Below are 144179 nucleotides of genomic sequence, written 5' to 3' on the forward strand. Positions count from 1 at the left end.
CTTTGCACTATCATTTAAGCCTACCACTTACGCTTCTGCAATATACTTATTTTATTGTAATAGAATTATGTTTTTAAAATAAAATTTTTGTCCCTCCATTTTAAATCGTTCACTTGGACACTGAAAATTTTGTCCCCCAAATATTTTGATCCTGCTATTTTAGTTTTCCTCATGGAAAGAATGGCAGTTACTGATAAATGATATAATTAGGATTATACATTTTGATAATTAAAAAAACCCCTAGTTATCTCTCAAGATTCTCACAATTTTCTCATAGATTAATTTAAATCAGCAGCATATTGATAATAAATATTACAAGTGTAAATTCCAAAAATGTAAATTTTAGTGACTAAAATGGCATCAATAACATTTGTTATTTATTAAAAATTGAGGAAAGAATCAAATCAGCACTTTAAAATTTAGATTGGCTAATTTGATCTGGGAAAATTGAATCTGAAACACAATTAAGAAAAATATTATTGTAGTATTTATTGTAACATTTTGTAAAAAATACGTATAATGTTTATGTTGAAAATAATTAAAACAGACTAATTTAAATTAACATTAAATAATAACATGTGAGAAGTATGTTTATCCATATAGAAGTATGTATATCCATATAAATGCTAATACTATCTTGGTAGTGAAAGTTTCATGATGGAAAGTAATTTTTTAATAAAAATTAATCCATAATATTGGGGAGGTTTTTGGTTTTTTACTTAATTTTTATTCATAAATATAAAAGCATGTTTTGTGATCAAAATATTGCATCCCAAATCCTGGCATCCAAATAGCACTATATTAAAACATTGCAGGGAAAACAGCATGATCAAAACATTTACTCCCCTCTGTACATATATCTAAATCACTATCTAGGCAATAGTAAACACTTAACAATGTTGCTTCCCTTAACACATCCCTTTAGAATAGCATCTACATCATGTGCAGTGACATATTTTCTATCTATATCCAAATCTGACTTAACAATCATAATTAATTCCTAAAGAATAAACAAAACTATCTCATTCTGCTTGATAATGAGTGGAAATTTTTAAGCAAGGAGATGAATGTAAAAAGAAATGAAAGGTAGGTCAAAGGTTGCATTAAGATATGTGTCATAATAAAAAGCAATGTAATTCACATGAATTAAGAAGCCCGAAGTTGATATTATTTTTGTTTAATAAATGATGTTCAGTCAGATGTTTTATTTGTACACAGAGTGTGAGATTCAGGGGAGAGTTCTCAACATATAAGTATTGTTTGAAACTGTGTAACTAGATAAGAGCACCAAGAAAATAAATTCATAAAAATAAGAGGTAGAAGGAATGATCACTGGTCACTCCAATAATAAGAGATGAGTAGAAGTCAGTAAAGAAGATTTAGAACACGTTGCATACCAGATAGAAGGAAAGGAAGAAGAGTGTGTTAAGTGAAATGTAAGGCAAAAAGATGTTATTTAAAGGTACAAACTTGCAACTAGTAGATAAATAAGTCCTAATGCACAGTATAGGGAATATAGACAGCAATATTGTACTATAATCATCAAACCTGCCAAGAGACTAGATCTTAATTTTCTCATCACAAAAAAGAGAGAATAATTATACGAAGTGATATAGGGGCTATTGCTACAATGGCAATCATACTACAACATATAAATGTATCAAATCAACATGTTGTACACCTTATATATATACACACAATATTATACGTCAAATATATTTCAATTAAAAAAGGCAAAATAAGAGTTTCTAAGAGAATGGATTGTATCAGTTATCTGCTATTTATCAGTCAGGTTAAATAAAGTGAACATTGATAGTTGATCATTGGTTTTAGCCAATTTGAGGTCATTGGTGATTTTTGTCAAGGGGAGATTTTAGTAGTGTAGTGGGGTCAACTACAGCTGAAGAGAGAATGGGAAAGGATTTAGTGACAGACAATTAATTCTTCAAAGGAGTTTGGTTGTGACGGGGAGCAGTAATATGGGTAGTAGCTGATGGAAGATGTGGAACAAAGAAAAGTTTTGTTTTTTTTTTCAGAAGACAAATTAATAGCTTAATGTTTTTCAGCAAACATTTTTTGCTTCTTTATATTATATAATATATATTTCCCTGTATTAGTATACACTGTATCTACTTCATGTTTTTCAATGGTGTAAAAGAATCATGATAGAAGGGCCCACTTTATTTATTTTAACAAGTTTCCCATGGATGGACATAAGTTGTTTTAAACTTTTTGCTATTAAAAGCAATGAAACACATAGCCATGGCTATATTTTTAAATATATGCACATATTTACCTATAGGATGAATTTATGAAAGTGAAAATACCACGGCCAAGATTATATATAGATAAAAAAGAGATATTACCAAATTGTTTCCCAAAACATCTGCACAAATTTATTTATTTATTTATTTATTTATTTATTTATTTTTAAGTAATCCAATTTTATTGCAGCAGTATAAAAGTCATCCATTCACCACAGTGTAAGATTTAAATGCATCTGCACAAGGGTACACATTATATAAAATGTAGTAAGATTGCTGCTGCCCTGCCAAGTACTTCCAGTCACTACCCAGGTCCTACTGAAATACTGGTTTCCCAATAGTTTTATGGAAGCAAATCATTAAAAATAATAGTAATAAAGCAATTAAAAAGACAAATCAAAATGCCTCAGTGACCATATATCCAACTCAAACCTTATCTATTTAAATGTTACAGCTATACAGACGAAATGACACAAAGAAGCATACACATACACCCTCACAAAAAAAAAAAGGAAACAACATATATATTTATATATATTAAAAAAGAAAGGAAAACAGGAACCAAATCAATAAACAAATCTACCAGTGACAATAATCTCTAAATACTAAACTAAGATAAACATAATACCAGAAACAAATTAGATGCAGAAAGCAAACGCCATTTCTACAGTTGCTCCCAAAGTCTACTGCCTCTATTTTGGGATGATTCATTGTCTGTTCAGGTATTCCAGAGATGCAGAGTACATCAAGTTCATTGTGGAGCTTTAATCCACTGCTTCTGAGGCTGCTGGGAGAGATTTCCCTTTCTCTTCTTTGTTTGCTTAGCTCCTGGGGCTCAGCTTTGGATTTGGCCTCGTCTCTGCATGTAGGTTACCTGAGGGCATCTGATTTTAGCTCAGACAGGATGGGGTTAAAGTAGCAGCTGATTAGGGGGCTCTGGCTCACTCAGGCTGGGGGGGAGGGAGGGGTATGGAATGCGGGGTGAGTCTGCAGCAGAAGAGGCCGGTGTGATGTTGCAACAGCCTGAGGTGTGCAGTGTGTTCTCCTGGAGAAGTTGTCCCTGGATCATGAAATCCTAGCAGTGGTGGGCTGCACAGGCTCCTGGGAGGAGAGGTGTAGATAGTGACCTGTGCTTGCACACAGGTTTCTTGGTGGCTGCAGCAACAGCCTTAGCATTTCATGCCCATCTCTGGTGTCCACGCTGGTAGCCACAGGTTGTGCCCGTCTCTGGAGCTCATTTAGGCAGTGCTCTGAATCCCCTCTCCTTGCGCACCCTGAAACTATGGTCTCTTGCCTCTTAGGCAGTTCCAGACTTTTTCCTGGACTCCCTCCCTCCTGTGGTGCATTAGCCCCCTTCAGGCTGTGTTCACGCAGCCAACCCCAGTCCTCTCCCTGGGATCTGACCCTCAAAGCTGGAACCTCAGCTCCCAGCCCCCACCCCCCGCAGGGGGTGAGCAGACAAGCCTCTCAGGCTAGTGGGTGCTGGTCAGTAACGATCCTCTGTGCGGGAATCTCTCTGCTTTGCCCTCTGCACACCTATTGCTGCACTCTCCTCTGTAGCTCCGAAGCTTCCCCCCTGCTTGCCTGCCATTTCTGCCAGTTAAGCAGCTTCCTAGTGTGTGGAAACTCTTCCTCCTTCACAGCTCACTCCCAGAGGTGCAGGTCCTATCCCTATTGCTTTGTCTCTGTTTTTTCTTTTTTCTTTTGCCCTACCCGGGTACCTGGGGAGTTTCTTGCCTTTTGGGAAGTCTGAGGTCTTCTGCCAGTGTTCAGTAGGTGTTCTGTAGGAGTTATTCCACGTGTAGATGTATTTCTGACATATTTGTGGGGAGGAAGGTGATCTCCACCTCTTACTCCTCCACTATCTTGAAGGTCTCTCCATTATTTGATTTTTCATATAGGAGTTTCATTAATTTATTTCTGATAAAATATAAATTGATGCATATTAAAAAATTTAAGTTTATTTGAGCAAAAATCAATTCAAATTAGGCAGCACCAAACTCGAAATGGTTAAGAGTGCTTCTCCCACAGAATCTCAGGGAGAGGCTTTTTAGAGAAAAGGCTCAAGCAAAACAAGAAAACTATTGATTGTCTATAACTTAAAGCCTAGTTGACTGTGATTGGTTGTCCTCAGATTTTGACTTGTAAGTTTGAGACATTTACAAGCCTAGGTTTTGGTTTGCTTTTTTTTTTTTTATTGGTGTGTAGTTGATTAACAATGTTGTGTTAGTTTCAGGAGTACAGAAAAGTGATTCAGTTATACATATATGTATATTCATTCTTTTTTAGATTCTTTTCTCATATATGTTATCACAGAATACTGGGTAGATTTCCCTGTGCTATACAGTAGATCCTTGTTGGTTCTCTATCTTATATAGTGGTATGTGTATGTTCATCCCAAGCTCCTGATTTATCCCTCCTTCTCACATTTCCTCTTTGTTTTCATCAGTTTGTTTTCAATATCTGTAAGTCTTTTTTTGTTTTGTAAGTTCATTTGTATCATTTTTTTGTTAGATTCCACATATGAGTGATATCATATGATATTTGTCTTCGTCTGACTTACTTCACTCAGTATGACAATCTCTAGGTCCATCCATGTTGCTGCAAATGGCATTATTTCATTCTTTTTAATGGCTGAGTAATATTCCATTGCATATATATATACCACATCTTCTTTATCCATTCCTCCACTGATGGGTATTTAGATTGCTTCCATGGCTTGGCTATTTTTGATGCTGCCAGAGCACTAGCATTACCTCAGTCTAGTGGCCTCCTAGTTTAATTAATCTAACATTCCTTTCAGAAGGAATGCTTCCTTTGGAGAGTCTAAAGTGAAAGACCTTACGAGATTTTCAGAAAATAAATGTCTTTGAATTCTTTCCCTGGAATGACAAGTCTTCAAATCAGGGTGTTTTAACTCTTGAGGTATAATGAATTTACAATTCACAAGGAGTGTCTTGGTATCAATAATTTTTAAGAACTTAATTCCTTCCTAGAATTGATTTGTTTGAGGATATACCTATGTCATTGATATTCTATATTCCAATCTCTTTTTTTTTTCCACAATCACTGTTTTTTCAATTTATGGAAATAAGTCATAGTTTTCACTCATTGCAAAATGTTAAAAAAGGCAGTGGTAAAACATTTGCGGGTGTCTCAGACATGGACAGTTCAAAAGATCTGTGTACAAAGAAGTTTACATTAACAAGGCAGCACTCCGTCCAATTGAAAAATAAGAAAAAAATACTTCTCTATAAAATTTTGCATTGCAATTTTAATGTGTTTTTCAAAATTGAGAGAAGCTGTAATTATTATTATTTTTTTGCTAATAATAATTGTAAGGATTACTAATTTCAGAAAAAAAAGTTTTATAATCAAGCAAAATAAATTGCTTTTAAATAATAAAATTATGCTTAAGATTTTTAAGGATAATATGGTGGGGGTCATCAGAAACACACTTTTTAAAATATACATTATATTAAGATGAAATATTGTAGGAAAGAGAATGCAAATACAAGTTAAATGAGAAAACAAGGTATACACACTCTGTTAAAAATAATACACAATGAAACTTTCATATTACAAAGGATAACTTTAAAATAGTGATGGAATGGTTTTATTTTTTAAATGACATTTTAAAAAATAAGACAGAAATTGTATTTATTGCAACACTTTGTGCTCTAGTTGAAAAAATCTAGAGGTCAATTTAAAAAATGGGGAGAAGTGCACAATTATAGTGTTAAACTAATTTTAGAGAAATGGAAGTAAAAAAAGTAAGTTAGTAAGCTACTGTTTTGGAGTAAAAAATTTTCATTTGAATTAAACAATTTTGATAATAAATGTGAACAACCAGAATTTGGTTGATCTTCATTTTTAATTTGCCAGAGAAAATATTTCAGTAAAAGTATGAACAAATATATCTTAGATCCAAGTCCTCCGTGTTAAGGATAAAGTGACAGGAATGTTTTGCTAGTATCCACTAATGTATTCAAAAATAAAACTATAACAACAGTGCACATATACCAACATACAAAGCACCTCAATAAATTACTATGCTATAAAAAAGCAATAACTCATAGTTCAATACCTCACAATTGCTGTTCTTTCATCTAGAACTAAAATAAGTATGCAACTACATGCCTAATTACAGATCAGTTTAACTAAAGAAATATCTAGATCTTTTATGAAAAGCTGATTAGATAGTTTACGTCTACATAATCTACTGGGTTTTAATGACAATCTTACTGTGTAACAAGGCTGCTATTGCTGTAAAGTGTTTCAGTCAGTTGGATCATGTATATATTCCTTGTATTATCCTCACCAAAAGATGTAGGTCCCGGTGATTTAAAGAAAGGCCTGACAACTTGAAAGAACCAAAGAGATAATAAATCATTCAAAGATTATCATGAAATGATCACTAATATAAAGTTAAAGTACTATGTAATAACTATTGTTTAAAGAATTTTCAATATTAAAAAAGGGAAGATAAAAAAAAGAAAAGGAGAAGAAGGATAGAAAGAGACAAAGGGAGGGTGGGAGAAAGGGAAGAAGGGAAAAAGGGAAGGAGGAAAGAAGGAAAGAGTAAGAAAGAAAGGAAGAGAGAGAGAGATTGGGAGGGAGGGAGGGAAGGAAGGAAGGTAGGAAAGAAAAAATGAGGGAGAAATGTACTTCTTGCTATGGACTGAATTGTGTGTTTCCCAAATTTATATCTTGAAGTGCTCACCCCAAAGTGATGGTATTTGGAGAAAGAGCCTTGGGGATTTAGTGAGGTTTAGATGAGATCATAATTTTGGGTCTCACATGATGGGATTAGTGCCTTTATAAAATGAGAGATGAGAGAACTTTCTTTCTTTCTCTCTCTGCCATGTGGGGACAAAGCCAGAAGGCAGCCAGAAACAGATCTCTCACCAGAACCTGACCATCTGCCCTTGTCTTGGATTTATAGTCTCTAAACTGTAAGAAAATTAATTTCTGTAGTTTGAACTCCCAGTCTATCTGATTTTGTTATGGCAGTCCAAGCTGACTAAGACACTTCTTAAACAGTGATTTAAGTATCTAAAATATTAACTGAATATTGAGCCATTGGATTTCAAAAAAAACTTCTTTTTTCATTTCATTTCTTAAATAATGAACATAATATTAAGATTAAAAAAAAAAGCCCTCAAAACATCCCTCCAAAACTCACTTTAAAGTGCTTAATATAGAAAAATAATAATGAATTCCAATGAAAATGGAGTAATTAAATTTAATAGGCATAAAGAAAATGCATAATATCTGCAGGTAGAACTGAGATGAGGATTTGATGTAGAGAAAGCAAAAATATATTCTTCATGGTGCTTGAATTGCAAATACATTCATCTCATGTAAAAATGTTTACTTGTTCTTACCACTTCTAATCATAATTGAACTAAAAATATTTGTATACTTAAGAAGAAAAAAATAAAATTAAGGGAAAAAAATTCTCATTATATACAGATAATTTTAAATATAAAAAATTTAAAACAAATTTATAGATGTTTCACAGAATTGCTAAATGACAGATACAGAATTACATAATGATAAAATCCACATTCTCATGAAGTGAATATGGAACACTTACTAAAATTAACAACATACTGCTAAAATGTTTATTATCTTTTATTATTTTTAATTTGAGCACATGCCCTATGATCCAGAAATCATTGTACTCTGAGATTATATATACATTTTGGGTATGTGTATAATGTGTTTATGTGCATTGGAACCTGGAAAAATATATATAGTTACAATGAGTTATAAATAATGTATGTTTATAACAAATTTATAGCAGTATTATTCTTAATAAAATATAATAAGTCTAAACTAGAAACTGAAATGCTCTGCAGCCATAGAATGAACAAAGAAAATGTGGTATAGTGATAAAACTAAATAGAATACAGCCATTAAATCAACAGTGTGCAGCTCCATGTAGCAACCAGCATGACTCTGGAATATATACTCTTCTGCAGAAATCATATAGAAAATAATATGTAGTATACTATATTCTTATGAAGTTCAAAAATAGGATAAAAATTGTTCAAGGGTGCTCTTAAAAGAAGCAAGTGAGTGATTATCACAGTGTCAGGAAAGCACATACTTGTGATATAAGAAATTGTGATTCAAAAGGAGTATTCAGGGGGATTCTGGGATGTTGACAAAATTCTACTTCTTATCCTGAAGAGATTTTGTCACCCTAACCCTAACCCTTTGTAACCAAAATTTGCAGTCATTTCTCATTTATTAAGCTTAATAGTTGTGTTTTATGTACTTTTGTAAATAAGTTATATTTCAGAAGAAAAACAATTTTGAAAAAGCTAAAATCAGAATTTGTATTTAATAATTAGCCCTGTCCAAATTTTAGTAGTGAAATACATTACACTGAGTGCAACAGATTGCTACATTCATGGTCTCTAATTAATCACACGTCTCAGTACTCAAGCTTTTGTGTACTGTCTGTATTGACTGGACTTGGCCATGTGATTTTGACAAATGGCATATCAATAAATGTTACAGGAAAAGAGGTTTGATAAACACTTGTACATTGGGTCTTGACTTCTTGGAACGCCGTTGCTACCATGTAAGAAACCTAGGCTGATATGCTGGAGAGGCCAAAGGGACAAGAACGAAGCTCCCCCCAGCCAACAGCTCCAGCTCACTGCCAGACAAAGAAACGAGGCCATCTTGGCCCATTCAGCCCCAGTTTATTTGCTAGATGATGTAACCACATGAGTGGTCTCAGCTGAAACCAGCAGAAGAACCACCAATTGAACTCAGCATAAATTGTAAAGTCATGAGCAAATAAATTGATATTTTAATTTTACCAAGTTTTAGGATGGTTGTTTATACAGTGATAAATAACTAATTCACCATGCAGGTAGTTTTCAATACTTGATCATCCACTGAGTAGAAATGGACTTTTAAAGTAATATTTAATTCAAACTATTTTAGAATATAAATTTTATGTACAGTAGAAAAAAGTGTAAGCTTTTTTCAGAATTATTTTCAATTTTTTTTTCAGAATTATTACTTGTATAAGTAGTACTCAAACTTGGCAGCAGATTTGAATCATCAAGGGACATTTTAAGGCTTTTAACTTCTCTTCCCTTCTCAACTAGATTCTGATTCAAATGTCTGGCGTGTGGAGGAGGGGCTATCTTATGTACTTATGTATCTATGTATCTATCTATCTTGAACTTCTAAGGCAATTCTAATGTAAGGTTGAACATTGAGATATGATAACAGAAAGAATCTATTTAAATTCTAATGTATCTAAAAATAGAACATTGTTACAATGAAGTAGATATAACCACAAGCAATGGAACAGCATAAAGAGCGGCTACAGTGATTAAGATATCATACCTAATGATCCTGAAATTCTGAAACTCTACTTGTAATTTTCATTTGCCTAGAATTATGTGACATTTCTTTCCTCAAACAGGGTGTGTTTTAAACAAGGGGCTATGGAGACTTTTAAATAACATTTTTTACTCTAATTAACAAAATGGTTTTTATATCTCCTAAATGTTGGAGGGATGACAACTATTCTATTCAAAAAGTTGGTCATAAAAGTGAATATTGTTGAGTCAGGCATGCTGGGATCAATCATGTTAATATGCAAAACAGTTAATAGTGAAACAGTTCAATTATGTGGAAGAACAAGCTTAACAAAGTGAGGCAGCTGAATTAGGAAAATTATTTTGAAAATCAACATTGCTTACATAATCAGTAAAGGGGATCTAGGGTCAGAAACTGAACATAGTGTGAATCAAAATAGAAATCGGAAGAAAACAACAGTAAACAGTACAAGATAACTTTCTTAGGCAAAATTAAAATGTTTACAAGTCACATTTTTTGTCATAAGGTTCATGGGTGGGTTAGACTGACATAAGACCACAGATCTGTGCACACGCTAGGGGTCATTGTCAACCAGCATATAGTCCAGCATCAGCAGTGCTGGCATAACCTGGTAACTTATTAGGAATGCAGAATCCTGGGAACTAACCAAGATCTACTGGGCCAAGATCTACTTTTTTCAAGATCTGTAGGCAATTCATATTTCCGTTAAGCTTGACAAACAATACTTCAGGTGATGTATTAATTTCCTATTGCAGCTGTAAAATATTACCACCAACTTAAAGGCTTGGAAACAACACACATTTATTATCTTACAGTTATATAGGTTAGAATTTAGACATGGATTTCCCCGGGCTAAAATCAAGGTATTGGCAGGACCATGTTCTTTTCTGGAGGCTTTATGGGAAAAGCAGTGTCTTTGCCTCAGCATCTAGAGGTCACACACACTCTTCTGCTCATGGCCCTTTCTTCCATCTTCAAAGCCAGCACTGATGAATTTGTCTGATCTTTCTTCCATCAACACATATCTCTCTCACCACAGTTGGCAAAGGATTTCTGATTGTTAAAACTCACCATAATTAGATTATCACTCATCATAATTAGATTATCACAATCTACATCTTGAGACCTCTAACCATAATCACATCTGCAATGACCAATGTCTCCTTTTCCATGTAAGGAAGCATGTTAATAGGTTTCTTGGATTAGGATGTGGACCTTTTCAGAGGCCATCATTCTGTCTACCATGGAGGCTTTAAAAGGGCAAAGGGGGAGCTTCTGGAGCTTCTTCACCTATACGCTAAGAAAAGTGGCTCTGGGTTTCCTAGATTGACAAGTTAATTCCCACTATTTATTTGTTTGCTGTTGTTGTTGCTTTTTGTTTGTTTTTGTTCACTGCCAGGTATTTTGGGAATAATCTGGTACATTGTGGCCTCTAGCACCATATGCTTCACCTCTGAGGACTGAGGATAAACTATAGTGATTATAATATGTGTTAATTGCATCCACAAGAGCTCTTACTTTATCAGAATGGAATTTAACTTTTAGTTTGAATTATTTGCTATCAGCCTTCTCAAAACATCCTGCATTTTTAAAGGTAGTTTTCTAAGACTGTATATTACCCCTTACTAGTAACCTTTACTTGAGAAATAAATATGGACAACATTGAAGTTGCCTACCTATCATTTCTCTTCAATAGTATACAGTAACCTCTTAGGTTTTAGGGACGATTGCTTCAAAGCAGATGAGGAAGCTATTTCTTATTAAATTTTTGGATGATCCAAGTGAAACTATGTCCATTATAGAGAAAGCCATTCAACTTAGGGTAATGGAGAAATTAGAATATTGAGATATTATTCATATTTAGAAATTGACAAATTTAGGAATATCTGGTGATCTCTGATAACATTTAATGGTTTTCTACTCCAAGGATGCAATCAAGTATACATTTTATTAAATATAACTTGGCTAAAAATCTGCATTTTGTGGCTCTCAAAAATGCAGTCTTTCATATTGACCCATCTGAGTTATTGTGCATCAGTAATTAATAATGGATAACTTCTTGGAAGGCTTAGAGTTAGAATACTTGTGTAGGTTGGTTTGTAGAGTACAGTAGTATTATGAATGGCATTTATATTCTATGGAGTTATCAAGACATGTTAAAAATGAATACAAAATAAACTGTGAACAGACTTAATATTTTATTATCTCAGCTATCACACAGAGTAAAATCCTTGAAATAACTCATGGGAATTTTTTCTGAACTCTCCTTAGTAAATGATCACCCCAAATTCTTCACAGCTGCTCTATTGTCCTTGTTCTCCCTCTCCTCCCTCAAATTCTCCTAGCCTGACTTCCTGTTACCCTATCCCTCCTGGCTATATCCAGTCTGACTTCCTCAAGACTTCTGGATGCATTAGTACTTTTCATCCTGTAGTAGTGCTCTACCCTTTGTATAGTAAATCAGTTTAGTTTAGCCCAGATTCTTATAATTTTCCAATGAATCCTTTATCTCATTCAACCTAGCAATGCCCTGGAGCAAGAGAGCAAACACAAATCATTTTTTCTCATGTCATCTTTTTTTTCTTTAACATCTTTATTGGAGTATAATTGCTTCACAATGGTGTGTTAGTTTCTGCTTTATAGCAAAGACAAATCATTTTTAATAAATGAGAAGTTGTGGGAAAAGCTGGGATTGCTAACACATTGATATGTATATCCTGCAATTGCTCTCATATATGTAATTGCTAGCTTATTCACAGTAACTCTATCCCTTCCTCTCCTTCTTTAAGATCTTATAAAGAAAGGGAGTGACAGTGACATGAATGTTCTCTATTTTATTTTAACATTGTAAACCTGTCACATTTTAGCTCATTGCTAATAATTTATTGTCAATACACATTAATTTTGGTCTAACTGTATTGGAAAGTTATTACTATTATACTGCAGATAAAAATTACAAAATAATTAATCAATAGTTGAAACTCATAAATAAGTATACATCTGGAGAGGGTGTGGAGAAAAGGGAACACTCTTGCACTGCTGGTGGGAATGTGAATTGGCACAGCCACTACGGAGAACAGTATGGAGGTTCCTTAAAAAACTACAAATAGAACTACCATATGACCCAGCAATCCCACTACTGGGCATATACCCTGAGAAGACCAAAATTCAAAAAGAGTCATGTACCAAAATGTTTGTTGCAGCTCTATTTACAATAGCCCAGAGATGGAAACAACCTAAGTGTCCATCATCGGATGAATGGATAAAGAAGATGTGGCACATATATACAATGGAATATTACTCAGCCATAAAAAGAGACGAAATTGAGCTATTTGTAATGAGGTGGATGGACCTAGAGTCTGTCATACAGAGTGAAGTAAGTCAGAAAGAGAAAGACAAATACCGTATGCTAACACATATATATGGAATTTAAGAAAAAAAAATGTCATGAAGAACTACGGGTAACACAGGAATAAAGACACAGACCTACTAGAGAATGGACTTGAGGATATGGGGAGGGGGAAGGGTGAGCTGTGACAAAGTGAGAGAGTGGCATGGACATATATACACTACCAAACATAAAATAGATAGCTAGTGGGAAGCAGCTGCATAGCACAGGGAAATCAGCTCGTGCTTTGTGACCACCTAGAGGGTGGTATAGGGAGGGTGGGAGGGAGGGAGATGCAAGAGGGAAGAGATATGGGAATATATGTATATGTATAACTGATTCACTTTGTTATAAAACAGAAACTAACACACCATTGTAAAGCAATTATGCTCCAATAAAGATGTAAAAGAAAAAAAAAACTGAAAAAAAAAGAAGTATACATACTAAAGGGTAATATGAATAGTCAAATTGTCCTCAAGTGGTCCTGGAAGGCTGATTTTCCCTTATTCTCATAACTATGTTAATGTAGTTGACACAATTTTTCATTTCCATGAATATGTAAATACTTATAAGCTTATTCAAAAGATTAAGACTAAATATTAGGATGAACAGTTACTAAAGTCTATCATATTCTCTGTGAGAAGAGACCTACTAGTAAGTCTGACCAGCAATATCTCTCTTACAAATGCTTATCTTACACATGAGATTGTTCTATGTTTCCACCATATTATTCAGTCCCTTGGTTGTAACTGATGCAAAAGGAAGGATGATTGCTCCACACTGGGCTAATCAGATCTGTTGGAAATTTAGAAATGGGATCCAGAAAAAGATCAGCATGTAGCTGAAACTATGGAAGGTATAGGAGGAGCTTATTTTATCGCCGATAAGAGGCATCCCGACAACATTTTAAATCCTTATGCAGGGTCTCTACTTAAAGCAGAGCATTATCCCCAGTGTTGGAATTGGACACAAATTCCCTACCTTGAGTTAGTTTCTGTTCCTTATAATCAAGTGTTTTAACTAATTTAGTAGACCAGACCAATAATCTTTCTTCTTTCTAATTATGAGTGTTGATGTTTTAGTTAGCAATTTGAAGACACTAATGGATCCTTGTCATAAGATAGAATCTATACATTCACAGAAGGCCTAGCATTTGCTTTATCAGCCAGAACACTCACTTGGGAGGCCTATGTTTTCTCTATACCCAGTCTGTTGTGCAACTGCAATATTAATATAGAAGCAATGTTTCTGTTTTTGCAACCCAAAAGACCTCCCTATATGTGGAAGCCTAGATGGTATGTTTTCTTAGTATTAAAACAGTGCATAAAAAGTAGTGTTCTCAATGATAGTCTCAATAAACATTGTTTAAATGTGTAATTGAAGAAATGAGTGAATAAAAGAAGTTATGGAATAAAAAATTGGGGGTAGTCAAGAGGATTGTTATCATATATTTTCTCTACCCAGTTCTGAAAAATTTGGGAGAAAAGCAAAACTATATTCAGGCCAGAATACCATGTTTATGATTGATAGAGGCTATGGATTGGGGTTTTTGTTAAGTAGGCTTACTTAGGCAAACTTTGCCACTCAGTCCCAAGACAACATAGAAACAGATAAGATAAATTCCGTCTCAGTGCAAAGTTTGTGCTGGACATGAGCAGGCCTGATTTCAAGAAGATGGGAGCCCAGGTGAACTGAGTAAGCACATTATTATTTGAAAATATATGATTCAGGTAATTGAGTCCATCTATCTAAGATTTGAATGAGCAAGGTGTCTGAGTGAATAAAACAAAGAAGAAGCAGAAGTACTACACTGTTGGAATTCCCTGTACTAAGAATGAAACATCAGGAAGGGGGAAGAGATATTTTTCTCTTTTTGTGCACATTCAGAGTAGAGTGTTTGAATAAGGCAAGCAGTACATGTGGTCTGTCACCTGTGTACTCTTGAAAACCATAGGACTTGTGTAAGTTTGCAAAACATGCTGTAGAGTGTCAGTTGCTCATGAAAACCTCTAATTCCTGAATTAATTAGAGATAGGGCTCCTTAGGATGTGTCCATTAATATCTATCTCTAACCATACTGTTTTATCCAACATGTAATTTGAATGAATTCAACCAACCCTTCCACAGATTTGTATAATATCCAGACTCTCCAGCGTGTTGGATCTGGGCATAAAGGCAGCTCTACAAAGTTCAGCTGACAACTGTAATGCTCTGAGTATTTAGACAAGCTAAAGGCCTGGGTGTATCTGCCTTTCTTCATCATTTTCAACATTCAATGATATTATCTTGCAGTCAATCTATTCAACCACAAATATATATTGTGTTTAATTTTTATGGCATACAATAGTCTAGGTTCTGGAAAATAAACTGAAAAAGATAAAATCCCTACTATTGGACCTTTTAGTTTAGTGAATGAGAAAGAAACTTGACAAATTGAATAAGTAAAATTGTTAGCAGTCAGTGGTGAGAAGAAAAATAAATAGAAAGGGAAATATCAGAGTGAAATGCCACTTTACATATTTTTGACAAATTGGACTGTGCAGGTATCCAGGGAAAGAAATTTCCAGGCAAGGAAATAACCAGTAAAAAAGGAGCTCTGGTGACTGCTGATTGGCTAACAGTGTTTCTCAACCTTTTTTTAAATTTTTTTGTCAGCTTCTTGCTAAAAAGCCATTTTAGACAATTATTTTGCTCTATAATTTTCTTTAAGGAAATTTTCATGCTACATATATACTATAAATCTGTTAATGTACTATATGCATATCTATGATTTATTTTAAAAAAAGAATATGAGATTTTTTCACCACACCCCAACACTGAGAACCAATTTATGCCCCCTTGGGAAAGTTATCACCCCTGTTGAAAATGCATTGCCCAGAGAACCAGCAAGGAAAACAGAGTATCTGGAGTGGAGGAAGAAATGGAGAGATTTAAGGAAGAGGTTAGTGAGGTAACAAATGGCCAGGTCTGGCCTTGCGTGGAAATATAAGGATGTTGGATTTTACATTGAGTGAGACAAACATGACCAGTGTGTTGAAAGGACATGAAAGAGAAACTTGAACAGCCTCACCAAAAATGGCTCATCTTCTGTCTGCCTTGTATTTCCCTCTCAAATGACAACTGTCATTTCAAAACTGACACCTTGTGATCACCCCATAAATTCTTAAGACATAATGGCCAAAGGATTTTCAGATGAATGAAACCAAATTCATTTCTTATTTGAAACTGTCATGTTTTGGGAGTTTAGGATCATCATCAAACTTTGGTAATTTCCTGAAGAGGTTGAGCTGAGTTACCTATTGTTGTTTGTTTTTTGGGTTTTTTTTTGTTGTTGTTATCGTTTAAAATTAAAGTTTAAATATAACCCTTATAAATAATAAACACTTAAAACCAAGCCCTAATCAAGGGGCAAGGTGGTCTATATTTTCCATTGAGTTGGGAGGGATTATTTTAGAATTACTTATTCTTCCACAGACACATAAAATGTATTTCTTCATTTAAAATACTATTATTAACAAACTCCAAATACTGTTGGATTTTTTTATTAATGCACAGTCACTCGTAATAAGGCTTTTTTTAAAAAAATAAATTTATTTATTTTTAAATTTATTTTTAGGTGCATTGGGTCTTCGTTGCTGCACACGAGCTTTCTCTAGCTGCAGCGAGTGGGGCTACTCTTCAGTGTGGTGCACGGGCTTCTCACTGTGGTGGCTTCTCTTGTTGCAGAGCACAGGTTCTAGGCACACGGACTTCAGTAGTTGTGGCTCACGGGCTCTAGAGCACAGGCTCAGTAGTTGTGGCACTCGGGCTTAGTTGTTCCACAGCATGTAGGATCTTCTCGGACCAGGGCCCAAACCCATGTCCTCTGCATTGGCAGGCGGATTTTAACCACTGCACCACCAGGGAAGTCCCCATAATAAGGCTTTAGTAAGAGTTCTTGTTAGTGTTTCTAAACTGTCATATTTATCATCAGAGTCATGTGAGTGATTTAAATAATGTCCTCCTCATCCCCAAACTATGGTCAGACTGATTTAAGTGTGTCCAGGGAATATTTAACAAGATCACTGAATAATTATATTATGTCCCTAAATTTGATTATCAGTGGAAAAAAATAGGAGAATGTGAACTCATGTCTGGGAAGGAAAATAGAGAAAAGGAAAACATTTAGAGACTGTAGAGGGTTGGGTCACTGAATTCAGGGTTTAATTGGATTTACAAATGAATAAAAAGTGTGGCTCATCAGATAACTATTAGGATCCAGACTACATAGATAATTGGTAATAGTAATTGTAAATGTCCTAGCAAACATAATGATGAGAAAAAGAAACATGAAAACTGCAGACATGCATATTGTTTAGTGTTACATGCGTAGTTGGTAAAACAAATTAAAAAAGGAAAATCAAGCAAACCTCTACGTAAGCAGTTTAGGATAGGTTTGCCACTCTCTAGGGAAAATTCAGAGAGCTTCGCTTGACATGAATATTCTATTGAGGGAGAAACAGATTGTTCCCGAACAGGGGGATTTCAAAACCAAAAGTAGTTAAGAAGCTCGGTTCTCAGCAGTTACTGCTCAGTTTACAAACATGAATGAGGGAGTACATAGTTTTGTGTTTGGTTACTAGAAACTTATGTTCCTTTTAGGGTAGCAGCACTCAGCCTACTTGTCTGTATCTGATGGCTAGGAAGTTGGAAGATCACACTGACGTGAAGAAAGCTTAAGTTTTGGTTAAGGTCAGAGTCAGCATTTCAGGGAAACCAAGAGAGTCTAAGTTTCAATTACCTGGCTGTGAGTGTTCAGTCCAGAGGTCTATTCAAACCATGGCCTTTATTTTGGATTCTGTTTAACACCCCAATAATAAAAGGAGAATCTAACCACAATCAAATCTCTTACCTGCATGGTAGATTAATGGTATTCACTTTAATAATATTTAATTAATGATAATGTGTATAAAATTATGTACACATTACTTATATTTAGGCACTTCTTTCTATATATTAAAATTCACATTAATAAAAATCTTTCAATCAAAAAAATTGTAAATGTGAAAAATAAAAGAGGATGTTGAAACAAAATGAAGGGAGATAGATGATTCTCTCTTAGTTAGATATTTATTCAAGTAGGTTAACCATGATAACAAACAAACTCCCATATCTCTGTGCCTTAACACAATAGAATAGTTATTGCTAGGTCAATAACAGTTCTAGTGCATAGTGGGTGTTCAGTGTTCAGTGGGTAGCATTCAGTGATCAACCTCCCCTGTTTGCACAGGACTAAAGAGTTTTCTAGAATTCAGGACTTTCAGTTCTAATCCTGGTTAAGTCCCAGGCAAAATGGGACCATTTATGGTCACTCTCACTCTACCTGGATATTCGGAAGCTAGGGTTTCTTTCTTCAACTCCATCATTTTTTACTGTTTGTTAATCTTCTTCTGGAACCTCTATGATTGACCACTTGGAGATAAATAAAGAAAGATTAGAGTAGTAGCATGAAAGAGATTTTTTTTAAGACAGGCCTGAAAGTGACGTATATCACATGTTCCTACATTCTATTGGTCAGAAGTCAACCATGGTACCCTGATTGGTACCAGGAATTCTGGGATTTATAGTCTGGGAATGTGAACTAAGATAAGAGACTAACATATGTTAATGAGCCAAAAGGATGAAGATTGAAAAAGTCCTTTTTATTTAGAAATGACAAGGCCATTAGTAACTTTAAGAAAAAGAGTTTGTATAAAATGGAAAAAGTAGAAGCCAAGATACAGTTTTGGAAAATAATTAGGATGTTAAGGTAGAAAGAGCAAGTATAGGCTATTCTTCCTAGAAAGCTTGCTATGGAAGGGAAGAGACATGTGCTGTAACCTTTAGAGAGGATCAGAACCAAAGTGAATTATGCCTGTTATTTATTTATTTATTTGTCTTTGAAATAGTGGAAGCTGGATGTTTATGAGATACTATGAGGTAGCCAATAGAAATGAGACAAATGAAGACACTTGAAACACATGGGATGATGGATACAGCAAGTTCCCAGAGGATACTGAAAGTGATGGGACTTTGAACAAATATCAATAAATTCATTTTGGAGAAGAAGAAAGAAACATCTATCTAGACAAACATGTTTGTAGACTCAATTTGGAGAGAAAGCACACCATATCACTTCAATTGTCAACACAAAAGTACAAGTTATTCAGGATACTCCATTGTTTTTTCTATGACAGATACATCTGTCAAATAAAATTTTTAGAAAATTGTACGGAACTCAGAAATTATAGAAATGAAACTATTATTAAAATTATATTTTTTATCTTGATTCTTCAGTAATTCCTTGACTCAGAACAATTGTATAAAATATTTGATATCTTGGATTAAAAAGAAAACTTGGTTGTGGTGAGAAATTTAAAGTATATATATGTATATGAGGTAAAATATAATAATGATTTATAAATCAAAGAAAAAATCTTAAAAGCAATTTTATCTTACTGAAGAAAAATATTAAAAGTGTTCTTTTTTAATTAAGAAAGATGAATTTCAGTAATGAATCAGAACCTAACATTTCAGTAGAATGAATATCTGAGTACGTACCTGACACAGCAAATATTCCATGTAAGCCCTCAAAGCAATGATGTATTAATTATATTCTATCAACACTGAGGAAGTAGTTAGGTAGCAGTAGAAGGATAAATACAAACACATCAGCTTGAAACACTGGGTTCTGTAAACAAGCATTATCAAGACACCTGGATCCTCATTAGCTGTCAAATTTGATCTAAATGTAAATTTTTTGAAATGAGTCTGATATAAGATTCTGATATACCGATGTTTCTGGATTAAAGTTGTCGATAAATAAATGACATTTATATATGTATTAGAGAAAATGGAGATGCTAAATGTATTTAATTTAATCCGTATAGGCATAAAGGAGAAAAAAGAAGAGATGCATGTTAAAATATTTCTACATTATCGATAGTGCCTAATAAATCAGTATTTGAGATGTATCTTCTTTCTCAGTTCAATTTCTATTAATTTGTTTTAGAATACTCTTTAGTCTCAAATTAGTCAAGCCAGGGTACTAAATACATCACTGTAATGGTCTCAAAATTACTTCCAAATCCACAGAAAGACTTTTGGAAAATGCCACAATCAACGAGTCAGACTAAGTCCTTTTCTTGTTACTAGCTCTGCTCTGAGGCCATTTACCAAAAAGGCTAGATAGAAGGCCAAGTGTTACTCAAATTTTATTTAATAAAAGGAGCCAGACACTTATTTTCTCAATTTATATAAATTGAATGAATTAACAAAGGAATGACATTTTGGTAATAATGACAGTAGTAAATACACATATGATACCATACAGGATTTAAAGAAAACTTTTGGAATTACTTCAATGACACACACTTTAGTGTATATATATTTGTATAACCTTAACACTGGGGAGTTATTTATATCCTTATATATATAAATATTGTATATTTAATTATAGTCATTAATTGATCCCTGTCATCTTTCTAAGCAATCTGCATAGTCTTCTGATGATTTTACAGGTTAAAGTGGTTTAATTCCCAGAATGGCCTCTTCATACATTTATGTTTCAATGTTGATAACAACTCTGTTTAGTAAACCAGGGCCCACATTACCAGTGTAATTACTAAAGGTTTTCATTCTGCTTCACCATAGTGTAAATATTAATACTTCTCCTTTCCTTTTTCATTAATTTCTCCTTCTATGATATTGCTGTTGAAGTCTTGCTTTAGTGGTTCTTTCCATCACTCTTTTCCTTGTGTCTGCACATCCCATGAAATTTGCTAAGCTATACTGCTGCAATTCTTGGTTTAGTGCTTCATTTCCCTGTACTCGTGGCTTTGACCCTTTTCTGTAGTGGCTGGCCTCCCTCTGAAAAAACAACAACAACTATTTGTTTTCTACGCTCTCCGCTCTGGTTCTTTCTGTCTGTGGGATTTGGTACATTTTAAATAGCTGAATTAAGGCCAACCTGTGATTCAGATAAGGAATTGGTTATTTTTCAGCGAAGACATCTACCCAACACAACCAGATAGCACCTTTCTTTGGTTTTCTCCATTTGTTTACTTTAATGGTCCCATGAAAGCAAAATTCTGCCATCTCAGCAGTTTTACACTTACAGTAGTTAATCTAACAAAAATAATCCAGGATTCCTGTATGTGTACCTGTATAAGCTGCTCCCACCATTAACTTTTTTTTTTTTTTTTTTGTCTGAGATTCTTTCATTGCTGTGCGCGGGCTTTCTCTAGTTGAGGCGAGTGGGAACTATTTTTCGTTGTGGTGTGCGGGCTTCTCATTGCAGTGGCTTCTCTTGTTGCAGAACACGGGCTCTAGGCGCGCGGGCTTCAGTAGTTGTGGCACATCGGCTCAATAGTTGTGGCTTATGGGCTCTAGAGCTCAGGCTCAGTAGTTGTAGCACATGGGTTTAGTTGCTCCGTGGCATGTGGGATCTTCCTGAACCAGGGATCGAACCTGTGTCCCCTGCACTGGCAGGTGGATTCTTAAACACTGCACCACCAGGGAAGTCCCACTACCATTAACTTTTAATTACTTGAGTTTTATTAACAACATTTAGTTACACTGAACATGAGCTTTGCTTTTTCAGGTTGAATTCTTTAAGAAATGAAGTAAAAGTACATGTGTGGCTCAATTTTATCAGTGTTGGGTATGGAGGACTCAAATCATGGGATGCTTTTTTCATTGCTTCGTTGTCTAATGTAATCTAATAAAATAATGATGTTCTTCCCCTTCAAAACTATCAAGTCTATAAAATAATATTCTAATCAACATGTATTTTGGTATTAATAAAATTCTAACTTTGGCATTGATGAAAGTATAAATTCCATTTACTAACAATAGCTACATTTATAGATGACTTTTCAAGTGCTAAGCACTGTCCTAATCAATTTATGATCTTTGCATCATTTAATCCCTGTAACAAACTTACAAGGTTAACAATCCTTACCATTGTCATGATGAAACTATCTTAGAGGAAAAACACTACTTGTCCAAGTTCATATAGCTATTAAAAGTAGAACCAGCGGCTTCCCTGGTGGCGCAGTGGTTGAGAATCCGCCTGCCGATGCAGGGAACATGGGTTCGTGCCCCGGTCTGGGAAGATCCCACATGCCGCAGAGTGGCTGGGCCCGTGAGCCATGGCCGCTGAGCCTGCGCGTCTGGAGCCTGTGCTCCGCAACGGGAGAGGCCACAACAGTGAGAGGCCCGCGTACCGCAAAAAAAAAAAAAAAAAGTGGAGCCAGGATAAAGCTTCAGGAGCCCACCTCCAGAACCCCCAGTCTTAAGTCTGTACTCAACAAAAGTTCTCTTATTTAGAGAATTTTTTAAACAATTAAACATTATATTTGCCTGGTTAATTTTGATAGAGAATCTAGTACATGTAGATCAGTCAGAAACCTGGAAAAAAAAAAAAAGCTTTAGATTACACTGCTTGAATGACAGAGTATTTGACAATTAGTAGGCAGATGACTCAGAAGCAAACGGTAACTCCATTAAAAAAATGAACCAGGATATCTGTACGTGTATGACCAATTCATTTTGTTGCATAGTGAAGGCTAACACAACAGTATAAAGCAACCATACGCCAATAAAAATCAATTAAAAAATCAATAAAAATAAATTTTTTTTGAAAATAAATGATCAAATCACTGCCAAAAAAAAATGTACCACACTTTGTGAACAGAAACTTCAACTTGACAGGAATACAGTACATTCATGCTGCTAAGACTGAGGAGAGTACATAAATTATTCAGAGTGGGGAGAGACATTAATTTTTTTTACAATGCAAAAGAGATGATTCACAGAATAGAAGTGATCAGAATTTATTAATGTATTTCTCCATAGTGAATAATTTATCTCATCCTCCATGGTAGGATAAAGCACAAGCATTAGAATAAAACTAACAGTTAACAAATCTAGCTTTATCTCTTAAAACCTGGTGTGTTTAAAAGAAGAAACTTTGATGATATATGTTACAATGAATAATTTGCTAATTGAAAGAATATTTAAGGCTTAGTGATTTTTAAATTTTTTCTTTTAATAATGAATAAACCAGTGAACAACTGTTATATTCAGATGCATATTGTTTCATTTTGAATGCTTTCACATATGTTCATAAATGTGATAAAATCAGCTTTGTTTTATTTATCCCACCTGCTCCCTTTTCATTCCTAGATTTGAAATGTTTCACTGGCTAGAGTGTAAGGATAAATGATTTTAATTCTCCTCTAGGAAGATAGAGAAGTATAAATAAAACATAGAAGTGTAAATAATCATTCAAGCTTCTGATAGTTACAGGTATTGATCGGAGAATTAGCCAAAATGATAGCATAGTAAGTGTGGAGCAGTCCTTTCTAAGGAAATGCTATTTAGAGCCTAGGATTCCTTAAATCTGAGCTGGCCTATGACTTGCTTCAACCAAGAGCAAGTAGTGGAACTGATGGTTCTGAGCTTAGGTTCAAGACCCCTGTGTACTTCCGTTTTATCTTGGAATTCTTCCCATGAAACACAAATTAGAAATACAGTAGAGCCTACTAGAAGATAAGAGATTACATGGACTGAGGCAAGTCATGCTAGTGGCCCTAGACAAGCTCATCCTAGATTAACTGACAGCCAGCTGACTCACAACTATGACAAAGTCTAGTCTAGATCAGTAGAACAACCTATCTGATGCAGGGTTGACTGGAAACATCTGGTCAAGCCCAGGCAACATCAGAAGGCAGACACCCCCCTCATTGATCGCATTACCCCCGAACCTCCCACTAACCTTGTGAGCAATAATGAGTGCTTGATGTTTAAGTCCCCACACACACATGCAAACATATGATTATGTCTCATATAAGCCCTACTATATGCAGGTTCTGTTTTCCTGAGACATACTGCCTGATGATGGACACAGATTTTCTCACAATCAGGCCATTGGAAGCTGCAATTTAGGTGAATGTAGCAGTTACCACCCCTCTACATACATACGACACACCGAAAACTAAACCTAACACCATGTATAGTGTCTCTGCAAGTCATAAATCCAGGTACTGTGCAGATGAGGAATGCATTTTAAATACAGCTTGAGAGATTACCGTTAGAAAGATGAAATATTTGGGTCAGAATTTACCTGACCCTTTTACCAAGTCAGTGTCCTGGCATGCTAATGATTAATCAGCCCTTGTCCTTTTTGTGAATTCCTCAGCTTGAAGAGTTCTTGTTTAGTGCTGCTCAAAGAGCTTCTGGGATACATATTGTGCATATTGTGGTAGTTTATTTCTCCTAACCGTTTCCAAAAGGAGACCTCTACCCAGTGCACACCTTTCTCTAAAACTTGAAGATCACACAGTTAGCACAAACGCCCTGAATCTTAGGAATATACCTGTGTGTACATGCTATACATGCTATAGTCCCAGGGTCCCCAACCCCCTGGCTGTGGGCCGGTACTGGTCCACGGCCTGTTAGGAACCGGCGGCACAGCAAGAGGTAAGCAGTGAGCGAGGGAGCCAAACTTCATCTGCTCTTCACTCCCCATGATTCCCCATCGCTCGCATTACAGCCTGAGCCACTCCCCTCATTGATCGCATTACCCCAGAACCATCCCCCCCTCGCCGCCTCCCCCAGTCCCTGGAAAAATTGTCTTCCATGAAACCAGTCCCTGATGCCAAGAAGGTTGGGGACCGCTGCTGTAGTCAACCAGGTATATTTGGAAATGCTTATATGTATTAGGAAATTAGGAACGCTGTCAAATACCCATCCCAGTCTCCACCCCCGACCTCAGCCATTAAACTGTATTTTCAGCTGCAACATAACTCTACCTTTTAGGATAGATAATATCAGAATTCCATTTCTGACTAATAGCATATGCCCTAACCAAACCACAACCTGGAACTTTTTGATCCCTGAATTGACAGAATTTTCTCTGTAGTTAATATTGTATCTGGTATGATAGTTTATCTTTTAGGATTACCTCTTGAAGCCCCATTTTAATATTTTAATCCAAGTTGAGTAGCCCATATATCATTGCATGATAAATTTAGCTCTCATTTTATCTATTGCATACTTGGAATTCTACTACTCCATGTATGTATTCATTTATGCAAATGATAGATTGTTTTCAGATTTTCAGATTACTGGAGAACTGTGTAGGGTCTGATGTCACTTAACTTGCAAGCTAACATGTTAGTCTGTCTCTTATTTGTGGATGCTGGCAGGAGTTATGATACATTGGGGTCAGCGACAAAGGACTTTATTATTCATGGTAATTGCAGTAGCAACAGTACCAGTATTTTCTTGTGCCAGTTCCCAAGCTCCAATCCCACAGGGTGCTGTGAAGAGGGACAGGTGATATGAGCACTCTGAGTGGGCTTCGTTACAGGAATGCTGATACTGGGGAGTCTGAGTCAGGCTTCTCCAAAAGAGAAGCTGCCATTGCCTGGGTTCACAAGAAACGTAAAAGCTCAAGAGGCCCATGGAGAATTTCTACTGACATGGAATTACAGATTTGGGAATAGTTTTCAAGTGCAGATGATTGAGCTGCTTCTACAAGTGAAAACTGTATTTTGTGGGAAAAACACAAGTAAAATAGAAACAAAGAAAATAGAGGTTTTGTATTAAAAAGAGCAAAACCCTGATCCAATGAATACAATGAATTATATTTACATATTTGCATTCACATCCAAGAGACCAGCTGAAAAAAGTGTATCCACATATCATAAGGCTTAGAAAGGGACTGCTGCTTCCCCATTTGAAAGTATAATAACTATTTTCATTCTTGTTTGATCATTAATAAAAGCAGTTTCAAATTAATCCTTTCTTGAGATCATGCCCTTCAACCTCTGTTGAAACAGAGTACCATGCATATGATGATGATGACAGATATGTACAATATCTTTAGCTCAGATCTCTCTCCTGAGTACTGCCTGTGCTAATCATTGCCTGCATTTCTCCCTAAAACTGAACTCACAATTTATCTTTCTTTCCAGTTATTCTTCCTCCATTGTTTCTATATTAGTGAATAGCAAACCACATGCACCCAGCTTCTCAAGCCAGAAACAATGAGGTCACCCTTGATCCCTCTTCCTTGTACATCCCACAAATCCAATCACTTATTTCATGTAACTCTGGAGTCTATCCGCGTCTCTGTATCTTCACTGCCACCAATCTAGTTCAGGTCACCTTGATCTGGATGCCCACAGTCTTCAAATTGCCTCCCATGGTCTTCCATTTCATCCTCTCCAGTGATGCCATATTTATCTTCAAAGGGCTTCATTTGTCTTTCAGATAGAGTATAAACATATATATATGTATACGTTATCAGACTATTCATCTCTTGATCCTCACCACCCCCGTCATCATGCACCACTTCTTTGAGGACACTTTAATTTGTAACAGAGACAAACCTCAGCCAATCAGCAATACTGCATTCACAAGATCACAGTGTCATAGCCCTGCCCTCTTTTCTCCCCCCCCCTTTTTTTTAAAGATCAGTAAGATTTAAAATCTGCTCATTTTAAGAGAAATACAGTGACCCCACCCCTCTTCCCATGAAGTTCTATGCTTTAGTTAGACCACGCTCCAGTTTTCTGTAGCAATCAGAGAAACTCCCACCTCATGTACTGCTTTCTCCTCTTGTATCTCCTTTCTACCTGGGTTAATATCTACTTACTTCTAGAGTCTTAACTTGGCCACCTCATCTTCTGGGGTCCCTTCAAAGACCTCAAGGTTATTTGAAGTCCACAATCACGGTGTGTTTCTAACATACCATGTATATTGTACATTGTTTTAAAATTCATCTAAATGCATTATTGAATCCATGTCTTTCTGATACAGTAACCTCAGTGAGGACAGAGAGGGTACTTATCTTGTTTAAAATCCCCTAAGCACCTAGAAATCTGTAAGTCAAATTTAGGCAAATAATTGACTGATACATTGTAATTGTTCTTCCTAGAGTACCTGAAATCCATGAACTTGTTACTCAGAAGTATAATGCTTATTATTCCACATGCAAATGTGTATTTCAACTAGAAATACTCTTTTTGAGATAAGGCCTCCTTTTACTCTTATTTTGACATCATGGCAAGGTTTCTGGCTTTCTGATTTTTCTCTGTGTTTCACATACTTGAAAAGCAGGACTAATTAGAGAATATATGTCAGATCTCATGCCTGCTTATCAACAGTACTTCAGGTGCCTTAAGTGGAAGAGAGCAGAAATGTCCACGGGAATAAAATCAGTGAATTCTTGCATTTACTACTTCTAGCAGTAGTGAAATCAATTATCTGTAAGAGGCAAAATAGTATGCTAATAGCTCCTTTTATTCAGGATTGTCAACCAAGTGGTCAGTTTTCACTTTCTACAGCATTATGTGAACCCGTTCTATATCTAACTTCTTAAAATACAACAGACACAATAATCACTGCTATTATTTATTGAAGGTCTATTCCAGGTATTGTTAGAAGTAATTTTCATGAATTATTTCATTTCAAAGATCCAGCAGAAACTATGCAACAGATTATAAATCAAAAAATTTTTATTGAAGACCTACTAAATGTTCTAGTTGATGGGTCAATAGCAAACAAAATATTGGATATAAAAATACATGCTCTCTTGGAGTTTGCATTTTACCATGGGAAATAGATAATAACAAAATGAATAAATTAATTGCATAGTGTATTATAGAAGCTGGTAAGAGGTATAGAGAAACATAAAGCTGGCAGTGGGTTTTGGGCAGTGGTGGTGATAAAGATTCTCTCTTTGACCAAACTCTCCTCAGGCTCCGCTGAACTCTATTCTCAAGTAGATCCTGACTTTTGGACTTCCATGTTCATCTGTGCATTGTTCATTCTGCTAAGCCAGTTTAGCCAGAATCCTTGATAGCTAATCTGGTTCCATAACCTCCACCTTCCCCAGGTAATGTCTGATCACTCTGCTGCCTTCAGCAAGAAACCTGTTAGCTAGGTTTAGACAGAATCCCTCCTCACCTCTGATGTTTCCTCTAGGCATTTTCCATCCTTGGCTATAAATTCGCACTTTTCCTTATTGTATATGGAGTCAAGCCCAATCTCCTCACCAACTACTTCTCTCTTGGGGAGAATGGTGGAAATCTCCTACACCCTGTGCAAATATAAGAAATAGAGAATAAGTATTGCCCTGTTAATCTCATATATGCATTGAATATATTTTCTTCATATGCTTTTTGTAAACTTCATTTACAGTGTATTTTCATGAACAGATTTTCTTGAAATTTTTTTATGCTGATCACTATCACAGTACTATCTACTACTGTTATGTTTTACTGCTTTTTCTTAAGGAATGCTTCATAATCCTGAGTCATCAAATATTCCACTATAATTCTTTCTAAAACATACACCATTTATTTTTCATGGTATATTAGAATATGTATTTACACAAAGTATATTTTGAGGTCATTTTGTCTAAGTTCATTAGTTGGGAATGTAATGAGTGCAGAAAATGCTACTAAATGCAATAAGAAGTAAATATTAAGTAACAATCACAAGCTGCAGTACTGCCTTTAGAGTTAGTGAATAGAGGCCCTTAACTAGGGGTCTATGCCAAAGAGCATAGAAATGAACCAGAATGTAAAATATAGTAAAATGTAGTTTTACAACAACTTTTTCAATTTTCTTTGAGGCATGTATAATTTTCAGGTTTAAAGGATAGAACATGCTTTATTTAATAGTTTGTTACCTTGACTTTTTTTTTTTTTTTTTTTTTTGGCGGTACGTGGGCCTCTCACTGTTGTGGCCTCTCCCATTGCGGAGCACAGGCTCTGGACGCGCAGGCTCAGCGGCCATGGCCCACGGGCCCAGCCGCTCCACAGCATGCGGGATCCTCCCGGACCGGGACACGAACCCACGTCCCCTGCATCGGCAGGCGGACTCTCAACAACTGCGCCACCAGGGAAGCCCCTATCTTGATATATTTTTAAATATTTTTATATATGGTATGTGAATTTGCATTTGTTTTCTTAGGTCCCACAGTTGTTCAGAGCAAGTCTATATCCAAGCAACAACAACAAAAATAACCAAAAAAATGAGTCATAAATACTGGTATTAGATGAGTATTTAATTTTTAGTATAATTAATAAACTCTCTAAAATCATTTAGTCATTCATTCTTTAAATGTCATATTCTTGAAAATGTGCAAAGAAATTATCCAGTCACCCAGTTAAACACAAGTCAAATAAATTAAAATTATTTTTGGATTTCTTGAGCTTCATTACTTACACATCTGAAGCTAGGCTAGATTTGGACTGGGTTATTGAAGCATTATCATATAGCAGTCTAATTAGCGCTCAACACCTTCCATTCCATGCTGAATTAGTTTTATATAGAAAAAATATAGACCATGACAGGTCATGGAATTTTATTTTAATAAATTTATTTTATTTTAATAAATTTATTTTAACAAAAAAAATAAGACCATAGTAGGTCATGGAATTCATGGTGTATACATTTCTTATTTTCTTTGACAAAAATATTCAGATTTATTTGCCTTTAAACAAATTACATAAATCATGTATAAGTTAACTGGGAAACACTTTTTAAATGAAACCAGAGAACACAGATTTCTCTGAAAAAGTGGTGATGGAAAATAGTTCCACAGAACTGAAAGAGGAAAATAAAAAAACAGAACCATCAGAACTGAGAAGGCCAGCATTGCACAATGACTGTGTGATTTCTGGGCTGCCAAAAAGGCTGTGCTCCCATGTTTTAATGTCATTAGAGAAAATGCCACTTATAATTGTAAAATTATTGTCAAATGACACATCTGTAAAACTCTATATATTTCTTCTTTCCAAAAATGTAAGCATTTTAGAACCATAAAATAATTATTGGTTATAAATATTTCAACAAATGAGAGACTTTAAAATATCTAGGGAATCACTTTAATTCACAATTCTTTGAGAAGTTATTCTAAAAGTAAATTGCTTCTAATTATTTTGAACTTTTTTTCCAGTCACAAAAGATTTGCTGTAAGATCATTTTCAAAACCATCTCTGAAACAAAGCAGCAGCCCAAACACTTTTGGCTCTGGCATAAGTATTTCATTAAGGTATAAGCACTTCAATTACCAAATAACAGGGCTTCACCATCTAAGGGATTAACTGCATGCAAAATGATTGATTTACTTAAAGTGTACTTCCAGTTATACAGTTTAAAAGTTACATTAAAAATCTATCTTTCAGAAGTCAAGACAGATTTCCCAATTCTTTTGGGAAATCTTCACTTCCTCCCAGAAGCCGTTGTCCATATTCTTTTAAAATGAATGGGAATTTAAGAGAAATGTGTTATAGTCTCATGAGCAAGTAATAAGTGAAATTAGAAAGTACTTGGAATTTAAAAAAACAATAAAAATCCTCATGCAAAACTTATCAAACTCACCACATATATATTTAAATCTCAAATGGTTAAATGTTATCCATTCAAATTTGGTGATTTATATAAAGTGGACTGTAATATTAAATTCTGGTTATTTGAAATTTTCATCACTAATGAAATAAAATATTATAAAAATAATATAATGACTATGATTTCTGTAGCAGTAACCTCATTTAAAATAATTCTGTTACAAATAAACATATATTAGTAATAAAGGAATTTATAACTCTCAAAAATTTATCCACTAGAGTTTAAAATAGTGGTTTAAAAAACCCTCAACAATTAAATTTTTAAAAGGCTTTTTGAATGAGTATTATACAGTAGCAGAGGTGGTAATTATTTACAAAGCCACAGTTAATTGTTTTTCCATCCCCACTCTACAGATAGATAGATGGGAAAGAAAGTGGAAAGAAACCATGGGACTTGGATATTTTTGAAAACTTCTTCAAGATTACTTATTTGATCTTTAATATAACTTTCTAGGTGTTATGGACCGAAATGTGTCCCCCCAAAATTCATAGATTGAAGCCCTAACCACCATTTTGTCTGTATTTGATGATAGGGCCTTTAAGGAGGGAGTTACCATTAAATGAAGTCATAAGGGTGGGGCTCTAATCCAATAGGACTCTCGTCCTTAAGAGAAGAAGAAGACACAACAGATAGATCTCTCTCTGTCTGCCTCTCTGTCTCTCTGCCTCAAGTTACACACAAAATAAAGACCAGGTTCACATGATGACACAGCGAAAAGATGGGTACCTACAAAGCGAGGTCTCACCTGATGCTGGCATCTTGATCTTGGACTGTCACCCTCCAGAAGAGTAAAAAAATAAACGTTTAAGCCAAAGAGACTGTGGCATTTTGTTATGGCAGTCTTAGCAAACTAATCGAAGAGGTTTGCCTAAAAGTAAGTCTCCACTCATTAATCTATTGAGGATATGTTAAATAAGTTTACAGAAAGTTTAGTTACACAACTTTAGATGTCTAAGATAAGTGACCTTTGTTTTAAATTACTTATTAAATAACACAGAATCCTCCTATGAGAGTAAAACATTTGTGGCATTTTTTCAAGTGAAAGGAATGTGGTGATTTTATTATTAAAACATATCACTGGTTTTGATCAGACATGGTTTATCTGTAACTCTTTTATGTGAGTCCAGTTCAGTTCTCCTCTATTTATACTAGCTTAATCTTTCAAAAGTTTAGAACTACATCTCCATTCAAAATCACATGATAATTTAGAGTATTTGGGTAATTATGATTCTGTTATTAAAATTTTAAATATGTATTACATTCTCTTATACTTCAGAGACCATTTATTTATTTCCATTTGGTCATTAGTAATTGTAGGTGCTTGAAAATGAAATTACATGCTATTATTTCAGCTCATGACTATTTCCTCAGATGTTTCAAAAATTGTTCCCCAATTCATGCACCATCACTTCTTCATTTTATCATGCATCCCACTGGCAGGTTATTATTGTAGAACATAATGTTAATAATGCATTTTAATTAAGAAGCAACTGTGTTTTTTACAGTATTTTGGAGCAAACATATATTCCTCATCCACATATTTAATCCGTGTGAATGACTCTATTGTTATCCTCATATATACCCCACATTTTTTGCTATCATACACTTTCCATCAGCAAATTTATAACAATATTTATAATTCATTAAATTTATTTCTACCTTTCAGCAATTGCTTCAACCATTTGCAAAACCGCAAGTTTTCTTTTCCCTTACTTACAATCTACGGTGAAGTCACCTCTCCTGTAGAGTCAATTTTGAAAATTCTAGCTCATTTTGGAAACTATTTTTTCCATTCCTGAATAATGTTCAGAATCTGTAACACATAGTTAAATGCGTAACTATATTCAGTTATGCGTAACTATATTCAATTACACGTAGTTATGCATGTATGCTAAAAGGCCTAGGCATACTAATGCTGATAATAATGTTTTGATGTATATGAAATACATAAAGCATAAATAAAATATTTCTTGTTCTTAGTTTGGAATGCTGGATAAGTATAACTAATATAAATATATAAATGTTATATAATTTATATATTATTATATATGTATATAAATACTGTATATTTATGTATTTCATATACATTGAGAGACATTATTGGCATTAAATGTGACTATTTAAACATGATATCTCGGGCTTGCCTGGTGGCGCAGTGGTTGAGGGTCCGCCTGCCGATGCAGGGGACACGGGTTCGTGCCCTGGTCCGCGAAAATCCCACATGCCGTGGAGCGGCTGGGCCCGTGAGCCATGGCCGCTGAGCCTGCGCGTCCGGAGCCTGTGCTCCGCAAGGGAGAGGCCACAACAGTGAGAGGCCCGCGTACCACAAAAAAAAAAAAAAAAAAAAAAAATTAGAATAAAATGCTGTTACATATTGTTAAGGAAATATTAAAAATGAAACATATGAGTATATATGTGTGATCTATTTTTTGAAACAAAAAAGAAACACAGATCATAAACACAAAACTAATTAAATTACTTAGTGATAAGAACAGCAGTGAGATAGCAGTAATACAGAATGCAATGAGACTTTAAGATTGGAACTCTTAATTCCCAAAGTTAAACAATACTATCAAATCTAAATTATATCAAATAGGAGGGAGGAAAAATGAAAATTAAATACAAATAGAAACAATAACTACATCAAATTGATAATCTGTAGAGAATACATACACAGAGAATTATTTCAGATGATTTTGTATACGATATTTTGATTGTACTTCCTCTATTTCTATAGCATACAGTCTTAAGGATAAAAAAAGAAAAGGAAACTTGAGATCAGGAGGTTTGCTAATAGTAGTGAAGCAATTTCAATACTATTCTGTACATATTGTAAAAGGAAATAAAATACCTTGACATTGTTGGAAACTCAGATACTCTGATGAGAAAAGGGAGCTATAAATACCAATGTGGGTAAAGTGAGAAAAACGCTCAATTTTGGTATGGGGAAGGTTGAAGTTGAAAGTATATGAGAACTTAGACATAGAAAGAGGTATGCGTAGATAGCACAGGCCACCAACAATGTCTAGAAGCAGAGGCAACACTCCAACAATGAGTGTGACTAGATCCCAGTACAGTCCATGGTTTTGTAAACAGACTTCTTTGATAAGTGATTTCAGGTATGGAATATGAAAAATAAGACCAACTAAGCCTCCAATAATTTTGAATGTCAGAAATCAAGAATGTGCTAAAAAATTCATGGGCACATATCAAAAAATACTTTTAGATGCTCAAATTGTCTAAGTTCTGCCAGTGGGAGCATTTTGAGCTGGCTGCTGTTCCCTTTCTGAAACCCTTGCCTCAGGATCTTCTTAGCTCTTCATTCTGCTCTGAGGGCTCTTCCCCATCTATCCCACCAGCTCGCTTCTAGGCTTGGTTCCAACATCTCCTCTCAGTGAAGCTTATCCTAATCACACTATTCAAAAGTTTCCGCATCCCAGCACTTGTGATCCTACTCAGTAAGCTCTGGGGTCTTTTTTTCTATTATAATCTTCTAAAATATTATGAAAATTAATTAATCATCTCGACTTGTCTCCCCCTTAGAATAAATGACAATTAAAGCAGGTAATTTTTTCTCTGTTTCATTCATTGTTACTCATTATTCACTAGACCTGGCCTATTGCCTAGTGTCTGACCTAAAATACACTCTCAATTAATATCTCTTTTCGAATAAGCTTATGGACTCCTAAACCTACATTTTGTCTCTACATTACAGCCACTTCTTAAAATATGGTCATCTGCCTTCCGAAATAGAAAAAGATGCATTTCAGAAAGCAAACCATTTGTGCACAGTTTGAAGTGCCTAGTTATTTTTAATGTATGTTCTTCTTTCATCACTTACTTCTAATAGGCAATCAAATGGTGTCAACCCCTCCCTCCAAATGTCTGTAAATGTGTCATTCTATTTACCTGGTAACCCCACCACCTTGGTTCTGGAGCTCATCATCTCACACCTGGATTACTGAAATAGCCTCTCTTCTGGCAACTGTACACAAGTCATTTTCTGAATCATTCCTTCCAAAATGAGTGTTTAATTTCTCTAAATAGCAACTTTCAAAGTGTGCCTTCCAAACTCAAAAGTCATCAGTGGGTCTCTAGCCACTTAGGAGCTAAGGTTTAGCTTTCAAAACCCTAAGGAATTTGTTTCTACTTATATTTAGCTCTTACCCTTGCCTCATTCTATACCTTTTACTCTGAATGAGGATAGCATTTTATTTTTTTTACTAAGATTTTTGTCTTCCAAATGACCAGAAGAAAAACTAAAAGGAGATACTCTACAGGTATTATCATAAGGGTCTAGAGTTACTTTTACAGAGTAGGAAGAATCTGAAACTTAAAAAACAGCTTCCAGACTTCTAAACCAACTTTATTGGGGAATATAATCCAAACATTATTAGGAATTAGGGAGAGAATACAGTATAAGTATACAGTATAAGTATACAAGTATATAGTATTAAGTGGATGCCTCTCTTATCTCATGACATCACTTAAGAAGCTGTAACAAATACTCCCCAGAACCGTCCATCTTGAGAAGAAAGATGGAAGCATTTATTTATAGGCATTCATCTCCAGTTCATCAAAACATTTCCCCAAGATTAATTAACATCCTTCCACATCTGGATTGCGTGGACCTGAAGAAATGTATTGTCATATTGCAACACGAAGCTGATTGTGACCCCTGCAAAATTGGATGCTGTAGGTAGAAGAAAAAAAACAGACAGGTGAGACAGAATCATAGTGGTGCAAAAGCAGTATCAGATATGATCCACATCTGCACTGCTCAGACGTGCTCTGTCCAGGTTAAATCTAATCTATATCTGAGGCACACTAAAAATGGTAGCTCCGAAATCTTCAAAGACTTAATGCAAGAAAGTTACTGAAATAAATTATAGTCTTTGTTGCTGTAGCTTGTGCCAAGTCTATAATTGATATATACCTTCCTCTTTCATCACTTATTGTATACTTTCCTCACATTCTAGTGACACTGTGTCTGGCTGGATTACATGCCTTTTAGTATAACCTAGAACTTAACCCCAGAGAGTTCTGAGGACGTAGTTGTTTTTTCTTTTGAGGATGAAGTTGATGTAATTTCACAATGTTGCTTATGAGCACAGAAGCATCAAAAATGCAAAATTGATTCCATTGGTATCAGATATACACTATTCTGTAAAAAAAATTCTAGATCCTTATGTCATTGGAGTCTGTTGGTAGAGTATCTTTCCTTTTTTTACCCCCCTTGCCACTCAGTAGGAGGAGGAACGCCAAATGATCAGGTGGTAGCTTCAGACTCAAGTTCAGCAGAAACTGAGCAGTGTTCCTTGGTGGAAGAGAACCCATCCAACAGGACCTCAAATCTTGCAGATACTAAAGTTACAGTGACAATAAGCCATTTTCTGGCTCCTGGAACTCTTTTTAATAGCTACTGAAGTGACTGCACCGTATACTGCCTGTTTTTTCAGCATCTGGCAGAGAGATAGAACCCTTGCAGAGATTTTCTGAGACCCATTGTCTTAACCGAGCTGTTGGCATACTATTTGAGCATACTAGTAGGTTGGAAGTTCCCCATGATATTGTATGTAGTAATATATGTGGATTCTGTGGCCATGTATCCATTGGAGCACATCCTTTGATATTAGAGTTAATTATTTCTAGGCAAAGTTATGCAAAATATCACAGAAAAAGATCAAGGATTCTTTAAGTCTTCAGATGGTGGTGTTTTTCAGAGGCAATACAGTCAGGAAAAAGCAGACTCATATTAAAAATTTGTGTCAAATTTCAGTCCCTTTCACAAGGAGAGAGGTCTGATGAAATTTTTCACTTTCAAAAATATTACTATATTGAAGGCACAGTATTGGTTTCTCTTCATGCTAGGTTGGGGTATCCCCCATGGCAGTAGTTGAACTAGTCTTTATGAGAGAGAATCCATGTTACATTCACGTCTTTTATCTCTGCCATTATGGCCAAATGTTTATGGTCATAGGATTATATACCTGTCTTTTTGATTGCTGAGAGCCTCTTTTGGGATGGATATTTTTTCTGATGAACATTAACATAAGAAACAAAATTCTCACATTCTGTGTTCTCTCCATACAACCATCCACATCACTTTTTCTTAAACTTGTTGTCTTTGATCTTTCAAGGACTTTTCCTAATAGCCAAGTAATTTACTGATGCCCAGATCACTCTACCCTGTCAAAAGAAGAGACCGCCAGTTGATATCTAAAACTAACCCCCTCCTACACACACATCCACACTCACCCCTGGATTAATTACTTACTGAGGTTTTGGAGAACTATGCTGTAAAAGCAGTCTTTCTGAGCAGAGCATGCTGCTATCTTATGCAGGGTTGGAAGCTATGAACTTCAGGGATCAGTGGCCTTTCACAGGTAAAAGCAGGATGATGTCAATTGTGGAGGCGTAGTTACTGGAGTGAGACCATCACTCACTATCCAGTCACTGGAGTGACTGATGGACACTGAGAGTCATGTTCATTGACTTGATTTCCTTCCCATGTGGACAGCTTTTAAGAGAAAAGGGCTGCCGTTGCCTGGTAGTTATTCAGAAGTATGTTCACTATGGCAAAGTCATTGTTTTTGGTTTGTTTGTTTGTCCTGTTTTGGTGGGGAGAAGATATATAAGTTGAACATGGATATGACGGAAACCACCATGCTATATTCTTTTAATCTCTGCTGGTGGTTCTAAACTCTTACTCCACCCTTCACTCCCTGGGTGTGGTTTTGATTAAGACTTTCTGTTTTGAATGTGGGAGTAAGGTCCGTTTTATGGATTTCTACTGATAATTTCTTACAAAACTGTTAATGGAGGGCCTTATAAGCCATGTTAAGGAGTTATCATTTTTAACCTTCAATCAATACCAGAATATTATATATGGAGGAGATGTGTGATTACATTTCACAATTTTTACTCTGACTGTAGAGCAGAAAATAAATTTTCAGATAGTAAACAGACAGCAAAGAAAGATAGAATATGTTTTAGATATTAAGGAAAAGGAAGATGGTGAATGGACTTGCAGAGTGGACGGAGGAAAGAAGTTGAGTGAATTCAAAAAATGTTTCAGCTGGGAAAATGTGGTGCTGGCAGCTGTAGTAGTATGTGCACAGGGCCAACCTGCCTCACTAGCAGGGGCAGAAGAGAAGGGAACGACACTGCCTGCTGCCATTTTGCTTGCAGGCTGCCCACTGGCCATTGTCTCTCCACAGAGCCTCGAAACTAGCAAACTGGAGGTAGTGATGTGGAGAGAATCTCCATTTTTTTTCATAGCAGCTGCATCCAACAATTCATCAAAGGTTTAGGCAAGTTTCGGTATTTGGTGGCATGGGTTCTTTACCTTTCTTTCCTGTGTAGCCCTCAAGTCTGGATGTGGATGAACTTGGGCTCACAATTCCTGGGTGGAAGGATAATGACACTGGGTCCTGGGAAAGAACCTTCCCTCCTTTCACACTCCAAAAGTGACAAACTTTCAACCACCCCCTAAAGCATGTGAGTCCTGGTCTCCGCCTCCATAGTCTAGCCTCCAGCCTGGGTGAACTTGGTTGGAGTGTGACTCCACACCCACTAGAGGCTGAAGAGGCACCATATGAAAGTGGAGTGTGGTCTCTGTCTTGCCTCCTACTTCTCTTGGCCCTGGACAAGGTTTTCCCCACTGGCTGGCAGGACAATGTGTGGGGAGTGGTGATTACAGGGAGGTGATTAAAAGAGGGAGGAACAGAGAGATGGTTAGCTCAAAGAAAAGGGGGGCAGGCCAAAGAATAAAGAAAATAATCTCCTTACTAAAAATTAAAAAAAAAAAGTCTCAGTGTTATTACTGATGGAATTTCACAGTTGGTTAAGGATCTAATAAACCAAATTAAAATGATCTTGTTTTTGTCTCCAGAAACTGGGTGAATCAGATTGGAAAAGCAAAAAGAAGAAAGAGTTGAGAAATGGGTGAAGGGAGTAGTAAGAAAATAAGTTCAGTTTTGGACATTGCACTAGTTCTCTATTGCTGCCTTAACAAATTACCATTAAATTACTGACTTAAAATAACACAAATGTGTTATCTCACACTTCTGTAGGTCACAAACCCTGGCTGATTGGACTAGTTTCTCTGCTCCTCAACTCACAAAGCCAAGATCAAGATGTCCTCCAGCTAGGCCTTTATGGGGAGGTGTTGAATGACATCTGCTTCCAAGTTCATTCAGGTTATTGGTCCAGTTCTGGTTCTTGGAGTTGTATGACTTATGTCACCATTTGCTCAGTGGTTGTCAGCCAGGGCTCAGTCTTTGCTTCTGCCTGCATTCCTTCTCATGCTTTTATTTATTTATTTTTGTGGTACGCAGGCCTCTCACTGTTGTGGCCTCTCCCGTTGCGGAGCACAGGCTCCGGATGCGCAGGCTCAGCGGCCATGGCTCACGGGCCCAGCCGTTCCGCGGCATGTGGGATCTTCCCAGACCGGGGCACGAACCCGTGTCCCCTGCATCGGCAGGCGGACTCTCAACCACTGTGCCACCAGGGTAGCCCCTTTCTCATGCTTTTTATATGACTGCCCTACAACAATGAGGGGTCAAGTCCCTCTCACCCTCCAATGTCTGCAACAACCCTTCTACCAAATCTTTACGACTGCCTCCTGTCTTCCTCTTCTGCTTTTAAAGGCTCATGTGATTACCTTGGACTCAGTCACATAATCTAGGATAATCCTCCTATTTTAAGGTCAGGTGTATGCAGGCTTTAAACTCATGCCTTAACTATCAGGGCTCTCTGGGAAGAGGAATAACCTCAATATAATCTTGTGAGCATGCTAGAGATTAGCCTTTCTGGAAAAGATACTAATCTTACTTACCATCAGAAAGACAGTAAAGATTCCTTAGTGATAAAATATTTTAGCAGCATAGGCCTTGCCTACCTCACGTTTTGTAAAAAAAAAAAAAAAAAAAGAAAAAAAAAATTGCAGCTTGTGGATTTATGGAAATATATTTCCTGAAATGGCTCCTTTGCATAATCATTATCTCTTTATATATTGCCTATAAAGTACTTGCATCTTTTAAATCTAAAACTAAGCATGTTCAAATATGGGAGAAAAGGGACAATTTCAGGAATCTGAGGCAAGTCTAGTCACAAAACTAGTTAATTGCAGATTGTGAATTAATCTCATATTTTCCTTTTATCTATTTATTAAAAATGATTTAACATGCAAACATATTGAGTGATGGATATTTTAAAGTCCATATTCATAAAGGCCATGCATGATGACTCTTAAAAATTTCAGGTGTAATAAGACACTGATGCAAAAGTATACTATCTTACTATTTCAATATTATATATATGTGTGTATATATATATTCAAAATATTACCTGTCACTTAACTAAATAAAATACATAATTGCTGTGTCTCACTTAGTAGATTAGAAATTTTCTACTGGAATCAAATGATTGAAGGAGGGAAAAAAAAACATTAAAAATTCACTCAAAAAATATGATGCAAAATTTGTACAAAGTATACAATGTTATCTAACATTTACTGAAATTATTTTTAGGTTTTTAAACAACTGCTTAGTAAATACAGTTAGAAACCAGGTATAAAGAACCGTGTTCTGGATAGTTTCACCTTTTATTTTATTATCACACAGTGCATGTGTAAAATTGAATCACATATCTGATACAGAATAAAAGTGAATTAGAACATGAGGAAAGTTATGACTTCAAAAGTCAGAGAAACTAATTTCAGAGACCAATGTGTTTGCTTGGTCTTTTTTATTAAGAAATTATGTTATATAATATTGACTCACTTGAGGAACTTAAATAAAATAATAACAAAAGAAATATATACTTTCCTTTCTGTAAAACCAGCACTATATTAGAGAGTTCTAAGAAAAGTAACAAAATATTCTTCATCCACAGATGCTTTCAAAATAATAAATCCAATTAAGCTCAGCAATCTTCTGTTCATTTTCAAGTAAGTGCAATGAATTTTGCCAGGCACTTTGAGTAACGTGAAAAGGAGTGATAGACTTTCTCTGCCCTCCAGGAGATCTCAATTTACTGACATCAGGGTGGAAGGATAATAATGCAAAGAAAACTCTAATGAGTAATGTAGTGAAATAAAGAAATTGCAACAGGAGAACAAGGAAGGTGAATTTAATTCTGAGACAAATGGTTAAATGTGGAAACATAAAGTGATTACCCTTGTCAAGGTCTTGAAAAATAAGTTGGTATTTACTAGGCAGAGAATGATATGGTGACATGGACAAAGGACAGATGCAAGGGAAGATGAATAGAATGAGAACAAAGAAATGGGAAAATACATTCGACAAACCAGGAATGATAGACTTGATTTGGGCTGTGTGTGTGTGTGTTTGTGTACACAGCAGTGTAGCAGTGTTCTGGGTTTAACAACTGTGGTCTAAGATTTTTAAAATATGAATGAAAGACCGATTTGTCTTGTTAGCTAGGTTCTCTAGTATAAATGCCAATCATGTCTGATTTCAAGCTGCCAACGTGGTGTCACTGAATACAGAATTGGGTTGAGATGCACCCAGTTGACTATATATGAACTGACTCCAGCTTACCACTGTGTTTTCACTTATGTGTGTACCTATTGCATATATAACAAGGATAGAGAGAAAGTAGATGGAGGAATGGGGAAGATATATTTAGTACTGGGGTCAGGTCCATAGAATATTGTTGAGAAGAAATGCAAATCCATTTTTCTATCATGTAAAAAATATTCTGAAGCTAGCAGTCCAGAACTGATATAGTGGTTTCTAGAGGGACTCAGGGCTCTTCTATCTGTATGCTCTGCTGTCTTTATAAACCAGCTTCAGAATACAAAAATCATCTCTTGGTCCAAGAAGGTTACTGGAGCTTTATCATCCTGGCCTCTTAACAGGCTAGAAGAATAAAGGAAGTTAAAAAAAAATTTAAAAGGAACAGAGGTACCACTTCTTATAAAGAGAATTTTTAGAAGTCCCACCCACACCTCTATTTCCATCACATAGTCCAAATCTTAGTCACATTGAATATATAAATGTAAAAGAGACTCTGGATTGAATCTTATGGGTTGTAAAATTGTAGCCTTAAACAAAAATCTTTAAAGAAGATCTATAAATACAAGAGATATGTGAAGGCAATTTGCAGTCTCTGCCACTAGATATTATGGTAGAAAAATAAATTAGAAAATATGTTATGGTCAGAGTTAAATATCAGCACAGGTAATTTAATATTACTCTATACCTATAACTATGGGATTTTTACCTTCACTCACTTTTATGACACTACTTACCACTACTGGGAAGGATATTTGATTAGCAATACAGAGGCTTTGTTAGCTGAAATAAATATTCAATTGTCTTATAGGACAACATTAGCAAGACAATAATGTGACTGAAGATTCTGAAGACTATAAAAATTCTAATGTCAGCTCTATCTATATACACTAAGATTTTGTTTTTGTCCCAAGAAAATGAAACCAAGAAATATGTCCAAGATGTAGAAAGATAGCTCCACTGTTTTAGGATGGAACTTGGCACCTAGAAGGATGGCTTAAAGGCAGAAAGGGTTATGGAGATTGTGGAAGTGGAGAGAAGAAGAAGGAGAGCCAGAAGGATAAAAACCAGAATGAAAGATGGGACTTTCCAACTGTGTAATGGTGGAAAGGAATCCCATGTGTATTTGTGATTATATAACAGTAAAAAGTATTTTCTTTCCAGTTAATAATTAACTAAAAGTACTTACGACTTTGTTTGCATAAGTGAGCTCTTACATATGCAGCCTGAGGTCGTTGAAGGTGTTTGAGGAAAATTGAAAAAAATAGCTAAGTTTAGGTTTCTGCCTAGAAGACTTACTCTGGTGGCAAACTGTATAATTCATGTATCATGAATAGGTAGACATTGGAGGCAAGACAATTGGTAAGGACTCAAGCCCAACAATTCAAGAAGGAAAAAATGGGCTCCAAATTAAGGCAACAGTATTATTGCAAAGGGAAGGATGAAGTAAAAAAACCTTGTCAAGTTGCATCACTAGGTTTGCAAGTAATTGCCTGTGGAAATTTGAGGAAAATACATGTAAAATTTCCTGTGTATGTCACTGACAGAATACAGGATTACTTAACAAGATACAGAATGCACTGGCAACAAAATATTTGTGGAAGAAAGAGGTACAATCAAATTGAGTAATATTTATTTTATGTATTTGCTAAATATCCAGATATAGGCATTCTGTAATTTCTGAAAAGGTAAATATAGATATGAAACTCAGGTTGGAAATACAGATATTTTTTAAAAAACACCCGCTGGAAGTCAATGCCAAAGAAAAATATGTGGCAGAAAAGAAGAGAAGGAGCTAAGACTAGAATTTGAGGAGATTTTTACTAAAAAGATTCACAGGGAAAGGGGAACAGCAAAGAGGTTAGGAAGAGACATTGACGCAGTTACAAGAAAAATTTATCTGCCTAAAATATTAAATTTTGAATGTTCTTCTAATTCATACCTTTTTTACACAAGAAAATTGAAGGCAGAAATAAGAAAAACACTAATGATGATTGAGGCTCTCAGGACTCTTAATTGTATGCCTCAGAAAATGATTCTATGTTTGAGAGAAAAATCAAAGGTTTAGAGGAAGGATGGGAGACTGGAGGCAGATGCCAGGAGAACTGCCTACTTGGAGTTCAACAGAAAGAACAGAATACAAGTGCCCATGTGGTGGTCGCTACAGCCTTCACCTCTGCAATGACTTTTCTTCCTTGCTCCTCCTCTTCTCCAAAGTACCAGAAAAAGAAGTTGTTGCCCATCTGTCTACAACACGTGTCTGCCTTGTGACTGTATTCAGAGAGGGAGCTGGGAACAGCATCTCCCTGTGGTTCTGAAGGCAGCACTGTCCTCGTTGCCGCACACAGTAGGGAATTGCACAAAAGGGAGGTGAAGGGGACAGTAGTCAGAGGGGGTTTTTTTAGGGAAACTATGAATGTTCATGATATGCTGAGGGTTTATGTTGTGCCACACACTGAACTAAAGGATTAACATTCATGTCCTGAGATAATCATTACAATTTATGTGGCTTTATTATTCTCAATGTACAAAATATGACACTAAAGTTTAGAGAGATTAAATATTCTAAGGTCACACAATTTATAAATGAAGCAAGAATGAAAACTCAGCAAGTTTAGCTCGATATATGAATTAGACCAGATTCAGGGCTCTTGTGCTTTAATACTTTTCTATATTATTAACTTGCCTTGGATAATTCAGCTAATTAGTGACTGAATTATAACTAAAAACAGTTAATTACTATCAGTATCAGGATGTGTGTAATAAAATGTTCTCTCCCCAGTACTTGGAAATAATGGAAATAAGAGTTAGTGCTCAGACTAAAATTACGAATTGAATATATAATGAACAAGGGAATGAATAGGATATTAAGTGAAATGTCTCTGTTGCTTCCAAATTTTGGTTGAGACCCTTAGGATTAGAAGAAATGGTGTTACAAGGTCAGGTGATAGTCATGTCTTTCACTCGAGAGTATGTAAAAGAATTAAGAATGTTGATCAAAAAAGTTTAAATGGTGGACATTTATCTGGGAAATGTGGGTTGACTGCTAAGCATTTTTATTCCCTCCTTTTTATCGGGAGGTGTGAATGCCTGCTTCCTTCCTCCTCATCTCCAACTGAGAAAGGAGGTGATTTAAAGAGAAGCAACTGGAAAACACGACCTCTGTCCACTGGAGATTGTTGGCTACAGCCAGACCCCTTCTTGGATCATTCTACAGCTAAGGGACTTAATGTGGCCACCTATGAGGACAGAATTCAGAGAGAGAGCAACCTGTCCTTCCAGATTTGGGTAGGTCTTCTTAAGATTCAGGTGGACTTCATGAAAGGTAGCTGAGTTTGATTTACCTTGAAAATACTCTGGTCCAACTGAACTAAATGCCAACATGAATCATCTCATCAAAAAGACTCTTGGGAAGTGTTCGGGAAAGGTAATCAAAAGGAAACTCAACCACTTGTACCAGAAAGAAATACAGTGGAAAATTCTCAAACATGTCTTCAAAATTTTGCAGAACAGTCCTATGAAGCAGAGCACTAAAGAACTCTCCAGCATCAGATTTTAACCAGACTCTTTACTTCTCCTTCCCTTTCCTTCCTGTTACCACTCCAGGATCTGGAGGCTAAAAGTAAAAGGAGAGAAAGAATAAAAATGAAAATGGGATAAATATGCTAATCCTGTCATGTCTCACACACTCCTAACTGTAGGCATAATACTAAGTCCCAGTGGAATTATGTGAGTGTGGGGGGAAAAAAAGAAAGAAAAACTGGAGGAAAAATTGAAGCTTTAATATTAGACTTGACTGTGCTCTTTAATTTCTGAGAATGATATAGCATGTCAGTAAATGAAGGTAAGAAGAAAAATTAAGGGATATGCCTGAGTTTCTTGAGTCAGGGAAGGATGATTTGGCAGAGCAACTTAAAAGAAGAGTGAGAACAATAAAAATTAAAGTTGACTTCTGCTGGCTTACTACTGCTGCTCATTCAGTAAGTCAACTTTACACATAAAAGATCATCTGAAAAAGACAAACTGGTTCTCAGTCTGTGAAGTATGACTATAAATAAATTGAATTCATAAACCTATCTAAATAAAGAACAGGCCAACAATGGGCAATGGACATGGACATTTCATGGAAGAAAACATTGATAAATGGCATTATGAAATATTAGCCTAAGAAGATGAAAGAGAGAAATAGGGGAGGGGTAGGATAATTAAGCAAATAATTAAATAGAAAAATGATTATAATGATATCTCAATATTATTTAAGTGCTTGTCATGTGAGAGGTACTCTGCTAAGCAATATGATGGAGTCACTTATTTTAATCCTCTCAAAAGTAAAGCAAGGTAGGTATTATTTCCATCATACAAAATAAGAAACTGAGTCACAGAGAGGTGAGACAACCGGCCCAAAGTCATAGCTAGTTAATGTCATCAGAGATGCATACAAATCTATAATAATTAAAAACATAACTGTTGGAACAAACTACAAGTGTATCAGGTCTTAAGAGGACAGGATAGAGACATTGAATGTGCCTAAAAAAGGATTTAATTTGGCCTTTTGGCCAACTGTGTTAAATCAAGCTAACCTAATTTTTCATTTCACTGAATCTGTTGCAAATTAAGTCTGATCTCATTAATGTTGTCAAAGTTGAATGCTTTAGGGGAAAAAAAATAACTCTATTAAGCCTTAAAGACACAATTAGTGAAATGTGTTAGATGTGATTATAATGTGACAGATTATTTTTATAAGCATACCAAGCTTACAGACTCAAATGAATATTGAACTTTACACTATTAACTTCGAAAGAGTAGGCCATATTGTAATAAAGTTTTTCTTGTAGAAAACTCTTTTTTCTATCTAGTTTTGAATTTAGCTCAGAGAAGTTTTCAAGGCATATCAAAAATATCTGTATTTATAGACAAATTATATTAACAAAATATTATATCACCCACTTTGGTAACCCAAACTTTTCCCACAATGCCTTTGGCACGTTTCTAGAATCTACTTTCTAATTACAAATATTGAAGGCATTTCTAGGTCTAATTTGGAGATATTTTAGGAATATTCCTCAAAGAGTTTGGTGACAGGATCATCCATAGAAACTCATAGACTAATAGGTAATTATCTTGAAAAGACAGCATTCAAGTATATTCAAAAAATGTCATTATGGCATTTTATATTCATACTCTAACAATAATTTACTAATTGAATAATTTCATACACACTTATGCATCTAGTGATAAGGGATTGAATAAGAGCCTCCATATATTAATAGCATTAGACCAAGTAATGCTACTTTGACTTTATATGTCATATCTAAAAATAAACAAAATCTTACCTATCAAAAAGAAAGTATTATGCACTATTATGCTACCTACAGAATTACATACAATTGCATAAAATTGCCAGCAATTTGATGAAATACAAAACGTTTATCAGCATTTTGTGAACATCTTATGACCATTTTAAAAGAGAGAAAATGACACATAGAAAGTTGAATGGCAGGAAATCCATGAAACATTTAAAGGGTGTTGGTTTAGGTGGTAGATTTATGGGTAATTTTCCTCTTCATTTCTTTTCTTTCCTTTTCTTTTTCCCCCATTCAAATCTTTCAACATAGTCTAGTATCATGTATTACTGAAATTACAACATGTTAATATTCAATAGCTGAATAAAAGTAAAAGAGTGTAATTACACAAGGCTGTAAAGACGAGGAGGTGGAAGAACTGAGGACCACTTAAAACGTTGCCTACCACAGTCTGCCCTCTGGCCCCCATGATTCATGTCCTTCCCACATGAAAGATACACTCACCTCTTTTGAAAGTTTTCAAATAGCATCTGCTTAAAATCCAGAATCTTGTTTTCTATATCAGGATTAGGTGTGAATGAGTCTCTCTGACTGCTTAAGTACTTCTTGAATACTTGATCTCTACCTGTGAAAGTATGGAGACAAGTTATCTGCCTTCTCACGCACTCAATAGAAAATGGTGGGGTAGACATAGGATAACTGTTACAAACATTCTTATTTAAAAATGCAAACAGGGCTTCCCTGGTGGCGCAGTGGTTGAGAGTCCGCCTGCCGATGCGGGGAGCACGGGTTCGTGCCCCGGTCCGGGAGGATCCCACATGCCGCGGTGCGGCTGCGCCCGTGAGCCGTGGCCGCTGGGCCTGCGTGTCCGGAGCCTGTGCTCCGCAGGGGGAGAGGCCACAGTGGTGAGAGGCCCGCGTACCTCAAAAAAAGAAAAAAAAAAAAAGCAAACAATTGGAGGGACAAAGGAATCACTGGACCATACCAATTCTGCTCTCCAATGTTGGAAGTTTTTTGACTACGTTGCAATTCTCTGGAATCACTCTCCATTGCTTTTGTGCCTACCTTTGGAATCTTAGTACTTCTCTCTGAGTTATTGGTCCTTTTCATATTTTTTAGCTTGTGTTGGCTGCTGAGTAGCAATTTCAGCCTGCTTCCTGCCAGTATAATTCAGGGAATCCAAAGGACTTTATTCTTTACTGGTTTTGTCTCCATCGGTAAATGACGGTGATGCTTCTGCATGTGTAAATCTTTTAAGACATTTGTAGATGTTCTGTGAATATTCTTGGGATCTACTGAATTTGACAAAAGTCTCATCTGCATATATTTTCAACATAAACCCCTCTCTGCCTTGACCTTCTGCTGAGAGACAACACTCTCCTTCTTCTTAGAAGCCCCACTGTTTGATTGAGAGGATCTATGACGTATATCTTTAAAATCTTTAGAGGACTTTCGACTTTGGCTTCATCTTTAGACCATATTTTTCTTGCAGTGCCTTGGATATGAACTTTGCTTGAAAGTCATTTCTTTATTTTAGTATGAAATACCATCTGAATAAGCAGAGAATATTCAAAACTATTGAGTCTAACTCCCTTTTATATAATAGTTCTTTCTTCAATTTATCTATCTTGTCTCACATTTTACCATAAGAAGCAAGAAGTCATCTTCAAGACTTTAATTAAAATATTAGATAGATACACTCAGTTCAGTAGGTGGATTTGCTATACTCCATTTAAATATTATGCCACTGCATAACAAGGATCCCCTTTCCTTCCACTTTAATAAGATACGTGTCACTGTTATTTAAGCCCTCACTAGCAACTTCTTCAAGTCTAAAATTCTATGGTGTTTTCTAAACATTTTGACTTTTTAGAGTTTCCTGAGTGCTCATTGCTCATTCCCAAAACGACTTCCATAGTTTAGGTGTTTGTTATTGCTACTTACGTGTACCAAAATCTTTATTAGATGTTTATTATTACATAACAAATTACCAGAAAACCTTTGCTATCTCACAGTTCCTACCAAATATTAATGTTTAATAAATACTAATCAAATCTATTACTATTATTACTGTTAATTATTATTACCATTACTGAATAAATATGCATTGTTTTTAGAAATACTAGAAGTCTGTTTAAAACAGTTGTTGAATGAATAAGTTTAGTATTTTTAATAGACTTTTTTTTCCTGCAACTGAGGTCTACAAAACACATGGTTAATAAATCATATTTGAACAAATATTATCTTCTGCATTTTAAGACCAAGAAATACCTATGGCTTATACCTGAATTCTTCAAACACAAGTGAAGAACAATTTATTCCCACATGGAGGCCTCATAACCTAAGTTTTTTTTAAAAAATATTGAAGCATAACACACGTAGTGTAAATACAGAAAACCAAATATATCGCAAGTATACAGCTTGCTGAATTTTCACAAACTACTGATGTAAACAGTGCACACATTCAGAAACATTATCACTAATCCAGAAGTTCCTTGAGTTCCTGTCTAGTTTCTACTGGTTATCTTTCTGATGTTTTAAACTATGGACTTGTTTTGCCCACTTTTGAACTTTATATAAGTTTATACACTTTGGTGTTTGAGTTATTTTGCTCTGTTGTATTTATGAGTTCTATCTATATTGTTTTCTAAATTTATAAACCATTCATTTTCAGTGCTGCATAATATTCCACTATTTAATCATACCATAATAAGTCCATTCTATTGCTGACAGGAATTTATTGCCATTTTTGGCTATTATAAATAATGTTGCGATGACGGATTTTATGTAAATTTTTTGCTAAACATAGTTTCTACAACTTTTTGGATATATACCAGATGTGGAATTGTTCGGTCATAGATTACATGTTTATTATGTTTTAGTAAATAGTAGCAGAGTGTGTAAGTATGTTTGAGATTTTCAACCAACAGTATATGATTGTTCTGTTGGTGTCCATTCCTTGAAAACGCATAGAACTAGATAGCTCTCTTTTCTACCATGTGAGCATACAGCAAGCAGTCAGATGCCTGCCGCCCAGGAAAGATCTCTCCCCAGAACTCAGTCATGCTGGCACCTTAATCTCAGACTTCTAGCCTCCAGAACTCTGAGAAATAAATTCTGTCTCCATTTTTGGTATTTTGTTATAACAGTCCAAACTATGACAGTCAACTGCCATTTTTGATTACCTTCATTTCTTTGGAAATATATTTATATCTCATAATAGATGTAATTTGTATAAGACATAGGTCCAGCTTCTTAATGGAAGGACTGCCAAAAAATGTGGATATCTTTAATTTGTCAGAAACAATTAGAAATAAGGACTAAAGAATAATATCTTAATCATATAATGACATGAGAATATTTGTTTAATGAAGTTTATCTTAGATGGTTAGGAAAGAACATAAAATAAAAGTTTCGGACCTTATATTTATATAATATATTAATTTTTATTTGTGATAAACACCATTCATTGCACACACACAATTTTGTCTGCAATTCACCAAATACATCATTTTTAGGAAGGTTTGCTGAAACAATTTTCAAAGTTCCTTTTTTCCTTTTAGTTATACTAAAAAAAAAACCTAAGAAGATGTTCAACTTTCCATTATATTCATGGAATCATATGAAGCTGAGATATTGACAGTTGCATTTCCCCAAAGAAAAGCTTTTTGAGGAGTTTAAGCAAAAATGATGGTTTAAGGGAGATAATCCAAATTATGAATTTTAATGGCAGGAAAAGTCACGAAATCTCCCTCACAAATAATGAAATTCGCAGTCACATTCTTTTTTATCTTATTCACTATTTCTAAAATATTCCCCAAGCCTAAACATTTTCAGTCTTCAGTATGCATAGAAATCACTGCAAAGTATAAATTCATCATTAGATATATTTATAAATAGTAAAACATCCAAAAGTTTATAGAGAGCAAGATCTGTAGATTTATTACTCAGAGATTTTCTAAACCCTTGAACTTGGGACATATCTAAGCCATCCATGAAATTAAGAATGTTGAGATAAGATTTAAAACCTACTTGCATCATTCTAATGCTACAGAAAACTGAATTACTCATTTGGGAATTAGAATAATTACCCAGTGTATTAATGTATGATAATAATGAATAAAGTGTGGAACTCTGAATCAAAATTAACTTAAGATTCCACTTCAAAAATTTGATCTTAGATTCTGAAAATTCTTTAACTAAAGCACATCACATTTGAACAGTCTACTATCATTAGAAAAGGCATAAATATAAAGAACATCGCTGTGAGGAAATTAGTCATTATACTAATTAACTCAGATCATTAAAACATTGAAAATATTAACATATAAGATAAAAGTGGATTCACTTTGTTATAAAGCAGAAACTAACACACCATTGTAAAGCAATTATACTCCAATAAAGATGTTAAAGAAAAAAAAATCTATAAAAAAAAAAGAAATAAAATAAATAAAATAAAAGTGGATTTCGTGGAAATATATAAAACTATATAAGTATCATAATGAATTTTCCAAGCTAAATAATTTTCGGAAATAAAAATAAAAGAAGAAATAAATGTAGTCATCTAAAGCTTAGGTATATAGATGAAGCTTCAACCTATCTTAATTTACATATCTAATTGCACTTGATGCTAAATCCAACCAAAATATTTAGCTAGAATTTCAAATGAACTCTGAAAGATATTTGACAAAATGTTCCACAAACATGCACGGGTCACGGAGAAAGGTATTGCAATATTTACCAGTGATTTATAGGAAGCCTGAAGAAAATTCAGATTTAGTGTTAGACAAAAAGTAGCTTTATTTCTTCCTTTCTATCACAATCAAAGTATAATGATGTATATTTTAATGTAAATTATTCTTTAATTGAATAATATAATGCTAATCAACAGCCATTTGCTCCCATACATTATCCACTTTAGGTCAGTTCTGTTTGATGCTTAGGCATTGCTTCGAAATACATCACACCAGCCTACCAAGAGAACTCTTCCAGGCTGCTTAAAGGCTATTATGGGAAACATAGCACTGTGAACTGCCCATCCCCCACATTTATAGCATATTTGAAGTATGTCAGCCATAACCTATCATATTTTTCATCTTTGATTGTTAAAAATTCACAAAGAAAGCTAAGTTTAAACCAAGCCCATTGAACCCAGGCAAATGGGTAACATTGGTTTTGATGGTTACACTTTTCCAAAGAATAATCTGTTTTCGTTGATGAAATAGTAATGTTTTTAATTTATAAAGTCAATTTCTTTAATTCTAGGGTATCATATTCCTCCCTCTAACATATTAATGGACTTTTAATTGCCTATGTTAAAATTCAGCTCATAAATTTAATGTTAAGTAGTTTAATTTGTTTGAATGGCCCTATATGTTTATAATAGTATTTTCTTGGTATTATAGAAAAAAAGTTTAAAAAACATAAAATATGACTCTTTTTCTCAAAACATTTTCAATATTTTTGAAGATTAAGGCAAAAAACATACTAAACTAATTAAAGAGTTTGTAATAACAATATTGAAATATTTACATTGTCCTTGGTATCAGTTAATATAATTTATTGTTGGTTGTGATAATAGATTATTATAACTGTGACATGAATGGACTGTGAAGAATAAATAAATGTTGACAATATAAATAGTAGAATCATTTTAATTATAGGAAGAGATATGAAGGAGTTAACTAAAATCTTGAATTGAGCATAAGCAAGGTATCTGTTAATAAAATGAATTTATATATTATATTTATACACATTTTATACATAACACATGTATAACATATTATATAATGTGTATATGTAATGTGCAATATGTAATCTATATATATCATTTATATAAAAACAAAGTGGGAGGCTCCTTGAAATTCAAAATAAAGACTGTAGACAACTTTAGCCTCTAGATTTTAAGACTCTATTGGAGCCACTGAAATTTTTTAAGTGTGGAATATAACTATAAATTTAAATGTGTAGCAAGTCAAAAAATACATTGAGGTGGAAAAAGGAAGAAACATAAAAGATTTCCAGTGCTCCTTTGTTATGTATAGTCAAACAAAATAAAGGAATCATTGCTCAATTTCATAACTATAAGCAAATTCAATCTACATTCTAAGTGCACTTATGTACATGTATTACACACTTTTAAACATCTATAATAGATTCTGGGTTAAAACAGATATAGACAAGAGGAAAATGCACGGAGATCCAGCCACTTAGAGGAATTCTTTTAATAATGCGTCTTGTTTCTCAGTTTCCAAATATATGTTTGTGTAAAAGAAAGTTACCAATAGTTTTAAGTACATTGCACTCAAGATATACTAGTAGTTTTAAGTGTATCATTGGAAGCAGAAAATTACTTTAAAGCAGATTTTTCTTCTATAACTGTAACTTATAACGTGAGTAACCTTTCTTACTCATGTAAATACAAGTATAAGGAGCTCGTTGCCCTGGAGAAGGAGAAGAAAAGTATCCATTTTGGAGTTTTCTAGAGGAGAGAATCACCAACTCAGTACTCCTATATATCAGAGCCAGTTGATAGTGGGTGGACTGGAGATTTGGATGAATATGGGTATGGAAATATATTCCCTTTCTCTCTTGACTTTTAATTTGGTGCCAGTTAATGTATTCTGGTGGGACTAAAACAAAGTGTTGTCCAACAAAAACAATGGGAGAGGGCCAGACTGGCCTTAAACTGCAGTTCTCCACAATGATTTTAGGATACTTAGCATTGTCTGATGAGAAAACCTTTCCTAGATACATGAATTAAGTAAGCTACCCAAGACCACATAGCGAGAAAATGGCGGAGCAGGATTTGAGCCCTATTAGCCTGACTCTGGAACCCTAGCCTGAGCCAGATGCTAATACTCTGCAAAGTCTGCAGAACTAGCTATGCGGGAGTCCCCTCTAAGCCTCCTTCAAGGCAGATGCATTACCAGTTCCCAGTCAATAAATGCAGTCTTTTTCTATATCTCCAGAAGCAGTGATAGTGTTCTCCAAACTCAAAAAGCATAGTCTGAGTTCAAGTTTAAGCCCAACAAAAAAAAAAAGGTTCAACACTATTTTTCTGAAAACTGAATAAGTCTTAGGATTTCTTGGAATTTTCAGAAAAAGGAGGAAAGTTTCGTTTCAATATCTTGTTATAGTGGTTTTAAATAAAAGATAAACCCACCGTTAGCAAAGCAGTCTTTCTTGTGAAAACACGTATAGTGGGTTATATTGTGGCCCCTGAAAGGTATGTCCAAGTCCTATAATTCCTAGAACCTGTGAACGTGATCTTATTTTGAAAAGGGGCTATGCAGATGTAATTAAGTTACAGATCTCAAGATGACATCATCCTGGATTTAGGGTGGGCTAAATCTTCACACCCTATAATTTTGTCTCTTATAACAAGTGTCCTTATAAGAGACACACAGAGTAGAAGACCAAAGGGCATAATTTGGAGTTAGGAGCCATAGGAACATCTGGAGCCACCGCCTGGAAGAGGCAAAGAGCTGATTCTCCCCTAGAACCTTTGGAGAGTGCGTTGCCCTGATGGCACCTTGATTTTGGTCTCTGAGCTAACAATCAGTGAGGGAATATACTTCTGTTCTCTTAGGCCACCCAGTTTATAGTGATTTTTACAGCAACCCTAGGAAACTAGTACAACAGGATTAAATAAAACTCAGCCAATCCTGACCTTTTAAATATTGATTATAATATTGAAACAAGGGAAATTCTGATTCTGTCACCTTTTAATCTCTCACATGGAATGTAAGTAAAACATTTCAGAGTCCTTTTGGCAATATATCTTTGTACTATGTGTAACTACATCAATAACTTGGCTGTTATTTGTTTTATAAAAGATGTCAAATATTTTGAAGAAACATAATTTTAAAAAATGGAATAATTTATATTTTTGGCTTTCTGGTTATTATAAGCTTCTTATAGCTCTTGTTTCCTTTGGAAAGGTATTGTTTCATTCCTCACAGCAGGGTAAATGGTGGCTAAGCACATTCATTTCAGACAATGTGGGTTAATAGTGAGGCTTAACTACTGTTAAGTTGTGTGTCCATGGACCACTTGCTTACCTTCACACAGGAAAAATTTACTCATCTCCAATATGAGCAAATAAGACTGCCTGATATATAGAGGTTCTGAAGACTAAATAATATAATGCATATACTTGTGTTCTTTGTTATTGTTGCTAGCATAATAGTTTTTCCAAAAGGTAGAGTAATGATTGCAAAGATAACTACGTGAACAATATTTAGCAGAGTGCCAAGCATATAACATCAGAGTAAATATTGTTTTTCTTATTATCGATATTATCATTTTTATTATCATGGTGTTTTCAATTTGTTTTTAATTGTTTTTCAATTGGAGAAAAATGGGAAAACATTTATAAGAATGTAATTTATTCTTTAATATTGAAAAACCTACATAGAGCTCATTATAATGAATTGCCCAGTTTCAGAGAGAATATTTTAATGCCTAAAATTAATATTTACTTGAAAATGAATAGGCATTTTATTTGTTAATAGCTTTCTTTTTCAATTAATTAATTAATTAATTAATTTTTGGTTGCGTTGGGTGTTCATTGCTGTGAGCAAGCTTTCTTTAGTTGAGCCAAGAGAGGGCTACTCTTCGTTGTGGTGCACGGGCTTCGCATTGCAGTGACTTCTCTTGTTGCAGACCACGGGCTCTAGGCTCATGAGCTTCAGTAGTTGTGGCACACAGGCTCAGTAGTTGTGGCTCTCAGACTCTAGAGCGCAGGCTCGGGTGTTGTGGTGCACGGGTTTAGTTGCTCCACGGCATGTGAGATCTTCCTGGACCAGAGATCAGACCTGTGTCCTCTGCATTGGTAGGCAGATTCTTAACCACTGCACCACCAGGGAAGCCCCAATAGCTTTTTAAATTTTAATTTACCTCAGAACATCTGTGTAGTTACCTTACATGGCAGACTAGTTATTCAGGTTGTTAATAGGAAGCAGGAAGATTTAAAATATTTTTATTGTTAAGTCTTTTGTTAGGTTCATTGAAAAGGTTTATATAATTTATATGAATGTACAAGTCCATTTTTTCAAATAAGTTATGAAATAATTTCTTTAGACAGAGCCCTAATGTCAAGGGAATAATTTAGTACATATTCCTTACACATAGCTTAAAATGCTCTCTTTTTTTATTCACAGAATAATCTTGTAGAACACTTTATAGAAACTTCAGATATACCTCAAAGTACTTGAGAGTAGAGGTATAGCTTGCTGAACTATCTATTTTACTTATAAACACATCTATCATCATTTGCTGGTATATTGGGAGAAGTTAGAGGGCCTATTTTTCATTAAATAAAACTTGTTACTTGATGATGGATTAAAATAGTTGTTTCCTCAGTTTTATTATATTTTATTCATGCACTGTCTAAAATGAAACATTTGGAACTAAAATCTCATAATTTTGAAGATTCCCTCCACCAAAGATATTGATTACTTTTGACAACTCACTTCTAAATTTTATGGAATATAAATCATAGTATAATGGCCATTTATTCTTTGATCTTTTTACTACTTCAGATTTTCTAGGACAACATGTTCATTAACACTAAGAACTTCTTAATCAGAAAAACTTTTTTGAATTTGATGAAAGATTAATATAACCTCATTTCAAAAACTAGCTAATGCTACCATCTTCAAGTTTGAGCTGTCTTATTTGATTTAAGATTGTGCGTAAGCCCATACACTCATCCCTGCAGAAACATATGCACGCTCACAGACACACACAGGTCATTCACTTTAGAGAATATTCTAGAAGATAAAATACAGTTTTCTCTAACTTTAAAATTAAATTTCTGCCCTTAAGTTATCTCATTGACGAGCAAGGATTTATTGCTTTTATTTCCCTAAGATTTCAGAAATAATTAGAGGTTATATCCTTCTAATTAATAGGGTAGCATATAGTTTTGAGGAGGGATTTTTAGCTCCCCATGCTCGAATCCTGCACTATATCAAAGATATTTTATTTTTCTTTATTCTTTTAATGCATATAATCTTATTTTCAATACTTCACTATAGAACCTTATAGCCATCATCTCTCACCAAACTGCAAATTAAGTAAGAGATTAGAAAAAACAGAAAAAAGGGTTATTGCACTTTTCTAGACATCAGTGATGTAACTTGGATGATTTGCAACATGCAGTTACCTCCATAAGCTCTGAGCGACCTGGGAAAGGATCACTATGCTAACATGAATAATTGAATTGTCAAATTAGACTCACGTGAATCAGAGACCTTGCTTAAGATCTAGCCTCATTAATAATTCCAAGCATACAAAGAATCCAGGGCCATTGTCAAACAAAGAGAGGTTCAGGAAATCCAAGGCAGCTCCCTACATCCTTCCGCTTCCCATCAGACACGTGCTTTCTGACTCAGAGTAGATGAATTCTCTAAATGAGCTACGTTGATAATTTTACACTGTGAGAACCAGTAAGTTTTGAGACACCTTTATTTTATATCCCAGAGAGCTGTGTAGCTTACATGACATTCTTCAGAGATTCAAGCCTTATAACTCCATAGATTCTAGGTTTGTTTACTTATAAGCAGTACTAAACTGGGATCATTCTGCTCAGAGAAATCTATAGCTAGTACTCTCTTCCTAGCAAATACCACTAATCTATTTACTAAAATAACTGTTATCAGTGTGTTAACAAGGAGATTAGACCACATCTACCGCTTGCTTGTTTTCTGCTGGAATACTATTCTTCTATAATCTGGAGAGAAATAAATCACAGTCCAGTTGATTTAATTCCTTCTTTCTCAGTCTAATTAAATAGAAATGTGTTTTTTGAGTTGAGTACAGCCCAGATTTAGTTCTTAGTATATTAACTAACCTCACTTATATTGTCTCTGAATTATATTGGAGGAACACAGGAATCCTCTCTAAACCAGAATATGTCTCAGAAGAGTGTTATCTGCCTCATGGACTTGGGTCTTGCCACATTACTAGGTTGGCTGCATCAAAATAGGTAAGATAATGCCACTGAAAACAGAACAGTGCTTGAGGTATGAATTCCAGGAGCACCAGACTCATTTGGACTTCAGAAATGGCTACATCAGGGCTTCCCTGGTGGCACAGTGGTTGAGAGTCCGCCTGCCAATGCAGGGGACATGGGTTTGTGCCCCGGTCTGGGAAGATCCCACATGCCGCGGAGCGGCTGGGCCCGTGAGCCATGGTCGCTGAGCCTGAGCGTCCGGATCCTGTGCTCCACAACGGGAGAGGCCACAACAGTGAAAGGCCCGTGTACCGCAAAAAAAAAAAAAAAAAAAAGAAATGGCTATACCAAAGGGGATAAGATTATTCTGAGTACCATATACATAAGACTTCTAACTGACAGTTTGGAATTCTGTGTAATTAGGAATCTATCATTTAACAAAACTCTATCTCAGAATAGATTGGAAGGTTTTGTATATCTTAAAAATAAATTATAGGTAGGTACACTGAATTAACATTAATAACATTTTAGAATTATGTGAAGATCTAAATCATATTTTTAACTTTTATTGCATTTAATATTATCATGAGGAACATGAACATAAATCCCAAATCTAATTGTTAATATATATTAGGTTATCTTGTTGACTATCTACATATGTCTATATAATGTATTTAAATAGACCTGTTTAAAAAATACATATAGAGATGTAGCTTTTAATTTAAGGTTGAACTTATATTGAGGTTAAAAGAACATTATCCAGGAAATGAAATACAAATTAAAATAAACTAATTTTTGTTTTTCTTGAATTAGTCCACACACACATACACACAAACCTTTGTAATATCACTCCTCTGATCTCTATTACTTTTCCGCTCTTACTATAGCTTCTTCTCAACTTGCCTTCAAAATTCCTGAACAACATTACCCACTCTGAGAAGCCCAAATATTTAATGTCCCTTCCCTTTTCTGCATGAGTGGTTTGAAAAAAATCCCAGGTTTAGAGTAACTGTGCTTTAAGAGTGAAGGAGAAGGGACCTTCAAGATGGCAGAGAAGTAAGATGTGGAGATCACCTTCCTCCCAACAAACACATCAAAAATATATCTACATGTGGAAAAACCCCTACAGAACACCTACTGAATGCTGGCAGAAGATATCAGACTACCCAAAAGGCAAGAAAATCCCCACATACCTGGGTAGGGCAAAAGAAAAAAGAAAAAACAAAGACAAAAGAATAGGGACAGAACCTGCACCTCTGGGAGGGACCTGTGAAGGAGGAAAGGTTTACACACACTAGGAAGCCCCTTCATGGGTGGAGACTGGGGGTGACAGAGGGGGAGCTTCAGAGCCACGGAGGAGAGTGCAGCAACAGGGGTGCGGAGTGCAAAGCGGAGAGATTCCCACACAGAAGATCCATGCCGACCAGCACTCACCAGCCCGAGAGACTTGTCTGCTCACCCACTGGGGTGGGGAGTGGCTGGGAGCTCAGGCTTCGGAGGTCAGATCCCAGGGAGAGGACTGGGGTTGGCTGTGTGAACACAGCCTGAAGGGGGCTAGTGCACCACAGGAGGGAGGGAGTCCAGGAAAAAGTCTGGAACTGCCTAAGAGGAAAGAGACCATTGTTTCGGGGTGTGTGAGGAGAGGAGATTCTTTCCCTGTCTGCCCACAGAAGGCAGAGCATCACCTAAATGAGCTCCAGAGATGGACATGAGCCGCCGCAATCAGCTCAGACACAAGAGATGGAAATGAAACTTTAACGCTGCTGGTGCAGCCACCAAGAATCATGTGTGCAAGCACAGGCCACTATCCACACACTGCCCCCCCACCCCAACCCCAGGAGCCTGTGCAGCCCGCCACTGCCAAGGTTCCATGATCCAGGGACAACTTCCCTGGGAGAACACACAGCATGCCTCAGGCTGCTACAACATCACACTGGCCTCTGCTGCCACAGGCTCGCCCCACATTCCAATTGTAACTACTGTACCCTTCCCTTCCCCTGGCATGAGTGAGCCACAGCCCCTTAATCAGCCACTGCTCTAACCCCATTCTGTCTAGGTGGGAACAGAAGTCTGAGGGCAACCTACACACAGAGGTGGGGCCAAAACCAAAGCTGAACCCCAGGATCTGTGTGAACAAAGAAGATAAAGGGAAATTTCTCCATGCAGCCTCAGGAACAGTGGATTAAATCCCAACAATAAACTTGAGGTACCCTGCATCTTGTGGAATAACTGAATAGCCAATGAATCAACCCGAAATTGAGGTGTGGGTTTTAGGAGCAACTGTAGACATGGGGTTTGCTGTTTGCGACTGAATTGTTCCTGATTTTTATGTTTATCTTAATGTAGATTTTAGCGCTTGTTACCATTGGTAGATTTGTTTATTGGTTTGCTTGCTCTCTTCTTTATTTTTTATTACTTTTAATTTTTTTATTTTAATACCTTTTTTACTTTTTTATTTTAATTATTTTATTTATTTATTTTTCAATTTTTCTTCCTTTTCTTCTGAGCTCTGTGGCTGAAAGTGTCTTGGTGCTCCGGCCTAGTATCAGGTCTGTGCCTCTGAGGTGGGAGGACATTGGTTCAGGACATTGGTCCACCAGAAACCTCCTGGTTCCATGTAATATCAACTGGCAAAAGCTCTCCCAGAGATCTCCATCTCAGTGCTAAGACCCAGTTCCACTAAATGACCAGCAAGCTACAGTGCTGGACATCCTATGCCAAACAAGAGCTAGACAGGAACACAACCTCACCCATTAGCAGAGAGGCTGCCTAAAACCATAATAAGGTCACAGACACCCCAAAACACACCACCAGATGTGGTTCTGTCCACCAGAAAAACAACATCCAGCCTCATCCACCAGAATACAGGCACCAGTTCCCTACACCAGGAAATCTACACAACCCACTGAACCAACCTTAGCCACTGGAGGCAGATACAAAAACAATGGGAACTATGAACTGCAGCCTGTGAAAAGGAGACCCCAAACACAGTAAGTTGAGAAAAATGAGAAGACAGAAAAACACACAGCAGATGAAGGAGCAAGGTGAAAACCTATCACACCAAACAAATGAAAAGAAAATAGACAGTCTACCTGAAAAAAATATCTGAGTAACAATAGAAAACATGATGCAAATTCCTGGGAATAGAATGGAGAAAATACAGGAAACGTTTAAAAAGGACATAGAAGAAATAAGAGCAAATGAAAAATCATGAAAAACCACATAAATGAAATTAAAAATTCTCTAGAAGAAATCAATAGCAGAATAATGGAGGCAGAAGAATGGATAAGTGACCTAGAAGATAAAATAGTTGAAATAACTACTGGAGAGCAGAATAAAGAGAAAAGAATGTAAAGAATTGAGGACAGTCTCAGAGACCTCTGGGACAACAAAAAATGCACCAACATTCGAATTATAGGGGTCCCAGAAGAGGATGAGAAAAAGAAAAGGTCTGAAAAATATCTGAAGATATTATAGTTGAAAAGTTCCCTAATATGGGAAAGGAAATAGTCAATCAAGTTCAGGAATCACAGAGTGTCCCATACAGGACAAATCCAAGGAGAATCACACTAAGACACATATTAATCAAACTATCAAAAACTAAATACAAAGAAAAAAAGTTAAAAGCAGCAAGGGAAAAGCAACAAATAACATACAAGGGAAACCCCATAAGGTTAACAGCTGATCTTTCAGCAGAAACTCTGCAAGCCAGAAGGGAGTGGAAGGACATACTTAAAGTGATGAAGGAGAAAAACCTACAACAAAGATTACTCTACCCAGCAAGGATCTCATTCGGATTCAATGGAGAAATTAAAACCTTTACAGACAAGCAAAGGCTGAGAGAGTTCAGCACCACCAAACTGGCATTACAACAAATACTAAAGGAACTTCTCTAGGCAGGAAACACAAAAGAAGGAAAAGACCTACAAAAACAAACCCAAAACAATTAAGAAAAAGATAATAGGAACATACATATCAATAATTATCTTAAATGTAAATGGATTAAATGCTCCAACCAAAAGACATAGACTGGCAGAATGGATACAAAAACAAGACCCATATATATGCTGTCTACAGAGACCCACTTCAGATATAGTGACATATACAGACTAAAAGTGAAGGGATGGAAAAAGATTTTCCATGCAAATGGAATTCAAAAGAAAGCTGGAGTAACAATTCTTATAACACACAAAATAGACTTTAAAATAAGACCATTACAAGAGACAAAGAAGAACACTACATAAAGATCAAGGGATCAACCCAAGAAAAAGATATAACAATGGTAAATATTTATGCACCCAACATAGAAGCACTTCACTATATAAGGCAAATGCTAACAGCCATAAAAGAGGAAACCGACAGTAACACAATCATAGTAGGGGATCTTAACACCCCACTTTCACCAATGGACAGATCATCCAAGAGGAAAAAAAAAAAAAGGAAAACACAAGCCTTAAATGACACATTAAACAAAATGAACTTAATTGATACTTACAGGACATTCCATCCAAAAGCAACAGATTTCACTTTCTTTTCAAGTGCTCATGGAACATTCTCCAGGATAGATCATAACTTGGGTCACAAATCAAGCCGTGTAAATTTAAAAAATTGAAATAATATCAAGTATCTTTTCTGACACAATGCTATGAGACTAGATATTAATTACAGGAAAAAAAAAACTAAGAAATACAAACACATGGAGGTTAAACAATATGCTACTAAATAACTAAGAGATCACTGAAGAAATCAAAGAGGAAATCAAAAAATACCTAGAAACAAATGACAATGAAAACACTATGACCCAAAACCTATGGGATGCAGCAAAAGCAGTTCTAAGAGGGAATTTCATAGCAATACAATCCTACCTCAAGAAACAAGAAAAGTCTCAAATAAACAAACTAAACTTACACTTAAAGCAATTAGAGAAAAAAGACCAAAAACACCCACAAAGTTAGCAGAAGGAAGGAAATCGTGAAGATCAGATAAGAAATGAAGGAAACAAGAGCAAAGATCAATAAAACTAAAAGCTGGTTCTTTGAGAAGGTAATTGATAAACCATTAGCCAGAGTCATCAAGAAAAAAAGGGAGAAGACAAATCAATAGAATTAGAAATGAAAAAGGGGAAGTAACAACTGACACTGAAGAAATACAAAACATCATGAGAGATTACTACAAGCAACTCTATGTCAATAAAATGGACAGCCTGGAAGAAATAGACAAATTCTTAGAAACGCACAACCTGCCAAGACTGAACCAGGAGGAAATAGAAAATATGAACAGACCAATTCCAAGCACTGAAATTGAAACTGTGATTAAAAATCTTCCAACATACAAAAGCTCAGGAACAGATGGCTTCACAGGCGAATTTAGTCAAACATTTACAGAGGAGCTAATACCTATCCTTCTTAAACTCTTCCAAAATATAGCAGTGGGAGGAACAATCTCATTCTACGAGGCCACAATCACCCTGATGCCAAAACCAGACAAAGATGTCACAAAGAAAGAAAACTACAGGCCAATATCACTGATGAACATAGATTCAAAAATCCTCAAGAAAATACTAGCAAACAGAATCCAACAGCACTTTAAAAGCATCATACACCATGGTCTAGTGGGGTTTATCCCAGGAATGCAAGAATTCTTCAATATATGCAAATCAATCAATGTGATACACCATATTAACAAACTGAAGGATAAAAACCATATGATAATCTCAATAGACAGAAAAAGCTTTCAACAAAATTCAACACACATTTATGATAAAATCTCTCCAGAAAGTAGGCATAGAGGGAACTTACTTCAACATAATAAAGGCCATATATGAAAAACCAACAGCCAACATTGTTCTAATTGGTGAAAAACTGAAACCATTTCCTCTAAAATAAGGTACAAGACAAGGTTGCCCACTCTCACCACTATTATTCAACATAGCTTTGGGAGTTTTAGCAAAAGCAATCAGAGAAGGAAAAGAAATAAATGGAATCCAAATCAGAAAAAAAGAAGTAAAGCTGTCACTGTTTGCAGATGACATGATACTATACATAGAGAATCCTAAAGATGCTACCAGAAAACTACTAGAGCTAATCAATGAATTTGGTAAAGTAGCAGGACACAAAATTAATGCACAGAAATCTCTTGCATTTCTATACACTAAAGATGAAACATGTGAAGGAGAAATTAAGGAAACACTCCCATTTACCACTGCAACTAAAAGAATAAAATACCTAGGAAAAAACCTACCTAAGGAGACAAAAGACCTATTTGCAGAAAACTATAAGACACTGATGAAAGAAATTAAAGATGATACAAACAGATGGACAGATATACCAAGCTCTTGGATTGGAAGAATCAACACTGTGAAAATGACTATACTACCCAAAGCAATCTACAGATTCAATGCAATCTCCATCAAACTACCAATGGCATTTTTCACAGAACTAGAACAAAAAATTTCACAATTTGTATGGAAACACAAAAGACACCAAATAGTTAAAGCAATCGTAAGAAAGAAAAACGGACTGGAGGAGTCAGGCTCCCTGACTTCAGACTATACTACAAAGCTACAGTAATCAAGACAGTATGGTACTGGCACAAAAACAGAAATATAGATCAATGGAACAGGGTATAAATCCTAGAAGTAATCCCATGCACCTATGGTCACCTTATCTTTGATAAAGGAGGCAAGAATATACAATGGAGAAAAGACAGCCTCTTCAATAAGTGGTGCTGGGAAAACTGGACAACTACATGTAAAAGAATGAAATTAGAACAGTCACTAACACCATACACAAAAATAAACTCAAACTGGATTAAAGACCTAAATGTAAGGCCAGACCCTGTAAAACTCTTAGAGGAAAACATAGGCAGAACACTCTGTGACATAAATCACAGCAAGATCCTTTTTGACCCACCTCCTAGAAAAATGGAAATTAGAACAAAAATAAACAGATGGGACCTAACAAAACTTAAAAACTTTTGCTCACTGAAGGAAACCATAAATAAGACAAAAGACAACCTTCAGAATGGGAGAAAATATTTGCAAATGAAGCAACTGACAAAGGATTAATCTCTGGAATTTACAAGCAGCTCATGCAGCTCAATATCAAATAAACAAACAATCCAGTCCAAAAATGGGCAGAAGACCTAAATAGACATTTCTCCAGAGAAGATATACAGATTGTCAAGAAACACATGAAAGGATGCTCAACATCACTAATCATTAGAGAAATCAAATCAAAACTACAATAAGGTATTACCTCACACCAGTCAGAATGGCCATCATCAAAAAATCTACCCACAATAAATGCTGGAGAGGGGTGGAGAATAGGGAACCCTCTTGCACTGTTGGTGGGAATGTAAATTGATATAGCCACTGTGGAGAACAGTATGGAAGTTCCTTGAAAACCTAAAAATAGAACTACCATATGACCCAGCAATCCCACTACTGAGCATATACCCTGAGAAAACCATAATTCAAAAAGAGTCATGTACCACAACATTCATTGCAGCACCATTTACAATATCCAGGACAAGGAAGCAACCTAAGTGTCCATCAACAGATGAATGGATAAAGAAGATGTGGCACATATATACAATGGAATATTACTCAGCCATAAAAAGAAATGAAACTGAGTTATTTGTAGTGAGGTGGATAGACCTAGAGTCTGTCATACAGAGTGACATAAGTCAGAAGGAGAAAGAAAAATACCACATGCTAACACATATATATGGAATAAAAACGAAATGGTTCTGATGAACCTAGGGGCAGGACAGGAATAAAGACACAGATATAGGGAATGGACTTGATTCAGGACATGGGGTGGGGGAAGGGTAAACTGGGATGAAGTGAGAGAGTGGCATGGACCTATATATACACTACCAAATGTAAAATAGCTAGTAGGAAGCAGCTGCTTTGCACAGGAAGATCAACTTGGTGCTTTGTGACCACCTAGAGTGGTGGGATAGGGAGGGCAGAGGGAGACTCAAGAGGAAGGGGCTATGGAGATATATGTATACATATAGCTGATTCACTTTTCTATACAGCAGAAACTAACACAACATTGTAAAGCAATTATACTCCAATAAAGATGCTAAAAAAATAAAAAGAGTGAAGGGGGAAAATAACTGGGTTAAACAGGAATCCCCTTTAGAAGTATGGGGATTCAAAGATGGAACCCTTGAGCTTTAAAAATACTGGTCCAGTTTCTTTTCCCACAGGTCAGTCTTTCCAGATCAAATTATGTCAACTATGAAATTTGAAATTATGTCATCTGTCAATGCCCTCAAATTATGAACTAATTTCATGTGCATGTGATATAAATTATAGGCCCTAGGAATACTTGTTATCATTAATCTTACCCCACATCACATCACACATATTACAATGAAATGAATTAACTGTACTTTTAAACTGTACAATATCAAAGTTTATTTATATTTTTCTTTTTGAAGTTATTTTAGTTTGTTTAATTTACAACTGATATAACTGATCTGCAAAAATTCCTTATATCAGACAACCACTGAGAACTGAGTTTTTTAAACAAAATACGGTTTTCAATCATAATTATATTTTATGAACTTTACACTTACCTATTAAAAAGTATAAAAATCTTCAAATTTTCTCCAGACATGCATTACAGTTATTGAGGCTGTCTTTTTCTCTTCTTATAAACCATTCATCATGAGGAAGAATTGATTTTTGTAAGACCAATAGCATTTGCATTTAATTTCTTTCCTTTCCAAGACAAATATATTATTTGTTCTAGGAACTGCACTAGACAACTAAAGCAAGGGCAAAGTCACCTTCAATACCTCAAGTTTTAAGTTTACTCTTTTTATATGTTCTTGAAAATGGCAGAGATTGTGTGGTTGAAACACTACAGTGGCCCCATTTTGTGCTTAGCCTGCTAGATTAGAAGATCTATTGTGTAGTATACAACCCACTTCCTTAGCTAGCCTTGAGAGTCACCTTATCATATTAGGAGAAAATGCTTCTTTCTATTTCTCCATATGTGGAATGATGCTGCAAAGAGTAAGATATATGTAAATTTCAGCTCCCTAAATTTGTCCAAATGGCTTAGGAAACAGTTTCATTAACATTCTGGCTTTCTGTAAACTACAAGATTCAAATTCCCTTTTTTCCTTGTCCTGTGTAGGTTTACCAAGATTCGAATTTAAATGACCCTTTAGAGTATATTGGGTGGGCCAAAAAGTTTGTTTGAGTTTTTCATTACATCTTAAGGAAAAGCCCAAACGAACTTTTTGGCCAACCCAATACAAGATCAATAGTGTTTATAACTGCTTGATTGTATCTGGCTCCCATAGCACATTTCACATCTTCCAGGATACATTTCTAGCTTCCATATTGGAAAAAAAATCTGCTTGCATAATTTCTGTTGCTGGCTCTAACTTCAACTCTGATTCCTTCTCTAGAATCAAAATTTCACAAAATTCGGGTAACAGGTAGTCTGATCCAATAGTTTCAAAGTCATTCTAATTTTTAGACTTAGAGTTGTGGCCATATCTTCTAATCTTTATCATTGCATCTGAATAATTTGAGACTATGCTGGGAAGGTCAAGTATAGACCTCCTTTTGACAACTAAAAAGGAATTTGATTGCTGAGGAAATGGTGTAGCTGTGGAATTTTAAAACTAATTTATCTGCCCCAAATCAAGAGATTTTGAAAGCTAAAAAGTAAGTCGTTTTGTAGAAGAAACAAAGAGATCCTTAAAATTATGGACTAAGAATCAAAAACTTCCAGTAATTCAGACTCAGAAATATTTGTAATCTGAAAACAGGAATAGGAATATTACTTTTTATATTTTTCTTTGTCTATTCTATTTCTGATATGCTTTGATAATCATGTATGCATGCTATAATATTAAGAGGGAAAGATAGAAACATAAATTGTAGCTAAGTAATTACCTTAGCTCTCTGAAAATTAAACCTGTTTTAAAATATTTGTCTATTTTTACATTCCTGAAAAATGATAATTGAAATGTATTCTGTTGAAACTAAGGGGATGTCTTTGTTAGCATCCTATAGAATAAAAACTATATTTTCATATAGTGGAAGACAGAAAATATGCACTAAAATATGCCAACCTTTATAACATCTTCATTAATAACCTTCCTAAAACCTGTTGATATATTCAGCAGCAGAGGGCTCAGGTTTTCTCAGAAATGAATTTTGCAAGAGTATTTCTCTGTGCTCACATCCTCTAGCTCTGCCAGATATTCATAAAGAATCCAATTATTATCTCCCATGTAACCATCTATGAAGCATTCTAGGATGGGTTGTTTTATTGCTTTAAACTTGGATCTGACTCTTTAGTCCTACAGAATAAGTCAGATTTTGCCAACTTGAATAATAAGGTAGAGTGAGTTACATATAATGGGAAATAACATGAGAAAAGGCAGAGAAAAGTAAAATATTATGGCATAATTAATAACTACAAGCGAATTTGTATATGTCAAACACGTATTTGGGAATCAAATCTTTGGGTAAAGCAGTGAGACATGGCCCTGTGTGTCAAATAAAAAGCTTAAATGGCCTGTCAGGTAATTGTCTTTAAGATCAACTGGTCAGAATAGTGCTGTGACTGTATATACATTTAAGAAAGACAAGCCTAATGCACAATAAGAGGAAGATTTAAATATATGCCTTTTGAGATTTTCTCTCTTTTATGTATGTGTGTGTGTGTGTGTGTGTGTGTGTGTGTGTGTGTGTGTACAATTTATTGTAATTATTTTAATAATATCATTGGGGAAGGGGAAGTAAATATATCTATGTTGCATCCACCATCTTGAACTAGGAGAATAAAATAATTTGCCTTACATTGTGATATGTATATAATATTTTTATATACAGTAAAATAATATATATTATATACATACAATTATAAATTAATGCTTACATTGAAATTTCCAGAACACAATTGTACAAAATATTTCCAATTATACAAACTATTTCTAAAATGGATGAAGCTGAGCATTGAATAATAATCTACTCTGTTAAGATATAGTTCCAAAAATAATTTTTACTTATTATTTGACAGAATTAAAGGATACTTTTCAAGCTTTGATTTGGAAAGTATAAAAACAATAATTTTTATGTTAATACTTAAGTTGTTGGACTTGTTAATTTTGAAGCTCTCTTGATAGGCAGAGACTATGGGAACTTGTCCTCATCTACCTCATCACATCCAGTTAATACTGTTGTTGTGTGTGTGTGTGAGAAAATTCTTAATTCAAGTCTAAAACATCTCCTATTCAACTGGTATGTTAACAGTGTAATCTACTGATAGTGATTCTGCTGCCCATTCTCTAGTACTGAAGCCCTGAAAGTGGCTTTCAAAACTAATTAATTAAACATGAGTTCTTCTGAACTTCGAAAATTTTATGTAGTCCCCAAAGAATTCCTAGAAAGGAAAGTAATATATGGAAAACTTGCATTATACAGCTAGATTATCAGCAGAATGTGAAGGTTACATTTAAATCTTTACCTAATACTGAATATTCTAGTCTTTGATGAACACCATCCAAGCAAAGTTTCAACAGATGTCAATATAAGGTTAAATTGTCCTTTTTTACTCTCCATTCAAAAAGAAATTTTCAGTGGTAACTAATTTTATGGAAGTTAACTTTGAAAATTTTTTTGCTTTTATTTAGGGAAAAGAAAATCTAAATAAAACTAATGATTTTTTCTTAAAGATAATGTAGAAGGCATATATATGTACACACACATATATGATCTTCTTGTAATAAAAACATCCAGATTTGATGACATCCACAAAAAAGGGATTTTTCACAATTAACTAATTTTAATATGGGAAATACTGAAAATAAAATTCTTCTTTAAATATACGAGGTGCAGTTTTCCATATTTAATACATAAAGAGTCAATCTATTGACTGTGAATATATTAATATTAATTCTGTGATATGGATGCAAATTAATATAAAATATAATTTTATTTATATTAGTTTATTTTGAGATGATGGGGAGATGGTGAGAATTTTGCAATTTTAATTTATCTCCTTTTCCCATGGGATTTTAACCCTAATATAGCTGTCTTCCCTAACGTTAGAAGATTCTGAGTTGGCAGGGAATTGAATGTCTTAACCAGAAGATTTGCAATCTGCCTGCTTATATAATATGAACAATTGGAGTTAGGAGCTATATATGTTTTCAATTCATTTTACTATTTTTTTCTTGTCATTTCAACACTCATATATGAGCCAAAATGAGTTGACAAATAAAAATAAGCATCCTTCTAAAGTGCACAGAACCTAGAAAAAGAAAGATTCATAAGAACAACAGCAAAAAAGAAACATGGCAAATTAGACTTGCTGGAGAAGAAAGATGGCAACAAGAGTGGTAAATAATCAAAAGCTTAGTGAGAATCAATTGCATATCATAAATTATTTCCTAGACCTAAATACTAATATTTCCTAATTAATTCATTCAGTAAACACCCTTGAGTTCTGAGTTAGTAGCCTTGAACTTTGAGGGAAAGGAATATCTCAAAACAGAGTAACATGACATAAAAAAAGAAAGAATGAGGAAAATGATTAAAGATTTAGTGAATATATCCAGAACATCTGACATAGGAGTAACTGATGTTTCAGAAACAGGAAAAGAAATAGTTAATATAAAAGAACAATAATTAAGTACATAATGTACATAATGGAAGTACATAATGGAAGATTTCCCAAACTGAAGAAAGATGCCAGCTTGTACACTGATACAAAACTGAACCAGACTGACTGGGGTAGGGGGTAGGGGGACACAGTAATCCACTCATTAGAAGAAAAAAATATCAATTTCTAGGATGAAACAACAAATTAACTTCAGAGGATAATGAATCAGGCTGCCACTGGAATTCTCAACTGCTATATAAAAGTTAGGAAAAGTTTATGAAAATAAAGCACAGTTGTCAGGAATCCTATGACCATCTAAACTAGCTTTCTTCTACCAAGTAGAAAGTAAAGTGTTTAAAAGTAGACAATAATTCAAAAACTGTATCACCTGTGTGTGTCTTACAAAGAGAGTGCTTGAGAAAAGCTTTTAACCAAACAAAAAATGATGCAAAACACATACATAATTATGAGACTATAACCAGTTGTATAGTATATCAAATCAATGCTAAAACCAAATTAATTTTTGTTTTTTAGGTGTTAAGAAGTATGGACAGCCTAAGGGATAAATCACATTAAGCACTAAAATGTAATTTTAATATTTTAGCATTCCTTCAACCGGATCATGTTTTTATAATATATAACCCCTAAAGTCATATATAAAAGAACAAATACTAATATATTAATTGATGCCAAATTTGAAAGAGAAAAAATGCATCATGAACCAATGAAAATTACAAAAAATTTAGTACATAGCATTTGTCTTTAAAAATTGATGTGTTTTCTCTTATAAAATTTTCAAAAAATGTAAGGATGTTATCTTTCTAAGTTTTTTTAAAATAAAACTCAAGAAAATGTGAGTATAGTCTAGGAACTATAATTCACTGCATCTTAATTTTTTGTTGTTGTTGCTTAAAGTGAAATTCTGAGGGACAATTGAACTAATAACAGTAATTTTGCCAAAAGAAAACAAAGTTTTTTATGCAATTGTTGTTAATTATCTTAACTGGGAATAATTAAAGAAAACTCTTGGTTTTTCATACTACATTTTGATCTAATTAATGAGATTTTTGTAGTAGACAGAATCAAAATGATAAACAAATAATAAGAGCAAAAGTAAATACAATTTTGACTGAATATAATAAAAATAATTGATTCAAAAATAACATCATTTCAACTATTAATTTTCATAATAAGAAACCAAAAGATCATATCTAAAATTGTTAACTTAAGAGGGAGCAATATGTGAACACCATTCAGATTAGAAATCTGGATTGTAAACTGATTGTAAAGTGATGGAATATGGGTCATATTGACGCTGAAGTTGTGTTTGGCTCAATATTTTTAATTAAGTAATTAATAATTAATTTTAAGATAAAATTGGTTCATGCCATATAAAACAAAATTATATAATGCTCTTGAAAAAAGTGATTTATCTGGTAACAGCAGGTCTGAACTACCACTGAAAGGTAAGAATCAATGTAACCCAAGTGATAAATGGCCATACCCTCTACTTTTTCATCATTTGTGCCAATCCTTATCATGTACCTAAATTTAAGTCAGAGTATCCAATAATATTTACTAACACAACTGCATCCTATTATCTATAGTAAAGTTAAAATAAAATTTCCTTGGGTCCATATCTTTATAAAAATTAGAAATATGACATTTCACTGATAGGTTTTTCTTAAATTAAAAAAACATCACAAGTTTTGAAGGAAAGAACATTTTGTGTGTGTTTATGTGAAAACATATCTTTACAAAGAAATTCAAACTAAATGCCTTATTAGGCAAACAAGTGTAAGAACTGTAAAGGATATTTTTTAAAAAATGAACCGAGAAATGAACTAAAACTTTAATTGTTTTTCAATAAAAATAATGTGTTTCTAAGACGACCAATGGTATACTTAGTTTAAAATGTTTTATCTTCGAAATATTTTCAAATTGAAAATCTATGAAAAACCGCACATTTACTACATTATAAGAGATACATGCAACTTAAAATGCAAATCTATCCAAAATGATTATTGATCTGTGTATTGAAAATATGTCCAAGAATTTATAGCATTAGTTTTTTGGAAAAAATAAGTCTTTTGTCATTTTCTACTAGGTGTTGAGAACATGGATATAAATATCAATGCTCATTCTAAGTGTATTAATGCTGTTCATTAACAAGCACAGTATTAGGAAATGATGAATTTATTATATTAGAAAAGTCTTAAATATGTATGTAATATGGCCAGTCTTTACCATTTGACACTTCCTGTTTCAGCAAGTACACAGCAATTTCACAAAAACATATAAATATTTAATACAACAGCTAATAACCATGCAGGAGAAGAGAATGTTTTTTTAAAAATCAACATACTGAGCCTTTATGCATAAAACCCTGAAATGCAGGAGGAAGGGGAGCTGGGCAAATAATCGGTCATAACCACCAGGGTACATCTGTGGCTACTTTCACTTGAATAAGAATAAAAGGCTTATAAAGATATAGTAACACTCATCTTCTAATGTCTGAGGTAGTCCATAATTAGTAATACATATATGGCTAATTTTAGGACCAATAACACTGGTTATTTATAACTGGTCTTCTCATTTATGACTTTGTAATCAAACTATGATGGTCTGGTCCACCCCTAGCCCAGTAAAGATGTAGTCTCATTATATTGGGTAAATAATTTTGGAATATTTGCCAAATCTTGCTAGCTCTTCCAAGTAGTTCATTAAATTTTATTTTTGTTACAGGTAAATCCTATATAATTTCTGTTGCTTTCTGGGCTTGAATCTTCTGTTTGCTAAAGCTTGAAATTGGTACAACTCATTTTGTTTTCTATCATCTCTCTAGGAGTAAACTTTTGAAGTACATTTGTAGAGCACAACAGCAGAAAGAGCAAGTAAACAAGAGTGAGGATTATTAAAAGAACAATCTATTTCAACTATCCTGTTAAATTGAGAGTTATAAATAAAACCAGAAAAAATAAGACTTCATGATATAAAACATTTAGTATATATTTTAAAAAGGATCCTAAACAAGCCAAGGAAAACACTTAAACAATTTCTGATACCTCTGACTCAGTTTTCTGTCATTAATTCTTGTCTGACAGTTTGGGGTCAGCTGGCTACCACTCAAAGTCATATGTTTGTTTTGCTGCTTCTGGGTTTCTAGTCTGCCCATCAAGAATTCATCCACTTTTGTACAGATAGAGTGCTGGAGATCTTGATTCTTAGAAGCCATGGCACAGCTCTTTATTTTGAAGTTCTAAGGCTGTATTCGTTAGATGTTTCTTTCAGAGGAATTAATAATTGGCCTCTAGTGTATTGCAGGGAGCCTCAGGCAAGGTGAGTGGAGAGCAGAAACTGCCTACTGATGAAATAATGGATAGATTGTGTTGTTTTATTACAGTCACAACATCTGAATGACACAGAGTAGAATCCTCTATTGGGGGTAAATATATGAACATATCTGTAATTACTTTTAAAGACAAAAATTTTGATGTAAGAATGTATTATAGACTTGAAAGGATTAGCAAATCTCTAGGGTGTTTCATTACATCCCAAAGGGTTTGAGCAACATTCATCACTCCAAGACAGATATTTTAGATTAGCAATTAAATATTTTATAAACATTTTTATTGTAATCATTTATTTACACTTAAATATTTGTATGTCACTATACATCAAAAAAAAAGGAGGGATGAAATCACTGAAACATAGTCTAAATAATACTTAACCTATATAAAATTAGTTTAGAAAATATCGATCTTATCTCTTCGATTTGAGAGACTTTCCACAATGGATGTCCAAAAAACAGGCAAGCTTATAATACTTTTGAGTTAATGTAAAACATATGGGCACACCAAAAATACCTATTTATTTCCATCATCCTTCCTTTCATAAAGTGAGGAGTACACTTTGAATGCTGAATATCAGCTATATGGGTAGCATCTAATAAAATTTATTTGGAGAGGAAACCTCAGGAGTTTATTCTTCCAAATTTAAAAATCTGTGATTGACTGCAATTCACATAGTTTGCATCATCACTGAAATTTAGAAAAAAATTTTATTTGTATTGACATATTAAAATTTTCTGACCTTGGGGGGAAAATCACTTGAAAATAAAAACAAAATGCCATTCAACTGAGGGAAGACTTGGTGCCAGTGTATAAGGAATTATATCCTTGGAAAATTCCTTAACCAGAGTCATAATATTAATACATTAAAAATAAGCATGGCAGAAAGTAGCATAATAACCATTAAAATGTTTAGTTCTCCCAAAGTGATGAGTTCTTGTTTTATGATTTGAGTAAACCTATATTCATGGTAAGAAGCAAAAAAACAGAAATTAAGAGATCTGAGAACTGAAAGTAGATATATAGGTAAGGGAATAAAACTTGTATTACCTGAGTAGAATACAGAGAAGAGAATGGATAATTATGTGTTCCACCATTTGGAGAGCAGATCATAGTTCAGGATGAGTTTTCTATTCTTTTGCATTATCTGTTATCCCACATTTTACTTGTACTTTGTTTACTGATATCATTGTACCATTGTATGTATGTATTTAAACACATATATAATCATAATACACCATGTTAATGTTAATATCTAAGTTTTATATTTTAGTTTTAAACAAAACTGACTTTATTAGCCTAATACAATGCATATGTTTTATTGATTTTGTTATTTTAATCAGAATTATATGAAGATCAAAGCATTTTATATGCAGTGAAGAAATAAGAAAAAAAACTATTGCATGTAATTTAGTACATTTGTTCTCTGTATTTTTATGAATCTTGTACTCCTTAGGAATATTTTAGATATCCGACATTTATTCTCTAATTATTTCAAGGTCTTAAGTGAAGTAACTCTGTAAATTGCATGATGTGTAACATCACCTGAAGTTTAAAAGAAACATTTTTTTATAATTATGTATTTTATTTTACTTGAAACACGTATTTGAGCAAAATTTGTGGATCTCTAAATTTGAAAGACTTATAATTTTCCTCTGTGTGTTGTGGCTTTCTTACTCATATACCCACTCTCCGAGTTTTATTTGGCTTCTAAGGACTAAATGTCTCTTGTGTTTATAGCCAGCCCTTATTAGTGTGAGAGATTCATATTCCCATTGTGCATTCTTATCAATGAAAGCTCTCAAAGTGTCAGTCATAATAGCATTTATTTTTAATCCTTTTCATCTTGCAATTGGTCTTTTAGGTTGTGCAACTGTCCCTTGTCTCATGTGTCCAAAGAGGTCAGGGTTGTTACCATGGCCAGCAGTATTCATGCTATCACCACAGCTGCCATATTTTCAGCTTACCTTTTATAATCAATCTAGCACTTCTGCTTAACCTCAGACATCAGCCTTGGCCACTCCAGATAATGATCTGAATTTACAAAGAAATTTACTCTCCGTTTACTTGTGCAGGGGCCATTCTGGAAGCCTCTGCGGTCTTTCCCTGGATCCACCGTATCTGCTCACTTTTGGTTACTCTTTACATGAAATATCTCTTTTCTATCTTTCAACCTATGCTGTCCTTAGAACCAAAGTGAGTCTCTTATACACATCAAATAGTTGGACCCTATTTTTGTAATCCATTCTCCCAATCTATGTCTTTCGATTCAGGAGGTTAAACCATTTACAGTAATAAGTAATAATTCAGTATTTTAATCCATTTGAAGTAACTACTGATAGGTAAGAACTAACTATTGCCATTTTGTCATTAATTTTCTGTGTCTTAGAGCTTTTTGCCCCCCATTTCCTCCCTTGCTGTCTTTGTGTTTAGTTGATTTTTTGTGGTGACATGTCATGATTCTATTCTCATTCCTTTCGTGTATATTCTATAGATATTTTCTTTGTGGTTATCATTAGTGCCTACATATAATATTCTAAAGTTAAAACAATATATTTTAAACTGATACCAACTTAACTTCAATCACATGCAAAGTTCTATTCCTTTACAGCCCTTCCTCCCCCTTTGTAGTACTAATGCCACAAATTATATCTTTTCATAGTGTGTATTCATTAATATTGATTTATAATTATTTTTATGGTTTTGCTTTTTAAATCCTTTAGAGTAATAAAAAGTGGAGCACATCAAAATTATAATAATACTTCTTTGATATTTGTCCATGTATTTACATTTTTTTTTTACTGGAGAACTTTATATCTTTGTATGGTCTTGAATTACTGTGTAGTGTTCTTTCAGTTCAACTTGAAGAACTCCCTTTAGTATTTGTTATCGGGCAGGTCTAGTGGTACTGAACTTCCTTAGCTTTTTTTTTTTTTTTAAATTAATTAATTAATTTATTTATTTTTGGCTGTGTTGGGTCTTCGTTTCTGTGCGTGGGCTTTCTCTAGCTGCGGCGAGCGGGGGCCACTCTTCATCGCGGTGCGCGGGCTTCTCACTGTCGCGGCCTCTCTTGTTGCAGAGCACAGGCTCCAGATGCGCAGGCTCAGTAGTTGTGGCACATGGGCCTAGTTGCTCCGCGGCATGTGGGATCTTCCCAGACCAGGGCTGGAACCCGTGTCCCCTGCATTGGCAGGCAGATTCTCAACCACTGTGCCACCAGGGAAGCCCCCTTAGCTTTTGTTTATTAAGAAATGTCCTAATTTCTTCCTCACTTATGAAGGACAGTTTTATTAGATTTAGAATCCTTGACTAATAGTTTTTTTCTTTCAGCATTTAAAATATATCACCTATACATATACATACTCCAATAAAGATGTTAAAAAAATTTTTTAATTAAAAAAATAAATGAAATATATCACCCACTGACTTCTGGCCTGCAAGGATACTGCTGAGAAATCCATTGATAATCTTACTGAGGATCCTTTGTCACTTTTCTCTTGCAGCTTTCAAGAATTCTCCTTTCATGTTTGGCATTCAGCAGTTTGATTATAATGTGTCGCTCTGTAGGTCTTTTTGGGTTTGTCCAATTGGATTGTGCTGAAATTCTTAGATTTGTATATCCATGTATTTTCTCAAATTTGGGAAATTTGTGGCACAGCATAAAGTCTCACAAATCATTATTAAATAATAAGAACACCCTTCATTTTAATTTAAATTATTTTACTTTGAAATAATTTTCACTTACATGCATACATTTAATATCAGCATTGGTACAAAGAGTGTAATAAAAAGTGATATGCTTCACTTATTCCATCTTCCCTGAATAAAAAATATATGAATATATGTATATATATCTGACCCTTGAACAACACAGATCCATTTAAACACAGATTTTTTTCAATAAATACTTACTATGGTATTGGATGATCTATGGGGGTTGAATCTGCAGATTCCATTCCAACTGCAGATTTGGAGGGCTGACTGTAAAGTTTTAAGTGGATTTTCCACTGAGTGGATGGTGGGTTCCCCTAACCCACCCCCTGTTGTTCAAAAGTCAATTGTAGGTATATAATATCCTACTCATTTTGTTTCTCTGATGAAACTGACTGATAGAGGCATAGATAAGAAAAACTTATCAAAGAGTGCTTTATGTTTAATATTTAATGAGTTAATACATTAAAAGTTTATCAGTTTTCTAAATATTAATAGACAAATATTTTGGTATAGCCCTTTCCTGTGCATTTCATTCTCATAAAGAGTTTCACTTAAAATGTCAGTATTCATAGATGTTCAGCCAATCATTTAGAATGTGCGTCGCAGCATGATGAAGCAAATATTTATTTTCAGTTTATTTGCTGAAGATTAACTACTTCTGTCATTATTATACCATAATTAACAACTAGCATTAATATATCTGAGAAGGTTTACCGTTGTTTCAAACACACATTTTGGTAATTACCAAACCCCATTGTTTCTTAACATTTCAAGTCTCATTAAAATAGGTAAAGTTAAATTTTGTTTTCTTTTTACTGTGAATTGGTTATTCTATTCTCTTTATCTCTAAGTATCAATACATTGTACCAGTGCTTTTGGTTATTAATATTTAAAGACAGGTATTCTGTTAAGAAAATTTGTCACCCAGGTAGGTATCAGATATTTCTAGTCTTCAGTCCCTTTGACAAATGCCCACTTTATCTTTATAGTTTTGTGTTAGTCAAAACTTATTTTGCTTGTGATTAAGCAAAATCAAGTCTAACTAGCTTGAGAAAAACACAATATTGGAAACTAGAAAATAGGCAGTTCAAACTCAGAAGTTCTCAGATCTGTGCTAATCTGCAGATTGACCTCATTCTTTATATTTTTATTTATTTATTTATTTTTGCAAATGTACTACCCTGCTTTTGAAAGAGTATGGCAGAAGTTCTGAGCATATGAGTGGCCACCCAAGGGTTCCGACATTCATTCTTCTGTTGAAATTTACATTTTGCATTACAAGACATTTATTGATAAGTTTGCTTCTTCACTGCCATATGATTTCAATATTATTAAAAATGGTGAACTTTCAAAAACGTATTTTCTTTCCTACAATTCCTAGATATTAAGAGCTCCTGAATTTTATGTTTAAAGTATAAATAATCTCACATCTCCTTTCAATAGTTCTCAAATTTCAAAGGTGTGGATCACTACTTTCTAATACCTTTTTACCTCATATCACTACCATTCATAAATTCCAGGTCCAATGATATATAAATTACTAGAACAAGAATAATTAGGGTTCCTTTTCCAGAGTTTTGTAATTGTGACAGAGAGGAAGTGAGAGATGACACATCTCTCATGTGGCTGGACAAGTCATTTTGGGATCTATGACAAGTTGAATCCACCATGTAGATCGGAGGGCAAAAAATTCTTAACCTCTGGGAAAATAATCTGTAAGTAGCATGAAGGATAGAGATGAGTAAAGTGATATGTAAATATGGTATAGAGCCTAGGATTCTGAAACCATTTTACTTCTTGGCTGTGATTCTATCTAAGGAAGGACTAGGTTCATTCTAGACTTTTGATCTAATTAATGAATTTGTGATATTATTTTGCTTAAGTGTTTTTGATGTTTATTATTTTCAATAAAAGTAAAATTAACTCATAAAGTCTAGCTGAGTTCTTATTGATAGTAGCTGAATAGCAGGGCACATACATACGTACATTTCCTTTTTCCGCAATCTAAACTGGGAGCTAAAATGCATGAAAGAAAAAAAGAAAGAGAGAAAGAAAGAGAGAAAGAAAGAAAGAAAGGAAGGAAGGAAAGAAGGAAGGAAGGAAGAAGGAGAAAGAAAGAGAAAGAAAGAGAAAGATCACTAGATTAAATTGTACATGTGGTGGCAGTTAATCAGGTTTTTCTCACATAACTTCTTACATAACTGAGATATGTAATCTGTTCTCTTTCTCTTAAGTAGACAGGACTTTTTAATGAAAAAATAATTTTATAATTATCACCCAGAATCTTAGTCATTTTTCAGTTCAATTTATCAGTTTTTCCCATTCATGATTGAGATTTTTAATGAAATATATATCCTATTTTTAAAATTTCATATATATGTGTGTATAAATCTTTTTAAAAGTATTTTCACCATGCTATACATTACATCCTCAGAACTTATTTATCTTATAACTGTAAGTCTGTCTCTTTTGACCTTTCGGCTCTGTCTCTGCCAGGGCAAAGATGATACCTCTCGTCAGCCTCTATCGTGGTCTTGCTGCTGTCATAGGCAGGCCGGATCTCTTTACCCATACCTGTTCTATGACTTTTGATCTAATTAATGAATTTGTAAAAAACCTGTATATTTTATATCTCTGCTTATTCTTTCTGCTTTTGTGGATGAGATCCAGATATTTTTATACCCATGACAGAGAAAAATGAATCATTTTATCTTCTTGTATTCACCCAATGAAAAATTAAATTAACAAGAAGAAATGTATTTATTTTCAGGGCACATATTTCCATATTTATAAAGAAATTGCCTTAGCTTTTCATTAAGTTTAGGGAGTGGCTCACCCCCTAGTTAATAATTTGGTTATGCTATCTTATCATTTAGTGCTGGTCAATATTAGTAAGGTAGCTAACTTTTCAAAATCACTCAAAAAGTTAAAATTTGAGTGAAAGTTAAATATTCTTGGCAGATAATGTGAAGGTGATGACAGACTTCACTCTGACAATGACATTCTTTTTGACCTCTTTTTCAGTATTTCAGATTGTATAACTCCATAAATTTTTTTTCATCTGGCCAGGAACTCTATTAGCAAAGTGCATTCCCATCTTCAACTGTCAAGTAATTTATGATCTAATATTAGAGCAAGAGATATTTAAAAATAAATGGATATCTTTTCCTACTAAATGCATTAGACATCTTCTCATCTGACAAATTTAAAATTGATATTTTTCAACATGAGGGAAATATGGCAAGATATCAAAGTTTAAATTCACTCTATTCTATGAACCTATAGTATAATGAGCTGTCAGACATGTCAAAAACAATCACTCCCTGAATTTCTATTGGTTTTGAGCTTGGGGAAATGTCCTTTTCACTGTTTCTGTCTTCCATTCTCACTCACTTCAATGTTTTTTGAGGTTTTAGATACAAATTTTAACAACACATAGTATAGAAAAAACTCCTTCAGAATATTTTCTATAGTTTATAAGTCAAATACACTTCTTCCACAATCAACCCAGTCTTATTTTCTACACTTTAATAATATACATGGTGTTTCCATTCTTCCTTTTAGATACAGCACACATTGCCACTCATGTTGAATGAATAAATAGGTAGGCAAGTCTCACTCTTAAAATTATTAAATTTGTATTTATTTATTTTTTTTAACTATCAGTGGAACAGCATATTATTTGCTAAGTAGACATCATAAGAATATATTGTTAACTCCCTTGACAAATGCAACTTGACGGAGATATTTAAAATCATAGAATTGCTTTATATTGAAACATTATTTCATAAAGAAAGTTTTTCTCATATTACTTCAAAAACATGAGAGAAGAGTTATAAAATAGCTTTTGCCGAAAAACAATGCTCTGTATCATTTCTCATGAGGTTAATGGGTGTCAAAGTAAAAACTATACCAGAGTCCATTAAGTTTATGGAATGATGAAATGATTTTGTTTATACATGATTTTTATTTCATGTCATTTTTAAGTGCATGATGCAATATTTTAGATATACAGACGTATAAAAAATGATATAACAAGCATCAGTGTGCCCGCCATTGAAATTTAAATGATAAAATAATAAAAATAGCTTTAAAATTTCCTGTCTAATACTCCCTGATCCCCACCTTAACTTCCCTCTCCATCCTACTCAATCCAAGGTAAATAAATACTCTCCAGAATGTGTATTTGTGTTTCACCTACATTTCTACAGATCCTTGCTACATATGTTTGTAAATAACATTTTAAATGCTATGTTATTTACCATGGGGTGCCCATTTTTCCTGTTATCTGCAGCATTCTGATTTCTTTCCAGGAATATAGTTTATACCATGTCATAAATATACTGGCATATATTAAAAACTGTTAAGTTGATTAACATTTAGATTGTCACTTTTTTTTGATACAGCTAGCACTGTAGAGAACATCCATCTCCGAAATTTTTTATCTTCATAAACTGAAACTCTATACCCATTAAACACTAGCTCCCCATTTCCACCTCTTCCCAGCCCCTAGCAACCACCATGCTACTTTCTGTCTCTATGAATTTGATTACTCCAAGCACCTTATAGAAGTGGAATCAAAGTGTAATTGTTCTTTTTTCCTGGCTTATTTCACTTACCATAATGTCTTCAGGTTTTTTCATGTTGTAACATGTATCCAAATCTCCTTCCTTTTTAAAGCTGAATAATATTCCGTTGTGTCAATATACCATGTTTGTTTATCTATTCATCTGTCAGGGCACACTTGGGTATCCATTCCACATTTTGGCCATTGTGAATAATGCTTTTATAAACATAAGTGTACAAATATCTGTTCAAGTCCCCATTTTCAATTCTTTTGGGTATATAGTCAGAAGTGAAATTACTAGATTATTTAGTAATTCTATGTTTAATTTTTAGAAAACTCCATACTATTTTTCAAAGTGGCTGCACCTTTTTATAACCTACCAGCAATGCACAAGTATTCCAATTTCTCCACATCCTCATTAATACTTGTTATGTTCTTGTCTTTTTTTTTTTTTTTTTTAAACAACAGTCATCGTTATCTGGGGATTTTTGATGGTCATCACCTGAGGGGTGTTACTGATATCTCTGGATAGATTTCAAGGATGCTGTTAAATATATACTACACACAGGACAAGTCTCACAACAAAGACTATCCAGCCCAAGAGGTCAATAATGCCAAGTTGAGAAACCCTGCTTATACTTAATTAATTATTTTTTAACAACTTCATGAGTGTAAAATGGCATCTCACTATATATATTAAGATATATATGTATATGTATATATAATCTAATATTTGTCATGAAATAATTGTCAATTCCACATAAATTCTTATTGGAAAATTTATTTGAGTTACATTGATAGACTAAATTTACCAAGTCAACATTTACGATTTAATTTTTTTAACCACATATTTATAGAGTAAATGTCTGCATTAATTTAGGTCTTCTTTTACATTTAATATTAATTCATATATTTATCTTCTTCAGCCATGCCACAATTTTAAGAAATTTAAACTGTCCTTGTGTCTTTTTCCCATCTTCTGTAATATTGTTTTTGGTATTTAATTTACACTTGTTTAAAAAATTATATATAGTTATTACTATTTTCTATTATTAATGATGAAAGTTTACCAACATTTTGTCAATGTCTGTTTTCATCTTTGCTCCTTGCATCCCACTGCTATATTCATGTATTATTTTCCTTTATATTAAATTTATCTTTAAATTTCTCACAGAGGTTAATAAAGGAAACATCTTGCAAGGCACTAATAATAATAGACAAATTTTATGCCGTTGAATGACAGTCCTGCTGACAGCAACTTTTTACACACAATAATAGGAACCAAAATACAGTAGAATGATCTATTTAAAGTCTTGAAGGAAATAATTGTCAAGCTAGAATTCCATACCCAAGTAGACTGTCAATTATAGTGAAGATAGAATAAATACATTTCAAATATAATGAGAGTATTTTACTAGTAATTCTTCCCTTTAGCTATTCAACATCAGAGAAAAATAAAACCAGAACGAAGTGTGGTGCAAAAGCAATAGTAAAAAAGAATCCGATGGTAGCTGCTGTTTCTTTTTTTATTTAATTTACCCTGCTAGTGACTCAGTGTGTTTTTCAATATGAAGACAAATAGCTTTCCTTAATTCTGGAGAAATCTTAGCCATTACATTTGTGTTCTATTTTTCTGGTACCTAATTCACACTTTTAAGTCCTCTAACCTCTCGTGTTTCTTTTTCTTGTATTCTAATGGTGCATACTTCAGAGCACCTTATCCTTTACCTATTAGTTATTGTGTTATTTAAAAAATTTCACCATTATATGCTCATTTTCTATTTTATTATTTTCATATCTATTATTTCTTTCATTCTATTTTCTTTGAGTTTACTTTGTTTCTGTTGTTTCTCAATTTTTATTTTTGCCTTTTAAAATGGACATTTGTCTTTTTTTTAAAGTAAGACTTTATTTATTTAGAGCAGTTTTAGGTTTACAGCAACACTGAGAGGTAAGAGATTTTCCATATATCCCCTGCCCCCACTATTTTTAATTCTCTAATATATTTTATAATTGTTTTTGTGAGCTTATTTTCAGCAAAAGTTATCTTTCTCAGTCGGGTTACAATGATCTGGGTTTAGACGTTCACTGCTTCTAAACCCAGATATTTTTTAGGCTTTTCTTAGTTTTTTTATTGCCATTGTTTTTGCAAACTTTATATTCTGCACTGCCATGCAGGCTCTAGATGCACACACTACAAGGATGGTTTCCTGTCTTTCACGTGGTACTTTTGCACACACATCTCAGGTATGACAGCTATATTCTACCACAGATCTGGGTTGGTGATCAGAACTTTTCAAATCACCATCCTTGAATACCTGTAAAATGTAGTACATATACCCTTGAACCTGTTCTAAAGTTTCAGACCTGATTCTCCACTTAAGGGCTCCTTGTAGTTTCTATGGCTTCTAATTCCAGTAACTGCATGGTTAAACTTTCCTTCTTTTTGGGGGGAACATGGAAACTCTTTCTTGCTTTTGATACTGGCTACAAGTATAAATACTTTATAAAATGTTCTATCTAGGAGATATGCATGCTCTCTCTCTCTCTCTCTCTCTCTCTCTCTCTCTCTTTCTCCCTCTCTCTCGCTCTCGCTCTATGTTCAGCATACCATGCTCCCTACAAGACCCCTTCCTCGTTTATTTTCTGCTTTTTTATTTACATGGACAGAATTGTCCAGGGTAAGTGCCTGACACTGGTTAATATATTTAGTAAGTGATAGATTTAAAAGTATAACCTAAATTTCTTGGCTCCATGTTGAGAGATTTTGACTTTCTATGCAACAACACACTATGTACTCTCTCCAACCTATCTTCATTCTTCTCAAGAAAAAAAAATCAACAATGTATCTCATGCTTCATGGAATTTCAAATTGAATTCACATACATTTTAGACAAATGAGCTATACTTCTATAAATGCTGTTCGTATACCTTATGATTGATCTTAAATTTTAACCCCTTGATTATGTCTGAAATAACAAGATCATTTCGTATACACTCTCTGAAATGGACTGAATGTTTATGTCCTCCCACCAAATTCATATGTTGAGACCCTAATCGCAATGTGATTTTATATGGAGGTGGGGCCACTGGGTAATTAGGTCATGAGGATGGAGCCTTCATGAGTGAGATAAGTGTCCTTGTAAGAAGAGACCTGAAAGCTAGCTAGTCCTCTTTCAAACATATAGAGATAATCAGCAACCTGAAACCCAGAAGAGCATTCTCACCAGAACCTGACCATTCTGGCACCCTGAGCTCCCTGATCTCAGACTTCTAGCCTCCAGAGATGTGATGAATAAGTTTCTCCTCTTGAGAAGCCATCCAGTTTATGGTACTTTGTTATAGCAGTTCAAGCTAAGATACTCTAACTTCTATGATAAATGAGAAACATTTTTTTAAGTCAAAGTATACTTGAGGAACAAATAAAAAGTCAAAATTTTCACTTTTACCAAGTTAATTTGAAAAATGGTAAGAATTACTGTGTGTGTAATACTTTTAAAGTCACTGTATTATATGCTGATAACAAATACAAAAATTTATGTGATATTAGCAAAGTAGTAAAGAAATAACAATAACAAAAATGGCAACACTTGTTTTTCAACAGAAACCAACTCCACAAATTTGTGTATAGTTGAGAAATGTGTGTCTGATTCTTCAAAGGAAAAATTACATCATATTCTGTCATATTCCCATAAAATTTCTGTGGACTTTTATACAGAAGGCAAAAATTGTTGTTATAAGGCTTCAGTGAACCACACCGTTGAATTTTTAAGACTACTCTGGGACTTACAGCTAGTAACAATAAGGTTTCAAGACAAATTGTCTTACCATGACCAGGTCAGTAACTTGGCCATAGAAGTCAAATAAAAGTAATGCAAAAGTAATTCTAAATGAAAGCTAAACCAGGGTTTAGGAAATCGGTTGTTGTGTCTTTCAAAATTAGAAAAAGAGAAGAAATGAAAAACAGTGAAGAGAAAAATATTTAAAAAGAGAATAAGAGGACTGAAAATTGTAAGTTATTATATAGCAACTTGAATTGTGTAATAAACAAATTTATTAGAAACAGAGTTTCTTTCTTAGTCAATTATTCAGTTAATACTTGCTTGTCTGTTTTGTTCCACACATGCTTGAGTGTGGTAATGTGTTCTTTAGTGTCTGTATTAATGAAAGTATTGTCTGGGGTGTGTAGTGTATGTGATGTGAAGATATATTGGTGAACAAACCCGATTCAACTTATTCACCAATGTGTCCTCAGAACCTAGACATATTACCCTTAAATTAATATAGATTAAAATTTAATAGGTAAGTAAATATATATGGGTACAGTGTTGAAATCTGCCAGATATCCAAGGAGAACCATATTAATTTATTTCCAAAGAGCATTATTTTATTTTGCTCATAAATTTTCAATAAGGTTGCTGGGGCAACTCCCCTGTTTGCTGGGTAGCATCAGCTAGGGTGAACTAAAGCATGGCTGGATATAGGATTCAGATAAAGGTTCACACACGCGTGTGCCTGGCAGTTGATGTCCCCTCTCAGCTTGGAAGTCAACTAGAGTTCTATGCTGAAAAACCTGCACATGACCTCTAGAAGCACCTGCCCTGTATTGTCTATTATGATGATGTTTAAAAAAAATCCAAAAAAAGTGCATGCCACATATAGAATAGAATATGGAAGTGAATCCAAATCTAAGAATTATTTAATAATGTCTTTATTTCCTGGTTACATAACAATGTATTACCTAAACCATGAATGAGTGTTGTTGTTGTTTTTTAATTTTATCATTAAAGGCACTATACAAAGCCTTCTTTATTAAGATATGCATTATGACATTTATTAACATATATTTAATAGCATTATGGAAAGTTAGCATTGTAAAAGTAATTAGGTTATTTATAGCCAGCTCCCTCATTTTATAAATAAGACTCGGAATAATAATGTGACTTTTGATTCAGGAGCTTTAACAATTATATATATTGCATTAACTTAAGCAAAACTTATTTACATTAAAAATAAGAATTGTAATATTTGACTACTTTTCCCCTTAAAATGTCTATATATCTGTGAAAAAATAAATGACACTTCATCTTCTTTATTAATTGTTAAATTTACAATAAGGGTGGGGTAAGACATAGTAAAGTAGTGCTGTAGTTATCTGCAGATAAAGGATATCTCCCACCCAAAATTCAGTTTAGCTATTGAAATTAATGATGTCACACATACACATCAAGATGGTATGAAGAGTTACTACTGCATAAAGATTCTTTCTGGGGAGCACAGAGTAACTCCCATGTAGATTCAAAAATGTATTGAGCAGGCAGGGAAAGAAGATTACCTTGGTTTCTTGTTGTTACGGGCTGGGCCAGTGGGGAGGTTTCCCGTGTGCAAGGGCTAAAGGAAGGAACACCTGGGATTTCTTATCAGCTTGCCCAAATGTGGAACAGGAGGGGAAGAGGAGTGTGAAGCTTAAAAGCTGTGAGCAGTCATCTTTTAAAAATTGAGCCACACTCTTTAATACAAGTAGACACATGATATTTTTTATATATCAGATGTATGCTTTTTTAGACATAATGTGAAGAGCCCTCAAATATCCTCAACTGTGTATTCAGAACACAAGTAAAAATCATCTTTGTGCTGAATCATCTCACTTGAGTGAGCACCTGAGTTACAGAGCAAGCCTCTTCCACTCTGTAACAGGCACTGTAGTGCCACTCACCTAATTTGATATATGATCTCTTTTAATCATCAGAGGGACCTTTGAATTTGGGAAGTATTTATTCCACTATACAGATCAGGCAAGTAGAAATTAAAAGCAATACTAGTACTTGGTAATTTGGAAATTTGCAGATGTTTCGGGTTGTATTTATGGAAAATATTAACTGTATAGCAATACAGGTGATGATCAACTTGGAAAAAATAACCTAATGCAAATAAATAGATGAAATAAAACCCACCATTAAATTAATAAATATGAGTTCAAATGCTAAAAAAGGTGAGTCAGAAAACTTTCCACTTTTCTTTGTTTTACTCAGCAGGTTGTGCTTTGTTTTGTTCAATGGTGTTTGAATTGAGGCAATGTTTTCTTGTTTATCAACAGCTGTCGTCACTGCCTTACTTAAAAGATAATTTTTGACAGAGAATTAGGAGGCAGATTGCAAAACATTCCTTATAGAATGTTTAAAATGGAAAACAGCAAAGAAAATCATTTCATTTTAACTACATTTAAATATTGTTCCCTTTTGGAGATTTTGAAAAAAATATCAACTGTTTTTGTATTTTGAATAAGCACAATACATGACCCATTGTTAAAGAAAAAGACACAACTATATAGAAACTATTTGATGTAAATGTAAAAAAAATGTCTATCAAAAATATAATCTCAGAAAAAATAATGAATTCATATATTATTATATAATTTCTTTTACCAAAGACATGCATTGTATATACCACTGTTTTTCATGTACTCATTAATACTCATTGATTAAAATAACTTAAATTCTCCAAGTAAAATTCATCTCTTCAAAATGGTCTTTTGTATGTTTTCTTAAAGACTAATTAATAAGAAAATTATATATCAATATTATCAAAGTTGTCTAATTTATATTAAAAGCTATCTAAATTTTGATTTTTCTATATTTTATTGCTACTTCATTTCTTTTTTAAGTATAAAGTATCCTTTGAATACTGCCTCCAAATTCCCCTTGCCTCTTAAATTTTTCTACTATCAGGATATATGTTAAAGGTTATCAGTGTTCCCCATTAAAGGACATTCCATGAAAGCACAATATGTGTGTGTCTGTGTATGTGTGTACATGTAGGCTGTGTAAGCGTATATAATGCACTAAGAAATTATATGAATGTGTTAGGTAAAGTCTTCCATTATATCAGATATCAAGAAGTTATCAAAGTAATGCTGCATTAAAATCTATAAGCAAATAAAAATAATGGAAATTAAAATGCTTTTTATTAAAAGTTGATTTTAACTTCCCTGTTATAAAATTTAAAATGCCTATCAAATATAATTTTTTCAAGGCAATGCTCTTAAAACAAAGCATTGAACTTTTAAAACACCTTTGATTTTTAAGCTTTTTAAATGATAAACATTTTGAGCAAGTTTTAGTTATCAAACTTTAGTTGCTAAACTTTAGTTAAAAATTTAGTTAGTTCATTCAACTCTTGGAATATCTGTCTCCTATACTGAATTTCTCCACCTCTATAAAACCTAAAAACAAGAAAAAACTAAAACATTACCCAACTCCTTTTAGAAAAGAGAGAAGAGGACCTTTCCAACTTATTTTTGGGGCTTACATAGACTGTACCTAATGACAACACATGACAATCAGATTACATTTAAAGAAAGCTGTGGAGGAATATCCCTCATAAAATGTAGACACAGAAATCCCTAAGACAGTGAATTCAAATAATTATTTTTTAAAAATGCATGCCAGAACAAGTAGGCCTTATCCCAAGAATGCAAAGTTAGTTCAACATTCAAAATTAATTAATGTGCTTTTCCACATTCATACTATAAAAGATAAATAACATATGATTACTTTAAAAGACACCAAAAAACGCATTTGACAAAACTCTAACAGTCATTCATGATAAAATTAAAACTTTTTCTCTAAGACTTAAAAGGAATTTTCACAATCTGATAAAAGGCATCCAAGGAAAACTTATTGCTTCAGATTAGTTCATTGTTCAACATGCTCTCAATAAGTCTTTTGCTATCTTTACTATTTCCCTCAATATATGATCTCTAGTGAATTAACATATGTAAAGTTTTTGCAGCTGTGTCTGGCATATTATATGTGTCACATAATTGTTCGCTTTTAGTATTTACCCTGAGGCGCAGGTCCTTTTTCTTCCTGAAGTATTCCATGTGTATTCTTATGTAGGGAAATAAGGTATCTTTTATAGTATCACATCTCCTAGTCACACCTTCTAGTGATAAAAGTGTTAAAATAAGTGTCCAGGGAGACATTGTATGTTTTTTCATTAAATCATCTTCGTGCCAGGACTTATCATTATAGTCAAGGTAATATTAATATTGTGTTTTAATTTTCTATTGCTCAAAGCTCTTCCCTGCTTTCACTATCTTTAAAGGACTCAACTGATTAGGTAAAGTTCACTCAGGATAATTTTCCTTTTGATTAAATCAAACTCAATAGATTAGATATTTTAATTACATGTGCAAAAGTCCCTTTATCTTTGTCATACAGCATAATCCAATCATGGGAGTTACATACATCATATTCACAGATTCTACCCACACTCAAAGGAATTATAAAAAGCACATGCAAACCAGGGAGTGGCAATCTTCATGGCCATATTACAATTTTGCCTACTACTTATTAGAAAGTCTCTTTTTACTCTGACCTAAAATTCATGTTATTCCTTATTCTACTCCAAGTCATAAGTAACCTACATTCTCCTTTATTCCACCAGTCTTCACTATGTGACCAATAAACTTCAAAGATTGTGGCTAGGGCTATGTATTTATGTTGCTGTTATACACAAAATGAGGTTTACTTCTTTCCCCTCAGTAGAGGTGACTGATAGAGAATCATAGATAATAATAATAAATGTAGTTAACTTCATTATTAATAAAAATAACAACAGTAAATTAATGTGCCCTTATATAGATTACATAATGTGTTAGGTTAACTGATTTTGGTCTCTAGATCACTAAGCCCAATAAAAGATGTTCATCATTTTGCTCTACTTGTAGCATGGTAGAATATAGTAGTGTTCATCTATCTACATTACCCTCTCTGTGATACCAGTCCATGCAGGAGTATTATACAGTGTTTCCCTGTTGAACTTTAGACACAGCTATAACATGCTTCATGTAACTGAATGAGAGTAGAAATGACATATGTTATTTACAGACTGAGGATTTAAGAAATAGTGAATGGTTTACCACATTTTCTCTTCCTTTTTTCTGAAATTATAGAAGTATGTATTGAGAGGGAGCCCCATTTGTTATTGCAAAATGGACGTATTGGATGAGGAATAATTACATTTTTTATAAACTATTGGGATTTTTTTTGATTATTTGTTATATTAGCATAATTTAACTTTTTTCAACTGTTCTCCTTAGTTGTGGGGCAATTTTGCACATCATTTTTATTATTGTTAATCTTTTTTGATGTCGTTTTGTTCATGTGTGATATATGAAAACACACTTTCATTAGCTTCCTCCCTTACTAAGTTACTTGCAAGTTAATTTTTTTTTTAGATTATGGACCTTCATTTTGTTTACTTCATTCAAATTCTATCATGTGGTGTGGTCACTTTCCTAAATAAAAAAGTTTTTCAAAACTTTGCTTTATTCTAAGTTTCCCACCTCCTCTTTAATTGGCTTTGATGTATATTTTGTGTGTGTGTGTGTGTGTGTGTGTGTGTGTGTGTGTATGTGGGGGGGGTTGTTTTGATCTCCACCTTAACTCCTTCATCGTTCCTTATAAGCACTGTTTACCACATGTCTTTCTTGATGATGCCTCACTTGCTCTGGCTTCTGACTTTCAATCCTCACTTCACTACAATTCATTTTGGTCATGTCGCGAATTTTTTTCTCATCCTTTTAGCTCTTGAGGATCAACCAGCTTGGCACAGGCACATTAATCTGCATTTTTACCAGGTTCAGCCACAATACTTAACAGATCCTTATACAAACTTGCACAGAGCAGCACATTTTTCACACATGCTCTCTTTCTTACAATAGAATCCAGTCATTGTGAAGGGCAGTAGCTCAATGCTCTTTCTGTTTATTGCTCTATCATAACTGTTCAACCTTATCAAGGACAAGTCAATTTATTTTTAAATGTTGAAAGTAGGATGGTACATGTCACTTGTCCTCTGATATTTTGTGAAGCCCTAGTAACATTTTGTTCTTTTTGTTCTCACATTTAGATTTATGTAAGAAACGAATAGACCTGGAATCAAGGGAAATTTTAAACTAGCTTACAATATTTTCAGTTCTTATAAAAATATACAACGAAACCTGAGATTTTGTCATTTTAAAATAGAACACCAGGCAAGCTTTGACAGACATATTTCAGGTGTGTCATGCCATTCTTCTGAAGTGAAACATCAACTTTATGTCGACCTAATATTACTCCTAATCACTAATAATCCTTGGATGACATATCATATCAATGTACCACAAAATGAACTAAAGCACGTGCTTGTACCTACAGAGTCTTAAAAAATGAAATAAAAGTGTTAGGTTTGACCCTGGGGTAAGCCTCTTGAGTATGAGTTGTCAAAGGAAAAATTTTTTTAAGTTGTTTCAAAAGACACACAGCAGGCTTATTTTTCTCTCTGTAGTATTTTGACAGTGGTTATAAAATGTTTGATATTTAAATTTTGAATTTACAAAATAAAATAGACTATAAATTTAATTTTAATGCAGTGATAAACATAAGGCATAGAGTATTCATTAAAATGGCAGGGTTTTGTTTGCATATAACTCTACCTACCTTTAAAATAGCAGTAGTCCACAAATATGTCCATATGCATTTATTGAGGGCCAGATTATTATATTTTTGTCCTAATTTAACTATAAGAGGCATCTTTTCCCTTCCAGTTGCTGACAATTCAGACTCAATTGTGTGTTTGAAGGTAGGAGAGCTGAGACATTCATATTTTCATACCCAATAATAATTCTTTCAAATAAAATTTTAAAATATTGCACATAAAGGAAATAGGAAGACAAGATTAATACTAATAGAGAGGAGAGACTACATTCAGTGAAGTCTTCACAAAAAATAGCATATGATTTTAGAAGGAATTTTAAATAAGAGATGAGAAAAATACATGTAATAAGGTACATGTTATCAGTCTGTGCAGCAGTTCAAGACATGCTACTCCAAAACATGCTGCTTTAGTTTATTGATTATTTTGAGCAGAAGGCATTTGAAAAAACAGCAAATGCAGGGAAAATCTTTCTCTGAACTCCTGTTATTGGTCCAAAGACAAATCCTCTAAAGGAACCAGATTGTCACAAGTGCCCTCTCCAGGAGTTTCATCAACCAGGAAAGATTGATACTTATCACAGAAGAGGAGACTAAAATTTGATCCCACTCCCAGACAAATTTTATCACAAACTCTTGTATCTCCTGTCTATCCTTCTAAAGCCCCCTTTATCTTTCCTAAAAGTGGTATACTCTCTCCTAAGCTACCTCCATCTCCCCTCCCGCTCCCCTATTAAGATGGTACATAAGCTCTCCCATGTTTCTGCTTTTTTGGGGGTATTCACTTTTCTTCTGTAATGCCCTCGTGCATGTGATATTAAAAATTAATAAACGTATGTATCTTTTCTCCTGTCAGTCTGCCTCTTATCAGTTTATTTCATAGAGACAGCTGTTGAACCTAGGAGGGTAGAAAGAAAGTCTTTCCTCCCCTACATCAGCTAGGGGTGCCATAACAAAATACCACAGACTGGTAGCTTAAACAACAGGAATTTATTTTCTCAGAGTTCAGAAGGCTGAAAGACCACAGTCAAGGTGCTGGCAGCATTGGTGTCTCTCCTTGGCGTGAAGACAACCATCTCCTTGCTGTGTCCTCACATAGCCTTTTCTTTGTGTGCTTGTACACCTGGAGTCTCTTCCTCTTCTAATAAGGACATAGTCTTATTAGATTAGGGCCCCTCCCTTATGATCTCTTTTAACCTTAATTACCTCTTTAAAGACACTATTCCAAATAGTGTCACATTCTACGGTACTAGGGATTAGGGTTTCAACATATGAATTTTAGGGGGGGAACATAATTCAGATCATAACAATACATTATAAAGAAATGGACAAAGAAGGATAGTAATGAACTTGGAAAGTTAGGCAGTGATAATGCATATAAAATGGGAAAGATGTATAGGAATATAAGAATGATATTATTTTACACAGTTTGGTTATAATGTTTTCTGTTTTGCCAAGGTGTGTATGTGCGTGTATACATGTCCATGTCCTTTGCTTTTTTTTTTTTTTTTTTTTTTTTGCGGTACGCGGGCCTCTCGCTGTTGTGGCCTCTCCCGTTGCGGAGCACAGGCTCCGGACGCGCAGGCTCAGCGGCCATGGCTCGCGGGCCCAGCCGCTCCGTGGCATGTGGGGTCTTCCTGGACCGGGGCACGAACCCGTGTCCCCTGCATCGGCAGGTGGAGTCTCAACCACTGTGCCACCAGGGAAGCCCCCTTTGCATTATTTTTAAAATCAGAAACAAGAGCTGAATTTTTATCGAATGACTTTTCATTCATGTAATATGAGGTTTTATTCTAGATTGCCTATTTTCTTAGTAGTTATAGATATAAATTTAACTATTCACTGAATTTCATTTAATATTTCACTCAACATGTCATCATCTGTATTTATAGGTGTTTTCATTTTTATAATTTTTGGTTTTATTTTTATGATAAATACTACTTCACAAATCATTTTCCATCTGCTATTATCAAAAATAGTTTACGCAAAATGGCAATTGCTTCCTTTACCTATTACTGCATAACAAATCACCGCAGCCTGAAGTGACTTAGAATAGCAATTTACTATTTCTCATAATGCTGTGGGTTGTCAGTATGGATAGGTCTTCTGTGGGTCATGCCTGACGTTGCTCATATGGCCATAGTCGCACGATGCCTTCACTAGGATTGGAGTGTCTCAGATGGCCTGATTCACAGGTCTGGCAGTTGAGACTGATTGTTGGCTGTGGTACCTCTGTTCATCTCCATCTTCCAGGAGGCTCTTCAATTCACCTCCAGATGAATTCTGTTTTCTGCCCGGCACTTAATGACAAATACAATTCTTTGCCTTCTCTCAAAAAACTTACAGTCCAGTTTGGGATAATTATATGTATTTAGATAAATTGTTTTATATGTTATGATAGAAGAATGCATGGTAATATTTTAACGAAGATAGGAATTTATTTTTTAACTGTTTCATAAAGCAGACACATTTAAAGTGAATTATGAATAATGAGTAGGTTTTCAACAAAGAAACAATGGGTATAAAATTAGTTTTTTTACTTCTTTCCTCATAAATTTTAGCTTTTCTTGTCATTCTATCATTGGCCTACTTATTTCTACTTCTGAATTCCTTATAATAGGAGCAATTATTGGAATTCAAAACTATAAACCACTGCTAAATGCTAATTATATGTATAGACAGACATATAAACAGGTGAACTTATAGACAGAGAGATTTTTTTCCAGCCAGGACCTGCCTATTAAATATAGGTACAATGATATCTATATCAAATCAAACTCCGGAATGTAATAACCTCCACTAGATTTCTGTAAACTTTAGAGGACTTACACAGTGAATAACCTTACTTGCACTGACTTATTCTTTTCTGTTACTTTCTTACTATCTGATATGTGTTTTTTGTTTTTTTTTTAAATTATCAATGTCTGGGGTCAACCCATCTTGAGTCTTTTATTTAAAAGAATCATTGTTCAATTAATTTCCATAAGTTTGTATTTAGCTTAATATTATATCAAATTATGAATACCTAATCATGGTTTTGAATACTAAACAAAGTATTTCAGGTAATAAGTAAACTTTAAAAGTTGCCAGATGCACAGTCAATATGATTAAATTAAGTATATTTCTGAATAGTAGTATCAAACAATTTAAAAGTAAAATTTTAAATACCATTAATAACATCAAAAATATAAAATCAGCAGAATACATTTGAGAAGATTTCTAAAACCTACAATAAAGAGTATAAAACATTGCTGTAAAAACATTAAAGAAGTTCTAAATAATTGAACAGATACCAAATTTGTGAAAACATTGTAAAAGTATCAATTTTCCTCATATTCTTATATAGTCACTAAAATGTTAATGAAAATGTCTAAGATTTTTTTAACTTTTGTAGAAAGTGAGAAGGTGATTCTAAGATTTAGTTTGAAATGCAAAGAACCTACAGTAGTCAATATATTCTTGAGGAAGAATAAAATTGGAGGACATACATCCCAGATTTGACAAATTACTGAAAAAGCTAGTTATTAGCATCATAGTGTACTGGCATAAGAATAGACAAACAATATCAATAGTACTAAAATAGATCTATATATTTGGGCACTTGACTTATATCAAAGATTAAACAGGTGAAATTATGTTGAAGCAATAAATTAATGAAAGATAATTGAATCAAGTAATTTTATCTCTATAATGGTAAAAAATAAATAAAACTTGACAACTATCTTATACCATTCAATGAAATTGACAAAACTTAGTTCATAGGCATAACTGTGAAAAGAAATCTAAAGTCTCTATAAGAAAACAAGAGGGATATCTATATGACCCTGCAATAGGTAAAGATCTCTAATATAGGAATCAAAAACGCTGAAGAACTAGTCATAAAACAAAAAATTAAAAATTGGCTTTATAATAAAAATTTTTTCCTTTGTCAATAAACCTCATGAAGAAAGTGAAAACACCAAAGAAATAGTAGAAGAAAATATATATTTGCTATATGTATGTGCTGTAGGACTCATATTCAGAATATAGAAAAGACTTCTCCAAATCAATAAGGAAAAAAATAAAAATAATGGGAAATGTCCCTTGAAAAGAATTTTCATATAAATTATATTTAAATAGCTAATAAGCATAATAAATATAGTCAACATCACTATTCATCAGGAAAACACAAATTAAAAATACAAAGAAATACTGTTACATAAATACAAATTAAAAGTACAAATAAATACAGCTACTAGGACAACTATAATTAACTAAGAAAGAAATTACCAAATGTGTGGAATAGGTGGAAAAATTGAATACATGGCTGGTAGGGATGTAAAACTATAAAAGTGCTTCAGGATAGCTGGCCATTTCCATTATTTCCACTCCTAAATGTATACACAAGAGAAGTGAGTCCACACAAAGACAAAAATATTTATAACATATTTATTCATAATAATAAGCATCTGGGAAAAACCCATATGCTTAACAATAGAGAATGGATAAATTGTGGTAAATCTTATGAAGGAATATTACAGAGAAGTACAAAAGAATACACTTCGAATATATACAACATGAATAAACCTAATAGACATAATACTGAGTGAAGTCAGCTCAAGACAAAAGTAGTAACTGCTATATGATTCCATTTATGGCAAGTTCTAGGATAGTCAAATCTAATTGATGAGGAGAGAATTCAGAATAGTAGTTAAATCTAGGGGCTAGTTTAGACTGAGAAAGGGCAAGGAAGTGCCTTCATGGGCGCTGAAACAGTTCTGTATCTTGTTCTGGGTGGTGATTACATGGGAGAATACACATGTAAACATCATCATGCTGTATTTGTAGATTTAGTTCACTTCATTCATTTTACCATATGTATTTTGCCCCTTGATTTTCATAAGACAAGTAAGTACTTACATATGTGGAAAATGTATCTCAGGCAACTACTGTTATAAACAAACTCATTTTTTCCCCTAAGAAATGTAATATTCAAAAAGAAGAAATAGTCTGATTTCTTCATTATCAAAACAATAAATCCTTATTCTTGTCCCTAACAATTGATATAAAATAGGTTCATCTTGTTGCTAATAATCAATTTGGAGATAATATTATATAATAGAAATGGTATCGTGTATAGTCTCCTAGAGAATTTGCTATATGAATGCTGGCAGAAGGGTGGACTTAAGTATGTAAAAAATATGAAGAAAATAATCAAGAGTATTTCCACAACAATATTTGAACACTAAAGAGTAGCCACATGATCTAGAACTTTAAGTAGTTATGCCAATTCAAAGTTATGTTCAAAGAGAAATACACAGTTAAGCAAGTCAAGTTCATTATCAGAAAACGGTCTGTCTGTTCAGACATAGCATGTAGTTTCACACATTTTTGTTTCACCTTTTGAAATTTTCAGTCATTAATAGATTCTTCTCAAAAAGCTTTAATCCATTGTGAGATTCTTTTCCTGATAAAAAGAGCATTATAATTACAAACTTTGATGTGGAAATTTAAAAAGCACATGGCAGACATAGTTCCAAAGTATGTCTTCTAATTAGTCATTAGGGATGCTTTGGCTAATACTTCCTCACTAATGGTCTGTCTTTCTACAAAGTTTCAGACTTTATGGAAGGAACTCTTCCCCATAATGAGAACCTGCCAGCACATTAGTAGTACTTACCCTATCCTTTTAGAAATTCATAATTAACACATATATTGTCCTCTACATTTAATTGTTTCATTCTTTATGTAATATTAAAGAAACCCAAAGGATAATTATTTTACTTATAATTTTTTAAAATAGGGAAACTGAGGGTCACAGAGGTCAAAAGTTCAGAATTACAGTTAATAGGAAGTGGCAGTAAGGCTTGAAATCATTTAGATTATGTTTCCAGAAGCTAAGTTTTATGGGAATGAGAAGATTTTGTTGCTAAATTTTCTCAAATCATTATGGAATTTTAAAAGACAGTCTTATATATCAATTTTCCACCATAAGCCTGTGAATCAGTTCTCACCATGCTGAACAAAAGAATTGATTTAGGGTCAAAAGTCACAGATTGGATGTGACCTACATTTTTCATTTGAGTTCTTTAGTTACTGTCTCATTTATTGTGATCATCTACCATGAAAGATATTAAATTTGTTCTTGAAGTACTAACGATAACCCCAGAAAGATGCTGTTATAATTTAAGCAGTGTTTTAATATTCATAGAAGGAATAAGTGATATGTAGCAAGAGAAGAAAGGCACCTTCACTGTGAAGGATCTTACTTATTGTCTCAAACTACATTATTTAAGAGACAAGACTATAAATCACACAGAGGGAGGCTAATGAAATTTACCAATCCACATTTTTTTTGGAGCAATTGACTTAACTATATTGAGGTTAATTCTGAAATAAAAAGAATTTACTATCTAGTACACCGATTAATAAAAAAAATCACAGTCTAATGATGACAATTAAATACTGAATGTAAAAGAAGAAATACAGTGTTATTTTGAGTAAGGTGATAGAGACGTTAAGAAAAAATCAAATGGAAAGAATTAATGATTTTTTACTGCTCCATAACACTGAAATTGTGCTAAGTACTTAAATACCAACATTAACAAAGTTTTCTTTCACCAAATTAAAGATTTTCAAAGATATTGATAGTGACAAAATACTAAAATAATAATAATCTTAATATTATTTCAATGTCAAATAAAACACAATATTATTCATTTAAAATCATGCTCAACTACTAATGTATGTTCTACTCTCCATGTTTCTGTATCTTATTACCTGAACATGAAATAAGCATTTAATATTTAATGCAAGACAAAAATTGGTATTTTGGACTTAAGGAACAAAAGCTAAGACATGGAAATTTAAAACCCTGTATACTATTAGAACTTAGTATTAAGACATTAATTGATTTGACTTTATTTATATGATTTTTTATTTCCAAAAAGCCAAAAATTAAATTAAGAAAATATTTTAATTGAATGTAATCATAAATATATATGAATATATTATTTATAACTTGAACTGAAAGTAAGGAACGTCATAAATTACTTAAATATATATTCATGTCTTTCTGAATGAGCTTTTGCAAAAAATTATACTTCATGGATTTAGCTGTATTATTTTCTTAAAGGGGTTTATTTTTAAAAATGTATTTTCACAGTGTTTGAATTTTCTCTCCAATTGTTTTACATCTATCTCATTTATCTTGAAGAATATTGGGAACAAGTCAAAACTGGAAATGCTTTATACTTTTTCATTACACATTTATATTTACCTTATACATTATTCACTAATTCTACACAATGAAGTCTATTAAAGTGACATGAACAGGGTACAAACATCTGTCAACTTACTTGGGTGATAGATATCATTCCTGCACTACTGCTGGGAGCTTTTATACCCCAGCCCTTCTTAATCAATCTCTCTCTCAACTCTCTCTCTTTCATTCTCTTTTGCACATATAACACATAAAATTCTTAATCTTCCCTTCCATTCACACATAAACTAAATTTGATCAACAAACCTAGTTGCACCTTTTGCATATTAAAAAAAATCTTAATAAGATCATTTTATTGGCATGTGCTTTCATAAGCTTAATCTTAATTTTCATGAAGCAAATTTTAAAATGTAAAACGAATTTTAAAAACTCAAAAATGGGAAAATATAAGAACTTTCTCTAAAAGGATCAGCTTATTTTGTTAACAACTGGATCTTTGTAATAGCTGTTTAATCTTCTGCTAAGTACTTATTATGATTTGTATTTACTTACCTTTAATATTGTTTTTCCTATTTTCTCCCAGAATTGTGAGCTCAATGAGAGCAGGAATTTTTTTTTTTTTTGGCTTTTTAATCACCATAATTCCATTATCTAGAACAGTGATTGGCAAATAGTAGGCACTTTGGAAATCATTGACCAGATAACAGGAGATAGCTAATAATTATTTGTTGGATAATAAATAAGTAAACACACAAATAAATCTAAAATTAGAACTGGAATTCCTACTAAAATATAATCTATAGAAACTAAGGAACTCTCTTTTGAAAATTGTCTTGAGTAACATTGAAAATTTAGAATTTGAAAGACCTATCTTTTTTTTCTGTCATTACAAATCTGAATTGATATTCTGAAATAAATATGAATCTATTATTTACATATTCTTAAACTTGCTGAAGTTAATTTAAAGAGCTTTCTGTGTTTTGCTCTAATTTGAAACAAATCGTGCTACTGGAAATAACCAATAATCTTTATTAAAATAAAATTATTTAAATTATATTTCTATTGTTTCATTATTTATGTTTGTAAATAATAATTGTGAGTAAAATCACATGCAAATTTATTATATCAATAAAAATTCCATTCTTCTTAGATAAAGAATAGAAAAGTATCTAGATTGAAAATTCACTGAATTGAGACTTTTAACAGGATTAATGTTTTACTTCTGCATTCCCAATGTTTTATGCTCCTTCTAATACTAAATTAGAGTGACTGGAGTATTAAACTACCAATTGGGACCCTTAATTCCAGCTATAAATTCCCACAATTTATTCACAAATCTGTAACAGAAATAAACAAAAAAAGTTCTCCTTCCTAAAAAATGGAAAGATACTATAGTAGCTATGAATATATGTATTCTTAAGTTACATTTTATTTTAGCAATATTATAGTATATATCATTTGACATTAATATGCTATATTTATAATGACATTGTTTTACAACATTCTTAAAATATAGGGTTTCATTTTTTCATTTCCTTATTCTTAATCATCAATAAGGTATTAAATTAGATGCTGGAGTAAAATGTCAAAAAATCCTAAACACTTTAGAAGGAGATAATTTTGTTATAGTTGCAAAACTAGTCTCTTTAATGCATCATATTAGGTTCTGACATTTCAATCTATTACAAGAATCCTTTGTTGACTGGATTTATCTCTTTAAATCCAATTTATCTCCACCTAAGTGCTACTTTTCTTGACACATAACATGATTTACCTGGATATTAGAGATAAAGTCTAATAATATTTCATCACTTGCTTAAATATTTGCTACATGATATTAAATTTTCCTTTATTACTTTGGAAAAAAACATTATATATAAATTTTATACTGAATGAGTAAGGAAAAGATACATAGTAAGTACCTAATATATTTTCCTTTCCCTTCATATTTTAAAAATTTAATTACCCTCCTCACTAAGTTTCTCAAAAATCACATGGTTCAGTTTAGTACTATCAAGTTTTCACTTTTCAAAATACAGAACATTATTTAAGTAATCACCAAAAGAAGGAAGAAGTAAAAATAAAAACTATTAAAAGTATTTGTCTCTAGTAAATTGGGCTACTTTCAGGGAATGGTGAAGTAGGGGATTATTGCTTTCATTATAAATTGATTTTGGCCTTATAACTTAAAATATCTGGTACAAATTCTACTTACAATAACAATTATAAAAATACTAATTCTCAAATATCTGGAATTCAAAAGCATTTTTAAATTTAGTATTATGTGGCTCATGGAAACAGACTATGAAAAACATGTGCAAAAAATAAAATGAACAGAATTATTTTAAAAAGGCATAAATGCTAAGAAAGCAATAAAATAGCACATATTCCTGAGAGTGATAAAGGATTAGGAGTTCGATGGTCAAGAAAAACTGAACAACAATTCTCTATTTTCTCCTTTCCCTGGCCTTTGGTAACCACAATTCTACTCTCTACTTCTATGAGTTTGACTATTTTAGGTACCTTATATAAGTAGAATCATGTAGTATTTGTCCTTCTGTGACCAGCTTACCTCACTTACCGTAATGTCTTCCAGGTTCATTCATGCTGTCACATATGGCAGAATTTCCTTCTTTTTTAAGCCTGAATAGTTTGACTCATGAAAGATGAATAAGTTCTAGAGATCTGTTGTACAACAAGTTGCCTATAGTTCGCAATACTGTCTTATGCACTTAAAAATTTGCTAAGTGGTTAGATCTCACGTTAAGTGTCCTTACCACACTTAAAAGAAAAGAAAAGAAAAGAAAAAAAGACATGTTGGAAAGGTGAAAAGGAGCAGATACATAAATGAGGGAGTCAGCTTTCGGAAGATCTGGTGGCAGAATATTCCATAAGAAGTAAAGAGAAAATATATCTTTAAAGTGGAATAATAAAAAGACAAGTGACTATGGGAAAAGGGGAAATGAAAGTGAGAACAGAGAAGTAAACAAGGTCGGACTGGGCCTTGGAAGACGTGTTTAAAATTTAATCTCTTCGAGAATTCTAATAGGGTTCTAATTCCAATGGGAATTCACTGTAGTGTTTGAAACTGAGAATGATGTTATCTAATACATATATTAAAAATACAAAAAATATTCTCAAAAAAAATGAAGAAAAATTCTAGAGGAAAAAAAGTTGTACATGGACATGTGATTGATTACTTCATGGGTCTTTATAGATTTCACCAGCCAGAAATTTTCAAGGATGCTCTATAAATGGGGTTCAATTAATTATGTCTTTCCTGTCTTGGATGGTGTCCTTGGTTGATCATCTTATTCTTGGATGGTGAAATTGAATTCCTAAATAAAGTCTGTCACTCTATTAAGGGCATTTAGTTATTGTCAAAATAATTGTGAATAATTCCTCACATCTAACCCAAGCTCCAATAAAGTTTCTAGATAAAACAAAAAATATCTGAGTTCAGAGCTGCTTTCCAGACCATTAAAAAAAACCCATGAATCATTAATATAATATTTTTCTAAGATTCCCTCAGAGATAAATGACACATAGTCAATTGTTCCAAATGACATAAACCTAACTAAGAAAATAGAAGAAAGAATTTGAGAAACGACTTGAGTTGAGAGTCAGGGGCTAAATAGCAGAATAACACTTTGGAAGCCAACTCTAGAGCTGTAGATGCAAATGATGGAGAATAATCTCAATGTTGAACTAAGAGATTTGAAAATCGCTCCCAAGATAGAAGGGTACATTCCATCTGTCATGTTTTGAGCTTCCTGTTCATAGTAAATTGTGAAGAGAGAGAGAGAGAGGAGGGGAGAGAGAAAGAAAGAGAGAAAGAAAGAAAGAAAGAAAGAAAGAAAGAAAGAAAGAAAGAAAGAAAGAAAGAAAGAAAGAAAGGGGAAGGGTAAGAATGGGAAGGAATGGGAAGGGATGGGAAGGAGGAAGGAGGGAAGGAAGGAAGGAGGGGAGGGAGGAAGTTAAAAAAAGAAAATTAAATAAAGAGAAAATGAGCACAGTATTTTTCTTCAAGAATTAGTCTTCCTGATTAAAGCAAAATTTTAAAGTATTTATTTAAGATTTAACCTAAGATAAGAACAGTGAAATTACCTGGAAATATAAGGTTTTGGAGTAAATATTTGAATTTTTTACTTTCCTGTAAGATCTTGAAAGGTTTCACCTCACTTCTATTCATATACTAATACTGACACCAATTCATGCTAATTAAAAAGAACAACAGTAAATATAGTAAGAGTGGGCTTAACAGAACTTTAACTAAAATTAGGATGTAAACTCATAAGTTAAAATGTAGATATTTGTCTATGATATCACTATCTGAAGTTTTACTGCTGAATATATGTGCTTTAAACTGACTATAACTCTACTAAAAAAAAAACAATTGGAGGCTTGGATTTGTGAAATCTCCCACAAAGAGAATACACTGATGCTTTCATAAATTTTCATTATCTGCTCCTTCATGCTGCTCTGTTCTACCTGGCTGTCTCCAACCATGATACAAATTTTGAGGCCCAGTTTAAAATGCATCTCCCCTGTAGTAATCATTTAGTTCCATTGCTTTCATAGTAGACAACTATAAATTAATATACCCTCTTTCCTTAAATATATTTGTACCATTTTACCTCATACTGTAATCATCTTTGGCATGTTTTTCTAAACCCCACCTTCCTTCCTAGTGCACACTGATCTGAACCAGGTCAAATAACAAGGTTCTTTGTGGTAGATGATACCACTGATATAGTTGGATGAAAGCTGTAGGTTTCCTCTCTCCCCTAAACATTACCAGGAGGACGCTAAAATTAAAGCAAGTACCAGAAAAAAATCCACCACCACACACACCCATATTTATGAGTAAAAAGACACAAAAACTTGTACAATCTTTTCTTAAAGATTCAGTAAATTCCTAGCTTTCTAGCCTTTATCCACCTTCATACAACTTATGTAGGGTTTGTTTCTGACAGAAGTAAAATTATTTTAGTGTAAGATGAAATTAATCTCAAGTGGCAAAATCCTCTGAATCTAAGCCCTAGGACAATAACACCACTCAAAAGTGTGTATTATATTAGGTTTTTCTGTAAATTCAAAGTCAGAGATGTTGTTATAATATTTCTAAGAAATCAATATATCTTGAATGTCATTTATTAAAACAAATAAAAAATTAATTTCTTGTAAAATTTTATTCTGATTAATAAATCTCTAATATTCATCTAGGAAATCTAGAATTTCTGGAGCATAGATACAACTGACACTTTTCCTCTCTTCCTCTCTGCCCCTCACCCCACACTCACATTCAGCTTTCATTCTTGAATAGGACACTTAAAAGTAATACATTTTGCATGTTGATTAAAATTCACTAAGAGATTTATCTATAATTTTAATTTCATTTCTGCTAGAATATTTGAAAATAAATTTTAGATAGCATATTTCACAAACATCATATTTAAAATTTCCTCAAGTCAGTATTGTACAAATTTATGATTGTAAAATCCTACAATTTTAGGATTGTGTTAGTTTACAAAATATTTGTTGTCTCTTCACGATGAGAGGACTTACATTCCTATCTCATTAACTCCAGGCTTGACTATTGTACTTACACTGAATTTGACCAATAAAATATGAATAGAAGAGGGATGAGGCACTTCCAAGGAAAATCTTTAAGAACTTTTGATGGTTCCATCATTTTATCTTTTCCATTTCCCATGAAAACAGAAATATCTTTAACTGGGACTGGTCATATAGCTCAGTTCCTTTAATAAAAATGAGAAGCACATCCACAGACAAACCATCATGAACATGTCACAATAATAGGAAATGCATCATTTTTATTTCCTTTTTTGTATGTGCCCCTGAAACTTTATGGTTTATAACTTAAGCATAACTTAGCTAAGGCTGACCAATGTGAGTACACAATTTTTTGTTTATTTGTTTGTTTTGCATATATATTGCTCCAAAAAAGAGCAATGTTATTTTTCAAATTTTAGGTGCTTAATAATTATTTTTCCTATGACTGAATTTTGCTGTCATGTATTAAGTATAAACTTGCCATAGAATATTTAAATATATTGTTTTTCTCTATTTTGTTATTTAGGTTAAAACAGTTACTCACATCTCTCAAACCTTATTATATCCCTAAGGAACGTGTGTACACATAGATAGATAGAGCAGCTTTATTTTGAAAGTTGAATCAAAATCTCTGAAAGAGGGACCAGATATTTGCATATTCATCAAGCTTACTCAGATAAGTATAATGCACACCAAAGTTGTAGAACTGTTGTTAAATGCGATGACACCTAAATCTTTTAACCATTCATGAACATAAAAATACAATATGGCAGAAATAATTTTAGTTACTTGCCATGAAAAGCAAAGAAAATTAAAATGTATATGCAATGTATAGATGTTTTTTATTCAGGACTATTTACCAAATATATATAATTTTATGTATATGTAATTTTATATATAAATTTCAAAATTTATGCAATCTATATATAAAATTTTAGAATCTATAAGTAAATTCTGGTATTCTCCACATTAATGCATTTATCACTTGAATCTTTCAGAATTGTTTGTCAGAGTTTCTCTTCCATATCCTGTTTTTTCACTTGGAGTCATTTTCATTTCTTTAAACTAACAATTACAGATTATTTAAGAAAAAGATTTGTCTTCTCATTAGGGAGAAAAAATAAAGATTTATTAATTGCAAATTCCTCCTAATAAACATGTGGGGAAATTTACATTTTACAAGGAGATATCAATGTTTTTCCTTCTCTTTTTTAACTTTCCACTACTACTGTCCAAATAAGAATGACATATTAATTAAGCAAAATCAAGATGTTACCTATGAATCTCACATTTTGATAAAGATTGCTGTTCTTTTGATTACATTCCTCCTCAGCTTAGCATTAACTTATCATTCACCTTCTCTCTTAACCAGATATGACATATTATGGAGATACTACTACAAAGAAATGATACAATTTAGAAGAAAATGCTGGATAGGTTTTAGGATGGGTTCTGCTGCTAACAAGAACAAAAATGTTATATACGTTTGAAAAATTGTCAAAATAGCAAAAATTGTCAGGTCAAGATTTGAGTAAAATAAGAAAGCCACAGAGGTAACATACAAAAAGATAACATACAAAATGTGCAGTAGATTTTTAAAATTATATTGAGATATATCACAATACACTTTAGACTGAGGTTCCTCAGCCTTAGCACTATTAACATTTTGGATCAAATAAGGTTTGGTTGATGGGAAGGTTGTCCTCTATATTGCAGGATAGTTCGCAGCATTCTAGTTTCTACCTACTAAATGTCAATAGAAAAAATCCTGTTGTGACCAAAAAAAAAAAAAATGTCCCATTGAGGGCAAATTAGCCCTCATTTAAGAACCAGTGCTCTAGGTCAGTAAATAAAATTGAGGTTAAAAAAAAATGTTTTTTTAAATTTTTGGAAATACATAACCTACAAAAATTGACACAAGAAGAAAATGAAAACTTAAACAATCCTTTACTCATAATAACAAATTAAATAGTACTGAAGCCACTATCCTCATCCACAAAAATTCTCCCCCCAAAATAATATTTCTAGATAGACCACTGCATAGAGGATTTCTACTGTGCCAACACAGCTAGGCTGATGCTGTCTTTTTCCAGAATTCTCTTTCCTACATAATTACAGGTTAGCATAGACCAAATGAAGCACTTTGCAAGAAATTTGGAAGGGAGAACTATGTAGCAGACACATTACTTTTACATTAGGAAGGTTTTTTTTTTTGTTTTTGTTTCTTTACTTTTATGGCTTCCAAATGGGCTGTGAAATTTGGAGCAAAAAAAATGATGAGTTCACAACACTAATTTTCCTGCCCAAATCTCATATAAGGGAGCTGACTACCATAAAATAAAACCTCATCTTCTATAGACATAGTGCTCATATTTATTAAAAAATCATACCTGTGTCAAAGAGTGTTTTCCCTGTGTTTTCCTCTACGAGTTTTATAGTGTCTGGTCTTAAATTTAGGTCTTTAACCCATTTGGTGTGTATTTTTGTGTATGGTGTTAGGTAGTGTTCTAATTTCATTCTTTTACATGTAGCTGTCCAGTTTTCTCAGCACCACTTATTGAAGAGGCTATCTTTTCTCCATTGTATGATCTTGCCTCCTTTGTCATAAATTAGGCAACCATATGTGCATGGGTCTATCTCTGGTCTTTCTAACTTGTTCCATTGATCTATATTTCTGGTTTTGTGCCAGTACCATATTGTCTTGATTACTATAGCTTTGTAGTATAGTTTGAAGTTGGAGAGCCTGATTCCTCCAGCTCCACTTTTCTTTGCAGTATTGTTTTGGCTATTCAGGGTCTTTTGTATTTCCATATGAATGTGGTACTGATGAATATAGTGGCAGGGCAGGAATAAAGATATAGATATAGGGAATGGAGTTGAAGACACGGGGTGGAGGGGGAAGCTGGGGTGAAGTGAGAGTAGCATTGACATATATACACTAACAAATGTAAAATATTTAGCTAATGGGAAGCAGCAGCATAGCACAGGGAGATCAGCTCGGTGCTTTGTGACAACCTAGAGGGGTGGGATAGAGAGGGTGGGAGGGAGGCTCAAGAGGGAGGAGATATGGGGATATATGTATGTATATGGCTGATTTAGTTTGTTGTACAACAGAAACTAACACAGTACTGTGAAGCAATTATACTCCAATAAAGATCTATTTAAAAAATCATACCTAAATTATAAGATTACAGAATTGAATTCTCAAGCTTGCAAGGCTTTTTATGATAATTTAGGGTATTGATTAGGAAGGACTGGGGTCCTAAATATTAGGATAGAGGCATATGGAAAAATTCCAAATAAGATTGGAAAGTTGAACTTTTAAACTCTGCTAAACTGCCTTTCTTTTAGAATTATCTCTTCAACCTCTTGTTTTAAAGACGTTAGTTTCCTCTTGTTTGAAAAACTATAATTTCCTCCCCACTGAGACATTTCTCTTGCAAGAAGAGACTTCTAATCCTCTCCATATCCTGTCTCCAACAATTCTTAATGCTCCTAGATCTATAACCAGAGTCAAGTTCCAACAGGGCCCAGAAGGTAATGTACAAAGTGTGATATGGAAAGTATTACACATACCAAAAATTTTTCACATATGATTTTAACATTCTACATTTACCAAAACCTAGGTAGACAAGTGAGAATTAATCCTAAGGCTTTTAGATTAAGGTAGAAGAAATACAAATTTGGCTCAGGCTGAGTAGAGCGATAAGGTCTCACTTAGCCAAGATTCTGGATTCAATATGTTAAATCAAAAAGATAGGAGTAGCTTTAACATTTTCCTTTGCAAATGACTAAAATCTGGGACCAAAAAGTGCTTACATTTAATTAAATTAAATGCTAAAAATTCCCTGTCATATTACTGAGGGATATAATCAAAGTCTTAGTGAGATCTGAACAGTAGAATGTATTTATGATGTCATATTTGTTTATTTATCTCCTAATGCACCCCTCAGGTGGATCGGAATACATTCCCTTCATTAAGTCTGGAAGAAATATATTCATGGGGAGTCCCCAGTGTCCTTAATGAACTCCCTTGTGATTACATATTTTTTTCTTTTTAAATATTTATTTATTTATTTATTTAGCTACATCGGGTCTTAGTTGGGGCAGGTGGGACCTTCGCTGCGCCCTGAGGGATCTTTCATTTTGGTGCATGAGCTCTTCATTACGACGGGCAGGCTTCTCTCTAGTTGTGGTGCACAGGCTCCAGAGCACACAGGCTCAGTAGATGCGATGTGCAGGCTTCTCTCTAGTTGTGGCTCATGGGCTCCACAGTGCACAGGCTCTGTAGTTTGCAGCATGTGGGCTATCTAGTTGTGGTGCACGGGCTCCGGAGCGCACAGACTCAGTAGTTGCGACACACAGGCTCAGTTGACCTGTGGCATGTGGGATCTTAGTTCTCCAACCAGGGGTGGAACCCGTGTCCCCTGCATTCTTAACCACTGGACCACCAGGGAAGTCCCTGTGATTACTTTCTATTGTTCAGAAATATAAGCAGAAACTACTGTCATGGATCTGAGCTCCCAGAAATCAATGGGGATAATGGAATTCCAGGGTGGCAGATGGCAACTAGAGGCACTTAATCCCCAGAGATAAAATAGTAATGGTAACTCCACTGCAGAGCAGAGCTGAAGCAGGAATCAGAATGTCTATGCTGCAAAGATTTTGGTGTTGAATAGTTCATCATTATGTACCTAGAACTAAAATAAATCAGTAGTCTGTTAAATTTGTAAAAGTAAAAATTCCCAAATGTGTTAACCGTGATCTGTTTTAGAACACAATACAGTCACAGACATCCCTCACCCAGTTTACAGTAACCAGAGTCATTTTAATGAAAAGAAGACTGAGTACTCTTGAGGAAAGACCTAGCTATATAGTCCAAAATGGATATTGTTAATATTTCTCCTAGCTTTTCCCCAAGGACCTGCAAATATTTACCATGGTTACTATGAACTGGTGAAGGTGAAATCATCAGACTTTTCAAGGACATTTGACATTGGCTCTGACCTCTCACTGATGCCTGGAGATAAAAATAGAACTGTAATGTACTAGTCAGAAGAGAGGCTTATGAAGGTCAGATAATCAATGGAGTGTGTCCATTTCATAGTAGACCCAATGGACACCTAAACCCACACCGTGACTATCTTCTGAGTTCCAAAATACATCATCAGATAGCACATGCTCATCAGCGGACTTGGTTCTTTAACCCATGGAAAGGGCATTGTTATGGTAGGGAAAGCCTAGTGAAAACCCCTAGATCTTCCTTTACACATAAAATATAAAACCGGAAACAGCACCACATCCCAAGAGGGATTTCAGAGATTGTCACTATCAAGCACCTAAAAATGCTGGAGTTTATTCCGACCACAGCTAATTCAACTTACCTATTTTGCTTGTGCAGAGGACAGATGTAAATAACCATTATGAAATGAGATTATTGAAAATATAATCATGCAGTGACTCCAATTGCATCTGCTAATCTAGACATAGTTTCATTGCTGGAGCAAATCATTACATCTCCTGTCAACTGATAGGCAATGATAGATATGGACAATGCTTTTCTTCTCTAAACTTTTGAGCAAAGAGGTAGTTTGCTTTCAGCAGGTAGAGCCAGAAACACAATTGTACTATTCTAGCTCAGGGGTATATCAACTGTTAAGCTTTCTGTCATAGTCTAGTCTGTAATGACCTGAAACACCTCTCAATCCAAAAGGATGTCATGTTTATACATTACATTTATGATGTGATGATTTTGCATCTGATGAACAGGAAGTATCAGCAACTCTAGAAACTTAGGTAAGACATGCATGTTAGCATTTGGGAATGCATCCCACAAAATTCAGGGACTTGCCACCTTGGTGACATTTCTAGGGGCTCCACCTTATAGGAATGTTGAAATATCCCTTCCAAGATGAGAGATAACTTGCTGCATCTTGTCCCTCTACTATTGAGAAAAGTTTTAACAGTCTATGGGTCTCTTTAGATTTGGGATGCCACATATATCTCACTTTGCTGTATTATTCTTGCCCATTTATTTAGTATCCTGAAAAGCTGCCAGTTTTGAGTGAGACTAAGTTTCTGCAAAACGTCCATCTGCCAAGAAAGCTGTTCTGCTGCTTGGACCATATGACTCAACGGATCCAATTTTGCTTTAAGTGTTTATGGCAGAAAACAAATGTTGTATTGAACATTTTGCAGGCTGGTACAAATGATTCACAGAATGGAGTTTTGGAATTTTGGAGAAAGCTATAACAGTTCCTACATATAACTTTCCTTCTGAGACATCACTTCTTTTTGATACCTTGCCTTAGCAGAGATGAAGTGCTTTAACACGGGGCAGTCAGTTATCATAAAGCCTGAGACGCCCATCATGAACTGGGTTTATCTCAAGGAAACCAATTACTGCTAAGAAAGTACATGAATACAAAAATTCAAATTTACAAAGTTCTATACAGGATGGAGGCTGACTTTTGCAAATAATACTTTAAGTTCTTTTGGTTAAAGGAAAATAATTTTTATATTCAAATGCATATAAATCTTAAGCAACTTACAGAATTTATCGTTGGAGTAAAAATGATTTTGGGAGCAAGACAAGCACCTCAAGGAGGAGAAGCAAAGATTAAAGAATTGGGGGCTTCCCTGGTGGCGCAGTGGTTGAGAGTCCTCCTGCCGATGCAGGGGACACGGGTTCGAGCCCCGGTGCGGGTAGATCCCACATGCCGCGGAGCGGCTGGGCCCGTGAGCCATGGCTGCTGAGCCTGCGCGTCCGGAGCCTGTGCTCCGCAACGGGAGAGGCCACAACAGTGAGAGGCCCACGTACCGCAAAAAAAAAGAAAAAAAAAAAAAAGAATTGGGAGCCACTGTAATCAAGGCAGGCTCTGCCTCCCAGATACCCTACTCCTGAGCTGTGTTCTTTCCCAACAAAGCCTGCTTCCTGACAGCACCAGCCCCTGTACAGAAAAAAAAAAAAATTGGTTTATTTGTTTTGTTTAAGTAAAACGACAAATGGTCTTGAATCGGGAGGGAAGGGGGCAGGGCACAACCTTTAAAAGAATGATATAGCCATAGGACATGACAAAAACTGTTTAGAACCAACCAGGTCCAAGATGGCAGAAGATTTGACTCCCAGTGGTTCTTGGGTTTCATTTTATGCTCATTGTAAACATTAGCATGCTAAATGACACACCCACCAGCACCATGACAGTTACGAGGCTAACTGTAAAAGACCAAAAAGTGGGCGGTGGCCCAATTCCTGGAAATCCCCACCCCTTCCCCCAAATAGTTGGAATAATCCTCCCTCTCATTAGCCTATGAAATTACTCACCCCTATAAAAACTGACAACCCTGTACCCTGGGGCCTCTTACCTTCAGAGATGGCCCACACTCTGTCTGTGGAGTATGTATCTCCCTGAATAAACCTTCTTTCACTTTACTATAGCTCCCTCTTGAATTCTTTCCTGTGCGAAGCCAAGAACCCACACTTGGCAGCCGTCCCAGGGACTCTCTCGCTGAGACCCGGGACGTGACCATCTTCTCGCACTCCACTTTATCTCCTGCAAGTCTGAATTGAAATAATAAATATTAAATTAGCTTTCTTCTAAAAGGATTTGTATATCTTCTTTAGTTTATGATAAGCCTAGAATGTGTGGTAACTTGGAATAAGAAAAAAAAAAAGATTTGAATGCAAAAGGCTGTGATGAACTACAAGGGGATGATTGGGTTCTATGGATAAACTGAGGAAGATAAGGATGCCAAAGATTCCACAGTTAAGTCATTTGCTGTTTTGTGTTTGGTTATGAGTTCTCTCCTGTGTGGTCAGGTCACTGGAAGTTGCTGTTCTCTTGCTCTCTGTACATCCCCAACTAGACCAGTGCCTGGGGTCTAGCTACACCCTACTCACATGACTGACCTTCCTACATACTGTCCCCAGGCCCCAGCTAGAGATTGTTCTTATCAAAGAGGAGGTGAGGGGCATGCCCGCTGCTAGTTTCCCTGGTAACCAATGAGCTAACCTGACTTCAATTCCCCTTATAACTGGCAATCTCCTCTTCCCCCCAGGAGCAAAGACTGGCACCATGTGCTGCCCGCCATCTGCTGCACATGGTGGGGTGTTGCTTCAGAAGTATAAGATCCCGCTATCCATTAAACCATTGATGTCTCTGTCACTGACTCCGGGCTCTTTCTCTGTCTTGAAGTTGGGCAACTACAGGCCTTGAAGGCCAGTAGGGTGCAACCCAACACCTCCTTAATGCCCATATCTTGTTTACTGCATACAATCAAAGTTGTTATTGAAAATTTGGAGAGTAATGCAAAGGACACATTAGTGGTAGGATGTCAGCAGTTGCAAAAAATAAGCCTCAATTTTGGTGATTTCAGATTGAGCTGGAATAGAACTCCCTTGGAAAATTTTAAAGTATATTTATAATAATAAAACCAACAACAATAGTGGTAGTTGTAATAATATAAACAATGATAATGACTGCCAACATTAATGCACACTATCTGACTCAGGTATTGTTGAAGTGCTTTACTTGGATTATCACTTAATTATCACTATAATATATGAGGTAAAACTATTGTTCCCTCTGTTTTCAGTGAAGAATTTGAGTCACCAAAAATTTAAGAAACTTGCCAAAGATCAAACTTCTTACAAATGAAAGACTCAGAGAGTCAGAGTTGGTAGACTTAGCTAATCACCCCTACACTAGTATACTCTCCATTTACAGAAATGAGGGGAGAGGGAATTTAACCTTTGATTTATATTAATTGATAGAGTAATTCTAGAACACTGAGCTTCTTTGGGTTATGAATGCTATATTTGTGTTTATTTTGTATTTATTTCCTACCTTTTAAGATTATTTTTCATTTTATTTATGTGCAACACAATTGTGTCATGAAATAAATATCACTAGAAATATATTTCTCATACTGTCAGCTGGTTGCCAAGTCACGCACTTATAACTGATTAAAACTGAGCAAGTACTATTATGTAAACAGATGTTTCACCCTCCATAAGACTGGTGATTTATGAAATACATTTTGTAATAAGTTAAGAAGACTGTAGAAATATCACTTCCCCATAAATGAAACAAAAGAATCAATTTATTACACAGAAAATGGGTAATGTGGAAATTGGATTCTGTGACAACTCATTGAACAAACAATCATGAGCAACCACAATAAAATGTAATTTCCTTTACCTTAAATTCTTTAAAGTTAGCAGTTAAAGCTGGATTCTCATATATGCCATTCCATATCTTCCGAGAAAATGATTTTGTGTGTCAAATATCTGTAGCAAGGATAATTCATGAGCTGAGATTTTAAGGGTGAAGAAACCAATGAAAAGTTGCACTGGAGTTCCTTTGCTTCAGACTTATAACTGCACAATGTTAATTTTTTTTTCAGTTTTGTGTGAGCTCATGTAGCGGCAGGAAAGCATAATATAATCAAGACAGCAGGGAGCTTCTCTCTACAACTAGAATGAATTTACATTTGTCCATTATGTAAATGATTCTTCACCATTTTCCTATTTGCCTATTTGAAGTAGTGGCAGAGTGAATTTCCATGTGCACTTATGAAAGTGTTTTCAAAGTCTTTCTACAATGATACAAAAATACTCATTTTTTCATTAATATTAAGATAAGTTACTGGTGTATTTCTATCAGAAATAAGAAATTGGTCAAATGTGTTCTTATTTTCTTTCTTTATCTTGTATATGATTTATCCTGCAAAGCTAAGTCTGTTAATAGATTTATTTCATAACCTGAATTAGCCATGATTATAGTTTTAATAGTTGGAAGTCATTAAATATTTTGTATAATGTTTTTATAATAATTAGTAAATCCTCTAAATTTTTCACTTAAAAGGGTGTGAAAACTATGTGTTAAACAAGAACAAAAATAAAATAACAAATATTATCACATTTTTGACAGATATCTTTAATCAATAAATTCTAGAAATTTATCAATTAGAAAGTTTCCAGCCTCTGCAAGTTTTGAATTATATCCTTCTGGTTTTATTCTCTTGTAAGATAAATATAGTTGAATGAATTTTGCTGTAAATATGAAAAATACTTTCAACCCCAGAAGTTAAAGTGCATTTTAAAATGAATGCTTTGCAACATATTTCATTTAATAGTCAACTTTACTTTTGACTCAGTGAATGCCATATATTTTTTATTCCTGAAATTTAGTTCACTTTATAGCAGTCGCACAAGTAGTCACTCACTCAGTCAGTGCAATTAATAACATACGGCAGGCAAGTAGTAAAAGTGTTTAAACCATTTATTTTCTTTAGTGCAGACTTGGGGAGGTTTGCTATGGCACAGATTTTTCACTAGTAAGCAAGTTTCTATTGAGTAGTGTATATGACATTTTTTTCTGAGTTTATTGTCCAAAGAATAGTCTAAGCTCACAGCTCCATCCTCCTCAATGAATATTTCTCCCAAATTTCTCATCTACTTTTATGCTTTAATTACCACGTTTGTGGCCACAAACCTCATATTAACAACCAGTGCTCTAATTTTTTGTTTCTCTAATTATCTATTCAAAGCTACCTTCAAGGTATCTCCACTTTTATTTTCTCCCAACCACACAAATTTAATAGTCATAAACAAAAAGCTGTCTTTCTATTGCTCTTGTGCCTCTTCTTTCCCTAGACTTTTCTTTTGCATCTGTAGATCATGCCCAGTCTGTCCTCTGCCCAGACTTGAAGGCTTCAATTTCTACTTCAGTGTCCACTTACGTCCAGTACCTTCCATTGCTCTGCTCTGGGCTTGTGTTCCTGCTTTAATTTGTTTCACAAAATGCCTTTATCTTGTAGTACCTCTGTCATCAAACTAAATCCCTTAGGCATCTAAGACTTTTCCGTAACTAGCAGAATGATTTCTTTTCAGAGTCATGCTTATTTCTTATAACTATGCAAACCAACACCTTTAGTTAAGTCATCTTTATCAATACTACTCTCCCCTTGTATCTCCTTCTACACACACACACACACACACACACATACACACTTTATTCATATCGGCAACTGTTCCTTTCCTCATTTTATACCTCACATGGGCAACCGTTTCTAATATGCTCAACTAATTCAAACCATATATTTTACTCTAAAGGTTGCCTAAGAATTTTCTTGCAAATTCTGAATTGCTTATGCTTAAATATTTCAATACTTGACATTCTCTTTTTACTACCTCATCCACTGTGTGATGCATGGTGACCTGGAATTTAAGGAAAAATTCTAGAAGGAATTTCTAGAGGGTGGATGATTTCTTTCATTTCAATTTTAATTAAATACATTGACATTTTTTTAACACAATAGCACTTGTTTAAAAATGTTTCCTTATTTATAAATCAGTTAGATATAATAGTAAAGGTCATAAAAACCAATTGTAATAAAACTGTAAGTTTCAGGATTTCTCTGGGGACCTAATGCAAAATGTAATTCAGAAGAGGAAATATGAAAGCAGATTCTGTAGAAATTCTCTGAATTCAAATATGTCATCGTAGATTTTCACTCTGCTTCCAAATGACACAAGCGTGATTTAAAGTAAACCTCTTTAAAATTTTTATCATTTAAATTTGTGAATTTATTATCCATTCCAGCTTTTTAGTGTTTTTTAAAGACGTGGGTGGGATGCAGGCATTACTTCTTGCACCATTTTGGCTTCATACCACTAGATTTAAGCATTTAACAGTTGGAAGCCTCTTACATGTGCATTTGTAGAAAATGAACTAGGGAGGATGGTTTCATAGTGACTCTCCTACCTTCTCTCTGCTCCAAGTGGAACATCTGCTGGAGGTATGTGCACTCTTTCTGCAAAGACGTGATGTCCTTGTACCCATTTTCAATTTCTTAATGATTGTCAGTGAGAACTGGTGAAGCGTGAAGTAGAGAGTGCAAGTTTGGTTGTCAGGAACAGCAATGATCTGTGCTAGATAGGAAGGTTAGATAGGAAGATACAGGTTAGATAGGAAGAAAGGAGTTGATGTATTAAAAACTATGCTGGATTGAGGTCCTCTGGAAACCAAATCGGAGACATTTATTTGCATGAGATGTATCAGACAGTGCTCTTAGTCACAATTGCCATAAAGGAAAGGAAACAATGAGAGTATGAACCTTGATGTAGTTGAAACAGAGATTTCATTCACTCCTATGAGAAGCTCTAGAGTTTGTATGGCCAAATAGACTACAAGATCAAAATGAAAAATTGCAATAATGACATAGAAAATTAAAAAGAGGAAAGAAAGAATGAATGAAAGGGAGAAAGATTGAGAAGAGACTAGTGAATAGCTGTAAAACTAATCAAATTGAAAAGGAAAATTTTTTTAAATGAATAAAAAATCATAAATATCATGAAAAATAAATTAAAAATCATAAACTGTATATCTTGGCAGAGCATAACAGGAAATATCTCATAAAACTTTGTGCACTGCACTAAATTTGGGTATCTTCACATAGTAAAAATCTATTTTAGTATTAACATAAAATTTCATGTTGTAAAGCCTCCTAAATAACCATTAACAAGATATAAGGACACATTTTTAACAGAATTAACTTGTAATTTTTAATGCCTGGATTTAGGAATAGTAAAATAAATACTGGGTTTTGATAAGCCCAGTGGAACACCAGGATATTTGAGAAGATAAAAAATTATTAATTTTAGTCATGAATTAATCAATACATAAAATATCTACTATGACATTAACAACACTCAAATACAACTGATTTTTTTCAGGCAGTATAGACCTTTCTTCTTTCTTATGTTCCCTATTTAGCAACTTTTTGCTCTTTTTCAATTTTTTAAATTTATTCCTTGTTTTTTTCCATCTGCCTCTTTCTAATGTTTATTATTGAAGCTAGATTTATGGATGTCAAAGGAACATATTAAAAACCACAAAATTTAGTAATAATGACTCCTCTGAAAATATGAAGTAAAGGCCAAATGCTGTTGAGTGGCATGTAGATGGAAATTCAAGAAAAAATAATACTTATTATAAAATTAAGCTTATCAAATTTGTAAACATGTAAATGGTGTTAGAGACTAGATTTTTATGTCAGTTTCTCTATATCAGTAGAAAAGGCAACAAGTGTAGAAAAATAAACAAGCAACAACAATGACCTTCCACATGCTACCTGCACTCTCAATATTTTTGTACTTATTTGACATAGCAAACTCTTAATGAAATGCATGCTGGGGTAAGGAATGGCGCTGGGGCAGATCGTTGTAACACTCTGCTGGTAAATAACATTGCTCCTCTCCTAATTCTAAGAATCATTCAGTTTCTCTAAGGAAATATATATATTTTGTTGTTGTTGTTATTGTTTGTGGGAGGAGGATGAGATGTCAATTTTGAAGCAATGGAAAAGAAGGAAATATGTAAAGATAAAAACTGGAAAGACTAATTCCAGAACTGATCTTCAAAATTGCCTGAGAAAAATAATCTATATTGTCAGAAATCAGGATAGTGACTTCCTTTGGGAGTTGCTACTAGAAGCAAAGATGAAGAAGGCTTCTAGACTAAAATGTTTAACAAAATTAGTGTACCCCCTAAAACAGTAGCTCTTTTTTTTTTTTTCAATACGCGGGCCTCTCACTGCTGGGGCCTCTCCCGTTGCGGAACACAGGCTCCGGACACGCAGGCTCAGCGGCCATGGCTCACGGGCCCAGCCGCTCCGTGGCATGTGGGATCTTCCCGGACCGGGACACGAACCCGCGTCCCCTGAATCGGCAGGCGGACTCTCAACCACTGCGCCACCAGGGAAGCCCAGTAGCTCATTTTTAATGTTCAAGAATACTTATAAATAATTTTTTAATGATTAATGTAAACTATGGAAATAGCACACAAAATAAGTACACAACTAATCATGGTAATTCATACCTGTTTTTTGTTGTTGCTGTTTTTGTTTTTTTTCAGCTGTGCCATGCGGCTGTCAGAATTTTAGTTACCTGACCAGGGATTGAACCCAGGCCCCCTGCAGTGGAAGCCCAGTGTCCTAACCACTGGACCACCAGGGAATTCCCTCATGTCTGTATATTCTAATCATGTGATAGAGAAGATTCTAAGATATTCCCCTAAGATTCCTGCACCATAGTGTAAATGACTTATATAATCTCCTTCTCTTGAGTGTGGGTGTAGTCTGGAAATAATGAGATATCACTTCTGTGATTAGTTTACTAATAAGCTGACTGTGTGTTATGCAAAAGGGAGATTATTCTTGTGTGGCTGACCTAATTATGTAAGCTTTTAAAAGAAGGTGAAACATCAGAGATGGAAGAACACAAATGAAGATGAGAATTCCATCAATAGTCTATCATAGAAATCAATTAATGAAATTTATTTTGAGTTCATAGATTTTTATTTTATTGCATTTTCTTTTTAAAATTTTAATCTAATTATTATTATTAATTATTATAGGTACAATTATCTTATTTTATTAATGTCCACTCTTACCTTTCTAGTTTTCTCTCTTCTACTTTCTTTGGGTGTAATTTGATTTTTTTTTTCCAGCATCTTAAGGGAATAATTTAAGTCATTGTATTCATAATTCTTTTTTTTCCTAATATAAATACTTAAAGACACACTTCTCAAGACTGTTTTAGCTATATTGAACAAATTTTGATCTACTGTGTTTCCATATTTACTCATTAAAATATTTTCTATTTTCCTGAGTATTTTTTTGTCCCAAGTGTTATTTGTAAGTGAATTGTTTAGTTTCCGTACACTTGAATATTTTAATATGCCCTTTTTTGTGAATTACTAATTTAATTATGTTGTGTAAATGGACTCATACAATATGTCATATTTGTGGATGTCTTTTGTATCTGGAATAAAATTTACAAGGTTTTTCTATATTGTAGCATGTATCATTACTTAATTCTTACAATGAATAATATTTCATTGTATGGATATAACACATTTTATGAACTATTTCGCATGGAGTCTATATAATTTTACGTTCCTACCACCAATTTCTCAACATCCTGGCCAGCTAGTTTTATGATCTGTCCTTTTGACTTTAGTCATCCTAGTAGGTATTAAATAGTGAATATACTGTGAATATCCTACTATATCAGTATCAGAGATGATCATGTGCTGTGTGTCATTTAATCTATTAATAGAGTATATTATAGCGATAGTTTTTACGTATAAAATTGCCAATGCATTCTCTGGATGAAGCCCATTTATATAATTATATATTATATATATTATATTTATATAATTATTTTTATATATTGTTGGATTCATTTTTTCCAAGTATTTTTTGAATGTTCTTTGTCTATATTCATTAAGAATATTGGTCTATAGATTGTTCTTATAATGTCCTTATACTAGATGGAAAATAGCCACCTGTCTTATTTCTATAGCAAGGAAACATTTTTTCACACTGATTCATGAACTCATTCTGTTCTATCATGATAATGCAGAAATAATGCAAATTTATATTAACATAGGAAAATTAATCATCATTATCATGAGATGTTTCTTTTCAGTGAAAGAGAAGCATGTAATTTCCATGTGCAGATGCACATTTAATGGGATCAGCTGTATGGTGATGGACAGAAACTACATTTTTGGTGGTGAACATGTTGAAAAGTATGCAGAAGTAGATAATATCATGTTGTACACATGGAACTTACATAATGTCATAAACTGACATTACCTCAATAAAAAACAAATTTAAAAAAAGCACACTTAAGAAGAAAATTACTGTCTTGCTTTATGGTGCTTTTAAAAATGATTTTCCTCCTTCAGTGTTGTTACTTCAAATCTAATAAATTTAAGGTGTATATGTAGGGTAGTGTTTATATCTCATATGTGGTTGGCCCATAAATATTATTTAAAATATGCACAGTTTTACATTAGGGTATTATTTCCTGACCTCTCAACTAAAGTTTATAAATAACTGATTCTGACATTCTGTACACTGTAATATAAATGAGCATGGGGTACAATATCAACCTCTTACCATAACGTGATCATTAACACTCAAGAATGTTTTATGTTGGAGTGGAAAAAAGTTGACTATCATTGAATGGAAAACAGAAACATGATTATACTTAGAAAATAAAGGCAGTAAATGGTTCATTTGCTCTCTTTCCATTTGCAGAATTGTAATAAAAATGCCAACTAGATTGATATTTAGGCAAAAGTACATTGCAATGAAGTTAAGATTACAAGAGGAGCTGCATTAATATACAACATTCTTGTTTGAGCCTGCTTTTCTATTACAATTTCAAGAGTACTTGGGTATATTAATTTCAGTTATAGATACCCATTTAGCTACTGATTTAAAGAGAACTCTCTTTTCTATAAAATAAATGTTAACACTTCTAAGTTATTCCATTTTACTATGTTTTCTTAGATTTTAATCTTAATATTAAAAAAAAAATCACATTTGAAAGAAGTTACAGTCCTGTATATCACACAGAGTACTGAATGCCTTCTAGTTCACACATTATTAAGCTGCTGTAGCAGCAGCTGCATAGGATTTAGCACAACAGATGGTGTTGATTCTTTCTCTTTTTTAATGAAAATCTGACTTATAAATCTCTTGCAACAAACTGGTGATGAAATGTTTAACAAAGCTATAACACATATTACTTGATATTTAAAAATGCCACCTTTTTTTCTTGTGAGCAAAATGATGACAGACTTATGAAGGTATGTTAAAAGAGGAACGGAAATAAAATGGAAGGGAAGAATGAGAAAAAATGTAGAATTACAAGATAATAACTAATACTCCCTAAAATGAGTCTCATAAAATCATGTTATTTTTATTGGTTAAATAATTATTTGAGTTGTAATTTTAGAGTTTTTAAAAAATTTTAAAGTATTAAGGTTGTAATAAGGTGTTTTGTGTGTTTTATTGAGAGAGGGTAGAGAGGTAGTACAGCAGCTAAAGAAAAACTACACTATTTCAGGATGTGTTAGAATGCTATGTGAGACATTTCAAATAAATGTTCTTAACATGAACAATATCAATTTTTAAAATATAGAAAAATTGTATTAGCAATTAAAATAAAACAAAAAGTGTCATACAGGCTCTAGCTATGCATATTCCAAGAAACAAACCTTGATGAAGATTGCCTTTCTTATTCATCAGTTCCTATTTTTCTATGCCCATGGCATTTATTCTTTCTAGAAATTAACTAGTGACTTGATATCATCTCATGTAAGAAATGATTCTGACTAAAATATTTTCCTTATATTCTTGAAGATTCCCTGTTATGGTACCTGTAATCTTTCCACTTAGATGAGGGACTACTTAAAACATCTTCCAATGAAAATATATTTATCAAGAGGAGATTTAAGAAGGGAGAAAACCATCCTTTACCTCTAAAGTGATATAATGCAGGTGTTTTAAGGAAAAATAGATTTTCCTTATACATACATATATGCAGAGAAGCTTGATTCTCAATCTAAGTTTTAAACCTCCTTACAACGCAAAACTAATATTGTTTATTAAGATGCTATCATAAGCTATACTAGCAGCCCTTCTTGCAAACAACACTTACATCATCACCAGTGGTGGTATCTTATTTTTAAATGTCACTGGTAGATTACAGACTGGGAATTAGACGTGTTTTTTTATAACCATTTACTTAGTGCCAAGTATTCATATGTTCATGCAGTCTGAGCTTGAGAATATTGGGAATGACAGTTTCTATTTTCAGGCTAATCTTTTCTCTCTGTTGACCAAGTAACCTTTCCAGTCTTCACTTCCTCTTTATTCAGAATAAGTCCCCATCCCCCAATTCCTGCCAAAAGAGAGCCTCCATATTCTGGAATAATCTTCCTCACCCTAATTTAGATGTGTCAAACCATGTCTGAATACTAGAGTGAGCGTGATTCAGCCACAAGCTGGTAACTCCACTGAGACTAGTGAAGTCAATATAAGACCCCTAAGAAAAAAAGCATTTAGGACTAGGAAAGAAGGGATTTTTAAAAAAGAAAAATACTAATATCTATTGCTGACTAGTGAATTTTTATTTATTTTATTTATAATAAACAACTTAGATCTTATTAAGCCAATTAATAACACTGGTACAATATTTATAGGTGTTTCTAACGGAATTCATTTTATGTATAAATGGCCAGTCACTATTCTTGTTCTCATTATTACTACCGTTATGCTCATCCTCACTGAACACAAATAATTTACAGTAATCTGTGATCTCTCTAGAAAAGGAAATGGCATTAAGGGAAATCACAGATCGGCAGAGAGGAGGAAATTAATTAAATATTAAATTAACTCTTGACAGCAAGCTTTCAGAGGCAGCAAAAAATCTCCGTTGATGATACAAAGCAAATACACTTAACATCTTTCCTCATCTGTAGTATCTCAATAGATACTATACAGATCTAATACAGACCTAGATAACAGATCTAATGATCTGTCACATGAAACACCTGCTCCAAAGTTTCTATTCTCCCAACTCCTAAAAACATGAGTTCTACAACCCAAGCTAGTAGGTAGATTTTTGCCCCTTTTTTTCTTCTCTCACAGTGCTTAAGAAAGAGGCTTTCTACTTCAGTTGTCTATAACTCCAGAGTAGTTTAAGTTATTCAACTTTTTCTGAATTTCATTTTAGTGCATCTCAAGAGGCTGACATTGATCAGACTCAGAGAATCTATCTTTTAATTCAAAGACTGGGTAAAAATCTGTAAATGCCTGTGCGTGAATGCATAGCTGGGTCAATATTACTTTTTCAGTTCCCATACCTTTACACTGCACCTGACCTGTTGCACTGATAAACACTACCAGGTATTCTAGTTTGCAAAAACTGTAAGGACCACTTCACGTGCATCTCTGGGGAACTAACTATTGGAACAGTTCTCAACTTTATCCTGCTGAGGCTAAAGTTTTCTTATCTATAAAATACTCTTCAGGGACTTCCTTGGGGGTCCAGTGCTGAAGACTCCATGCTTCCACTTCAGGGAGCACAGGTTCAATCCCTGGTCAGGGAAAAAAGATCCTGTATGCCATGCCATGCAGCCAAAAAAAAATAATAATAATAAAATACTATTCATTTTATTCATTACTTAATTAAAAAAATAATGGGGGAAGCAGTAAAAGCCCTCAATTCCAGAGGGTGAGAAAGCTTGGGGATAGAGAGCTGTGAAGTTCTTTTAATTAATCCAGCACAGAAAGACTGATTTACCTAGAAATAACATTTGCTTAGTTTTCATGAAGTGCTTACTTCTGTGTCTATGACCCTTTCTTCCAATCCCAGGCCCTCTTTGCCCCTCTTTGACAGCTGAGTCCTCTTCACTTGGTTCTGGATTCTAAGGCCAGGCCAGTCTAGATGGGATCTCTCTCACCTGAATATGAAAGTGATGATGATTCATATTGGACCTAACTCAGTATACAAGAAGACACCGCTGGTAGAATCTATGTTTGGCCATAGTTTGGCACCTCCGGTAGAACAATACTCAGTAGCCATCCAGATTGCACTGGCCATTGTGCAGGATTTTTGTTCCAGAAAGTTGGAAAACTTACAGCAACAGTAGGCTGCTGGCCATCTTCATCAGATTTAGCAGTCAAAGTAACTATGTGCAAATCAACTGGGACAGAGTTGAAAAAAGATATAAAGAAAGCAGGAAGACCTGATTCAGAAATGAGCAAATAAAGCAGCACCTGAAATCAGCAATATAATTGAAGCAGCAACAGAATTTATCAAACAGGACATTGTGATGTTCAGTGGATTTGTGAGAGGCTATTTGCTAGGCCTTGCCTCTTAAGGACATGAATGTTCTGTCACAGTAGATTCAACCTGAGAGGAGAAGGGGTGGTAACATGATGATGTCTACAGTTCCAGACACCAGATTCTCCAGGGTGTGAAGAAAAAGGTAGTTGGGCAAAATGGAACTCACAACTTACTGTTGGTCTTCTGACAAATCCTGCAGTGCAGCCAAAAAATAAATAAAGTGAATCCACTTTAAAAAATATATATGTTTGCAATAAACTAAAAGGATTGTAATGCCCTTTTGTGGAAGGTCTTAGAAATAATAGAACTATTGAATATATTAAATAGATTCTACTGATATAAAATAATAATAATGGGGGAAAAATCACTGCTGTTCTAGTCTCTGTGACATAATTAGTGCAGGTTGTATCTCCCAAATCTTACAATTCTGTTTCTCTTGCAGGACCAGAATACGGCGCTGCCCTTTGCATTCTTTGCTTCCCAGCACAGAAAACACTGGCAAAGAACAGACAAGGAAGCTGGACATTTAAGCCACTCTAAACTACAGATTATTCTTGAAGGAGAATCTTTTAAGGAACTGAGTTTTTGGTTTTACATGTATAGTAATGAATATATACAACTGAATTTAACAGTTATTTTTAAACAGTTGTATAAATGTTTTCTTAACTGAGAGATGACTAATTTTAGTTTTTCTGTTTTCACTTGTATTCATTACAACGTTTTTTAAATTATAAGCCTTGAATCAATATACTTATGTGAGTGTTGATAAGAGTAATCATTTCTAAGCTTGTTTGTCTCATGCCATAATATATACACATATTTCAAGATATTGAATTCATAGAAAATATATAGAAAAATATATGGAAGTGAATATTTAGAGAAAAAATCCCTAATGATCACACCTCGTCAAATTATAAGATATGACAATTTCCCCTAACTATTGTCAATACAAATGCTATTAATGCTTTTGTATATGTAATGAAACTTTTGAAAATTCATGTAGGAAAATTATATCAGACAGCTCACAGATTAGATTGTACAAATATTGAGTACATTAATGATTATTCATTAAAAACAATCCTAGGTAAAAACAGTAATAAGACGTCAGTATTAAGCCAATCCTTTGAAGTAAAAAGTAATGGCATATAGGGTATTAATATATATTAGAGACATAAATCAAAGTGACTGGGCTAACTAAGGCTATAATGCCACACTAGCAATTCAGATTATTATGAGTGTTTTGTAGTGTCAGCCTGGGAATGCTCAAGGAAGTATATTCCAAACTTCCTTAATGATAAATGTCACCAGACTAGATAGCTAAACGTAATGATTACCAGACCTCTGCCCCAAGAGATTCTCATTCAGTAGATTGTATTGTGACATTGTTATCTATAGTGTATCTGTAGTCCTCCTGGGGACTCTTCAGGCAAGCTTGAAAATCGCCAAGGCTGAGAGGTCTGTGACCTTGGCACACTCTGAACCTTTTAATCTTCCTCATTTGTACTTAAAGTTTATGAAATAGGTTATAATTGTCAGATTATATAAACTATTTGTTTTATTTTACAGCATTTGCTCACCTGGTCTTATTTGTGACTAACAACTCTGTGAACTACTTGATATATATTTCATATATTCTTTACTTGGATTTAAGGATGCACATGCGTTCTCAAACTTAATGTGCATGAGGATCACTTGGACAAATCATTAAAATGCAAATGCATGCTCTGCCACATAGATTTTGATTCATTTGGTCTCTGGTGGGACCTAGGAATTCACATTTGAAATAAGCACTCCTGCTGATTCTGATGAAAGTGCTGTACAGATTTCATATTCAGAAATCCCACTGTAGAGGACTGATGAATTAAAATCACAATAACTGTTGGAAATCCACCTAAATTTAAACAAACCCTGTGGAAATACTTCTGTGTTTGGAGCTTCCTACCAGCTGCCAACGTATTACCTGAATTTTACTATAAATGGTGCACTTGAATGTCATAAGACATTATCTTTATTCATTGGAATTATTTTTAGATCCATTCTATTTAAAAGACACTACAAGGACAGAACTTCTAGGTGATTTAATTAAGACAAAACTCCTATTATTTGCTATTTAGGTAAACTATATATTTTTTTAATGTCCAAGCAAAAAAATTGTTTGTGATTGTAATTATACTCTTTACCAATGTATCAAAAACTCCACAAAGAAACTGGTATTATATTTTCCTACAGGAAATCTTGCAATTTTGCAGTTCACATTTTTAGTTAGGTAAATACAACTTTCATTACTATGCACAATGAGAATAGAGAATTTAGATTCATGTGAGAATTTAAATGTTTCTGATCCTTTCCGCAATAAAATGTTATGTACATGCTTTAAGACAGTTGAATTATTATGCTTCTCACTAATGATGGAGTAAAATTTTACATGAATGTGTTATAATATTTCTGAATCTCATTAAATATTACATTCATAGAATTTTATTTTAGAACAATAGCTATCATCTCTTAATTGTTGTGATCCTGAAACACACCAAATGCATTTCACTTGGTCAAATTTGCATTGTAACTTATTTTAAATGTTTAATCTTAGACATCTGATTTATTAGAAGGGTTGATTCAAAAATCGAATGTGTCTGGCTTGCAGAAGAATGAAACTGTCAATCCTATAATGATTAAAATAATGGATTAACAAATGTGCTAACCATATAAACAGTGGCTTTTTATATTGGTGTATCAGTGTTTTAAATTAGGTAAAATTTGTCAATGTGATCAGCTTTATTTTTTTTACTTTCAGATGTTATAGTCCAATTTAATGAGGAATAATAGCACTGGCTTTCTCACAGAGTTATTACCACAATGCAATCAGCAAAGTATATTAACAGTTTGGATAAACAGTCCTTTGTGTGTGTGTGTGTGTGTGTGTGTGTGTGTGTGTGTGTGTGTGTATGAAAGTGCACATATACCTGTGTGCACACAGAGTACATGTTTAATTATAATATTGATATTTTAAAATACAGTTATATTTATCTGTGTGAACACGTTTTATTTCTATTTTGAACAGAGTGTTATTAATTCAACCACACTACTGACCATCTATTTCTGATTTCCTAAATAATTATTTTAAACAGAAGTCATGTTCCTTTATCCAGGTTGGTTTTCCTCATCGAAATTGTGTGTAGAAGAATAATATCTTGATGAAAAAAAGAAGAAAGACTGCACAGTCTTACCCTAATTTTAGAGGGATAGCTTTTTATCTTCATCCCCCTAATTTTAGAGGGATAGCTTTTTATCTTCATCCCTGACATCAAAAGAGGAGGTATCATAACATTTTAAACATTGAGCTTTTTATTTGACCAAGATTAGAAAATAAGGAACTCTGGATTTTGTACTTGTTTACCTGAAAACATCAAATTTAATACAACTCAAAAGATGTATTATATTCTAGTTTACTTTTCATATGTTATTGTTATAGTCAAAGGTTCTCTTTTTTCCAAGAAGATAAAGTTTTCCTTTGTGAGTATTATTTTTTTTAACTTTTCATTTTATATTGGAGTATAGTTTTTTTGTTTTGTTTTGTTTTGTTTGCCACACCATGCAGCTTGTGGGATTTTAGTTCCCTGACCAGGGATCGAACCCAGGCCCTTGTCAGTGAAAGTGCAGAGCCCTAACCACTGGACAGTGAGGGAATTCCCTGGAGTATAGTTGATTAACAATGTTGTGTTAGTTTCAGGTGTACAGCAAAGTGGTTCAGTTATACATATACATGTATCTATTCTTTTTCAAATTATTTTCCCTTTTAGGTTGTTATATAATATTGAGCAGATTTCCCTGTGCTATACAGTAGGTCCTTGTTGGTTATCCATTTTAAATACAGCAGTGTGTACATGTCAATCCCACACTCCCTAACCATTCATTCCCCCCACCCTTCCCCCCTGGTAACCATAAGTTCATTCTCTAAGTCTGTGAGTCTGTTTCTATTTTGTAAATAAGTTCATTTGTCTCATTTGTGTTTATATTTCACATATAAGGTATATCATACAATATTTCTCTTTCTCTGTCTGACTTACTTCACTCAGTATGACAATCTCTAGGTCCATCCATGTTGTTGCAAATGGCATGATTTCATTCTTTTTAATGGCTGAGTAATATTCCATTGTATATATGTACCACATCTTCTTTATCTATTCCTCTGTTGATGGACATTTAGGTTGTTTCCATGTCTTGGCTATTGCAAACAGTGCTGCAATGAACATTAGGGTGCATGTATCCTTTCAGACCATGTGCTTCTCTGGATATATGCCCAGGAGTGAGATTGCAGGATCATATGGTAGCTCTATTTTTGGTTTTTTAAGGAAACTTCATACTGTTTTCCATAGTGGCTGTACCAATTCACGTTCCCACCAAAAGTGTAGGAGGGGTCCCTTCTCTCCACACCCTCTCCAGCATTTATTGTTTATGGATCTTAAAATTTGTATGGAGACACAAAAGACCCTGAATAGTCAAAGCAATCTAGAGAAAGAAAAACGGTGCTGGAGGAATCAGGCTCTCTGACTTCAGATTATACTACAAATCTATAGTCATCAAAACAGTATGGTACTGGCACAAAAATAGAAATATAGGGCAATGGAATAGGATACAAAGCCCAGAAATAAACCCACACACCTATGGTCAATTAATCTATGACAAAGGAGGCAAGTCTATACAATGGGGGAAAGACAGTGTTTTCAATAAATGGTGCTGGGAAAACTGGACAGCTACATGTAAAAAAATGAAATTAGAACATTTTTTAATTCTATACACAAAAATAATGTCAAAATAGATTAAAGACCTAAATGTGAGACCATAAACTATAAAACTCTTAAAGGAACACATAGGCAGAACACTTTCTGACATAAATTGCAGCAATATCTTTCGATCCATCTCCCAGAGTAATGGAAATAAAAACAAAATAAAGAAATGGGACTTAATTAAATTCAAAAGTTTTTGCACAACAAAGGAAACCATAAACAAAATGAAAAGACAACCCACAGAATGGGAGAAAATATTTGCAAATGATGTGACTGACAAGGGATTAGTCTGCAAAATTTACAAACAGCTCGTGTGGTTTAATATCATCAAAACAAACAACCCAAACAAAAAATGGGCAGAAGACCTAAATAGATATTTCTCCAAAGAAGATATACAGATGGCCAAGAGGCACATGAAAAGATATTCAACATTGCTAATTATTAGAGAAATGCAGATCAAAACTATCGATACAATGAGATATTACCTCACACCAGTCAAAATGGCTCTCATCAAAAAATCCACAAACAATAAATACTGGTAAATATTATTTTTATTTTGTATTATAAGTAATTGTTTTTAATAGCTAAGAATTAATACATTTATAACAATGTTTTAAAAACAGAGAAAATCACAATTTGTGAGAATTTAAAGCCAAAATAGATCTATTTATTTCTAAAACATAAAATTGAAAAATGATTATTATTACAAGTATTCAAGTGCAGCATGAGCAGTGTTTAAAAAGATTTATAGACTTGTATTTCATCTAATATAAGAAATCATTCTAGATACTTATTTGTCCAGGGGATTAGTTAAACAAATGTCCCTAACCTATTTAAATTTGTCATCTCAATTGAAGACAGGTCTCAAGAAGTGAATTGGTGGACTCTGAAACACATGGACACATTTTGTGGCCGTCCTATTATTAGAAGCTAAAAGGTAATTACAAATCACAGAGGTGGCAGCGGCTCGAAGGGGTCAGGTTAGAAAGACAAGGAGAAAAATTATGGTCTAATTTTTTTAAAAAAGGATGTGTGTTTAAACCCAATTGAGTTATTTAATGAGTAGATTTAGAGAAAGGATGGTACCCTGTCACACCACTTTAGCGTACTGAATAGCTCAAGGGGAAAACATTGCTAGGAAGCTTTAATTAATTTCCTTCATCTAATCCTCTGTTAACACTAAACAAGCCTCTGTCACATGCATCATATGAATTCCAAGGACAAAGTAAAAGCCATTTAAAAGTAGTCATATCCCAATAAGGTTATTAAGAGACCATTTCTAAGTTCCTCATTAAAGTTAATGCATTTAACACTAATACTGTTCAAAATCCATATTACAGTCCAGCAATTTCATAAAATATTGATTGCTTTGGTGTGTCCTTATATACTAATGTATTATATTTTTAAGTAACTTAATGAGGCAAAAGTCCAGGTTATTTAGTGTCAGCTTGTTGTGAAAGATTGCAACTCCTGTAACAGCTTTAAATTGCAATAGCTCAAGCCTTTGGGTATATCAGTTTCTGTATCTAAAATTGAGTGCCAGCATCACAGCCTCTGTATTTTGTCTAGAGCTTTTCTCTCTCAGGGTTATACAAAACAATAGGAGATTAATGGGGTAACATATTAAAAAGTTTTATGAATGATAAATATTATCCCTATTTTTCTGTAGGAGAAATGGAGTCATATGTAGGTTAAGTAACCATTAAAACTGTTATAGAAAAGGATCCATTTATGCTGCATTTAACTGCATTCCAAGCACTTATTCTTCACTAATCTCCTTAACTGTCACTTTGAGTGCCAAAGGTGAGGTAAGGGTACGTATCCTGTATAAACATATGCAAATTTTGAATCATTTAAGCTGTCTTTTCAAATATTGATCAATATATCAAGTTTGATGATCAAAATTCAGAATTTTCCTTACTCTTTGCCAAAAAGCCCCTTTTAGTGAGATTTTCTTTAATGTAATGAGGCGGGGTTGGGGGAGGCATAGGTTTGCATATAAATGTATTTCCCATCAGTAAACTTACTTCCCCAAACATCTAGTACTATCGTGTCAACTGAAAAGCTGGTGTAGAAAGTGTCAAAGTCCATGCTGGAGAGTAAAATCCTTCCCCACTGAAAACTGTAGAGCATGTCTGAAGGGAATGACAACATCTCTCGCTATCTTGAAATTCTTTTTCTTTTATTTTTTCCTGTCAAAATGCAGCTTAATTCAGTATGAAGACTATGTATAGTGGCTTGTTGCATAAGGTCCTACAATGTTTTATGCATAACGGTAATAAAGTGTTTTAATGATACATTTTTCCATTAAGACTTTGGAAGAATATATTGTTGGCATAATGGGTAGAATGAGAGAGTATCTTACAGTGTACGACAAGAGGAGGTGGGAAAGTTAAAGTAAAAGAAATAAAAATATCATTGTATATTTTTTACATGAAATAAAATTTAATTAATAACAATAATTTGTAAAGTGATGAGCACAGCCAAACATGAATGTGAGTGAAATGAAACTAATATCAGAGACTAAAGAGAAATCTTCATAGATTCACTCTTCTGTAGAAATTGAAGACAGATAAAGGGAAAAGGGCATGGAGAGAATCAAGTTTTTTTTTTTTTTTAACATCTTTATTAGGATGTAATTGCTTTACAATGGTGTGTTAGTTTCTGCTTTATAACAAAGTGAATCAGTTATACATATACATATGTTCCCATATGTCTTCCCTCTTGCGTCTCCCTCCTTCCCACCCTCCCTATCTCACCCCTCCAGGCTGTCACAAAGCACCGAGCCAATATCCCTGTGCCATGCGGCTGCTTCCCACTAGCTATCTACCTTACTATGTTTGTTAGTGTGTATATGTCCATGACTCTCTCTCGCCCTGTCACAGCTCACCCTTCCCCCTCCCCATAACCTCAAGTCCGTTCTCTAGTAGGTCTGCATCTTTATTCCTGCCTTACCCCTATGTTCTTCATGACATTTTTTTTTCTTAAATCCCATATATATGTGTTAGCATACGGTATTTGTCTTTTTCTTTCTGACTTACTTCACTCTGTATGACAGACTCTAGGTCTATCCACCTCATTACAAATAGCTCAATTTCGTTTCTTTTTATGGCTGAGTAATATTCCATTGTATATATGTGCCACATCTTCTTTATCCATTCATCCGATGATGGGCACTTAGGTTGTTTCCATCTCCGGGCTATTGTAAATAGAGCTGCAATGAACATTTTGGTACATGACTCTTTTTGAATTTTGGTTTTCTCAGGGTATATGCCCAGTAGTGGGATTGCTGGGTCATATGGTAGTTCTATTTGTAGTTTTTTAAGGAACCTCCATACTGTTCTCCATAGTGGCTGAACCAATTCACAGAGAATCAAGTTTTTAATTTTCACACAAAACATTAAAAATCCATTGATATCAGATAAATTCTTTGTATTTAGACCTCCAATGTGAGTGGTGGGAGCTATTTCAATGTCCCTAAATTCTTTCTCAATGAATTTCAGATTTCCTCTACATATATTGAAGAGAAATGTCATGAATTTTTTAAAGAAATTAGCTCAAATGGAAAATAAGAAGAAATGGAGAAGAAAGAGAAGACAGAGGAGAGGTGGAGGATGAAGAGAAGAAGAACAAGGGAAAGCACATCATTAACATCTATGAAAACATATGGTCAAGAGAAAAATACACTCCCCCTACAAAGAACTGGGGAGATCCGTGTCTGGCCCTCTTTCTGCCAGTTTACTTTGTAATTGTTTTGTCCAATTTACCTTAGGCTAGCCATGTATTTTCTCCCTACTTTACATACGCATGGAAATTGCACATTTTCTAGGATTGGGCTGAAACAAGTTGTGTCTTGAACACGTGGCAAATTTCCTACTCTCTTCTAAGCAAAGTCAAAATATGCCAAGAAAATATACCACAGGGAGGTATAACACAACACAGGGTAAGGTGCATTTGGAAGCAAGCAAAGAAGATTTTCCTAACAGATGAAAAACTTTCTAGAGCCCAGGCCTCCTGAAAAAGAAAGTTCAACATGAATATAAAGAGAGGAAGAGACTGCTATGGAATAAGCTTAAAAGAGTAGGAAGGGATCATATCAAGAAAAAAAAAAACCTGAAATTATTCTTAGTTTGCAGTTTTATTAAGTAGAAAAGAGAAACTGTGGAAATATCTTACATGTGATAACAGTAGGATGAGTTCGTGTTTCTGTAAACGGTTTCCTTTGCAGTCTGATTACTGGATTGGAAAGCAAGAAAAAAAAAAAAGGAATTCAGATCAACAGGTTAAGGGTCATTTCAGCAGTTAACAGAAAGATAGTGGCAGCTGGAAAGAGGTGACAGTAGAAATGGAGAAAATAAATAATGTAGGAGGGAGAATAAAGAATTTTTGGTGCTTTGTGACAGGTGGGCAAAGGTGTCTTGCATGATAACTGTATTAATGGAATGTCAATCCATTTACTAAGAAAGAGATTCAGGAATAGGAGAGATTTTGATGGAATAATATCACAAGTTAAGTTTGGGACAAGTAAAATTTGAGTGGAGCTGTCCAATTGTCTGCAAGATATTATCAAGTAGAAAAAATAAGATTTCTGGGCTATAAAGAAAGTATGTGAGTACAGTGGGCTTATAGACAAGCAGAGGTACTGGATAAATTGGGTTTAAAAGCTTGACCACTTATAAACAATTTTCCTAATCAAAGGATTATACCTCAGTTTCTTCACCTGCAAAAGTGGGATTGCAGTGGCACCTCTTGACATTGATCTTAGAGGATTATTATGGAAATTCAATGAGATATTATATGCAAGACACTTGTCATACGTCTAGAGTTTTATACATATTCACAAATGTTAGCTATTATTGCCGTCACTATCATCACCATTTAAACATCTGGGAATGTATGACTCTCTTAAGAAGAAGAGATGTCTCGAGATTAAATGAGCAACCTCAGCATTGGAATACAGTTAGGGGAGGAGAATCCAGAACAAAAAACTGAGTAATATGGGCAGCATTGGAAGTAGATATATAACTATGAAAATGTTATGCAATAGATATGAAAACATTTCAGAGTCCAAAGAAAATGAGGGTTGAAAAATGTCCACTTTATTTAACAATAAGGACATATTGAATACACTTGCAAAGCAAATAAAAAAATATATAAATGTATCATTGGCATGGCTTAGGCATGAAATTTTTGGAGAGTAGCTATGCATAAATAGCCACCACTAGTAGATAGCTAATATTAGCAAAATTTTTTGTGCACAGCAGATGACACAGTTTTGGGAATTGAAGAGAACAAAAGGAGAAGAAAAAGAGAGAAGCTGACAAATATATCAATTAATTAATTGGAGAAATAATCTTGCCATTTTTTTGGAGGAGAGCAAGCTTAGGGTTATAAGAGAGGCATATGGTCAAATAATCCTTTAGATATGCAAATATTGGCAATGGCTTTCTTCAGTGGAGTAGTGATGAGTAATATGATCTCTATGAACTGGTAGGACTAAGAAAAATTTCTGTTGAAAGTTGGAACAACTTATTTGGTCAATGATCCATACTGTTCCATACATGGAAATGTTGTAAAGTATCAGTCAGATATCAATCATATAGATCCAACATCATGCCTTCAAGAGAGACATTTTACAGTGACTCAATCTTGGAATATTTATTCCTCCATATTTTGGAAATTCCTCCGTATTTCTCCTTCAAAAAGAATCCTCCTCATCAGCAGTTGTTCATGTTTGTCTCATCAAATTAACCAAAATCCTGCTTATTAGCAAACTCACATGAATTATCATATTATTTCTCTCCTTTTCTTCATTAACAAACATCTTGAGAAAACTTCCTACTTTTAATTTCTTCTACTCTTTCTTTTTCACCTTTGTTAATTTTTCTCCATTTGCTTCTTAAATGTGAACATTCAAGTAGTTTTTTTTTTCTAGCTTATAGTCTCTCCTCATTCTACATATTCTCATGCAGCAATTTGATTTTCAGACATGTTTTCAGTCTGGATGATATGCAGACACATTCAGCTCAGACTCAAATCCAACTGCTAACATTTTTAGTTCCAAACCAGGAGGTAGGAGGCTGACAGTGAAAATAAGTGGAAAGTCAGACAAGTAAACTGCCCCTGAAACCAAGGCTTCCCTGAAGGCCTATGATGGTATATTTATCCCAGATCCCAGGGTTGAATAGCCTTAGAGGGAATAGGAGACAATATTTTGTACTGACACAAGACGGTCAGCTGGAATCGATATTTCGGATGAAACTGGGACTTTGAAAGGGTTATACCTTTATGGAAAAATCAGCAGGAAATAAAAAGTGCATTTGTTTACATGACAGAAATCTTCTAAAATGGCCTGAATGCTAGATGGAGAATGCAAGGCAAGCTCTCGTGAAAAATCATATACCGTGATTCTGCTATTTTGTAGGATTTGGGTTTTAAATTTACGTTACTCATAGAGTCAAGGAAATACAAACTCAAAAAGTTAAAGATATGACTAACTGGTATCACTCCAGAAACTTAATAGAAACAAAAGAAAATATTTTCCAGATTAGCCATTCTGATTGGTATAAAGTGTTATTTTGCCTTTTCCCCAACATCTAGGGAAGTTAAGCACCTTTTCATATAGGTATTGGTTATTTGGATATCTTTGTTTGTAAAAGGCCTGTTCAAGTGTTTTGTTCATTTTTTCTATGATTTATTCATAGAAATTTATTTGAATAAATTCAAATTTATTCAATTTCTTAGTAAATATTTATGTGTATCTTACAAATATATGAATTGCAAATATATTTTCCCATGCTGAAGCTTGCCTTTTTAGACTCTTAAAGGTGTCTGTTGATAAGTAGAACGTCTTTATTTTATGTAGGTAAACTTGTATTTTTTTTTCCTCTATGCTTAGTGGTTTCTGAATTTAAGAAATCTTTCACACTCAACAGAATAGGTAAAATGAAAAGAAAAACAGTATCAAGTGTTGGCAATTTTATGGAACAACTGAACATCTAGTGTTCATTGACCCAACTATTTTGGAAAACTGTCAGTATTGTACTAAAACTGAACAATATTATTCCATATTACCCAACAATTCCACTGTTAGATAAGTAACCTATTTATAGAAATTACTATACATATTTACCTAAAACTTTGAACAAAACTATTGGTATCAACACTACATATAATGTAGCCACAAAATGGAAACAACCCTAATGTCCATCAGTAATAGAATGAATACACAGATTTTGCTACAGTCACACAATGGAATGATAAGGAATAAACTGGGTACACGCACATAGTAGTTCAATAAATTATTATTATTATTTTGTCTTGAGTATGCTAAGACTCTTTATTCAAAAGGTCTAATAATTTCACTTTGGATATATCTTGGCATTGATTATTATGACTACATTTATTAGGCAGCTTTAGATATTTCTTTATTTCAATAAATAGTTACAGGAGTACACAGGTTTGAGAATATTTTTGTTGTTGTTTTTGATTTATTTTTTAACCACTATGGGAAATACTTAAGTATTTTTATACATACAGAGAAAAGAGCAACTGATAAGAGAACTAAAAATGTAGAAGAGAGAAAGTCCTAAATATAGGGCAATATTTCAGTCCTGAAACAGATGGAAGAAGATAGAATCCAATGCAGAGACAGTTGATATAACCTTGCAAAAGAAATGAGCACCCAGACTTTGGAACTGAGGAAAAGGAAGCATGTAGTTGAGTTTCTGAATAAAAAATACTGTGTGATTGACAAAGAAAATACCTATCTTGTGTCTTCTGACCCTAATAATTCTAGTGAAGTACAAGGCAAAGTCAAGAGCTGAGAAAGAGGATAGCAGTGACATAGAGGTTACTCTGTATTAATGACATCTTGCAATAGCTAATTCATGGGAAGCTTTAAGGTATGAGGAATTTGAACAGAAGGGTAGTTCAAATGATTGGTGAGGGTTTAATAGAGAGCTGTGATCAAAAAACAAGTATCGCATCAGAATGAATGGGTTTGAAACCCACTTCTACCACTTCCGTATTTTGTGACTTTGAGTGTCAGGTTATTCATCTGTAAAATGAGAGTAAAAAATTGATATTCCTATAGGATTACTATGAAGATACAAAGAAATAATATTAGGTAAAATGATAGACACACTATCTTAATTAGTTACTTGCTTTTTTTTTTTGGTTAGTCAGTGGATCTATAGTGACAGGATAAGAAAGTAGAGAAATTAATAGAGTAGGAAAATGGCAACGGGTCAAGACTCATGATATATTCACTTTTATTTTTTTAGATCAAAAGTCAGTGAAGTAAGGAGTGAAGGAGATAAAAGGGTAAATGGTTTTAGTAAAACAAAAAAGAAGTAGATTAGCAGTCATCATTTAAGATATGGCAAAATTATGCTTGATGTCAATGTGTAAAATGTAAAAAAAAAAAATTGCTAGAAAATGGAAAATTGTAAAGATTCTTAGTGGATTCAGGATGCCTTCATCTACATACCTACTCACTTTTTAACCAACCTCTATATGTACTTTGCACCTAACACTCAAATGACTTCGCTTTGCTAAGATCCGATATCTAATTTTATTTGATCTAGCAACAACATTCAATACAGTTGAACTCTTTTTCCTTTTTAAAATACTCACATTTCTTGACTGGCCTCCAAGTTTGTACATTTTTTTCACAGTCCTCCTACATCCTCGTCTGCTCCATCACTATCTTCTATGAAAATTCGGCCGCCTTTCCAATGATCCCAAATACTGAATTTGGGTGTCTTCAGTGTATAGGTGGTATAGTTTACTTAGTTCTGGGAAAAAAAGTGTGAATTGAGAGCAGGAGAGCCCAAATCTATATCCAGAGCAAATTTAATATTCAGAATTGCTTAGAATGGAAGATTCTATCTTTCTCTACTATGATGCTGGCTGCTTGAATCAGTAAGAATAGCCATCCATCTCCATGTCTTCCTCTTTCCCATGGTAGGGAGAATAATCATGATTTACTCCAAACCAGCCCTTACTAAAGTGCTCTAAATAATCCATATGTATTTTCCCTAGAACTCCTTAGCCCTAAGCTTCTTGCATTATTCTTTTCAGGCCATTGACCTCATGGCAGAGTTCTCTACCACAGCACAGAATTTAGAGTATTTCCACACATCAGACATACATATTGGATAACTAAGTGTATTGCTTGTATCTTTGTCTATTAGTAGTATTTCCCATCACCAAAACCCTGTCAGCCCAGGGAGAGAGGGGGCACTGCAATGAGATAGTAGTTAATTTTCCATAGTGGCACTAGACCATGCCAAACTTTCAACCAGGCCTTCGTCTTTTCCACCTCTATCTATACAACTTCTGGTTGTAGAGAATCCTTTAAAACTCTGCCTCGCATCCTTACCTACCTCAGATATATTTATTACCATCAGATCTGCTGGATTATATACCTAAGTGGTAGGCTGCAATATCATGTATCACCCTCTCTATGCTTCACTCAAATCAAGTAACCTTCTAAAATACCACATAAAAACACCAGAACAGTAACCACAAGCCCTCTAAAATTCAAGTGGTCCACTAAAAACCACATCTCATTTTTTATAGGCTGGAAGTTCAAAGTATAACAAGTATTATAAATTAGGAGAATTTCCTCTAATGTCACAGAGCACTAGACTCACATAAACGTCACAAATAACTGCAGATGGATGAATCTTTGAAACTTTATCTCTCACCCTCTGGTTTGCCTGTGTCTTAGTAGATAAGACTACATGCTACTTACTGCTTCCCTGGTCTAATGAATATATCACTAATATAGTGAATCAGCATGTTGTTTTCTGCAATATCAAAATGGTCTAGGTCCTAGTGAACTACAGAGCAAGAGACTTAACAGGGTCTGGTGAAAATTAAAGGTTTGAAAACTGAGTGGTAGAAGTAGGAAAATTCTTATCAACAGTCTTATGCCTCAAGAGATGAAAGTCTCATCATTCCATCAGACAAATGAGTGAGAATAAAAATGTTGTCCAAAGGTGAGTGAAATCTAGAATGAATGGTAAAGGAAGTATAAGATAAATATCAACTTTGATTCTAGGATCACCTGTAACATCAAGGAATATATTGAAGGATATTGACATTGACCTCTACTCTGAGGGATTGTAGTTGCTCCTTCTTTCTTGAGATAGAATTCAGGGCCTCTTTTACTAATAACAGATTTGTATATCATAAGAGTGTATGCTATTTAATTGGCATGAAGGGTAAACTGTTACAGACCGAGTCAATACACCACTCATAGTTACTTGAGTCTCATTCATTTCCCTCACTTCTAGAGTGAAGGCAATGATTTTAAAATCCTGGCTCCAGTGACTGCCTCTCATCTCTGAACACCATAAGTTGTCCCAGGGTGCCAAAGGACCAGGGATGGATATTAGACATGACCACCTGTGTGCCCTCCAAGGCATGAGCTACAGCAGCTCCAGCATCCAGTCCACTTGAGCTGGACTCATGTCCAGCTGAAAATTCCTGCCTTCCTAGTGGCCCAGTTTAGGTGAATTAATGCCTCACAAAGATTTTGATTATAAGAGACAGGAGGTGGAAAGCAACTAACAGAAATGTCTTTCCTTTCTTCCTTCAAGGAACTGCTCTATGTGGTGCTGTATAATCTCATGGAGATGTTCCATAACTGAGCAATCGTACTTGTTTTTTGAAACTATGTTCAGTTTGATAAAACATGACATTTTATTTCCTATCCCTCTTTTTCTACACTTTTGCTTTCAGTTGATTACCACTCCTCCAACAATAATTGAATATGTAAGATTTTCCTCATGTTCTGCTTTCTAGGAAACCAAGGCTAAAACATGATGCTTATCAGACAGGTAGATAAGATAAAATTGAGGGCCAAGTAGAAACTATTTAAGCATTTTATAATCCTATGATTATCTGAGGCACAGAATTTGTGCCTTTAGTTACACTTACATTCCAAACCTCACAATATTATTGAGACTATAGGCCATACCTAAAACAGCAGAACTATGAGTCTTTACTACAGGAAAGACTTTTACAATTATGTTTTCCAAAAACAGTTTTTCTAGTGTGAACAGATGCAGCAAATTATTTTTTCTTCTTGTAAATCTATAAAAATATTCCAAATAACCTGTCAGTTATGACCTTTAGAATGATATTGACCTTTTAATCTCATAATGGTGGAAATGTGATAAAGTATAGCTGCACATAAATTGTATTTCAACCCCACCCACCCGTGAGAATTGATAAAACAATAAGCAGAAAAATACAGAGTTGTTCAGTACAATCACATACCAGGAGTAATGGACACTGGGAGTGTTTAATGGACAATTAATTATTTTTCACATCCAGAAAAGAAACATGTGTGTGCTGCTCTCCTCTGTATATAAACTAGGTTTTTACACAATGTTCATCAACATGCAGACCTAAGTTCAAGAGGCCTGTACTACTGTTAGAACCAATGTGAAGAAGACAGTGTTATAATGAAAAATATATGAAACAGTGAAAAGTTCATGTCTACTTAAAGGCAACCTTATATTACATTGAAGTTTATGTACCAGTACGAATGAAAAGGGGCAATAAAAGAGGTTCTTTTATGCTAAATTAAAGAATAGATGTATATCAGAGACTCTTTCTTGTTAATGCTTTAGCAGAGGATCACCAAAATGATCTCTCTTTCAAGAGAATACCTGCATTACACATAGTCAGCAACTGGATACCTATGTATCTATGCTAAAGCTCCAGACATGTTTCCCTCAAGTTCTCTGACAAGGATAGAGGCTCCAAAGCCACCTGTTTGAGCTACTAAACCTCCTTTATTTTGCACCAGGTTCAAGGCTCTTGACCAAATAGCCAGTTACTTCTGGAAGGTAAAGGAATTGTGCAACGATGTAAAGGGTGCTTATACGTTTCTGCTCCCAGCCTCTTAAACTTCAGAATTTTTTTTTTTTTTTTTTTTTTTGCCACACCGTGTAGCATATGGGATCTTCCCCAACCAGGGATCGAACTCACGCCCCCTGTAGTAGAAGTGTGGAGTCTCAACCACTAGACAAACAGGGAAGTCCCCAACTTCAGAATTAAAGCCTTGCTCCAACCCACAGTCCGGTCTCTAGCATAGTTGACTTAATTTATAGATATTTTAACCAGTGAGTCAGGGAATTTTTAAGAAATAGCCTTATAGACTTTGGGGTAAAAGATCTGGAATCAATGAGATATGTGGTGTTAAGTCTTTTCTGGATGGAAAGGTAGGTAGGGGCAACTCAATTTGAACTCTTGGCCATGTTAGAGTGTGATACGGAAATAGGTGAGCCAGACAACATTCAGGGGTTACCAACTAGTAAGGAGCCCTGTAATATAAATAAAATAATCGAATGTGATATCAGTGAACTGCTTTACTCTTATAAAAATGACAAACTGGGCTTCCCTGGTGGCGCAGTGGTTGAGAGTCCGCCTGCCGATGCAGGAGACACGGCTTCGTGCCCCAGTCTGGGAAGATCCCACATGCCGCGGAGCGGCTGCGCCCGTGAGCCATGGCCACTGAGCCTGCGCGTCTGGAGCCTGTGCTCCGCAACGGGAGAGGCCACAACAGTGAGAGGCCCGCGTACTGCGAAAAAAAAAAAAAGAAAAACTGTAACTTAGGCCCACTCTAACCTAAACAGAACACGTCATTAAAGACAATTAATGTTCTTTGCTAACTCCTATTTCTTCTGTTGGCCTTTCACATTTCCCAGTCTCAAGCGGCATAGTCATGCGGAGCCTCATTCCTACACCAGCCGCTAACAGAAAAGAGGAGCCAATGGGCACAGTCATTTTTAATTCCCAAACATGTTTAACAAGAACAGTATATTTAATTATTTACACTTAAACCATTACTATGTTTTTTGAGAAAAATATATCAAATAAAATGCAAAGAAAAATTTAGAGAATATGGAAACTGCAATCAAGTTTAAAACATTTTCCTATTGAGGTAAGTCCAATTACAATTATAAAATAAAAGAAAAATGACAAAAGCAAAGTTTCAAACTTATTTGTAGAATAAAATTTGGAACCCTGCCTATGTATGTTACCTCTAACTTTAATGAGTATGGGTGTTTTCTGACTCATGCATTCCATGTATTAATAATGGATAAATGCAAAATTATAAGCAGTACCAAATAAGCAAAAATGCTAGGATACATTTAAATCTCTTAAGTATTTATAAAGGAATTTTTATAGTAATTTCATTAATTGAAAGTCAATTTATCCATACTCCCACCAAATGAATTTTCAACAATATCAAAAGACTATGAGTTTGAATTAGGATTTTTAAACTATTGTGCTATGACAAAGTTAACTCATAGTATGTAATCCAGGAAGTTCATTGCTTCAATGAAATATTTCTTGCCTACAGCTCCCACATTATAATGAGAACTACAATTGCAATATTCCTCTTACTTATCCCTTTTCATTTATACATGCTGTTTTTCCCCTAAGAAAGTGATGACTTCTTCTGCTAGCCTAATCTTTTAGTTTGTTTAATTTGATATGAATGTATCTTTCCTTATTAGATTGCTCTAAAAGACGATATTTTATGTTACATTTCCAAATTGTCTGTGTGTGTATGTCCTCAATTATCTGCATAGTTTCTAAGGCCAGCAAACAAACCCTTGAGTCATCATCTGACCCAAATTCTAGAAACACCTCATTGTCATTTGATGGATCATAATATTTTATACCAATGACCATGGGTTGTTTTGTTGTATATGTTTTATTTGTTATATACATTATGTGAAGTATGATAATGATTATAAGAAGGCATGAAAATTTTTTTATTAAATGGACTTTTCCAAATGTCATCATTAATAAATCAATCTATAGATTTAACACAATCTAAATTAATACTGCAGAAAAATATTTATTATTTTCATAGCAATTGACAAGTGATTTTAAATATTTTATGAAAATGCAGAGGGCCTGGAAAAGCCCAAATGATTTTCAAAGAGAAAAAAAAGTTGGAACACATGTACCAACTGATTTCGAGATTTACTCTAAACATACTTTAACACATTGGTATGGTATTGGTGTAAGTATAGAAATATAGATTAATGTAACAGAATATCAAGAAATAGATACACTCATACATGGTTAATTAATTTTCAACAAAAATGCCAGTGGAGAAAGGGATGTTTTTAGAACAAATCCTTTTGGAACAAGTAGATATCCATATGAAACAACAGGTAAATAACCTCAACTTTTACCTTAATCAAACAGAAAATTAGTTCAGAATGGATCATAGACCTAAACAGTAAAAACTAGGAATAACAAGTAACTTTCTAAACTGGGTAAGCTACTGCTAATATTTTATGTAATGGTGAAATTATAAAATTTACTCCTATGTTTGGGCACAAGAAGGTTTTTCCACTCTCACTAATTCTATTCAAAAATGAACTAGAAATACTAGTTGGTGGAATTAGGCAAGGGAAAGGAATAAGGACTGTGTAGATTGGATAGAAAGAAATACAACTCTCTTCATTCACAGCTGACCTGTTTGTGTACATTGAATATCTTAAGGAATCTATTTAAAAAGCTACTGGAGCTTGCAAATTTGTTTAGCAAGGAAACAGTACAATATTAATATACAAAAGTCAATTGTTTTTATATATACTAGCAAGGAAAAATTGGAAATTGAACATTTTAAAAATACCATTTAGAGTAGCATCAACAAACATGAATACTTTGTGACACATTTGATAAAATATATGTAAGTGCTGAGGACTAGAAATTATAAAACATTGCTGAGATAACTAGAGAAAACTAAAATAAATGGAGAAACAATATTATGAAGTTATCTCCAAGTTGCTCTATAGACTTAATGCAGTCTTTTTACAAAGAAATA

At 34.1% G+C, this 144179-nt stretch overlaps 1 pseudogene; it reads left to right on the forward strand.

The window, feature by feature from the left end:
- Nucleotides 1-124118: 124118 nt before the first annotated feature.
- LOC125964075 (FUN14 domain-containing protein 1-like) lies at nucleotides 124119-124554 on the forward strand (annotated as a pseudogene).
- Nucleotides 124555-144179: the final 19625 nt, after the last annotated feature.

The sequence above is a fragment of the Orcinus orca genome, chromosome 3, assembly GCF_937001465.1.
Source record: "Orcinus orca chromosome 3, mOrcOrc1.1, whole genome shotgun sequence".
Taxonomy (NCBI): Eukaryota; Metazoa; Chordata; class Mammalia; order Artiodactyla; family Delphinidae; genus Orcinus; species Orcinus orca.